This window comes from Oryctolagus cuniculus, chromosome 2 (assembly GCF_051225735.1).
Source record: "Oryctolagus cuniculus isolate XC-2025 breed Fujian yellow rabbit chromosome 2, ASM5122573v1, whole genome shotgun sequence".
Lineage (NCBI taxonomy): Eukaryota > Metazoa > Chordata > Mammalia > Lagomorpha > Leporidae > Oryctolagus > Oryctolagus cuniculus.
In genome coordinates, this window is record NC_142868.1 from 158,591,579 (window position 1) to 158,735,757 (window position 144,179).

The following is a 144,179-nucleotide window of genomic DNA, read 5'->3' on the forward strand; positions in this document are numbered from 1 at the left end:
TTTATACCCTGCTACTTTGCCAAACTCTTCTATGAGTTCCAATAGTCTCTTAGTAGAGTTCTTTGGATCCCCTAAGTAAAGAATCATATCATCTGCAAAGAGGGATAGTTTGAGTTCTACCTTCCCAATTTGTATCCCTTTCATTTCTTTTACTTGCATAACATCTCTGGCTAAAACTTCCAGAACTATACCTGAATAAAACTCTACCATACAACCCAGCCATCCCACTCCTTGGAATTACCCAAAGGAAATTAAATGGGAAGAAAAAAAAAAACTGTCTGCACCTTAATGTTTATTGCAGCTCAATTCGCAATAGCTAAGACCTGGAATCAACCCAAATGCCCATCAACAGTAGACTGGATAAAGAAATTATGGGATATGTGCTCTATAGAATACTACACAGCAGTAAAAAACAATGAAATCCAGTCATTTGCAACAAAATGGAGGAATCTGGTAAACATCATGCTTAGTGAATTAAGCGAGTCCCAAAGGGACAAATATCATATGTTCCCCCTGATTGGTGATAACTAACCGAGCACCAAAAAGGAAGCCTATTGAAGTGTAATGGGCACTATGAGAAACAGTGACTTGATCAGCCCTTGTAGTGACTGTCGAGGAACAGCTTAATACTTTATCCCTTTTAGTATTTTTTTTTTGTTCTACTTAATACTATTGGTTGAACTCTGTAATTAACACACAATTATTCTTAGGTGTTTAAATTTAACTGAAAAGTGATCGCTGTTAAATGTAAGAGTGGGAATAAGAGAGGGAGGAGATATACAATTTGAGACATGCTCAATCGGACTTGCCCCAAATGGTGGAGTTAGAAATGTGCCAGGGGATTCCAATACAATCGTATCAAGTTTGTATGTACCATTGCCATTTCACTAGTCCAAGTGATCAATTTCAGTTCACAATTGATCATATTGATAGGTCTAAGAGTCAAACGGATCACATAAACAGGACTAGTATCTGCTGATACTAACTTATGGAATAAAAAAGGGAGAGAACAATCCAACATGGGAAGCAGAATACACAGCAGACTCAGAAGGGCAGATTCCTAAACAGCATTCTGGCCTCAGAATCAGCCCTTAAGGCATTCAGAACTGGCTAAAAAGCCCATGAGAGTATTTCAGGCATGGAAAACCAAGACACTCTGAAAAAAAAAAAAAAACCTAAATGAAAGATCTCTGCAAGTGAGATCCAAGTAGAAAGAAAGGGCCATCAAAGAAGGAGGTACCTTTCTCTGAAGGGAGGAGAGAACTTCCACTTTGACTATGACCTTGTCTAAATAAGATCGAAGTCAGCAAACTCAAAAGGCTTCCATATCCTTGGCAACTCATGACTAGAGCCTAGGGAGATTTCTCATGCCATAAACAAGAGTGTCAAATTGTGAAGTCAACAACAGGAGTCACTGTGCACTTACTCCCCATGTAGGATCTCTGTCCTTAATGTGTTGTACCATGTGAAGTAATGCTATAACTAGTACTCAAACAGTATATTTCACTTTGTGTTTCTATGGGGGTGCAAACTGTTGAAATCTTTGCTTAATATATACTAAATTTATCTTCTGTATATAAAGATAATTGAAAATGAATCTTGTGAATGGAATGGGAGAGGGAGCGGGAGATGGGAGGGTTACAGGTGGGAAGGAAGTTATGGGGGGGAAAAGCCATTGTAATCCATAAACTGTACTTTGGAAATTTATATTTACTAAATAAAAGTTTAAAAAAAAACTAACTCATCACTTCTTCAAACCTGCTTCTCCTGCTATATTCCCTGTCTCTTGGCTTGCAAAAACCATTGGCCTAGCCATCCAAGTCAGACACTAGGGAGTCACCTTAGATTCTCACACGTACTCAGCCCTCATATCACTGCTCCCTGTTTCTCCTTTGCTTGTTTCCTCTACTTTCTATACTCACTGTCACTTTTATTGTGCCCTAATTTCTTCTTGCCTGTAGAACTAATTGTAATTGCCATATAATTTGTCTTTCTTTTCACCTTACTCTATCCCTCTCAATCTCCCTCCCTTCTAATACACGAATGTGATTAAAATTTCTCCATAGTCTGCTTATTGTTTTCAACTTTAAATCAAATACCTAAGCTAAGATGCAAGGCCTTCGAGGTTTATCTGTGACCTGAAATCCCTACACATTCTTTTTTTAAAAAAAGATTTATTTTATTTATTTGAAAGACAGAGTTACAGAAAGACATAGAGACAGAGAGAGAGGCCTTCCATCTGCTGGTTCACTCCCCAGATGGCCGCGATGGCCAGAGCTGAACTGATCCAAAGCCAGGAGCCAGGAGCTTCTTCCAGGTGCAGGGGCCCAAGGACTTGGGCCATCTTCTACTGCTATCCCAGGCCATAGCAGAGAGCTGGATCAGAAGAGGAGCAGCTGGGACTCGAACTGGCACCCACAAGGGATGCCGGCGCTTCAGGCCAGGGCTTACGCTGCTGAACCACAATGCCGGCCCCTGCTCATTCTTGTGTACATCCTCCATCCCAAACTTATTGAGCTGCCTCTGCCCACTACCACTTTCACTTGCTACCCCTTCGCAAATCATTCCGTCTCTATCCTCAACTTCTACTTATCCTTGAAATCTCAGCTGTAGTGTCATCTTCTCAGGGAAATCTCTTGTGATTTAAGAGTTTTGTTCTCTTCCCCAGAAACCCCAGGTTCTTGGCTTACTAGCTCTCACTGTGTAATATTAGCCTACAAGCCCCATGAAGTCATAGGGCTTTGTATACACAATTGTAGTATAGAGCATAGAATATTGATAAAGACCTCCTTTAAGCTAGAACAGTGGAATAATTCTAAAAAATGAATTTTATTGAAGATATCTGTTAGAGAATCAGAAACAAATGCCAAATATGATATCGATACCTACAGGAAAATAATGAGGGATGCATATTTGTGACCTATTGATTTTAGTGAGACTATGTATGAATGGGCTAGTGCTGAAATCTAACCCTGAAGATACACTGTGACTCTAGATAATTAGAGCATCCACTGAAGGGCAGAATATTTGCTTTAGTTAGAATGAGCAGGAATTTCTATTTAGTGCACTTCAATAACATGTTCATTCTTTTCTCTATACTGGGCCTTGTAAATATGATTTCCTGGGAATGCAAAGAAGGAGAAGGCAACAGCTGGCAGATTTGTGGAAAGAAAGACACTTGGACCCTGAAGAGTAGAAGACATTGTGATGCTTGGCAGAACTGTGGTGTATCCAAGGGTGACATGAAACAAGCAATGTTTGTTTACAGCAGAAGCAGGATGGCTGGAGGAGTGTTATTAGGGACAATTTCATGAAAGAGGACAAGTCAGGTGAAACGTAATTCAGGAAAACGTAATTTCTAGTTAAAGGAAGGGAGAAGCAAAAGGAATTGCAAGACCAACGGCACCCTAGGCAGATAGCTATGCATACGAAATATGTATTTTAGTCGTCTTAGAGCATAATTTGTTGATGGGCTTCTCATTTATAGTTTCTAGGATCAGTCTGAGTAACATCATGAAGATCTTGATGAGCCATTGTTAGAAGTGTGAACTTAACGCAGAAACAGTAGGTAGCCATGAGGTGGTGTGCTAAAGCCATGTTTGCACCTTTGAGCGAACACTTTGGGTAGAGTGAAATGAATGTGCTGGAGATAGAAGCAGCTGCACAGAGCCCCTGAGGGGGAGAAACCAGTAAGCAGGCTTGAGGTTGGATACAAAGGAATATGTCGAGAGGTTGCTTTTCAAAACCAGCAAGGAGGAAAAACAGCAAAAATCGTCAACTGAAATGGTTCATCTGAATGTATTTTAAGATGATTGAGCAAAAAAAAAATTTCCTTTGGAATTAGAGAAATTTTAACTTAGTGAAATAAAACAACAAATGGTACAAAAGGTTCGCTGGTATGCAGGGGTGTAATTCTGTTCTCAGAATTTAAGACACAAGAAAAATTCATTGTGTGCATCAGTTATGAAGCATTTACAACATATTGCAGCCATACTCTATGTTTGCTGGAAATTGACATTACACTGGAGTCCTTAATCAGATACACCTGGAATGGGCTTATTTTTGAAATAAATAAAATCTTCCTCCCTGCTAAACAGCCCTAAGTTGTGATCAGGAGCCACTTTCATGCACCAAGTACCGTGAACACTTTGCTAATCCAGTCATTTAAGGCCAGATTGATTTAATGGGTTGTGTATGTGATTTTTAAAAAGAGATTGAAGGTTAATATATTAATTATAATATTCAAAGTGTATAGAACATATGTAATTATTGGCCAATATAAAAGGGAATCATATTTTTGCATGTCAAAATATTTTAAATTATTTATCATGTTTTCATATTTTCTGATGCCTACCCTGCATTATTTCTTTTTTTTAACTTTTATTTAATGAATATAAATTTCCAAAGTACGGCTTATGGATTACAATGGCTTCCCCCCCATAACTTCCCTCCCACCCGCAACCCTCCCCTTTCCCCCTCCCTCTCCCATTTCATTCACATCAAGATGCATTTTCAATTCTCTTTATATACAGAAGATCAGTTTAGCATATATTAAGTAAAGATTTCAACAGTTTGCACCCACATAGAAACATAAAGTGAAAAATACTGTTTGAGTACTAGTTATAGCATTACTTCACATGGTACAACACATTAAGGACAGAGATCCTACATGGGGAGTAAGTGCACAGTGACTCCTGTTGTTGACTTCACAATTTGACACTCTTGTTTATGGCATGAGAAATCTCCCTAGGCTCTAGTCATGAGTTGCCAAGGATATGGAAGCCTTTTGAGTTCGCCAGCTTCAATCTTATTTAGACAAAGTCATAGTCAAAGTGAAAGTTCTCTCCTCCCTTCAGAGAAAGTTACCTCTTTCTTTGATGGCCCTTTCTTTCTACTTGGATCTCACTCACAGAGATCTTTCATTTAGGGTTTTGTTGTTGTTTTTTGTTGTTGTTGTTGTTGTTGTTGTTTTGCCAGAGTGTCTTGGTTTTCCATGCCTGAAATACTCTCATGGGCTTTTTAGCCAGTTCTGAATGCCTTAAGGGCTGATTCTGAGGCCAGAGTGCTATTTAGGACATCTGCCATTCTATGGGTCTGCTGTGTATCTCGCTTAATAAACTTTTCGCTTTTGATATTTCTAGATTTATAGAAAACTATAAAAACTACTTTTTTAGTACAGAGTCCCCATATAACTGTCATCAGTTTCCCTAGTTTTTTTAAAGATTTATTTATTTATTTGAAAGAAATAAAAAGCGAGAGAAGGAGGGAGAGATGGAGAGGGGAAGGGGGAGGAGAAAGAGTTTGCTTCACTCTCCAAATTGCCACAACAACCAGAGCTGGCTGATCTGAAGCCAGGAGCCAGGAGATTTTTCCAGATTTCTCACATGAGTACAGGAGCCCAAGCACTTGGGCCATCTTATGCTGCTTTCCCAGGTGCATTATCAGGGAAGTGGATTGAAAATGGAGCAGCTGGGTCTCAAGCCTGCGCACACGTGGGACGCCAGCACTGTAGGTAGAGGCTTCACCTTCTATGCTACAGCAGTGACCCCAATTTCTCTAACGTTAATATCTTAAATTAACCTCTATGAAATTATGAAACTTACATTGGTGCTTTATTATTAATTAAACTTCAGACTTCAGTCTGATTTCACCAGTTTCTCAACAAACGCCTTTTTGTGTGTTCATAAATGTAACTCAGGGTATTACACTGCATGGAATCATTATGTCTCCTCTCCTCTGTGACAATGTCTCGGGCTTTGTTATTTCCTTGACCTTGATCTTTACCATTTCAGGTATTTTTCTAGATGTTTCTTAGTTTGGGCTCAGCTGACATTTCTTTCATGGTTAGACTGCACTTTGGGGTTTGAGGAGGAATACAACAGAAATAGATTGCCCTTCCCATCTCGTTCTGTCAGGGAATATGTGAAAGCAACATGACTTCTCACTGGTGACATTCACCTGAATTACTTGGTGAAGGTGGTATCTGCCACAATTCCCCATGGTAAAATGATGATTTTTCCTTTTCATGTTCTGTTCTTGGAAGCCGTTTCCTAGGTGCAGTCTGCAGGCAAAGTGGTGGAAGGAGGAGGAAATATCCACGTAAGTTGTTTGAAATTCCTCTATAGGAGAGGTTTGTCCATTGTCCCCTCTCTCTTTAGGTCGTCAAACGTGCATACTGGCAAGGACTTGAGGATGTTGTCTTAGTCCACGTGCGCTGAAACTGGAACAGTTGTAAACAGTCCCAGTTCTAGAGGCTGTTAAGTCCAGGAGCATGGTGCTGGCTGGTTTGGCATCGGATCAGGGCCTGCTTTCTGGTTCGTGGGCAGTTCATGTTGACTGTGTCCTCACATGCTGCAAGGGATCCCTCTGAGCTCTTTTCTACAAGCACACTGACCTCAAACATGGAGGCTCCTCCCGTGGGACTTACCTCCCCAAATCCTCACTTCTATCACCGTGACACTGGGATTTAGCTTCAAATACAAATCTAGGGGGAGACACAAACATTTGATTGATAATTATATATATATATATATATATATATATTATACTTTGGTTATAGCTTAGTACTCTGCTGTTTATTTTGTTGCTCAAGTTGATCCACTTGTGACCACTGGGAACATTTTGACTGCCTCCTGTTCCCATTGACTCATACACATCATTCACGTTGACTTCTGGAGCACTTTCTGACCCTACAAGATACTCCACACTTACTCCAGGTAATGCCTTCCTCAGCCCTACAATTAGTTTTTCCCCCAAGAAGTCCTGGTTTCTTTTGATGGAGAATGATAGATAGTAAGCAATCTGGACTACACTGCTTTTTGAAAATATCTTGTTTTTCCATTGCTAATTTTGTATTCTTGGAATAGACAGGAAAAAATGTCCTGTTTTGACTTTATTCGAAAAGAGAGAACTTTTGTTATCTGGGAAGTTTTCTAAGAAGATGAATTCCTTGTGTCTGTTATTAGGGCTTAGATTGTAGGCCTGGAGGTAGACACTGGACGGGTGAGTCTGGTGTAGGTATTGCTAGGTTTTTCTGCAATTTGGTTATGAAAAGTGGCTCAGAAATGTGTGCATATATAAACTCCCTGCCTTGTTGCATAGTGGAATGGAACTAGACCCAGAGGATGAAGCACATTGCTGCTGCAATCGGCACATCTGGCACATCAGGACAACTCAGAAGAGGAACAGTGTCACACAAAATAGAGAAGTAGACTCAGTGTGAAACAGGGGGCGCTCTATGAGACCAGAGGTCCCAACATCTGGTTTTTCCAAATTTTTATTACCAATGGTGATGTAATTGATTAATCATAAAAAATATGCAGTTTCGTGAAAAGAGGATCTTGTGAAAAGTTTAACAGTGAAACGGGGAACAACAGTGAGTTTCAGTGTTTGCAAGAAAGATGTGATATCTTAGAAACTAGGGCCTAGGAGAACAGGCACACTAGGGAAACCTTGAGGGGGACAGTGACTGTTGACTAATCATTACCTGCGGCCAAACATCCTCACTTGCTGTTGACTGGAGCCGGCAGTGTCTCTTTGCCATCCTTAACATAACTTAACTGGTCGCCTTTGTAGTGCAGCCAGGCATGTCTTTAACAGAATGCAGGCCATGCGGTGGGCCCCAACACATTGCCAAAGACACATGCAGAGGAAGCTCTTTCTTCACCCCTAGATAGTTATTTTCCACTCCTACACTGTCCGTGTCTATTTACTCACACCTGTTAAGTCAGTGATTCTCAACCCTGGAGCATTCTGAAGAGCTTAGAAGACCTCTGTGCCCATTTGCAGGAATTGCTTTCAATGATCTGGAGTGGCACCTGGCAGCTAGGTTTTCCTTAAAGACTCAGATGATGCAGTGAACAGCTCGGGGTGGGGACACATTTATGTTCATCTGAGCTCATACATTGCATGTTGTTTTCTTTCTTCTGACATCTCTGGGGGAACATTTAATTTATATAACTTCACAGGTAAGGTTCATCAATTTAATCTGACAAACACATATAGCATTTATTTTGTGCACAGCACTATTCAGGACTCTCCAGGAGGGAGAGCTTGGGAACATGAATCAGTTAGAGTCTGTTCCATTCAAGAGTTTAAAATATACTAGAGGAGCATTGGTATGGATGCATATTAGTAGAAGAACAACTGGAGACAGAGTGAAGACGATTATGAAGTGCCTGGATGGAAAATGGGGATTCAAAGGAATTAGTTCGTGCTGATTTTCATTAGAGAGCTTTATTCTCCAGTTGAAGCAGGCAGTGCCTTCCTTCTGAGACTTTATTACCCTCTGTGGATATCTTTCGCCAAAGCTGCAGCTTTTTGGGAGAATCCAGAAGTCATATTATTTTGTCTGAAAAATCCATTAGAATCCCATGTTAGCTAACACGGTTACTGGCCAGGTCTTGATGAAGCTCCTTCAAGCAGAAGGCTAAGCACACCATGATAGCAATGAATCCAGCTGTAAGAAAACTCATGTTATTTTTAAGCATCTTGACTGAAAATTGCTTTGTCCCATCACTGGGCAATGCTTTTATTACTGTTTTTACTGCTGCTAAATTAGATTCCGTGTTGTAGAAATTATGCATAACTGCACTTTTTTAATATTTGCTACTGTAATCATTTCTGTAATTATGATACAGAAGCAACTGCTGCAAGCTGTTCTGTGGATGGCTATTTTACTGAGTTCTAATGATGGTATCTACTGAAAATTCTATCTGCAAAGGCCCTGCCAGCTAGTGCCTCCCTGGTGATATGAGGCAGATAAGCTCAATCAGATACTGTTAATGAGCTTGATTTATGATGTTGGTGGTTCAATCTGACACCTAGGGGTTTTAGAAATTTAGATTCCAAGCTTTAGTGTGTGTGTGTGTGTGTGTGTGTCCCCTCCCCCCTCCCTTGGGGAAACAAAGAGGCCCAATTAGGATTTGAAACCAACAGGCACTGTAAAGCAATATCGCTCACATAAGACATTTTCCCATCAAAACCATCTCCTCAGTGCAGTGTCAAGTCGTGTTGTACATACCAAGAACAAGACATATGAAGATGTTAATTGAATTAAGGCTAATTTTTAATCAGGGAATGTCTTTCACATTAGCCCTGGAAATTGACTAAAACACCACAATTAATGGACCCGTTACCAGTTTCCACAAGAGAAGAGGTGATGCCTGGTGGCTTCTCCTCTCCCAGTTGAGCTTGTGACTCATCATCGGTTCCTATTTTGCCTGATTTTTATGTAGCCAGGAAATGAATATGTACAAGCATGGATGCACATCTGCTCCCCCCCAAAAATTAAGCCCCAAATACTTTTAGTCATATGGAAATAGAACAGTGGCCTCAGTGGTGTGATTTGGGAGGCTTCCGGAGACTTTCCTCTTTCCAAAGCCTGGCCTCCCACCACCAGCCTAAGTCCCATAGTCCTGGAGTTTGGCCATCTCGGGAGAAACCTTATTGCTTCTGAGTTCCTGTGCTAACATACAATTACCATGGGAGACTAACATGCTGAGTTCACATAGGCTTATACAGCTAGGTTGTCCTGAATGGATCCCATCAGCTTGACCGACATAGATGGTGATGAATCCCTCCATGCTGAAGAGTCAGAGGATATTAGACCCCGAATTAGGATTAGACCACTACATGGCACTTACTTGTATTTCCACTCTGAGGTATTTTTTTCAGAGTTGTTCAAGTCTAATCGTGATAGAAATTGTACATCTACTTGAGGTATGCATGTAATAAAATACTGTGTGAAATGATCAGTACCATCAAGTTAAGCAAATCTTTGTACATGGTGAACTCTAATCTCTTAATGAATTCCAAGTATGCAATATAGCATTATTAAATATAATTGTTCCACAGGAGAAGGAACCTGTCTGAAACATTTCCTTACATATGAAATATGCTACTTGGATTCCTCTCTTCATGCAGCCCTTAGTGCATGAGAGAATAGAGTAGGCCAGTATGCAGCACAGGACAGCAGAGCATGAGGAAGCGAAAGAGGATCCCTGAAAAATCACCATCTTCATAAGGGAGGGGCTGACACAGCTCTTCTTTCGGGTAGTCATTCTCCTGGCTACATTGGCTATGGTTGACAATAGAGCCCTCTCAGCTCAAAAAGCCTTTTCCTGAAGTATCAGATCAGAAACACATTCTATCTCTTGAGAACAGTTTGTCCAATCTTACCCGTCTGGCAAGCATGGAGGATGATGGCATGCTGTATGTCTCTGACAACATCCAAAAGTCCTTTAGATGAGGCAGAAATAGTGCAGGCCACAGGGCAGTCACCTCTCAACAAGTCCTATTGAAGTCTGATGAATTTCTGAAACTCTCATCCATCCCTCTCGCTCCCTACTTTTTTCTCTGACTCCTCTTTCATCATATTCTGAACAGTGACCTGAAACCCAGCTTCAGAGATTTTCTGCTGTTTTCTGCACAGATTCTGTCTCCCTCTCTTCCTCAATGTCCCTCTTTATATCTCTTTGTGTATAGCTCTGTGTTCCAGAATTACATCATGCTACAAAAATAGAAGTGCATAGCATTTTATCTTGATAACTTCTAAGTATGATTCAACGGAAAAGATAGCTTAGGGAGAACATACTTTAAATGGGATGTTATTTCCAACATCCTTCCAGGAGAATACTTGGCTATCTTTTTTTTTTCTCTCTATGATACACTCTATCCCCTCTTCTTTTAACTTTGTGAAGTGCTGATGGGGTATTTACCCATCTAGAAGCAGGCATATTTGGAAAAATTGATTTTAGCATTTGTTTTCTAATTCTCACTTGTGAGCACCCTGTTTATTAAGGAAGCAGCATTTTTTGTTCTCTTAATTTTGTAACACCAGTCAGTTTTCTCTCTGCCTAACCATAACTAAAACTAAAAATGTTTCATGAGTTAGACTGCTTTAACAATGACATCATCGGAGCACTGTCACCTAGGTGATGGGATAATTACCATAGCAACAAAGCCTTTATCTTCCCGTAGCTAAAAATTTTGACAGATGGGAAACAGTGACTGAAGATGTAGGGCAAGGCATAAATGTAATAGATTTTAGTGGCCAAAGACATAGTGATATCTTATATACTTGTGTCTCTTCCTAAAAAATTAAATGGAGTATGAGTTGTATGTGGTGCTATTCATCTTTTAAGTTAATTTCACTTTGGACCAAAAGGATATTCTCATCTTGGCATAATTAGAAGTAAACTACTAAAGGCAGGGACATTAATAGTAGAATGCCTTAAAAATTACAAAATTTTAAGAAAGGAATGAAAAGAAGACTATTGTAGAATTATTTTTCTTATGAATTGATCAGCTAAACATCTGTAACTCTTTCAGCTATAAACTGTATCTGATGAAAATTCTGTTAAAATATATTTCCTCGATTTTTGATTTTTCAGTTCTAAATTTTCAGTTGATTTAAATCTTGTGTGCCTATGCATTTTGGAGGAAAGGGACATTTATATATTTTCCTTCATAGATAGAAAAGGGAAACTCACAATGCAGTTTTTTAAGTGACACATTTTTATGTAGACTGTTTCAATTCACTAATGAAAGGGGCAAAGGATCAAAGATCATTTATGTATTTTTTATGCCTCCTCCCAAAAATAAAACATAGATAATCAACTTACTCATTCTTAACTTACTAATTTCTGAGGAAATTGGTGTTTAATAAGAAAAGTAGAATATGTAATTTTTCTTTTATAGGCCCTAACTAAACATCTATAAATCCAATAATTTTCTTTTTTTAAAGATTTTATCAGGACTGGTGCTGTGGCGTAGTGGATAAAGCTGCCGCCTACAGTTCCAGCATCCCATATGGCTGCCGGTTCAAGTCTCAGCTACTCCACTTCTGATTCAGTTCTCTATATGGCCTGAGAAAGTAATGGTAGATGGCCCAAACCTCGGGCCCCTGCACCTGTGTGGGAGACCTGAAGAAGCTCCTGGCTCCTAGCTCTGGATTGGCGCATCTCTGGCCATTGCAGCCAATGGGGAGTGAACCAGCAGATGGAAGACCTCTCTCTCTCTGCCTTTCAAATAAATAAAGAAAGGCAGAGTTACAGAAAGAGAGAGAGAGAGAGATCTTCCATTCATTGGTCCACTCTGCATGTGGTTGCAATTGCTGGAGCTGGGCAGATCTGAAGCCAAGAGACAGGAGCTTTATCAGGCATGGATGCAGGGACCCCAGCACTTGTGTCATTATCCGCTGCCTTCCCAGGCACTTCAGCAGGGAGCTGGACCGGAGGTGGAACAGCTGGCTCCTGGATCGGATCTCCATATGGGATACTGGCATCTCAGCAGCTTACTCATTATTCCCCAATGCCAGCCACATTCCAAGAGCTTTCATGGCCAAAGAAATACAGGACATTAAGACAGAGGTTTAAATAAAATGTGAATATTTATTTATCATAATGTATGGGCCATTGGCCTTTTCAGGAATGAGGAATAAATTCAATAATAAAAAATAATACAGATTATAAGAATCATTTCTAATAAATAATATGAATATGTACATTTTCATATAATCATCTACCAATAAAGTTTCAAGAAGTTCATGGAAAATTAATGTTGTATGAAAACTCCAAATTTTTGGCTCCAAAATGTATCCTTTTATTCCATTTTCCATGAAATTTTTAAAGTATACATGCATATGTTAATTTGACAATATTTATCAACAGCACACATTTATTTTATGCTTTTCTTTTTTTCTGGTGTAGTTTACTGAAATTGATGTAGTGACATGAACTTGGATTATTAAAAATCTTATGTAAACTCAAGTGGAGAACTCAGTATAATATACATACCTAGTCTTAAATGGAAAATAATAATGATATCTACTTCTATGATTATAGCCCCAACCTACTATCTGCCTTTATGCTTGGCCATTATGACTGAGTGTTAGTCCATTCACATCCATTATGAAGCCATAGCTTTGTGCGATAATGTGATGTGTGTGTGTGTGGTTCTATATAGAGAATGTGTTTAGTTCCCTGGTAATCTTTACAACTTGACTTTTAACTTCTTTATCTGGTCAGGCAAGGAAATTTAGGTGCTTTTCATTCAGAGCTCTCCCCAAAAAAGTCAAAAGCAGGTTGCGTAAATTACTCGACCACAAGAAGTTGCCTGTGAAACTGGGGAATCCTTGACTTCCTATTGGCTTCAGTGCAGGCTAAAGGATGGAGTATGGAATTTAAAGGATGAGAAACATGTTTTAGAATTTGGATTTTAAAAATATTGTTAGCTGTAAGACCCCATCCTTCAAGCTCGCAGATCTTCATTAATAAAAATAGGACTATAGAAAAATTCAAGAATAATATCTACTTCTTAGGATTGTTTGAAATTTACCTCATTTATAATATATGTAAAGCCCCTGGTAGAGTTCCTGGCACACAGTAGGTACTCAGTTAATTCTGACACTTCATCTATATTTATTCTCATTTTTCAGTCTCTTTGTTCTAGTTATGATTAAAGTTAGACATGGGGGTGCGTTAAAGAAGGGAATGATCAATTTGAACTCAGTCTGAAATTCTCATCTCAAGGGTAAAGGGAAACCACGGAGAACTAATGAGCTTATGCATGTGGCAGTCCCTAGGTGAGATGCAAAAATGAAATTCCTCTTCCCAACAAGCTTATTTCATAAGTGACAATGAATAGAAGAATCATTTTCTTCTTTGTTTCAGGAAGACTTTCCAAAAGAAATTATGGAAAATGAAACATAAATTTCCTAGTTGAAATTGTTATAGATGAAGTTTTGCTGAACCATTGCAAGTGCTGTTATTTGAGTCATGTAAATCCACTGTGCCAGTAGATGCTTGAAATATATTATGTTCAAGATGCAGTCAAATAATTCCAGACAATGAGAATGTGCCAGGATAAGCACCTGTATATTAAGGCATTAGGTAATGAGATCATGATACATTTTATTCAGCAGCGGAAAGCTAATATACTAATTTTAGTGGAAAGTGTGGGTGGCTGCTCAATTCTACCATGGATAGAATTATTTTGATGAATTTAAAAGATGAAAAAAAACCCTAACATGAGGTTGCATACTCATTTATGTTATAAACGATTTAATTTGTTTCTGAGATTTCAGATTAGTGAAAGGTTTTAAGTGGAAACCCAATTTTATGATGCCAGAAAGCTCCAAAAGTGGACTGAGGTGCCAAAAGCTGTTTAAAGGTCAGGTTAAGGAGCAGTTAATGCTTTCCATTTCCTCCCGAACAGTCACAGCAGAATGGCAGGTCTCCTCTTTTTACAGAAGAGCTTGCTATATGGAAACCCTAATATGGGGTCAAGTGTCTGGTGCAGGGGCCAGTGGCTGCAAAGGATGCCTATTGGAGTACCTGGGTTTAAGTAAAAGCTCTGTTTTCAGTTCCAGCTTCTTGCTAATGCACACTCCGGGAGACAGTAAATGATGGCTTAAGTACATGGTTCCCTGACATCCATTTGGGAGATTGAGATTGAGTTCCTGATGCCTGATTTTGGCCCTCTTCCGTTCAAATTGCTCAGTTGTTACAGGCATTTGGGGAATGAAGCAGTGGATAGGAGATTCTGCCTTTCTGTCTGTCTCTTTCTCTATGTTTCTCCACCTTTGTAATAAATAAAAATAGAAGTTTAAAAAAGAAAACCTTAGTATGGAGAAATTCAGATCATGGAACATTAAAAAATATTAATCCAAATTAATATGCTGTCATTTTGAATTCATGATAATTATGGGAAAGTCTCCACATGACAGGGATCCTCTCGACCTTAAACTTGACCATAAAGAAGCAAAAGATGAATTCCATGACTACTGAGAGTCAAAACAAAATTGAAACGTAGCATAACAAAAATAAAGGAAAAAATACCTGCTATATGCTAAGAAAAGTCCCTGGCTTCTGGTCAGGGACTTTTTTTCCCTTTCTTATTTATTTTGGTTATGAATAATTTATTCGAGAGATAATGGAGTAACATTATGTCAAAATAAGATTCTACTTCGGTTTCATCTGGAACTTCAGATGCGTAAACCAAACCCTGTATCTAATAGCAGGCTACAAAACCACCTAAGCAAGACTTTGAAAAAAAGCTGAAAACTAGTCTGCTAATTTGTCCTCTTTAGCTCAAACATTACTTTAAGGGTGCATAAGAGATTTGAAATGCCAAGAAGTTGTATTTTCAGTAAAAACTTCTTTATAATGTTTCCTCTGGTGGAAAACAAAGCAGTTTGCTCAACAATCACCTAAGTTGAATGAAAAGAGCTCTGGGGAAAGTCCCTCAAGATTCTGGGGTAATTTGCTGGACTTTTCAGGAAGCCAAAACTGGTGCCAGAGGCATTGCCTGGCTTTGAATACAGAGAGAGAGAATTGCATTGGAAAGCAGATGCAAAACTTTAACTGGCGACTTGAAGGACTGTACTATTAGGACCAAGACCTGTCACCAGGTCTGCTCTCCAGGAGGGACAGGTCCTAGTTCCTCTAAACGTCCTACTCTGGGCAGCCTTAGGATGAGTTCCACATGGAGGATTTGGGTTCCCAGAAACTCGACATCCGGGAGAGAAAGTAAAAGAAGCCATCAGCAAACAATGCATTGCAGAATATAGTAAGTGCAGGTTTCAAATAAGGAACGTACCAAGAAATGTAAAATATGCCCTCCACATTGATTTTATGATTTTTATTCTGTTGGCTTCTGCTTTTTTTCCAAAATGAACGTGTCATTTACAATGAGTGAAATGAGTGATAAGAAAACGTCTTTCTCTCTTACATCTATAAGGCCTACAATCAGTTTCCTACCCAGGCAGGATATTACAGAATTCTTACTTAAAAAAAAAAAAAACACAACTATAATTACTTGAAAGAGAATGCTTATAGATTCTGACATTTTGGGTCCTTGAATGAAATACTACAGCCTCTGCCTGATCATGCTCCACTAAATTTCTCTGGTCAAAACCCGAGTCATGCACACAAAGCTTGCAGTTAGCATTTCAGTGCTTTTTTCTCATTCTTAGGTGTAAAGGACTGGCAAGAAAAGCAGGGTGAATAAGGAAGCCAGTGGCATAAAAATAAAGGAGCAAACCAAGAAAAGTTGTAAAAGGAAATAAAAACATGTAATAGAAAACATAGAAAATGAAATGTGATGAATTTCATAGAGAGAGCAGAAGGCATTTTGTGTGTGAAACTAAAAGAGGATGCCAAAAACACATGGACAAACAGAAAAAGAAAAAAACTCCTGAAACTGAAAATATATGGTTCAAGCCAATTAATAGGTTGCTTGTCAATAGAATTGAGTACATTTTTTGGAATTTGGAACAAATAAATAAGATGAACAATAGAAAAATGAGATATCAGGATTAAATTCTTTATTTCCAGAGATACAACAGCCAATGTAAATAATTTTTGAAAGAAAAAGAAGAGAAAATAGAGAATTATGAAAATAAATAAAAATAGTATTTCTTAGGATTGAACTTGAGTTTCTTAATCAAAGGGGTACTGTAAGTGTCTAGAATCTTGAATAAAACAAATTAACATCCTCACTAAAATCTACCATCTTGAAATTTCAGAATTCTGCGAATAGAAGATAGACCTTGAAGTACTTTAGAGGAAGGAATTAAGATTACTGTTGCCCTCTGAATACTCAGTAATCACAGCTAAAACTAGAAAATAAGAGGCCTGAGCAATGCCTTCAAAAATTTGAGTAAAAAATATTTCTAAATATGAATTCTATGCTTAACTAACCTACCGACCAGTTATAAGATACAATGAAAATGTTATTCTGACTTGTGAACTACCAATATTTCATCAACCCTGCATCCTATAAATAATGCTTTAAAAGCTCAAGGAATAAAAAAAGTAATAAATCAGAAAAAGAAAAGAGCAGGAACCAGGGTCTCTTAGGCAAAAGAAGGGGGAATGAAATTCCATGGTGAGGTAGAAGGAAACACCAGGATGCAGCTGTACATCTGACAGAGAGAGCAAGCCCACAGGATGGAAAAGGAAGATAGAAGACTCGAGAAGATATCTAATAGAAGGAAAGGAACTGAAAGATTCCTTGATTTTTGGCCTACCAAGTATTTTAGAAGTTTACTTCCCCAAATTTGATAAAACCGTTATGGGAGACTAAAAAACAAACATACATACACACAGAGAGATCTTTCTCTCTCTCTCTCTCTGTCTCTCTCTCTGTGTGTAGTACAGGAAATGGGGGGGTGCATGGTATAAGTGAAATAGAAATGCTGATAATTGGTAACTGAAGAAATATCAGAATATGCATATTATTTATTTTATTTCAATGAAATAACCTCTAAGCACTTTGGAAATATGTCCCTGTGTTGTAGATTTGTATCTCTAAGGAACAAAAGGAAAATTTACAATTGCGAATTTTCTAAATTAGCTGTTCTAAGAAAAGGGAGGCTTGGGGAACTACAATCAGGAATAAGCCTGTCTAACATGTAGCTAAATGGAAGGCAACATCAAGGTTGTATTGGTCTCTGAGAACAGAGAGAGAGAGAATATTTTGTTTATTTCAAAGCTAATTTGACATTGATACCCCAACAGACAAGAATAGCACTAGAAGGAAAACTATAGGCTAATATATCTCCTGAATATTACTACAGAGATCCTAAACAAAACATTAGCTACTTAATCTATTAATAAATTTGTCGGTTTTATATTGAGAATGCAGAGTTGGTTTTAGATATTAAAATCTATTAAAGCAATTTGCCACATAAACAGATAAAAGGGAAAAAATCTACATTATTATCTCAATAGTTGCTTTAAAAGTATTCCAAGGCAGACATTCGTGCTATGGAGTGGTTAGGATGTTGGGTAGATTGCCCACCCACATCAAAACGTCTCAATTCAATCCCTGGCTCCAGCTCCTGATTCAAGTTTCTTGATGATGCAGACCCAGGGAGGCAGCAGTGATGGTGCAAGTAGTTGAGCTCCTGCCACCCACTTTGGAAACCTTGACTGAGTTCCTGTCTCTTGTCTTCAGCCTGGTCCAGTCTTGGCCTTTGTAGGCATTTGGGAAGTGAACCAGCAAATTTAAGAAATTTCTTTCTATCTCTGTCTTTATCTCTCAAATAAATAAAAATTTTGAAGCATTCAAAAGAATTCAACGCAAATTCATGCTAAGTTTAAAAAAAAAGGAAAATTATTGACAAGAATTTTCTTTCATTAATGTATAAATTTACTGTATCTGTAAATTATACCAGCAAATCATAAATAATTTTAAAGATTTATTTTATTTACTTGAAAGACAAAGTAGTTGGGGGAGGAGGGAAGGAGAGACACACAAGGGTGACTTTCTTACATTTCTGGTTGACTCCCCAAATGGCTGTAACAACCAGAACTGGGCCAGGCTGAAGGCAGGACCTGGGAGCTTTTTGCAGGTCTCCCGATGGGTGTAGGGGCCCAAGTAACTGGGTCTTCTTCCACTGCTTTCCCAGGTGCGTTACCAGGGCGCTGAATTGGAAGTGCAGCACCTGGGACTCGAATCCTCCCCTATATGGGAATGGCTTTATCTGCTATGCCACAATGCCTGCCCCTCATAAAAATTTAAAACATTAAAAGCATTCCCTTCAATAGCAAACAAGGAGCAAAACACTTGCTATCATATACTATCTCTATTTCATTATGTACTAGGCATCTGTAACCAACACAGTAAAAAAAATTATACACATACACACACATAAACACACACACTATATGTTATTCTGAACAAAAGAAGAAGTAAGTATACCATTGTGTGCAGCTGTTACTATAATTGCCTGCTTAAAAAAAACTAACACAATCTACAAATAATTACAATTAATAAGAATTCAACAAGCTGCCATATACAAGCCATATGAAAAATAAGGTACATTTTTATCCAACAGCAACACAAGTAAATATAATTTAAAAAGCATTTAACATTGGTAGCAGCATCAAATATAAAAGAATCCTAAGATTAAACATAAAGATACTCAGAATTTTTTAGAGAATTTAAAAGTTGACTTGTTTATTTGAAAGGCAGAGTTACAGAGTGGGAGGGAGAGACAGAGAGGGAGAGAGATCTTCCATCTACTGGTTCACTCCCCAAATGGCCAGGGCTGTGCCAGGCCAAAGCCAGGAGCCCAGAGCTGCTTCTGGGTCTCCTACGTGGGTGCAGGGACCCAAGCACTCGGGCCATCTTTCACTGCATTCCCAAGAGCATTAGCCGGGAGCTGGATCAGAAATGGAGCAGCTGGTTTTGAACCTTTGTCTATATGGGATACTGGCATTGCAGGTAGCAGCTTAACCTGCTACACCACAATGCTGGCCCCAATATTCATAATTTTGTGGAAAAAATTATAAAAATTTATTGAAGGACATTCAAGATGACTTACATAAAAAAGAAATGTTTTCATTAATAATTTCAATATCATTGAGATAGTAATTCTCATTAAAATAATCTTTATGTTCAGGGAAAACTCAAAGAGACACTGACAGAGATTTTAATAAAATTTGACAAGCTGATTCCAAACATTAATATGGGAAAACAAAAAGTAAGAAATAACAAGATATTTCTGAATAATAGATTAGGAAGGTTTGCTTTATAATAAATCTTATAAACCTGTTTTAATGAAAAGAGTGAGTATTGGTATAGGAGCAGATTAATAAACGAGTAGAAAATCCAAAAATATGCACAAATGTAGAAATTGGGTATATGAAATGACTGGCGGCCGGCGCCGTGGCTCAATAGGCTAATCCTCCACCTTGCGGCGCCGGCACACCGGGTTCTAGTCCCGGTTGGGGCGCCGGATTCTGTCCCGGTTGCCCCTCTTCCAGGCCAGCTCTCTGCTATGGCCAGGGAGTGCAGTGGAGGATGGCCCAGGTGCTTGGGCCCTGCACCCCATGGGAGACCAGGAAAAGCACCTGGATCCTGGCTCCTGCCATCGGATCAGCGCGGTGCGCCGGCTGCAGCGGCGGCCATTGGAGGGTGATCCAACGGCAAAGGAAGACCTTTCTCTCTGTCTCTCTCTCTCACTGTCCACTCTGCCTGTCAAAAAAAAAAAAAAAAAAAAAAAAAAAAAGAAATGACTGGCTTCACATGTCAGTGGCAAAAGACTTCTGGACATTTTCTGGAACAATATAATACATAGAGGAGAAATAGAATCTGATCCACATTAAATATACTACCCAGAATCAATTCAAAGTAATAGTATAACCTAAATTTGAATATTAGAATATAAGGAAGTATGTTTGGGGTTTGAGAACTGGGAAGAATATCTTAAAAAGATCTATTGAGTACAAAATATAAATAAAATTCATAAATATACACATTTTAAATTATTCAATTTTATATATCCAAAAATAGTATCTAGTAAAAAATGCCAATAGAATGAAGATATTTGCAAACCCTATTTACCAACTGATGAGAAATAAGAGTCTATAAATTGCTCTAACAAATCAATGAGAAAAAGATGAAAAACAAAAGACATTTAAAAATGTGAAACAGAGAGGTGTCATCATCTCATAGAAAATAAAACCTTAATGAGAGGACAAAATTTACTTAGACTCTTGGAAATTAAAACCAAAATGAAACATTACTTTGCATCTATCAGTGGGAAAAATTTACTCTTTCATAATAGCAATTTGTGGTGAACGTATAATAATAATGACTTCTTACATTCTGCTAGTAATAGTGTAACTTGTTAGAACCATTTTGTACAGCTTCTAGTCAATACCTGCATAAAGTTAAAGATGCATGTACTCTTCAGCCTAGAACGTATATTCTGAGGACATAAGGCATCTGTTGCACATAAGTGGGGAGAGACAGCACAGCGGTATTTATTGAAACACTGTCATTGCAACAACAACAGAAAAGAGACTGAACACTAAGTAGTTGTTTATTGACAAAAGCTGTGGCTAAATTTCATGTTTGAAACACTACAATAGTAAAAATAAATAAATTGTAGCTCGTAAGTATTTCTTTGTGGTAAGAAACAGTGAATGCAGTATGATTCAATTGATGAAAAAAGGTAAAAAAAAAAAAAAAAATACTAGGCTAATCCTCTGCCTGCAGCACTGGCACCTCGGGTTCTAGTCCTGGTCGGGGCACCGGTTCTGTCCCTGTTGTTCCTCTTCCAGTCCAGCTCTCTGCTGTGGCCCGGGAAGGCAGTGGAGGATGGCCCAAGTTCTTGGATCCTGCACCGGCATGGGAAACCAGGAGGAAGCACCTGGCTCCTGGCTTCGGATCCGCGCAGCACACCGGCCACCGTGGCCATTTGGTGGGGTGAAACAATGGAAGGAAGACCTTTCTCTCTGTCTCACTCTCTCTCACAGTCTAACTCTGCCTGTCAAAAAAAAAAAAAAAAAAAAAAAAAAAAAAAAAAAAGGAGAAACATGTTAAGGATGCATATATATTTAAGAAAATCTAAACAGAAGCGCATGAGGAATGTTAAGGCTAGTAGATACCTATAATAATGTTATCACTATGAAATATGGGAAGGGTCCACAAGGACTTCATTCATAATATGAAAACATGTTATTTTCTTATACATTTAGCATTTATTTATTTACCTTATTTAAATAATTTTAGAGGCTAGAGACAAAAAGAGAAAGAGAAAAAAGAAGGAGAAAGAGAGGGAATCTCATCTGCTTTTTTTGTTGTTGTTTTTTTTTTTCCCAAAACATCTTAAATGGCTAGAGGTAGGCCAGGTCAAAACCAGGAGTTGAAAACTCAGTCCAGGTCTCTGAAATAGGTGTTAGGGACCCAACTAGTTGAGCCATCAATTCCTGTCTCCCACGGTCTACATTAGCAGGAAGCTGGAATTATGGACTAGAGTAGGGTTTTGAACTCAGGTAATCTGATATGGGACATAGGTGTCTTAACTGGCATTTTATCCACTAAGCCAAATGCCCATCCTTATTTGAAACGTTTGTTTTAATAATCAGATTTATTGGTATATATGTTAAATACTTGGTTCAAATACTGTAACAGAAAGAGATTGATAGATACATGATAGATATCAACAAAGTCATATAAAATAATGATAAAAATAAAAACAAATGAATCTAATTATGTTAATTTTACTACATTACAATGTGTAAAAAAATAACTCAAATTTTAACACTGTATTTCATTTAAATACCATATACAAATACTGAACTTGATAGATATTTCTTATGTGGTATCAATAAAAATTTTTGAAATATTTTCTGTGCACCCTAAGTAAATAAGTGTATGAAAAATATGGAAAATACATTTTTCACTACGAGGGGAATTACAATATGGAAATGGAAGGACTTAAATGACCTTTGTAATGCTAGAATGGAATTGGAAGAAGCAGCATAAATGCAAGTTTAGACAAATAAGTTAATTGATTCTAAATTAATATAGATATTGATCCTTGTGTGCATGTATATATTACATTGATCATGAGCACACCTACAGGTCATATATGTTTTTTTTTCTTTTTCATTTTATTTCTTTTAAAGGCAGGCAGAAAAATCTTGGTTCACTTCCTAAATGCTGATAATGAAGTTAGGAGCTAGAACTCAATTCAGTTCTGCCATGTGGGTAGAAGGAACCAAATCCATTGAGCCATTATAGAGTCCCCATTAACAGAAAGCTCAAGTCCAGAGCCAGAGGAGAGGATTTAACCCAGGCACTCTGAAATCGCATAGGAACATCTTAACTCCTAGACCAAAAGCCCATTCTGAAGAGAGGGGGAAAAATAAAGGGGTATAGGGAGGAAAGGTAGTGAGGAAAGTGTGATTGTCTTCTTGGAACTATACCTATGGAATGCATAAAATCTGTTCTGTTTATCATAACAATTTTTAATAAATAAATAAAAGCAAAAAAGTTTTGTTGAGATGCATAGAGAAAGACAAAAAGAAAAAGAGCTCCTTCCACTGATTCACTCCCCAGACCTGCAATTACTCCAAAACCCAGAAGCCAGAAGCACAATCCTGGTCCTCCATGTGAACAGCATTGAGCCAGTTACTTTAACCATCACCGCTGGCTTCCAGCAACTGCATTTATGGGAAACAGTGAAAATTGGATCCAGTACTCCAATGAAGGTAGGCATCCCTAACCGCTGCTCAGATCTTGGTTTGTGAATTCCATACCTCCCTAAAAGGAGCCAGGGCGATTTGGAGAATTAGTTGATTCTATAGAAGAGGATGTAGCAAAAATTAGAGAGCAACAAAATAATGATGGAATTATATCAAAAGGAGTGGTGGCATAAATTATAAAGCCACTCTGGTATCAGTAATATCTGATCAGTAATATCTGTTTAAATAAATCAGTAATTAAGATCAGTAATACCTGGTTAATTAAACTTACACGTGTCATAAGACCAGGCAATAACTATTATCATATGACTATTTGGTATTTATTCCAGAAAAAATTAAAAACATGCTTGTACCTACACTGAGTGATATGTTAAAGTGATCGTATCAGAACATGTATAAAAGCCAAAAATCAGAAACACAACACAAATATCTTCAAATAGGTGATATGGTTAAACAGATTCTGATATATTCATATAATGGCATACTACTCAGCAATGAAAAGAATGAACTTTGGTACATGCTACCTCTTGGTGGTTCTCTTGAGTATTGCGTTAATGTAACAAACATCAAAACTCAGAATTACATACTACCTGAGTCTACTTATATAATGTTCTCAAAATGGCAACATTATGGTGATGGAGAAAATAACAGTGGTTCCAGGGATTAGGGCTACAGAAAGATCACTACATCAAAAAAGTATCCAAGGGGAGCTTCTTTGAGGTGATGAGCAATTCTCTGTCTTTACCTTAATAGAGATTAAACAAATTTATATTTCATAGAAGCCCCACACACATATTTAAGAGGTGCATGGAAAAATTGGTGAAATCAGAAAAAAGAATGAGGTATATCTAATGCCAACATTTTGGTTTTGATAATTGCATTATGTTTGGTAATCTTTATGTTTGGCCATCACTGGGAGAAACTACATTAAGACCAAACAACTAGAGCTGTCTTACTTTGCATTTTCCATGGGAATCTAAAATCATTTCAAAACAAAATGATAAAAATGATATACTAGACAACTTTGGAAACTCAAGCTTCAAAATAAATGTCAATGGTTAGAGAATGTGTCAGTCTGTGCTCTTGAAAAAGCAGCAGCAAGACAGAATTCTAAGTGCATTCAATGTATTGGGGGAAATTCTGTGAAGGGTAAGGGAACAGGGGGAGGAGTAAGCAGGGAGATTATCCATACAGTGAAGGACTGGCTCCTATAAAGGCAGAGGAGGAAGGAGAAATGATTGGAAGGCAAGACCTGTGGTCCATGCTGCAGTTGGGAGAAAGTCTTGTACAGCTTATGAGATTTCCAGAGAAGATTGCCTATTTTAAATCTATATAAGGTGAACAAATTTCATGTGCTCCTATATACAGATTTGGGGGCACAGTGATACTTACCCTACTCTCCCTCCTGCTCATGCTCCCTCCTTCCACTTCCTTCCTTTTTATTTTTTATTTTAATTTTTACAATGACATACTTTTAAATTATTTTATAATCTTAAGATTAACTATCCACTAAATAAAGAACTCAAAAAATAAGAAGAAAAAAACACTATTCTTCAACAATAGAGGCAAGGGCTGTAACAATAATCAATTTTAAAAATGTCAGTTTAGCTGATATACATTACATTATTTAGTACTCTGCTACCACACATCAGGGAAACATATGGTATTTGCCTTTTTGGAACTGATTTATTTAACTAAGTATAATGGCTTCCATTTGCATCCATTTTGTTCTGAAAGACAGGATTTCATTCTTCGTTTCAACTGAGTAGTATTCCATGTGTATTTCTGCCTTGACCCAGGTACATCTCCAGGGGACCATGGATCTGGAGTGAGCATTGCAGTGAGTCAGAAGACAGAAAGCTGGAAACATCCTCAGAACAGAATATTCTGAGAGGAGATCTGAGCCATGTAGCTTCTCAGTTGCACAAAATACAATCCATCAAGTTAGAACAAGAGTCTATGACTCCATATCAATTGAAGTGTGTAAATAGACAAATGGAGACCAAAACCTTCTTTTTTATAATAAAAGAGGGTTCTCTGTTTTACAACAACCTTCCAGTTAATAAATGCAGAAAGAAATCACTACCTGACAGCCATCATTTTAAAAATTCAATCAGGCAAGAATCATAAATAGATGTTAAAACTGTAGCTAAAAATTTGTTGAGGAAACAGTATATTAACGTATAGATTCAGATTATCTTACCATAAAATATTAATTTCTAAGGCTATAACTAGGAATTTTTCAAAGGAGACTGCAAGGTGTCTGGTGCATAACAAATCTTCCCAGTCAAATAAATCAATTAATTCACAAGCTTTTATTGGGATTCCGCTCCTGGGCAAGGTTCACCGGTCCCAATGGAGCGGGGGCTGGGGAAGTCCCACGTCAGAGGTTGGGAGGACTCCTTTTATAGATACAGGGCATGGGGATTAAAGGTTGAGGCAGGTCCGATCCTCATTGTGTATATGTAGACCACATTTCCTTTATCCAGGCATCAGTTGATGGACTCCTGGGTTGATTCCATATCTTAGGTATTGTGAACTGAGCTACAACAAGCAGAGGGGTAAAAGTAACTCTTTCATATGCTGATTTCATTTCATTCAGGAAAATTCCCAGAAGTGGGATGGCTAGGTCACATGGTAGATCTGTTTTCAAAATTCCGAGGAATCTCCCTACTGTCCTCCATAACAGCTATACGAGTTTACATTCCCACTAACAGTGGATTAGTGTACCTTTTCCCCTACATACTCACCAACATTTATTGTTTTTTTTTTTTTTTTGATTTTTAAATGATAACTCATTTAACTGGGGTGATGTAATAGCTCACTGTGTTTTTGATGTACATTACCCTGATGACTAGTGACCCTGAACATTTTTCAGGTGTCTGTTGGTCATTTGAATTTCCTTTCTTAAAAAATGCCTATTCAAATCCTTGCCCACTTCTTAACTGGACTGTTTGTTTAGCTGTTCAGTTTCTTCAGATCTTTATAGATTTTGGATATTAATCCTTTATCCATTTAATAGTTTGCAAATATGTTTTCCCATTCTATTGATTTCCTCTTCACTTTGTTGAGTGTTTATTTTGCAATGCAGAAGCTTCTTAGCTTGATGTAATCTCTGTTGTCTGTTTTGGTTTTGATTGCCTATGCTACTGCAGTCTTTTCTAAGAAGTCTGCCTATGCCAATATCTTTCAGAGTTCTCTGATGTCCTCCTCTAGTAATTGGATAGTAACAGGTAATAAATTTAGATCATTCATCCATTTTGAATGGATTTTTGTGTAAGATGTAAGGTAGGGGTCTTGTTTCATATTTTTGCACACATAGATCCAATTTTCCCAGCATGACTTGTTGAAGAGACTGTCTTTTCTGCAGGGATTTATTGTGACATCTTTGTCAAAGATTAATTGATTATAGTTGTGTGGGTTGGTTTCTGGAGTTTCCATTTTGTTCCATTGGTCTACATGCCTATTTTTGTGCTAGCGCCAAGCTACTCGGATTATAACTGCCATGTAGTGTGTTGCAAATCCAGTATGGTGATGCCTCTAGCTTTGTTTTTTTGTGGTTTAAGATTGTCTTAGGTAATCTGCATCTCTTGTATTTCCATATGAATTTTAGCATCATTTGTACTAGGTTTGAGAAGAATATCCTTGGTATATTGATTGGGATTGCGTTGAATCTGTAAATTGCTTTCAGTAGTACAGACATTTTGATGAAACTAATTCTTCCAATCCATGAACATAGAAGATTCTTCCATACATTTGTGTCTACTTTTCTTTCTTTCTTTGATGTTTTGTAAATTTCAATGTAGAGATCTTTAATACCTTTGGTCAAATTTATTACAAAGTGTTTAAATTTTTATAGCTATTGTGAATGAGATTGTTCCTATATATTCCTTCTAAGCCATAGCATTTATTTTTGTGTGTTGATATTATAGACTACAACTTTACCAACCTGTCTTATTAGTTCCAATAGTCTCTTAGTGGAGTCTTTCTGATTCCCTATATATAGGGATCATGTCATATGCAAACAGGGATTATTTTACATTCTCCTTCCAATTTGTATCCTATTGATTTTATTTAATTTTTGCATAATTGTTCTGACTAAACCTTCCCAAACTATATTGAATAACATACATTAGAGTATTTATACGGAGTTATGTACCACACAGTGATGTTTTAATCAACACCACATATATGATGGTAACTATGCCACATAGGCTATATGTGTGTTAGGCTTTATACCGTCTAGGTTTTCATTAATATATTCATGTAGTCTTAATGTTTGTAGGACAGAATCACCTGAGGATGTACTTCTTAAACTGTATCTCTGGGGTCCTGTGCTGTGGCTTAGTGGCTTAAACCACTGCCTGTGATGCTAGCAAAGCATAAGGGCACCAGTTTGAGTCCTGGCTGCTCTACTTCTGATCCAGATCCCTTCTAATGTGTCCAGGAAAGAGCAGAAGATGGCCCTGTGCTTGGGTCCATGCATGCACATTGGTGACCCTGAAGAAGCTCCTGGGCTATGGCTTTGGCACCATCTATCCCTAGATGTTACAGTCTTGTGGGGAGTGAATAAGCGGATGGAAGATTTCTCTCTCTGTCTCACCCTCTTTTTTTGTAACTCTGCCTTTGAAGTAAATAAAATGAAATGAATCTTACACTGAAATTTCAGTTAAAAAAAAGAATATATCATTAAGTGACATGTGACTATGGACTGTGTAATTGTGTATAAATCATAGTTGACATCTTGTTAGTGTTGTTGCTGTTTTACCAGTCATAACTAAATGGAATGATTTAGTGGCAAGGGACAATACTGATAATAATAATAATAAATGATAAAGTACTATATAGGATAAAAATAAAATTGTAACTTCAGAACAAATTTTCAATAAGGAACAGGCAGAGTACTTGTCAAAACTAAATATTTAGAAGTAATAATCTAGGAGTACAGGATTACATTTACTTCAAACACACACACACACACACACACACACACACAATTTTAACTGGATTCAAGTTCCAGGGCAAAAATTCTGGAATAGTGTGCTCAAGCTAAAAGAAAACCTTTGTTGAGCATTTATCACTAAAAGAGAACCACACTTCAAAGTGAGGCCTATTCACTTACACATAACTACAAACTACCCTAAAATAATGTATGTATATCCTGAATTTAGCTTATACAAAAGTGTTACCCTCCCGGGTAGTCTTAGTAAGAAGCCAGCCAAGAACACAACAAGTGCATGTGTTTTGGGACATGAAGGGGTGTGACCTTTACCAAATAACCATCCATAATCATCGTAAAATACTGTGAGCTTTCCACCATTGCCTGGCCTTTGGACCAAAAAAATCTTTGGATAATTGACTAAATCCTTCACTTTATGGAATGTTTTAGCAATATGTAGTCACATCCTCTTAAGTATTTTAAGCTCTTCTTCTCTCCCAATGCCCATAAAGCAATGAGAATTTGCTGTGATTCTGCCTGCAACCACAGTGGCTTTTGATCTTGAGGCCTACTGTTCTGTGACTTGAAAACCACAATTTAGCAACTAACAAATGCAACAAATTTTAAGTTGTCTATATAAACATGCACAAATGGCTTTTTAGTGATGCAATTCATATAATATGTTTATTGTTGCTTAAAATATAAATTGAAGAAACAAAACCTTAGGATTGAAAATTACCTTAAATTTACAGCCTGATAAACAGTTCTTTGCCAAACAATGCATGTCACTTAAGATTGTTACAACCTTTGAATTTAATTTAAAATATAAGAAACACTTTTCTCCTTGTAATACAGAAGATTCTTATATATGACAGTATTTCATGTTAACATTTGAAAAATTAAGTTTCAATATGCCTTTTACTTACCCCTTGGTCATTTTTTCATAGAAAATAAGTTCTCAATGTAACATATACCAAGAAATTGATTAATTTTTCTGTGCTGAAATAACTTATTATTTCCCTTATTTCTACCTCACTATAAAAGCAATTTAATATAATAAAAAACATCCAAAATGTTACTTCCATCTTCACAACATGTGCAGAATGATTTAGAAATATTGACATAAAAATAGCACTCTTTGGCACAGCACCTGTGCTTAGACAATAACCAATTAAAATTAAATGTTTGTATTGGGTGATAGGTTTGATAATGTGTGGAATAATGGGAATAAGCTTTTGTTTGAATTGATCACGATGGGTGAACCACCTGAAATCTATCACCCAGCAATACACATACACTAAGAATTGTTGGTGTTATATTACAAATTGATATAGTTATCTTGTCCAAGCAGATTTTATTCAATTCAAAGTAAAAGTTGGACTGCATGTCATCAGTGTCTGAACATATGTTGGACTAATTAAAACAACTTAAAAAAAAAAGGAAGCTTGGATATCCAGTGTCACTACTCCTTAAGGTTAATTATGTTTCATGTACTAGAAAATTTAAAAAGGAAAGATGCAGGTTAGTTCTCCCAGTAGATATATAATTTAAAGCACTCAGAAGAAGCAAAAGAAAGGAGAAGGGCTCTGAGCTAAATGATCACATTCACCTCCCCATCAAATCTTTGTATCTCCGCGATGGAGATTCTTCTGGTTCCTAAGTGCTTCTGTTTTAGAATAGCGGATCTAGTAAGCTGTCATTTTCTTTGATGGTTATTTTCATAATTGCAGTGACATTTGGTGCTCACTAAAGTGCTGTTAGAGTCAAGGCAAACTTAAGACTTAAAATGAAATTAGAAAACTAGAATGTTATTTTGGAAAGGGTCTTTGGGTACCATTGCTTATTTCACTGCCTTTTAGCTTATTTCTCTGCAGTTATCCAAATAAATGGAAAGGTTGTAAGAAATGTAAGCAAAAGTAAAACCTTGAAATCCATTTAATCTAGAAAAATATTTCGTATTTTTGATTCTTATTTTCTTGAGATCTTTAGGATCAGGTACAATGAGGTGAAATAGAACAATTCCTGGGACGAATAAACTAGAGTTTGGTAGTAATAGATGATGACACTGACAAAAGTATGACTTAGTGTCTGGGTGTGCAGGTTTATTGATGCACAATTCTTGTCCAAACATTAGGGCAGAGGCCCAATATTGCATATTTTTAAGTTTTTGTTTTTATTTATCTGAAAGGCAGACTGAAAGGGAGAGAGAGAGAGAGAGGGAGAGATGTTCCATGCACTGATTCATTCCCCCTATGGCTGCAATGCTTGTGGCTGGGCCAGATCAAAGCCAGGTGGCTGGAACTCCATCAGGGTATCCCACATAGGTGGCAGGGGCACAAGCACTGGGGCCATGCCATCGTCCACTGTTTTCCCAGGTGGACTAGCAGGGAGCTGGATGAAGTGAGCAGCCAGGACTCAAACTGGCACTCCAGCATGGGCTGCCAGCATCAGAAGAGACTCAACTGTGGCCAGCGCTGTGGTGTAGCCAGTAAAGCCGCCGCCTGCAGTGCCAGCATCCCATATGGGCGCCAGTTCAAGTCCCTGCTGCTCTACTTCCGATCCAGCTCTCTGCTATGGCCTGGAAAAGAAGTGGAAGATGGGCCCAAGTCTTTGGTCCCCTGTACTCACAGTGGAGACTCAGAAGAGGCTCCAGGCATCAGACTGGCACAGCTCTGTCCACTGTGACCATTTGGAGATTGAACCAGCAGATCGAAGAACTTTTCTCCCTGCCTCTGCCTCTGCCTCTCTGTAACTTGGCCTTTCAAACAAATAAATAAATCTTAAAAATAAAAGATGCTCCAGCCCTTTAACACAGCACCCACTCCTCAGTATTACATCATTTAGAAAGCATGATTGCTCCCTCACCAGTGAGAAATAATCCTCCTCTTTGAAGTCATATAGCCCAAGTTCTACTTTTCTTACTGTATTCATTACTCTCCCTGATACTACATAATCTTCTCTTCTTTGTTAGACTGCAGGCTTTTGGGAATAAGAACAGTGTCCTGTTATCTTTGTAATCACACAGAACATAGCACAGGATCTTGTGGAGAAAGGCAGTGATCAACAGTTGTTGAGTGAAACTATTTCTCCACCGTGATAAACTGGACCTGAATTACCTCTGTGTTTCCATTCTGCCACACGGGCTGTTTGAATGGGGAAGGCCACAGACCGTTTAGTTCTCCAGTGTCTGTAAAGTCTATTCCCTGTGCAAACGTATCAGTCGTCAGCTGCTGGATTTATGAACACATCTTATGACCCTTCATTCTTGAGATGTGTGAGTACCAAGGATTGGAGACAAATGCAGATAACAAAATCAGAGATAATGAGAGGGAGCTGCTTGATGTGGGACTTCTCATAGACTATATAGAAAGAAAGGGGGGAAGAAGGCTAAAGATGATCTTAGTATGTGAACAAATGGCAGAGTTGAAAAACCCTCCCAGTTTATGGTAGTTTTGACTGTGTGCTCATCCATGTGTCTTTAGCAAAAAGGCCCGGATGTTCCACAGTTTACAACACAGACTTTACTTTTTTCATGGTCTTTTGGAGCAAGAAAAAAAGACACTGTGAACATAATTCTTTGGAATAGTGTATAATTTATTGAGAGATAAAGCAGTGAGATAATAAGACAGAAACGGCGTGGACAGCAGGCATATTTCCTTCTGAACAGTGCAGAATGGTACAATGTGTTATTTATAAAATGTCGTGTTGTCACATGAACAGACATCATCTCCTATGAAGAAAAATGGCATTTAGTCATGATAATTCATCCCCTAAAAATGTAAATTTTAGAATTGCCATTTTGAAATCTTGGTTCCAAACTAAGCAATTGTGTCATTTCTCATTCCTCTCTGATCTTCCACTAACGGTCAGACTTTCTTCATGTAAATTTCAGGCACCAGGAACCAGGGCCACTATTTCCTTGAATAAACCTTTCATTTGTACTAGAATGCTCTACTCATTCATCTCTCTAGGCTTTACTTTTCCCATTTCTCTGCCATTGTCTACACTACTCCCAACCCTGAAGTACTCTATTCTGTCTTGCCCTTAACTCAACCTATACTCATTTTACATAACTGCAAATCATTCCTTCTCCTTGGAGACTTTGAAAAAATATTTAAATTTTTGTTACCTGACCATACACTCATATGATGGTTTTGGTATTCGCAAGCGAAGTTTCTTGTGAGTCATTATTCCATGGTTACCTGACAACGGATCTCAAGCTCCTGGAGGATATATGCTATGTCTTTTAACTCAGGTACATGAAGATTACTGCCCACATATCAGCCCTGCTTAAGAGTTAATAACCTGATTATTTCTTTTCTAAATTTTATTTTATTTATTTGAAAGGGAGGTGACAGAGATACATGGAGCAATAGAAGGAGATCTTTCATCCATTGGTTCACTCACTACATGACCATGACGATTGGGGCTGGGCCAGGCTAAATCTGCAAGCCAGGAACTCCATCCAGGTCTCTCACATGGGTGGCAGGGACCCAAGTACTAACACCATCTTCCACTGTCTTCCTGGGCTCATTATTTGGGAACTAGATTAGAAACAGAGCAACCAGGACTCAATGGGCACTTTGATCTGGGATCTTGTGTCAAAGGCATTAGCTTAACCCAGAGTACCACAATGCTAGCCTAAAACTGATTGTTTCTAACATTTCATTGCTAAATTTTTTTTTTCACAATATTCAGTGGTCAAGAAGTCACATTTTAGCCAAGACTTCCCACATTAACATAGTGGTCAACCCAATTTGATGTTTGTTTAATAGGGAAATAATAGGCCTTTGGGTCTCAGTTTGGTAAGGGACCAAGCTGCAGCTAACCACAATCACTGTCAGATTCACTATTCACAGAGATAAGCAAGTAGCACAGAATCCTATGCCTGTCTGTCCGTAGCATGGATTAAGTATTCATGTAATTTACATAGTTAAACTAAACCCCAGAGGAAAAGTTAAAATGACCCTACCTTAAAATAACCTTATCTAAACAGGTAATCTGGTTATCTACATATCAGAAATGTCCATGCACACAAATGATAAGCATGCAGTTAAAGAGGATCTGAAGAAGTCTCAGTTCTAAGTTGTTTGATAAATAGGTTTTCAGAGTCAGGATAGGTTTTATTGAGTGCTGGTAATTTATCAACTGATATATCCTTTTTATTCTCTAAGTATTTAATAAACATGAATTCCTTATTTGTGCCAGGCATTGAGTTAAGCACAAACACAATTGAATTTTGGAAATAAACTTTTTACAATATCCAAACAATGTAAGCATGAACAAGTTGCTTTCTCTTTTTCAGCCTTAGTTTTCTATCTGCAAAGTGAGAATAATCCCAGTAATCAACTTGCGTGATTAATCCAGTTTGCAACAACGTAAACTAAGCAGTGGCTTTAATAAGACATGAGGTATTTATAAGTGCTCAACAAAATATTATTTTTAATATTACTATTATTGTTGTTGACTTGAACTTCCTGTGGATGTATCCAAATGTTTCACTACATATCAAGTATGTATACGGTCATATTACCAAAATTCAGTCCTGCAAAAAACTGTTGGCTTTTCTATAGTGGTAACTATTATGTATCATATTATTAAGATCATGTGGAAAGAAATGGAGACCAACCAAAATGAGATGAGGAAAAGCTATTTAGTCAGCAGGTACTGTTATTGGAGAACGGCAGGGTCCTTGTCTTCACACAAGAAAGAATTCAGGCGTGAGACAGAGAGTAGTGGAAAGCAAATAGCAGGTTTATTAGGGTAGGGACATCTGTAAGAATGGATGGGCACCTCTCCAGACAGAACCTGAGAGAGAGTACCCAGTCGCTCAGACTAGGGGAGAGTGGGGTTATATGGTTGAATGGAGAGAGTACACCTGACCAGGCCAGGTGGGCGGCTCAGCAGCAAGGCAGAGGGCTAAGCCCACAGTCCAGTCGAGGCTGGGGGTTTTCAAGGAGATGGGTCTTTGTCTTCCCACATCTTCCCCTCCTGAAACAAAAGACTTTTTGGATGTAAATACAAAAAATTCCTATCTGAATTTTCCCCCTAAAGTTATCAGACAGTAGGAAGCCTTGTTAGAGGAAGGATGAGCAGAACCCCCTGGAGGATCAGGAGCAGGATATTTGAAGTGCAGATATCAGGCAAAAGGGGCGGGGACCCCTACCTGGCAGGTTATTGGGTAGAAGGGGCAGGGCAGGATGCAAATACTAGGCTGCCCCTGAAATGTTATAGGGATGACTTTGAGATGCATATGCTGGACATAGATGTCTTCTTAGGCCTTTGTCACACACACATAGGCTCATATCTGACTTCCTACCTAACAGTACTAGCGCATCATCTAGTACCTTTCACTAATCTTTTTGCAGAGACTCAAAAGCAAGCAGAGGTGAAGGAAAGCTTTACAGCTAAAAAAGATAAGGATTCAGGTTTGTATGCATTGTTCTCCGATGGCTTGGAGATTCTATAGACAAGCAAAGTAGAAACACGGCATCCCGTGTGATTGCATACTTGACATTTTGTAGCTGGTCCTAAATCAGAAGCAGGGGAAAACTTAGGGGAGGTGTCAGTTATTCATCGACTCCTAGCTCTTTTGAGACATTTAGTGCTGGGATTATTGTTTCCTGTGTTGTTAGTTGGGATAGAAGTCTGAATTTCTGCAGATCAATTTATTGCACCTAGGATTCCTCTGCTGGTTATTGGAGAAAATGATTTGGTTTTCTGGGCACGCTGGTAGAGGTGGTGGGTTAGAGCCATTGCCCTTTTGCATGTTCAGCCTTTCCATTACTAGTGTAGGATTTGCAGCTGGAGTGTACTTCTAATGAGACGTGTAGCCTTGGATAAATTGGTTAGTCTTCCTCCCCATGCTTCATTTTACTAACTTGTCACAGTGAACCAGTGTAGTCATTGATGTATATTATTATTTTGATAATTGTATGAGCAAATGTTCATAAAACACTTAAAACAGTGGCCAACACATAGTATTAGATTTTATACTTATTATATGACTGATAAGATAGAACATTTGTGGGAATATTCATAGGATTTGATGTGAGAGACAATGGAGATTATATCAAATTACAGTGATATAGAACTCTGCAACAACATAGATTCTGTTTTCACATAAACTACAGTGTTTCCTCTAGTAAATTCTCATGAAAGAGAAAATAAACTTTTTTTTTGACAGGCAGAGTGGACAGTGAGAGAGAGAGAGACAGAGAGAAAGGTCTTCCTTTGCCGTTGGTTCACCCTCCCATGGCTGCCGCAGCCGGCGCGCTGCGGCCGGCGCACTGTGCTGATCCGAAGGCAGGAGCCAGGTGCTTTTCCTGGTCTCCCATGGGGTGCAGGGCCCAAGCACTTGGGCCATCCTCCACTGCACTCCCTGGCCACAGCAGAGAGCTGGCCTGGAAGAGGGGCAACTGGGACAGAATCCGGCGCCCCGACCGGGACTAGAACCCGGTGTGCCAGTGCCGCAAGGCGGAGGATTAGCCTAGTGAGCCCCGGCGCCGGCTGAAAATAAACTTTCTTAAAAGCTATACATGCTCTCAATTCTTTACTTCTTTTCTGCATTGAAAAGCATTATACTGGGTGAGGAATAGTTTCGTACCCAATACATAATGAGCTACATCATGGGATTTGCTTTCCTTGAAGAAATACTTGACTTGTGGACTCAATTTGAGTCAAGATCTTAAATATATATGCACAATTGGGCTTTGCTTCTTATGTTTCTGAAATTGCCATAGAAATGCATGTCCCACAGAGCCTTTGTTTCTTTAGTCTGATCCCAGAAGTTGTATAGAGTGGATTTGAACCTGACTAGACCCCAGAGCCAAGGTGTGCCTACCTTGAACCAGTAAACCTCAGCTGACACTCAGATCTGTGAGGGAAGTATAAATGGGTCTAGCTACAAGCCAAAAGTTCCACAGAGTAGTTTGTTATGCAACATTACTGCAAAAATAACAGTCTCATAGAGAAGAAGAATAGGTTAAATCTTTCACTCCAAATTTCATGATGACTAGATCAAATGAATTGTTTGGCATTTTAATGCAAGAGGAATCTTGAGAAGCTGAGACAAAGAACAGTAATGTTTGGGTAAGGCAGAAATGACTGCGCAAGGTGGGGTTCATGAGGCAATGCCAAGGGAATTGCTGCTGCTTGAGGCTACAGGAGAATTAAGCAACCGGAGACATGAAAGTGCAGAGACAGAGGAATGGCACTGAGAGAGACTGAGAGCAAGCATACAAATAGGGAGTGGGAGGGTTGACAGGAATAATCCGTTTCAGTGTTTTGAACAGGTAAGGTCAGAGTTCATTTGTCTCCCCTCAAAGAAAGGATTTCCTAACAGTTTTTAGAGACCTGTCCTTAGAAATAAAAATAAACTGATAATAACCAATCAGAAAAAAATATACACTTTGCAAAAAAAAATTCTCAAATAATTCCCTGGAAAAATTCAACCAACTGAATCATGCTGACTGGTGGCATTTCATATTGATGAGTACACACACATGATCTTTGGAAATATTGTACATATTTGAATTGCTTTTGCAGTTCTGGCAGCAGCTTGAAATTTAATTCCATGCAACTCCTGATGATTTTGTTTAGCATATCAGCCTTTGCAGTGAATTCTGTCAGCATGGTGCATCAAAATCAGCCTTATGTTTCTGCCAGCCACATGTAGGTAAAGCTTTTGAGTAAAACATCATGATATATGCAGACAGAAACACTGTTTCTTGGCAGTGTAGAACCACTGCCATATGTTCTGATTCACACAAGGTGTGCAGTACTCTTCATAATTACCTGTATTCATCAGCAATCTTGGGATTTCAGGTGGTGGTCACATTTACCCAGTGGAGTGCCTGGCTGTACTCCCACTAATCCTAATTCAGTTTGTTTCTCTTAACCCTCAATTTTGTTTGCCAAAGCAATGGACTTCGCAGATTCATTGTCAGCACAATATAGAGCTTAGAATAAAATTTCCTTGTTCTAAAGACTCTTCTACTGGCTTTAACGAAGAGACATTAATGAAGGAAAATCATAAAGTTAGCCAGCATAAGGATTAGTCAAAATTACAAAAAGCATATCCATTTTTGAGAAAGAAATCAAATGTGTTGTGTAATAAATGCAAAACATCGAAATACTATCACCAGAAAGTACCAAAAAACTTCCATATTTATATTATCCAATATGATCCTCCCTTTAGATTTATTATTTCTGTCTGTTAGTCTATGGTCTCAGTGACTGATAGCAACTTAATATGTTGTTCCACTCCAGATTGTTTGTGCTTTAGCATAAATTATAGTTTTAAATTGCAGGAAATGATGCTAATTTGGTCGTACTCCAGATAACTGTGAAGAATTGCTGGGTTGGATGTTCTTAGGTGAAGCAGTGGGGCAGAACACACTTACCTAGCATATTTTCAGTCCGTTCAAAAGGCTGCTCACCCAAGCGTACTCTCATACCTGAGGGCTATACATACTGCAGTCCCTTCTGGGGCTGATTCATAAGACTTAGTAAACATAAAATGTGAGCCCTAGACTTAGGTATTCTAAGCACAGTACTCTGAAGCGATTGAACATACTCTCTCCTGCCACCCTATCTCCCATTTTGTTATGGTGGTAAAGTCAGGTAAACCAGATGTACCAGATGAACATAACGTCCAGGGATGCAGTGCCCATGTGACTGAGCTTTGCTGGGTGGTCTTCATTGTCCTGTATGTTTCGTATTTTTCAAGGACACGGATCCCAGTTGCAGACTTCTATGCTTATTTTATTTCCTTTTTCAGTTTTTTCCCCACTGTTGCCTGGTTTATTTTATGAATAAGGATATATTTTCGAACAGACAAAACAATACCTCTCTTTATGTATGTATAGTACTTATTAGTTTTTTAAGGACAAAAAAGATATAATAATAGCCTTGAAATTCCACATAAACAAAACACCCTGTTGATTTTTTTAAATCAAAGCAATGCTTTAAAAATTTGAATAACAGAAATATACAAATACAAAATAAAATTCTTTTCTCATCTTCCATCTCCAAAGATAAGTTATGTTCTGTACTTTTTGTATATCCACAAAATAATTCTCTGAATATTGCCTAATATATATGTGTATGCATTTTCACTTTATGTGTCATATAAATCTTTATATGCACATAACTATGTTCTATGCCTGTTAAATAAATGCAAAGTCTGCCATTGCATAGTATGTCCCTACCGACAGTTATTTAGATTGTTTCTAGTTTTTACGGACATTTCAGTTGTCATGGCTTTTATTTGTAAAAGCTGTACTGAAGTGAATATCCGTATTCATTTCTTTTGGGATAATTTGTCAGTCACATTACACTGTGACTGTACCACCAATGGAATTCTGAGACAAAATGTTACATGTATTTCAATGTTTTATACATATTGCCAACATGGTTACAGCAATTTGAACTCTAATTAACAGTACGTAGTTCCCTAGATCCTTGCTAGCACTGGGCTTGCAAAAATTACTTATTTTTTCACAAATTCAAAGATAGAAATTTGCTCTAGATTTGTTTAATAGCAATTATAGTTAAACACTTTTATAGGTTTGTGCTTCCTCATACTTCATATTTATGTTAAATGAATTCAATGGTCATATTTCCTTTTCTAAATTATATGTTACTGATTTCTGGAAATGTTTCAATTCTAGGGGAAATTAAGAAGGAAAGGAGAGGGAGTAAGAAAGAGAGGGGAAAGGAAATGATACTAGGATATACTTTCAGTACAATACATTTTTAAAAGATTTGTTTTATTTATTTGAAAAGCAAAGTTAGAGGGAGAGACTGAGAGATACCTTCCATCTATTGTTTCATTTCCCCAAATGGCCACAAGGGCCATGGCTGTGCCATACCAAAGCCAGGAACCTGGAACTTAATTTATGTCTCCCACATGGGTTTGGGGCCCAAGCACTCGCGCCATCCTCTGCGTTTTTCCTAGTAAAGCCACTGCTATTAATGCTAAGCCTTGGATGAGTGCCTGATATGTAGAAAACAATATGCTAAGTGCCACAGGGTAGAGGTAGGAATAACATTCAGCTTGATAGTAATTCTCAACCTCCTGATAAGGAACTGAACCCTGAGAACCCTACACCTGATAATTGTGTATTTTCTTTGAAGAAGGATAAGTTTCTACTTGTGATAAACTGTATTATTGTTCAAATTATCCTCTACCTCTCCTACTGATGGCAGCTACACTCTGAAATGTTTCAGTCAATTAAGGAGACCAAAGCAACCCTTTCCTCTCTGTCTTCTTCAATGAGTGTTTGCTGGTTGTTACACTAAAATCAGGTGTTCTGGCCCCCTGAGCTCTGGACAGGGTGATTTGGTGTGTTAACAGCTGTTCATATTGGTGTCTCTCTGGAGAGGCAATCACCAGACCATTTAACTAAGCCACCATTTTGCTCCAACACCAAAACAATAGTATTGACTGTAGTGTGTAGGGGAGCAACATACCAGTGAACTTAAGGGTTGGCTTTTCATATATTCCCTTATATTGGTCAAACTCTGCAGTATCTACTTAATATGATTGTATTTTGTGTTTTGCTGTTGTGTATTTCTTGAAAGAAGTAGAGTAAAACACCTTTATTCTGGCACAGGAATATCAGGTTTTTTAACTTTAAAAATTACTTTTTAATTTATCCACCCTTTGATAGTCTGCAAACATGCCCAGTTTCTTAATGAAGGTGGCATCTTAATTTTTATAATAAATCTATAAAGTACAAAAAGAAAGCAAAATAAAATATCCAGTTTAGCTCTATTTTTCATTGTATTTAAAAAGTGTGGAAAACTTTAATTGACATTCACGGTAATTAAAGTATTGACCTAGCACCTTTATGTATCCTATTCTTGTAGATTCTTAGTGAATAGAAGAGGGACAAAATCATTATATATGCATTAAAGGCTCTAATGATCTAGTTATAGTTTTCTTGTCCAATGATGATAATTTTCTAAAATATAGCTGCTAACCCTTGGATAAAGGTAAAGTTTGAAATCCTTAATATTAAACACTGATTACAGTCCCCTTCCCCACATTGTATTCCTGATATTCATGGGAGTTGGGTACTTCCATTGCAGAATTCCTATTTATATGCATATGGACTCAGTGAATAAAAGCATACGCACCATGCCTGGAGTTGTAATACAGAGGGTTAAGCCTCCCACGCGAACACCTGTTGGAGTCCCAGCTGCTCCACTTCTGATCCAGCTCCTTGTTCATGTGCCTGGAAAAGCAGTGGAAAATGACTCAATTGCTTGGGCCCCTGATGCTCATGTGGGAGACTCAGATGGAGTTCCAGGTTCCTGGCCATGGCCTGGCTCAGCCTTAACACTTGCAACCACTTTGGGGAATGAAGCAGTGGTTCGGTGATCTATCTATGTATCTTTCCCTCTTTCTCTGTAACTCTACCCTTCAGTTAAATAAACAATTTTTTGTGGACAGTCAGAGTGGACAGTGAGAGAGAGAGAGACAGAGAGAAAGGTCTTCCTTTTGCCGTTGGTTCACCCTCCAATGGCCGCCGCGGCCGGCGCGCTGCGGCCAACGCACTGTGCTGATCCGAAGGCAGGAACCAGGTGCTTATCCTAGTCTCCCATGGGGTGCAGGGCCCAAGCACTTGGGCCATCCTCCACTGCCTTCCAGGGCCACAGCAGAGAGCTGGCCTGGAAGAAGGGCAACCGGGACAGAATCTGGCACCCCGACCAGGACTAGAACCCGATGTGCTGGTGCCGCAAAGCAGAGGATTAGCCTATTGAGCCGCAGCGCCAGCCCTAAACATTTTTTTAGGAAAAAAAGAATCAACACTAATGTTATTTGGGTGAATTCATTTTTTTTTTACATTTATTCAGTTAGATCCAAGTTGTATTCATTCCCACAATCAAGTTCTTCTGGTCAGGCAATGATGTACAAACAGGCAAAAAATTTATTTTAATTTAATTTAATTGGTTAAGGTATATAAGTTTCGGGGCCAGCGCCATGGCTCACTAGATTAATCCTCCACCTGTGGTGCCGGCATCCCATATGGGCACTGGGTTCCAGTCCTGGCTACCCCTCTTCCAGTCCAGCTCTCTGCTGTGGCCCAGGAGGGAGTGGAGGATGGCCCAAGTGCTTGGGCCCCTGCACCTGCATGGGAGACCAGGAAGAAGCACCTGGCTCCAGGCTTTGGATAGGTGCAGCGCCAGAGGTAGCGGCCATTTGGGGGGGTGAACCAACGGAAGGAAGACCTTTCTCTCTCTCTCTCTCTCTCTCTCTCTCTCTCTCACTGTCTGTATCTCTACCTGTCAAATAAATAAATAGAAAAAAATTAAAAATTTATAAAATGGTATATGTTTCATGAATTTTCTATATACATATTTAGGAGCATACTAATACCTACCAACCTACCCTCCCTCCTGTCCATGCTCCAAACCTTCTTCCTCCTCCCTCTCCTATTCCCACTCTTTTTTTTTTTTTACCAAGATCTATATTTGGTTTACTTTATACTCATAAAGTCAACTCTACACTATGTAAAGAATTCAAAATAATATGAAGAAAAACCACTGTTCTTCATCAGTAGATACACGGGCTTTAAACAATCATTGAATTTCAAAATGTCCATTTCACTCGAACACATTATATTTTAGGTACTTTATTAGTTAACCCACATCAGAGAAAACATATATCTGTCTTTTGGGGACTGGCTTATTTCCCTACCGTAATGGTTTCCAGGTACGTGCACTTTGTTGAAAAGACAGGATTTCTTTTTTTTTTTTTTTTTTAAACAGATGAGTAGTACTCAAAGTGTATATATACCATAATTTGTTTATCTAGTCATCAGTTGATGGACATCTGGGTTGATTCTATGTTTTAGACATTGTAAATTGAGCTGCTATAAACCTGGGGGTACAGATACTTTTTCATATGCTGGTTTCTTTTCATGTTGCTAAATTCCCAGGAGTGGGATGGCTGGATCATATTGAAGATCTATATTCAGATTTCTAAGGTATCTCCATACTGTCTTCCAGTGGTCATGCTGTGTTCCTTTTTTTTTTTTTTTTCTTGACTTCTGTGTTTATTTTTAGGCATTTGTGGAGATACTTCTTGGTTTTTTTTCCTCTAGTGGTTTTTATGTTTGAACTATGCCTCTGGCTTCGTAGAATGTCTGCACTTTAAGTGAATGACTAGAGGTGTGTGCTGGGTGTGTCCAGGGAGCTCCGGTCAGTGCCCTATGGTGGGGTGAGAATCCAGCGCAACACCGAAGTTGGGCATGGCAGATCTCTTGTTAACAGAAGGGGGTGGTATGGTCACCTCTATTGGTGAGACCACACCCTCACCTCCTCGCTTCCATGGTGATCAGTGCCCTGGTGTTAGCCCTCAGTGGGTGCTGTACTCATCTGCACCGTTGTATGAACTGCACAAAGGATCTGTGCCATCCTCCCTGTGAGCATGGATCCTGCTGCTATGATGCACCCATTCAGTCAGGCAGCTCTGAGCATGTGGAACCACACACAGTGATTGCCCAGAGACCCAGCTACACCCTGCGTCTTCACTTGCAGTCACAGAGTCCCCAGAGCCTCAGTGCACAAGGCTGTCACATTCAAGGAGTGCAGAGGATCCACTCTGCCTCTGTCCAGTCCACAGACAAGCAGACTTCCCAGAGCCAGCTACCTGTGGGTGCTCTGCCTAGGTAGTTTAAGCCCCAGAGTCTGTGGTATGTAGGGAGGCTAGGGGCACCTCCTAGTCCTACATAGTGCCCATCCCCCTGTCAATCCTCAGTCAGACTCAGAGTCAGTGGGGAATGCAGATTTTTCCCTCTGCTGGAATCTCTGGATCGCACACAAGAGCCACCGGCTGAATGTTGCCCTCTCCCTGCCAGCTGCACCATAGCTGCTGCTGCCAGGGCTGCTAAGAGGATGGCATCTCGTCTCAGCTAGTTGCTGGGCACGCACACAGGACCTCCGCAGTTACTGCCTGCACCCAAAATGGTGCCTGCCCTCTCAGCCAGGTGTGGGGTGCTGTTGGGGGGATTAGGTGAGAGGAACATGCCCCTTTTTTACTGGGTCAGCGGGTAACCCTTTCCCCCTTAAGGCTCCTGGCCAGACTCACACCACGCTCTCCTTCTGGCTGCCACCAGTGGCACAGGTTGCCGCGGTCTGCTCTCAACTCAGTCCCCAAGGCTGGTGTTTCTCCAGATCTCCCTGTGTCGTGTCCGTGTTCGTGCTGCACGTCCGCACCTTGCACACAGATCCACAGCAAACCTCTTCCCTCCATAGAACTTCCACTGTGGTTTTTTCTCTAACTCCTTCCTGAGAATGTACTTCCTGTACTTTTCTTTTTTAAATGTGTATCCCAAATCTAGCCCAGTATGCCATTCCCTATTCCTCCATCTTGGAATCTCCATTTAGAACAAATCTGAAAGGAACATTTTATTAAAGAGATGGATTTAAACTAAGTGGAAGAGGCAAGCAGTGAAGCTTTACATTCAACTAAGATCAAACAGAGCAACTTAGGACTTTGAGGCCAGAGTGTTGTATGTCCAACCCTTATGTGGAGACTTACTTCATGTCCTTACAAAGTACAATTTTGGTAGGGATACTATAGACTGAAGCAATGGATAAGGTTGTGTTTTCTTTTAGGAAATACTGAAAGATAACATTGATAGGCCTGTGTTGGAGTGAGGTTACTGAGAGCCTTTAAAGACACGTTAAGTAGATTATCCTGAGAATAATAGAAAGCCCGAGGCTTTCTAAACAAAGGATTCCCCTTGGAGCCAGAAGTATACAGTTGATTGTGAAGGAAAATTGTGAGTAGTTGGGTTAATACTTAGACTATTACAAATGGAGAAACTGCGAAAGCCGATATAGAGTGTCAATAATGGAAATATAAAAGAAGAAAAGAAAGAAAGATCAGGTAGGAAAGCAAACAAAAGAATACTACTCATTCTCATCTAGTTTTATGTATTGAATAGAAGTTTAGCTTAATAAGAATTCTGAATATTTCCCAAATTGGATCTTCAGTCACAGTGTCTACCATCTGGGGCATTTCTTTAGGAACATCTGGACAGTGATTACGTGGTTTCCATATAAATGTCTAATTTAAAGTGTGTATATGCTAGACATTCACAGACACACACACACAATCTTGGAGTAGAATTGCAATCAGTCTCAACAAAGAATAAAATTAACAATCCCCAGAGATGCTTATGTTATGAAATGAAATAACTATACTAATATATTTCATATTTTTTCACTTTCACCCAGTTATAACACCAATATATGTATATGTAATGATATCCAATAATCATGTGCTTTGAGAATTTTTTCTTGAATTGTGGCTAATCATTTATTTTCCTTACATTAAAACTAAATCATGCATTTTTCTCTCTTCTGAATTTTTTGTTTGTATTTTGGTATTTGATTAGAAGCTAGTTCAAGGCCATGAGTTGGGAAACTGAAGTTTAGCTTCAGAATTTGAACCTTGCTTGAATCCCGAAGTTGCTCCATCCTTCCACTATTATTACAAATACTTTCACTTCACTTCACCAAACAACTTGCAATAAATATTCTTTCTCATGAAGTTTACATGCGAATCAAATGAGATCATACACTAAATCCTCTAGAATACTGCCCAAGCTACTTAGCATGCATCGTGTGTCAGTTACTTTTTTTATTTTTAATTTTTTTTATTTATTTATTTTTTGACAGGCAGAGTGGACAGTGAGAGAGAGAGACAGAGAGAAAGGTCTTCCTTTGCCGTTGGTTCACCCTCCTATAGCCACCGCAGCTGGCGCCCTACGGCCGGCGCACCGCGCTGATCCGATGGCAGCAGCCAGGTGCTTCTCCTGATCTCCCATGCGGGTGCAGGGCCCAAGCACTTGGGCCATCCTCCACTGCACTCCCTGGCCACAGCAGAGAGCTGGCCTGGAAGAGGGGCAACCGGGACAGAATCCGGCGCCCCGACCGGGACTAGAACCCGGTGTGCCGGCGCCGCTAGGCGGAGGATTAGCCTAGTGAGCCGCGGCGCCGGCCGTCAGTTACTTTTAGTGCTACGAAACCAGGAGGATACAAATGAGGTTGAGTTCTTTCTTTAACCAAACATCCTTACACACTTACAGGGGTGAAGGAGCACATGAATTCTTGACTCAGTCACTTTCACTACCCGTAACAGAGAAGGGAGAAATTGGAACTGCAAAGAATTTACCTTTATGATGGCAGTTTCCAAAATTATGAGAATCATTTAAGTAAATGTGCTTAAATACATGGAAAATGGAGAAAAATGTTTCCAGAAAGAAAACAGTGAGAAACTATGAGAAGAATATCTTGGATAATATTTATATTTAATCAACAAAATCTTGTGGGCAAATTGGTTCAGATTGAATTAAAAGCCATGAAAAGGCCCTGAGACTGGAGAACACTTCCTGTATCAGCACCTATCAAGGAAGCCATAGAGCACTGTGGAGAGTGACTCAGATTGCAGGGGATGCAATCAGAGAACCTGGTGTTCAGATCACAAAACAACTTGTAGGGAAGATAAGCTCTTTGATTTTTTTCTAAGTCTAATGGAAAATTGATTGTCAAATGTTCTGAGCAGAAGAGTAACAACGGGGTTCATTTCCAATGCAAGGTGTGTGGCCCTGGGACCAGATGCTTGTGTGTGAATTCCTATCTCTGGGGCATTTGTCAATTTACTTAATTACTCTGGGTTTCAGTTTTGCCATGTGTAGGAAGGGTTAATTATGACAATTTTATAGGAATGTTGTGAAGATGACACAAAAGTTAATTCCAGAAAAATCCATAGCACAATAATTGAATCATAGTAATAGTCTATAAATGTTATTTGTTGTTTTGATATTAGCATTGTTACATAATCATCATCATTATTAAGCAAGCTTATTAAAAGCCTCGGAGTGGGGTGGGAGTTTGGGTGCAGCGTGTTAATCCACCACTTGTGGTGCGTGCATTCCATATCGGAGTATCTGGCATCAAGCCCTGCCTGGTCTGATCCAGCTACCTGCTAATACTCTTCGTGTGGAGCAGGGAGTGATGGATGTAGTACTTGGGTCCCTGCCACCCACATGGGAGACCTGAATGGAGTTCTGAGCTCCTGGCTTAAGGTTAGCACCACGCTGGTTGTTGCAGACATCTGGGGAGTGAGCTGGTAGACAGAAGATCTCGCTCTTGCTCTCGCTCTCCCTCTTGATCTCCACTCTTTCAGATGACTAGATAACCATTTTAAAACCTCACAAGGAAGAAAACAGCCATGTGTGAGGTTGCAGTAAGTAAGTAACTACCTACCTAAGGCTGGGGATTACATGATAGGAAGTAATTTCTTGCCGTTGAAATAATAATTTCAAACATGAGAGAGGGCAATGGCCAAATTAAAACTTTACTTTTTAAAAACTGTGTATCAAGAGATATTTTGTGTCTGACTAAACTTGTATTACTTTTTCTCTTCTTTTTTAAATAAACTATAACAGTGCCAAAACCAAATGGGGAATTTATGATCTTTGACATAGCTTCCATATCACATTTAGTAGTCTTATCTAATTTGCTGTGGAAGTGTTAAAAACAGAAATATGTGTGAAGCAATTAACCAAAAATATATGATTACTTGCCCTCACATGGTCCTGAAGTTGGAGTACAGAATGTAAGTTTAGTTATATCTGTTTCCCTCACTTTGTTAAACTTTCTATCAAAATAAATTTGATGATCTGTATTTTCTGTCAGATTACGAAAATGGAAATTTCTTTACAGTCACTATCAATAAAGGCAGTTATATTTATTGTGCTTTTCGTTCACAAGCTAACATTTACTTTCTGTTTAAAACTGTAGGTCTGCCAAGAGTAATAAATTTAGAGAATGCATAGTACCATTGAATAATTTAGTAGGCTGGAAGCCTCTCCTCATTTTCATATGAAGGCCAATTAGAAAAAATTGGAATTTCTTTTTCACTACATAGTACATTATTATGATACTGTCTGGAGCCAAATGGGGCTGTTAGGTTGTCTAGAAGTTTTATACAAAATTAAAATGTAAGTAGTTTCAAGTAGGATCCTAATGCTTTCTAGTATTGGTGTTTGATGTCCTGGGACCAGAGCCAGAGTAGGCAGTAGAGTGAAAGGGTGTGCACTGCTCAGAGCAGCAAAGTGCTATGAAAGTCCATTAGCAAGGATGAGTCTGTAATAGGCTGAACGAGAATTTCCTACACGAAGTCATCTGCCCAACCCATCATGCAGCCATTTTTAATGACCATTCGAGAAGTCAGAGGAACACGTTTTCAGCCAGAGAAGTCTTACTGAATTACACAAGCATTAGCTCCAAATGGAAATCACATCGGAAATGCACAGTGCCTAATATCTATAAAGCCACACCATGCCAGTGTTGCCAGTGTTGATCTGTAAAGATAGATTTATTACTGCATTATTATTTAATATTTGTATTACTAAGCATACCAAGGGAGCATCGTGCTTACTGTTTTCTTGCTTATTAAATTAGGGAAACAGTTCAACTCTGACAACAGATATACATGCCTAGATTCCATTTGTGTGTGCTTTTCTTAAATCCATTCGTTCAAATTGTACATAAGTGAAAGCACTCATACAATAGTAGGGCTCAAATCCTACTCCTTAATAAAGGATTTATTTAATTATTTCAAAGACAGCTACGGAGAGAGAGAGGGAGACAGAGAGAGAAAATATCTTCCATTCACTTATTTACTCACAAAATGGCTGCAATGGCAGGACGCAGGAACTTCACCTGGGTCTCCCACATGGATGGTAGGGGTCCAAGCACTTGGCCATCTTCTGCTGCTTTCCCAGGCACATTAACAGGGAGCTGGATTGGAACTAAAGTAGCCAACACTCAAACCTGCGCTCATATGTGGTGCCAACCTGCTATACCACAAGGCTGGCTTAAAATCCTATTACTTCTGATACCCGAACGATGTCTTCCAGAAAAAGTTAGCTTCACTATTGCTTAATAAAAAGTACCAAGGCAATGAATTGAAAACCAGCATTTGCTCAGTAAATATGTTTATATGTTTATGTGCACTTATAGCTATATATATATAAATGGATTTAATATCTATACATATATATAGAAAAAATGGAAATTTTAAATGAGAAACTTCTATTTGCATAACAATTTTATGCCCAACAGCATAAAATGACCTCTTGAAGGAAGCATTGTTCTGCAGAATAATTATAATGCCTTCAAGATGCTTAGAAAGTCGACGAAAGGTATAGGTATGGGGCATACAGTGGAGAAGTGGAAAGCGGATCATCTCATTTTCAGAGGAATCTGATTTCTTCCTTTCTAAGTACGCTCATAGATTGAATTCTTCAGGAATGAAGACAGAGATTATTTTCAGATACCACAGACACTTCATGATCCCCACTCACCATTGAGTTTCATTACCAAGGGAAGTCGAAGAATTACTCATCTGCCCCTAAGATGCAGTGATGCTACAGAAATATAGATTTAAAGGGAGTCAGGAATTGTTACAATCAAGAAACAATATTACAATACGTGGGACCAGGTTTTTTAAATGCTTTCATCGGGGCAGTTGTTGTGGCATATTGGGTGAAGCCACTGTCTGCGTTGCTGGGATTCCATATGGACACCAGTTTGAGTCCTGGCTGCTCCACTTTCAGTCCAGCTCCCTGCTAATGGCCTGGGAAAAGTGGCAGAGGAAGGACCAAGTGTTTGGTCCCCTTGCTACTCACATGAGAGACCTGGATGAAGTTCCTGGCTCCTGGCATCAGCTTGGCCCAGCTCTGACTGTTGCTGCCATCTGGGGAGTGAACCAGTGGATGGAAGGTCTCTCTTTCTGTCTCTCCCTCTCACTCCATAACTCTTTCAGATACATAAATAAATATTTAAAAGAAAATATTTATCAAGAAGCCTTTATTGAACCTTTTAGGTTCTGTACAGGACAAAGAAAGCATTGGAGGGTGAACCAACGGCAAAGGAAGACCTTTCTCTCTGTTTCTCTCTCTCTCACTGTCCACTCTGCCTGTCAAAAAAAAAAAAAAGCAAAGGAATATTAGCATAATAAGTATTTATTATCTTATTTGGACATTCTTGAGTATTTTTTGAGAACAATAAAATAAACCTGTACAGTACTACTCTTGGGAAAACTTTCCTGGTTTTCTACTTGAGACTGCCATTGAATTGCAGGTATCTTTGTAAGATAATTTATAATGATTGATTCAGCAAGATTGATGTCTAACATCAAATGTATTAAACTTGTAATTGCTTCTGCATGCAGCGAGAATATTATGCACAAGATGAGTTTCATTTGGAAATGAACCCACTGTTCTATCAATATTTTATCTTAGGTTACTGCTTTTCCATATTAAAACTAAAACCTTTACTGAACATCCCTTATATGAAACTTAGAAGCAAACCTGTAAACCCACAACAAAGGTAAAATAGAAACCACAAAATTTATTTCATCATCAACATCTTACCTTGCATTCCTTTGCTTCTCCGTCTTCTCCCTCCCTTGAGTTCCTGGAAGTCAGCAACCTCATCCTTGGCTCTCTGTTGGTGCTCTCAGTTGCTGATGGCATCCCAATGAGAGGATATTTCTTGTTTGTTTATGGTTATTTTTCTCTCTATAAAATGCTACTAAATGGACCAGCTGAAGTCTTTCATTCAGAGGAATAGATGCACAGCCACTGTCGTCTCTCCATGGATTGAATACTTCAGTTGAACAGAAAACATTAAGCCTAACTCTGAAATGATGAGGCAACCTCTGAAAGTTTGTAGAAAAGTGAAATTAAAAGATAAGCTTTTTTGTGGTGTCATTTTTTTTAAATTGCTGCAGATTTTTTTTAAATGTGCATTTTCCAGAACTAACTGAAGCATAAGCCAGGAAATGTATTGCTTGAATTCCTTTTGCAATTGGACCTACATTTTGAGTAGTTCATACTCAATATAATTTCTCATTTTTCAAATGCTATGATAAACAATGGAGAATAGATACAGAATTGGAAATATAAAAAAATTACAAACATCTCTTGAGATTTGTACCTAAAAATGTTTTTCATAACATAAAACAACTTAATGTCTTGCTTCATGATTTTTTACCTCTTTCCCAAATATATATTTTGTTAAATTCTAGAAGCACAAATATCTTCAAGGAATTGATGGTGTTCTGTGTCAGCTAGTGTTGTGGGATTTCAGCTCTAATTTTTTTAAACATTTATTTATTTATTTGAAAGTCAGAGATATACAGAGAGAAAAGGAGAGGCAAAAAGAGAGAGAGAGAGAGAGAGAGAGAGAGAGAGAGGTCTTCCATTCGCTGGTTCACTCCCCAGTTGAACACAACGGCCAGAGCTGCACTGATCTGAAGCCAGGAGCCAGGTGCTTCTTCCAGGTTTCCCATGCAGGTGCAGGAGCCCAAGGAATTGGACCATCTTCCACTGCTTTCCCAGGCCACAACAGAGAACTGGATAACTGGATTGGAAGTGGAGTGGCCAGGACTTGAACCAGCACCCATATGGGATGCCAGCACTGCAGACAGAGGCTTTACCCACTACGCCACAGCACTGGCCCCTCAGCTCTAATTTTTTAAAAAACTAACCTCTGGAACGTTGCCTTCTGAGACTCAACAATTATTTTTAGTGCAATGACAGCTGTTCCTTGATGCCCTAACCCTGTAATAAGAGTATAAAAGTGTAAGATCTGCCCTTGAGTTACTCACAGTTGCAAAATTGAGTAGATATGCAATTAATTATTATTAGTGATAGGACCAACTTTGCCACATGCAAAGATAAACTTACCTAAAATGTTCAAGAAATGTTGGACATTTACTTATTATTAGGATTTTTAACTATGAAAGTGGTTTACCATTTACTCATTCATACCCCAAAAGCCCGCTCTGCTGAGTCTGGGCCAGGCCAAAACTAGGAGCCATGTACTGAAGCCAGGTCTCCCTTGTGGGTTGCCGGGACCTAAGTACTTAAGTCATCATCTGTTGTGCCTACTAGAGTAAGCCATAGCAGGAAGCTAGAATCAGGAGCAGAGCTGGAACTCAAATGCAAGCTCTCCAATATAGGGTACAGGAGTTCCAAGCAGTATCTTAACAACTATGGCAAGTACTTGACCTAGTTTTGGCTTTCATTCCCTGTGCTTTTGGTATCTTATCCATAAAATCTTTGCCCACAGCAGTGCCTTGAAGTGTTTCCCCTATGTTTTCTTCTTGCAGTTTCACAGTTTCAGGTCTTTGATCCATCTTTAATTCCTTTTTTATAAGGTGAGAGATGGTATGTAATTTCATTTTTCTACATGTATGTGTATGTATCTAGAATCATTTATTGAAAAGAATGGGATTTTGTCAAAATCATTAAGCCATGTATATATGTATTGTTTCCTTGGTTCTATTCTATTGATCTGTGTGTCAGTTTTGAATGCCAGTACCATGCTTGGTTCTTTATAGATTTATTTATGAGTTTATTTATTTGAAAGACAAAGCAACAGTGAAACAGAAAAAGATCTTCCATCTGCTGGTTCACTCCACAAATAACCAGAAATGCCAGTGCTTGTCTAATTTGAAGGCAGGAGCCCAGAACTCCATCTCATATATGACTGACAGAGGCCCAAGCACTTGGGCAACTGTTCCTGCTTTAGCAGGGAATTGGATCTGTAGTGAAGCAGCTGAGACTTGAATCAGGATGGCAGCATTACTAGCGGCAGCTAAACCAACAGTGCCTCAATGCCATCCCCACCACGCCATTTTAGTTACTTTATCTTTGCAGTATGCACTGACATCAGATATCGTCAGGCCCCCAGCTTGTTTTTATTTACTCAAGTTTCCTCTGGATTGCTTTGACTATTCTTGGTCTTTTGTGGTTCTACTTGGATGTTAAAATTATCTTTTCTATTCCTGTAAAGATTATCATTGGCATTTTAATAAAGAATAGATCAATTGCCTTGGGTAGTACAGACATTTTAACAACATTAATTCTTCTGTCTCACGAACATGGAACATCTATCTAAATTTTGGTGGTTATGATGATTTCTCTCAACAGTGGCTTTTTTTTTTGTTTTTTTTGTTTTTTTGGTTTTTTTTTTTTTTTTTTTTTTTTGATAGGCAGAGTTAGACAGTGAGAGAGAGAGACAGAGAGAAAGGTCTTCCTTCTATTGGTTCACCCCCCAAATGGCCACTACAGCCGGCGCACTGTACCAATCCGAAGCCAGGAGCCAGGTTGCTTCTTCCTGGTCTCTCATATGGGTGAAGGGCCTAAGCACCTGGGCCATCCTCCACTGCCTTCCAGGGCCACAGCAGAGAGCTGGATTGGAAGAGGAGCAGCTGGGACTAGAACTTGCGCCCATATGGGATGCCGGCACTGCAGGTGGAGGATTAACCCACTGCGCCACGGTGCCGGCCCCAGCACTTGATTTCTTACTTTGCAGATCTGGCAACAATGATCAAATTGTATTACTCTGTAGACTTCCTGGTGGATTCTCTATTCCATACTTTTCTTTATTCAAAGAATATTCAAATCTGCTTTATCTGGCTGTTTTCCCTTCATTACTTCAGACTCTTGTGTAAGCATCTTAAATATTCAGATCTCTGTGATCCCCAATAAACTACCTTATTCTGTGGTACAAATGCCACTAGATATTTATCTGTATGTTTCTGGGGCCTATCACAGTGCCTGACACAAATACAAACTAGTGTTTTTATTAAGTTGTTTTGATTTTAAATGATTGATACTATTGTTGAAGGAGATGCGGAGTTAATATGCAGCTTTCCCATATTAGTAACAAAGATTAAATCGTTAGCAGGGGGAATCTATTATAGAAAAAGAAAGAGAGGCAGAGATCTGCTGTTCACTCCCCAGTGTTTGCAATGACCAGGGCTGTGCAAGGCCAAAGCAGAGAACTGGAGTCTCGGTCTGGATCTGCCATAAGTTGGCTGCATCCCATTACTTGAGAATTACCTGCTGCCTCCCAGCAGCGTGAAGTATTGGTATGAAGCTGAATAAGAAGAGTGGGGACTTAGAGCCGGGTCTCCAACATGGGATTTGGGCATCCCAAGTGGTGTCTTAAAAGCTGCACCAAATACCCATCTATCTTAGGATGTTTTACGCAAGAGCTAGTGCCCTCCTTTTATTACTTTCTCACGTATTGCCTTTTCATGGACACTGAATCTGTTCCCCTTTGACTGCCCTATTCATGTCTATGTGTTAACCTCCCTACACTGTTTTTTGATTTATTGCTGTTTTCCTTATTGTTCCTATAAATGAAAGTTAGTGAGAGTCTTGATCATATCCAAGATATGTATGTATGTATGTATGTATATATGTATTTTGGTTTGTTTTGGCCCAGAGTGTTTTTAAAATAGTCGTGGGTGCTTCACGCTATCTTACATGAAGAGAACAGTGTTATCTGGTGGTCTAGTTTGAGTAATGCTGAGATTGATCAGAGAATCCAGGTGGTAGTTGATTGATCCAACCATTATAAAGTTAAATATCTACTTTCATCAAATCCCTTAATCCATTTATGATAATTTCCAGACTCAATTGCTTCATGAAAGGTGGACGATGCCATGTTTAAAATGTTTCTTATTCTTTACACACAATGCTGAAAAAATCTTATTAGCTTGGGCAGTTTAATAACTGATAAACGTGTGGGGGTCTTTCTTTGCCTCCTTTGATTAAGGCTTTTTGACACTTAGTTGCTCCCACTTGCATCCTGGGTGGATTTGTGTTCTACCGTCTCTTCCCCCATTCCCTTAAGTTTTTGAGCTACATTATATATAGCACAGGAATCATTGCCCTTTTTCTTGTGCAGTGTCTCACATGGAGGCAGGAGACTCCCCCTGTGTTTGTTACTGTGTCCCTTTGACACATTTCATTTTTCTTTGATGGTTTTCTCGCTTTGCATTACAACTAGATATTCCAAATTCATCTTGTATATTTTCCACTTCGAATATGGAATCATTCATTACTCTAATGAACTCTGCTTTCATTTGCTAATTAAAGGCTAGAATTAGGGGGGCTGTTACTATGCCGTAGCAGGTGAGACCGCTGCCTGCAGTGCCAGCATCCAATATGGGCACCAGTTTGAGTCCCGGCTGCTCCACTTCCGATCCAGCTCTCTGCTGTGGCCTGGAAAAGCAGTAGAAGATGGCCCAAGTCCTTGGGCCCCTGCACCCATGTGGGAGATCCGGAAGAAGCTCCTGGCTCCTGGCTTCAGATCAACATGTCTCTGGCCTTTGCGGCCAACTAGGGAGTACACCAGCAGATGGAAGACCTCTCCCCCGCCCCTTTCGCCTCTCCTTCTCTCTCTCTGTAACTCTGACTTTCAAATAAATAAATAAATCTTTGGAAAAAAAGGCTATAATTAGTATACTAGATGTGCCCATTGCTGTTGAATTGTCATTGCTTTAAGGAATCACCTAGAAATAAGTTTTGCTGGAAAGAAGAAAATCCAGAATTCATACATATATTTGTGATTCAAATTTATATTGTAATTTAATTCAATATTTGGATTAAAAATTTTAACTGTTTTTCTCTAAAGCTGAATTTCATTTCTAACAAAATTACTTATATGCATGAATCTATAACATATGTAGTTTCAAAATAGCAGTATCAATATTACCACTCTCAGAGAGTCTACTGACTAAAGTCCAAGATTTTTTATAGTTCTACTTGTCTTTAGAATGTCATCCTGCTAAAGTGATACATCAAAATAAAGTACTCTAAATTTGTTTGAAAAATTCTTATCTCTGTGTGCTTTATATCAGTAATTTGATAAACATTCAAGCTCTTTTTTTATTTAATCTTTAGGTAATGTTATTTTTAATAAATTTTATTGTAAGTATTTTTATAGTTTACATTAAGAGAAATCTGGGTTCCTGTTGCCTCTGACTATGGGTAACAATTATGATAAACTTGTGGTTTATAGACTTAGTGATTTTTGTGTGTTTAAAATTAAGTATTTATGTCACTGTACACAATTGTGTATAACTTATTTCAGTAAAGACTTAAGGTAGCATATTTCATATACTGTTCTATGCCTTGCTTTTTTTCAACTAGTCATATATAATGGAGATTTCTCCATAAATGTGATAGAGATCTTCTTTCATATATAATGTTGCATAGTACTTCACTGTTTTTTGTGTTTAATAATTGTCTATTGAATCTTTCACTATTACAGATAATGCCAGAATGGAATACTAGAGCATGTGTCCTTTCTATATTTCCATTGTAACTTGTATAGACACTTAGCATTGATCACATTTCAACTAAATGTGAAGCCATTCTTCTAAATACTGCCAAATTTCTGATAGGTTGATTGTTTTATATTCCCAGAACATTGACTACATAATTCACATTGCATGATAAAGAATAAATTAAATGCCATGAAGGAATTTATTCAAACTTCCTTTTGAGGAACTTTTTTTTTTTGCACTTAAGAAGAATTGTGTATTGATTACAGTATTCAACCAAAAGTATTAAGTAGAACAAACAAAAAAAATACTAAGAGGGATAACATATCAAGTTGCTCATCAATAGTCAGGGTGAGGGCTGATCAAGTCACCGTTTCTCATAGTGTTCATTTCACTTTAACAGGTTTCCTTTTTGGTGCTCAGTTAGTTGTCACCTATCAAGGAGAACAAGTGGTATTTGTCCCTTTGGGATTGGCTTATTTCACTCAGCATAATGTTTTCCAAATTCCTAACAGGGATCACTTTTCAGTTAAAATTTAAACACCTAAGAATAATTGTGTGTTAATTACAGAGTTCAACCAATGGTACTTGAACAAAAAAAAATACTAAAATGGATCAAGTATTGCATTGTACATCAACCGTCAGGACAAGAGCTGACCAAGTCACTGTTTCTCATAGTGTCCATTTCATTTCAACAAGTTTCCCCTTTGGTGCTCAGTTAGTTGTCACCAATCAGGGAGAACATATGATATTTGTCCCTTTGGGACTGGCTTAATTCACTCAGCATGATGTTTTCCAAATTCCTCCATCTTGTTGCAAATGACCGGGTTTCCTTGTTTTTGACTGCTGTATAGTATTTGATAGAGTACATGTCCCATAATTTCTTTATCCAGTCTACTGTTGATGGGCATTTGGGTTGGTTCCAGGTCTTAGCTATTGTGAATTGAGCTGCAATAAACATTAAGGTGCAGACAGCTTATTTGTTTGCCAATTTCATTTCCTTTGGGTAAATTCCAAGGAGTGGGAGGGCTTGGTTGAATGGTAGGGTTATCTTCAGGTTTCTGAGGAATCTCCAGACTGACTTCCATAGTGGCTTACCCAATTTGCATTCCCACCAACAGTGGGTTAGTGTCCCTTTTTCCCCACATCCTCTCCAGCATCTATTGTTGGTAGATTTCTGAATGTGAGCCATTCTCACTGGGGTGAGGTGAAATCTCATTGTGGTTTTTATTTGCATTTCCCTGATTGCTAGTGATCTTGAACATTTTTTCATGTGTCTGTTGGCCATTTGGATTTCCTCTTTTGTAAAATGTCTACTGAGGTCCTTGGCCCATCTCTTAAGTAGGTTGTTTGTTTTGATGTTGTGGAGTTTCTTGATTTCTTTGTAGATTCTGGTTATTAACCCTTTATCAGTTGCATAGTTTGCAAATATATTTTCCCATTCTGTCGGTTGTCTCTTCACTCTCTTGACTGTTTCTTTTGCAGTACAGAAACTTCTCATTTGATGCAATCCTGAATGTTAATTTTGGCTTTGACTGCCTGTGCTTTTGGGGTGTTTTCCAAGAAGTCATTGCCGGTACCTATATCTTTCAGGGTTTTTCCAATGCTCTCTAATAATTTGATGGTGTCAGGTCGTAAATTTAAGTCTTTAATCCATGTTGAGTGGATTTTTGTGTAAGGTGAAAGGTAGGGGTCTTGCTTCATGATTCTGCATGTGGAAATCCAATTTTCCCAGCACCATTTATTGAAGAGAAAGGAAATGTAACAACAGACACCACAGAAATAAAAAGAATCATCAGAAATTACTACAAGGACTTGTATGCCAGCAAACAGGGAAACCTATCAGAAATGGATAGATTCCTGGACACATGCAACCTACCTAAATTGAACCAGGAAGACATAGAAAACCTAAACAGACCCATAACTGAGACAGAAATTGTAACAGTAATAAAGGCCCTCCCAACAAAGAAAAGCCCTGGACCAGATGGATCCACTGCTGAATTCTACCAGACATTTAAAGAAGAACTGACTCCAATTCTTCTCAAACTATTCAGAACAATCAAAAAAGAGGGAGTCCTCCAAATTCTTTCTATGAAGCCAGCATCACCTTAATTCCTAAGCCAGAAAAAGATGCAGCATTGAAAGAGAATTACAGACCAATATCCCTGATGAACATAGATGCAAAAATCCTCAATAAAATTCTCGCCAATAGAATGCAACAACACATCAGAAAGATCATCCACCCAGACAAAGTGGGATTTACCCCTGGTATGCAGGGATGGTTTAATGTGCGCAAAACAATCAATGTGATACACCACATTAACAGACTGCAGAAGAAAAACCATATGATTATCTCAATAGACGCCGAGTAAGCATTTCATAAAATACAACACCCTTTCATGATGAAAACTCTAAGCAAACTGGGTTTGGAAGGAACATTCCTCCACACAATCAAAGCAATCTATGAAAAACCCACGGCCAGCATCCTATTGAATGGGGAAAAGTTGGAAGCATTTCCACTGAGATCCGGTACCAGATAGGGATGCCCACTCTCACCACTGCTATACAAGGTAGTTCTGGAAGTTCTAGCCAGAGCTATTAGGCAAGAAAAAGAAATTAAAGGGATACAAATTAGGAAAGAAGAATTAAAACTATCCCTCTTTGCAGATGATATGATTCTTTATTTAGGGGACCCAAAGAACTCTACTAAGAGACTATTGGAACTCATAGAAGATTTTGGCAAAGTAGCAGGGTATAAAATCAATGCACAAAAATCAACAGCCTTTGTATACACAGACAATCCCATGGCTGAGGAAGAACTTCTAAGATCAATCCCATTCACAATAGCTACAAAAACAATCAAATACCTTGGAATAAACTTAACCAAGGATGTTAAAGATCTCTACGATGAAAATTACAAAACCTTAAAGAAAGAAATAGAAGAGGATACCAAGAAATGGAAAAATCTTCCATGCTCATGGATTGGAAGAATCAATATCATCAAAATGTCCATTCTCCCAAAAGCAATTTATAGATTCAATGCAATCCCAATCAAGATACCGAAGACCTTCTTCTCAGATATGGTTGGTTTCTAATCTCTGTTGAATAGAACTGGAGGGCCTTTTATTCTAGAGCTAATTCTTCCCCACAACTGAGTGTTTGACAGCCTGAATGTGAATAGGCTCTTTCTCCCTAGTAGGAATTAGTTCCAGCCCTTTAGTTCCACCATTCTTCTGTGTCTTTGTACAACTTCTTTTTTTTTAAGATTTATTTATTTATTTGAAAGTCAGAGCTACACAGAGAGGAGAGGCAGAGAGAGAGAGAGAGAGAGAGAGAGAGAGAGAGAAGTCTTCCATCCACTGGTTCATTTCCCAAATGGCCACAAAACTCCCAAATGGCCAGAGCTGTGCCATTCTGAAGCCAGGAGCCAGGAGCTTCTTCTGGGTCTCCCATGTGAACGCAGGGGCCCAGGACCTGGGCCATCCTCCACTGCCCTCCCTGGCCACAGCAGAAAGCTGGATTGGAAGGGAAGCAACCGGGACTAGTACCTGGCGTCCATATGGGATGCCGGCACTTCAGGCGGCGGCTTTACCTGCTACGTCACAGCGCTGGCCCCTGTGCAACTTCTGATCAGTACGCTGCTGAGAGGGGAACTCTCTCCAAATCTCCCAGAGCTCCAACAGTGTGCAAATCTCTCTTCAGACAGTGCCATGAAGTTTCTAACTGCTCTGCCTCCCAGAATAGTCAACGGATTCCCTCAACCCAGGAAGACCACTAGGCTCTGTCTAGCTTCCCCTCCAGTACTTTGCATCCTGGAAACTCTCTACGGAAATAAAAATTGGGCAATATGGGGCTCATCTCAGTTTTTCCCTTCTTTCCATAATTGCTCTGCTGTATAGTCTGCTTCCCAATTGTTTCGTAGCTCTATTAAGATGGTGGGTAAATTTTAGTCTCTGTTATCCCACCATGACCAAAAAAGTCACCAGTTTCCTTTTCATTGTTGTCATATCTATGAGTATTTTACTAGATAGTTTAATGAATCAACATTTATTTTAGGATTTTTGCCTTTGGTATTAAAGATAGCTAGGCTTCTGTCACTTAACACAGTATCTTATCAGTTCATCCATCTTGTGGAGATAACAGGGTGTCCTTCGTTTCTAAGACTCAGTAGTATTCCATTGTGTGCATATGCTATAGTTTCTTCATCCATGGGTCCCTAGATGAGCAAACACTTAGGCATATTCCATATCTTGAGTAGTGCTGCAAGGAATTTGGGTGTGCAGATGATCTTTGGCATATTAGTTCTTTGGGTAGAACAACATATTATAAGTTTGAAAATTGTTTAAAAAGTAGCCTTTAAGTGTTATCATCATAAAAAATGATAAATACGGGAGGTGATTTACCCATTCCACAATGAATACCATAATATTATATATGCCATAAATACATACCATTTTATCTGTCAAAAAATAGAACTTTAAAGGAAGTAGAATTTTCTGGTTTTCTAGTTTGAATTTTTCAGAATGTTTAGAATTTCTTCCAGGGTTACTGTTTTTTTTCTTTCTATGCCTTCTTAAATATTTAGTTACCTTTTTATTAGAAAAGCACAGAGGGAGGGAATGAGGGAGAGAGAGAGAGAGACAGAGAGAGAGGGAAACTCCCATCTACAGGTTCCCTCCCCAAATGCCCACAGCAGCAAAGGCTGTGCCAGCTGAAGCCAGGAGCTCAGAACTCCATTCCTGTTTTCCACGTAAGTGTGGGGATGCAATCATACCAGCCATCATCTGCTGCCTCCCCAGGTTAACAGGCAGCTGTATCAGAAGTGGAACAGCCACAGCAAAAATTTCTCAGTATATAGCTATATATACTAGATGAGTGCATTCACAAATTCTATTATTTCTTCTGAAAATAACTAGGATTTACTAGCACAGTTAACATCTATTTTCTTAATTATCAACATCTGACATCCAGTAACTTTAGTATATATATAGTATATATAGTCCAGTAACTTTAGTATATATATATATAGTATATATAATATATAGAGAGTATATATACCTCTCTTTTAAAATAGGTTTTTGAATTATTTCTGTTATGAGACTAGGTAATAGGTTATGAATTTTATTGAAATTTGCAATATATTTGACATTTGATGTTTAAATTAACTCTAATTTTTCTGTGTGACAGCATTTATTCCTTCATTATTTGAATTATAATACAGATTTTATCTTTTAATTCATCACTATGTTGGGGGGTTCTTTCTTCTCCCTTATTTGCAAACTTTAATTTCCTCTGCCTACGTCCTTTTTTCTTTCCGTTTTACTTACTTTTATGTATTCTTTTTCTGCAAAGAGTAAGCAGATGGTAAAGAAAAGTGGACAAAGTAGCAGACACTGGGAAATGGGAGCAAGTGCTGGGAGAAAGAGGAGCAGTGGAGTGAACCCCACGAAAGTCTCAGTTTCCTCCACAGGAGGGCGCTCTGGCCCACAGCACGGGGATCCCAGCACCATAGCCAGGAGAGAACCACCAAAGCTTGGGCAAGCCGACGCAGCTGAAATTGCTGAGGCAGTGGGAAGCCGGCTGCGTAGAAATGGCGCTCAGAAGTTACAGAACCCTCTGCGTCAGAACCTAGATGAGTGCATTCACAAACTCTATTATTTCTTCTGAAAATAACTAGGATTTACTAGCACAGTTAACATCTATTTTCTTAGTTAACTTTCCAGTAACTTTCCCTCCCTTCAAGTGTTAAATGTTTTGTCTCTGTATCTTGGAGGTATCCTTTATATTCTCTTCATTGACTCTGTGAGATAACAGGAACCATTGGCTTGTCAGGTCAGACTCCCCCTAACCAGAGATGTCAGTCAGGAGCACGCTGTACTGAGTTCCCAGGGCACGGGGACCCCAAAGTGCTCAGACCCAGGAGAAAACATCTGGGACACTCGAGAGATTTCCCAAGATACATTTTTCCATCACCAACCAAGCATTTAGTAGTCCAGCACAATAGATGAGTGCCCTAAGTAGATTTCAAAAGTTACTGCACCTAACAGGAGGAGCATTGAAGTCAGCTGGAATGTCTATTCCCAGAGAGTTATGTAACTTAATGTGCAATTTTCCAGTGACTCATGCCTCCGATTTCCATAGATATTTTCATTTACTTTAACCATTTAGCTAGTGGTAGTCCTGTAAAGGAATTCTGTAGCTAATGTCTCTTCATTCCACAAAGATATACTCAGCTGACTCAAAAGACTAGTTGATAAGAAATTAATTAGGTCACCATTTCTCACCCTCAGTTCCTCCATCTAAAGGGACTGAATGAATCGCTAGCTAGCCCCTTTCATTTTTTCCTTCACCTTCTCTATCTCATTCAGTGATGAAATATTTAGCAGTGTTAATTTTTCTCTGCAGAAGACTATAGCCATACATATTGTCAAATAGTTTAGATTTTTGCTTTCAGTCAAGATTTGTTAAAGTGTACTTTTTATTTTTCCCATGTCATTTGTCGTATTATTATAAAATATAAACTCTATCATTTTTATATTGCAGATTTCACTGAGGATTATTTGTGCCTTTGTGAAAGATTTTTATAGTTTGTAGATGTCCTTTAAAATAGATATTCTTTAGAGGAAAGAGAGTTTAAGATACAGTATGACAATAGATTTGTTGAAATCACTTGCAGTATCTCTAACTCCACCTCATTAGCTTTTAACTCTGGCTACACGTTGCAATCTCCTGGGATGCTTTTATAAACTAACAATGCCTGGGAACCACCCCACACCAACAAAGGCAATCTGTGAAGGTGGCCCCAGGCACCTGCCCATTTAGAGTTCCCCAGTGATACCCATCTATTCTGAAGGTCTACAAGCCATGTTCCGCATTCTTTTTGTGGGTTTGGACAGATATAGAGAGAGTTGTGACTGAGAAGACAGAAGAATATGCTACAATCTCCCACTAATTTTATGGTACAGTCAGTTATTTTCTGATCTGTCAAATAGTTTTCCTTGGATATTTTTGCACAGTGATGTGATTTAATAGTTCTCTCTTTATCTTAGTTTAGGCTGCTGTAACAAATTATGGAATTAAGTTGGGTAGCTTGAACAATAAACATAGATTTCTCCAGCTTCTGAAAGCTGGAAATCTGAGGTCAGGATGCCAGCGAGGTCAGATTCTTCCAGGTTGCAGACAGAAGACTTTAAGAGAGCAGCAGAACTCTCTAAGGTCTCTTTTATTGGGGCACTAAACCCATGCCTAAGGGATCCATTGCAGGGGCCAGTCACCTCCCAGAGGCTGCTTCTAATTTTATCCCATTGGGGATGAAGGTTTCAACACACAAATATCTGGTAGATGCAACAAAATAATCCATATCAATCTTCATTATAGAAAAATCATTTATGAAAATGTGCATTTTTCATTGATTTAATGTTTTAATTCTTAATGTTTGAGAAAAAATATTTGAAATATTCCTTCAAATTGCACTGTATGCCTCATACTTATTATTTTTTTCTTTCAAACTTTCTGAATGATTCATTTATGCATACTTTCTGGAAATAATAGTTAGATGAATTTAATTTTCAATTCTATCGGCTCATCTTTTCTTCCTTTGAGTTTTCAAATTCAGATTGATCAATCAGATATTCTGTTTTTATTCTACTTCTGATTGACCTTGTTTTGTTCTTCTGTAGCCTTTTTGCTTCCATAGTTTTGTATCTTTCGGTGTTTGTGGTCTATGTTTATTTCACCCTCAGTTGGAAAAGAGAAAATTTAAGAACAAGGAGGGTAATTGTTAAGGTTGACTTGTACAAAAGCCATTTCTGGTCATTGCAGACCGGATTAATTAGTCCAAATTGCCTACAGAAGCACCTAGGAAAAAATAGGCCACATTTGAAACAATGAAAGGAAGAGTCTTGACAGTTGATGAGGCACTGAAGATGTGTGGCATACGGAACTATTTTCCTCCTTGGGGTACTCTTGACATAGACGATGTGGCTGAGAAGCTTGGGGGAAAAGAGTGTAATTCCAACAGCACTGAGGCTGTGGGGTAGCAGCATCTGGAGTTCAGGTCTCATGAGGAAAGGGAGGTACGAGAGGCTGGACTCATACATCAGTGCCCTGCAGAGAAGAAACGAATGGCTCTCAGGAACAAAGGACCACTTTCTTTAATAAAAATAATGGCTTCTAGAATTTTGGTTCTCTATTTTGAAATTCACAAAATATCATCGTTGATATTTTATCTATTATTTTTAATTATCCAAATTTGTCCTTACTGTTTTTCATTATTCCTGCACCTTCAAGTTTCCAACAAGGATCATTTTTCATCTTTCTGAAGCACATTCTCTTTGTTGCAGGTTTGCTGATGATTAATTGTCACAATTTTAGAGTCTCTGAAAATATGTCTTTTTCATCCTCATTTTTACAGGGTATTTTTGCTGGGCACAGGCCTGTAGGTTGGCAGCTCTTTCCTACCAGCTACTTTGAGGATATTATTATAACCATTATAACCTGCCTTCTGCTGTTCCTTTGAGAAATCAGCTGATCAGCTTATTTCTTCTCTTTAGGTGTTATCTCTTTTTTTCTGACCTCTTTCATATTTTCCCTTGTACTCTGGCTTTGGGCAGTTATCCTATGCTCTGCCTAGGTGATATATTCTTGCTATGAAACTGTGGTCCTGGACTCCATGGCTTGATGTGTTGCAAGTTTAGGAGAATAAACAGCTGTTATTTCTTCAAATATTGGAGTTCCCACTCTTTCTCTCATCTTATCCTGGGATTCTAGTTACATATATGTTAGGCTTTTTCACCATGACCTCTGTGTTTCTTAAGTCTCTGTCTCTCAATTTGTATTTTGTGTGTATTGGAGGGGTGGGTTGGGATTCTGCTTCATTCTGCCTACATCCAATGTTTACAAGGAAGTTTCAGAGATTAGTTTTATCTCATAGGCTGTTACTGCTCTGCGTGGAGAGATTATTTTTGCTTCTGCAGTCAGCTAGAAGTTCTGGATGTCCAAGACCAGCCTCATGCAACCAGGAATTGAGTTGAGTCTATCTTTAAACCAGGAGATACAGTTTCAAATCTTTGCTTTTTGAAAAAGATTTATCGGAAAGGCAGAGTGGCAGAGAGAAAGAGCGAGCTTCCATCTACCGGTTTACTCCTCAAATGGCCTCAGTAACTGGGCCGAGGAACTCCACGTACTCCATGTAGGTAGCAATAACTTGAGCTGTCATCCTATGTCTCCTCGGCATATTAGCAAGGAGCTGGATTGTAAGCGCAGTAGCTGGGACTTGAACAAGTCCTCGTATGTGGGATGCAGGCATCCTAAGCTGAGGATTAACTTGTTGCACTACAACACTTGACCCTCAAATTCTTGCTTTAATGTCAACATCGTACTGCCTTCCCTTCAAGTGATGGTTTCAGAATGTGATGTTCATTGTTGGAGTGTTTCCAGAACCCTTGGATATTTGAACATTTCATTGTGACCTCTTCGTTTCAGGACAACTGTTGTTAAAATTTGTATTGATATAAAGAGAACAGATTTCAGGTATTTCATAGCTGCGCTTGCAAGCAGACGGCTATACGGCCCTCACCCTGTCCTTGTCACTTCGCCTCCCTCAATCCCCCTCTTGGGATTCCTCTTTTTGTTTGCCCAACTTCGTACAGGCACTATACATTACATATAATTAACATACATTCACTAAATATTAGGAAAGGGAGGTCCTAGAGATATGGATGTCTGTATAAGTCAACTTAAAAGGAAACTTCACATGTTGCTTGTTCTAAACTTGTTCCCTTTTTTTTTCTTTTTTTTTTAACTTTTATTTAATGAATATAAATTTCCAAAGTACAGCTTATGGATTACAATCTTGTTCCCTTTTTCATAGCTCCATCAAAATCTATAGATATGCTCAAATGCGGCTGTTTAAAAAATTTTTTTCTAATAAAAAGTGACTTTTGTATTTTGAAACAGTTCTATTTGATATAGAAATGTTCTTTGATTATAGCTTTTATTTAAATCATTTCCATCTTTTTATTGCAAAGTACTTTAAATAATACAGAAAATTATAAAGAAGGGTCAGTGAATACATCTAGATTTAACAATTTTAACATGTTTCCATATTTGCTTCTTAAAAACGCACACAAACACATATACATGCATGCATACACAGAATTTTTTGAAAGCAAGAGTGGGTATGTTAATAGCAGGAAAGGTGATATTCGTGGCAAAGGTCTAAAATGAAGAAAGTAGCATTTATTGCTAATAAGAGTTATAATTCAATGAAGACATTTACAAATGCCTATCAAATAATATGACATCCACACTTTTTTATATATACACACCCACATGTCCACGTACATAAACTTCCACATCTGACAGAAAACATGAGGAATTTGTCTGTGTCTAGCTTAATCATTTACTTTTCATTTGGGCATGCCAGTAACTCACAGATGGTGTTTCTATCTTCTAATCTCTTTCACTGTTCTCAGTAATTCAGCCTTTTAACTCACATCCTCAGACATTTTGCCCTGCTTCGTGTAGTGAGATATGTGTTTTACAAGTGGTAATTCGGGCCGGAGTCGCAGCTCACTAGACTAATCCTCCGCCTGTGGCACCGGCACCCCAGGTTCTAGTCCCAGTCGGGGCGCTGGATTCTGTCCGGGTTGCTCCTCTTCCAGTCCAGCTCTCTGCTGTGGCCCGGGAAGGCAGTGGAGGATGGCCCAGGTTCTTGGGCCCTGCACCCACATGGGAGACCAGGAGGAAGCACCTGGCTCCTGGCTTCAGATCAGTGCAGTGTGCCAGGCATAGCAGCCATCTGGGGGGTGAATCAATGGAAGGAAGACCTCTCTCTCTCTCTCTCTCTCTCTCTCTCTCTATCCACTCTGCCTGTCCAAAAATAAATAAATAAAGAAGTGGTAATTTGGAGCTAGTGCTGTGGCAGAGAAGGTTAAGCTTCTACTGGTTCGAGTCCCGACTATACTACTTCCTATCCAGCTCCCTGCTAGTGTGCCTGGGAAAGCTGTAGAAGATGGGACTCCCTGCACCCACATGGGAGACCCAGAAGAAGCTCCTGGCTGCTGGCTTTGGCCGGGTTCAGCCCCAGCTGTTGAAGCCTTTAGGGTAGTGAACCAGCGGATGGAAGTGCTCACTTGCTCTCCCTCTCTTACCCATTCTCTGTCTGTATCTCTGCCTCTCAAATAAATAAATAAATCTTCAAATAAAAAAAAAGAAGTGATAATTCACACTACTACTGTGAATAATAATAGTATACGTGTTAATCAAAGTATTCCATGTACATGATTAAATAAATCTATTACTACAAGCTGGTTTACCGAAAAATAAAAAAAAAGTACACAGTCTTAATCCTGCACCCACAAAGACCACACGTTTTTATTGTTTCTGCTTGAAATCTTTTATATGTTAGAAATTTCATTTGTGCATCAGAAAATACCCTATATTTTATTTATTTCATAGCAAGCATCTCTTGACTTCATTCATGGTAGGAGGAGGATGTTAATTCGCCTAATTTTCTTTTGCCTTTATTTCTTCTCTTTAACTCCTAAATTCTGCTATCTGTATTCAAAATGTGAATGGAACATGTACATTGTGAAAAAACTAGGAATAGATTTCAAAAATTTTTATACCAAAATAATGTTATCTTTTAATTCCATTTTTTGAGGAGCTTTCTGAGGCGCCCTCAAATTTTATAGTTAACGTTGCTAGTATTTATATTCTCCTTCATAACCCTATTTCTTTAACCATGCTTTGTCTGCATATTGATGCTCAGAGTTAGAAATCATTCAGCAGCATCAAATTATTATCAGTTTGGGAAAGCTCACTGCAGAACCAATTAGTGTTCTGTGATCACATTCCCTTTCTTACAGAGCTTTTAGTTTTTCTAATTATGCTTCTCTTTTTTCTATATTGTCCCCTTGTTATATCTTAAAATCCTTTCACTATCCAGCATGCCACTGAAAGTGTCCATGGGGTGTAGATTTCTGCTTCAGCTCTCTCCCTGACTAAGGGCTTTTCCCTAGGACTCATTGGTCTCTAGAACTGTCTGCCATATGAGGAAGTATCTTTTTCATATCCATACGGTTAGTACACTCTTGCCTGGCTTCTAAATCTTTCCTGGTTTATTTTATTTTTTCTTAGTGGTGTAATCCTCAAGAAATTTCTTACTATGAAGGTATGGAAGGTAAATTTCCTGAGTCTTTTATGTCAAAATGCCTTTATTATTCCTTCAGACTTGATTGAGAGTTTAGTTGTATATTAAATTTCATTATAAATACATGGAATGATTTCCAGTAACTTTAGACAGTACTGTAAAATCAGATGGGATAAGTGTTATTCTATTTTATATTATCAGTGGTATTATATACTAAATTATGCAGTGCAGAAGTAAAATTGATATTATCAAGAACCTATTTTTGTGTATTGTAGAAAAAAATTAGAAATCATATACTGTTTTTAGAAGCCAAATGTTTAACATAAAAGAAAATAGATGTATAAGGAAAAATCAAATTAAATAAATCCACTGAAATATTCCATATTAATTGGAAAGACCCCAATTATCATATCTTGTTTTCAAATATATATATATACTTCTATTTTTTGCAACTGAAATAAGCCTCAAACTAATAACTTAGCACCTGGGGCTTATGGAGAAACAGCTCGTTCCAGGTCTGGGACTGAAACACACAGGATTAGGTTGAGATCCCTTGTAGCAAAAAGTAAGGAATTTTTCAAGAATAATGGGCCATGTCAAGAAAAGAGTAGATATATTGAAAGGCCTGCTGTGATCAAAACAAGATAGGAAATCTGAGGAATACAACTGATGAAACAATTTTCAGATCAGATGTGAAAACAGATCTGTCTCACTGGATCTCATTGGCAGTACAGAGGTGACAAATCTGAACACGGACCAATGGCAAGAAAGATAACCAAGTGTCTCTGCTCGAAGGAAACCTGCTCCCCTGAAGAATGTCTAGAAATGAGGAAGGAAGGATAGAAGAGGAAACCTCTGTTTTCAACTTCTAATGAAATAAACAATGGATTCAGGCAATGATCATAAATTAGTGAAAGCACTAGATGAACGGTTATGAGACACTTCATCATGACAGGAGCTGTCTCCACTAATTAGTCCCAGCGTCACTACAGGTGAGAGAGCAGCCTCTGTGGTCCTGAAATGTGGGGCAGTGGGACACACAGCAAGACAAAACAAAAGCCTTAAACTAAATCTGATCAAGATCTGCAGCTAACTTCATTCATGGTAGAAAAGTGGGAGTTAGTTAAATGACCCTGAAATGAAACCAAAAAGAAAATCAAAGCGTGAATTACCACGAATTCAGATTTGCAAAATGCAGTAGCATGAGAGAAAAGTCAGGCAGAAGTGGATGGGCTACACGAAGAATAAACTGCACAACACCTAAAGAACAAAAGCAATGAGGAGAAATTGTTTGAAACTTAAACCAACTAGAATAAGGCATTTTTGAGATAAGCATAGAAATTTGGTTTTCTCAAAAATATCTTTTTTAAGATTTATTTATTTATTGGAAAGTCAGAGTTACAGAGAGAGAGAGAGAGAGAGAGAGAGAGAGAGATAAAGATCTTCCATCTGCTGGTTTACTCTCCAAATGGCTGCAGTGACCAGGGCTAGGCTGAGCTGAAGCCAAGAGCTAGGAGCTTCTTCTGGGTCTCCCAGGTGGGTACAGGGGACCATATACTTGGGCCATCCTCCACTGCTTTCCCAGGCACATAAGCAGGGAGCTGGATCAGAAGTGGAGCAGCTGGGACTCGAACTGGCACCCATATGGGAATGCAGGTAACTACTTTATGTCACAGCTCTGGCCCTGAAATTGGTTTTTGACTGGATATAAAATGCCACTAAGAATTGTTTTCCTTGCAGGATATGATACTGGCAGTATAGCTTTTTTAAGAAAATGAGCATTAAAAATAGATTCTGCTATAAGTAAAATGAAATAACCTGCCCTCTTTGACTTGCCTTAAGATTCTCAGGAATTAAAAAAGCATAAAAAGAGATAGGTGAAGCAAACATTACAAAATCTTAATTGGTGTGTAAGGCTGATTGGCATATGAAAGTTAAATATGTACCTCTTGGAAAATTTCAAAAAACATTCATAATAAATATTTGTAGTGTTTTTTCATAATTTCTTCTGTGCTTTCTAAATTTTGACATGTAGTATTCAATTTTATCTTGTGCTGTGTCTAAGCTTTAATGTTTATCATTTATCTCCAATAATATTTTTTTTGCTTTTTTCTTTGTTTTGGGGGAAGAGAGGTGAATAAATCTGGAGAAGGTTTAACTTGGTAAATTTGTTTTAATTCTGTCAGTATTTATTAAACACCTAATCTTTGTGAGGTATCTGAGATAGGAAGATTGATATGAAGATACAGCAGAAGTAATATCAGCTCACATGTAGTAAATGGAACTGAATGATAAACTTCTGTCAGAAAGGAATGAGCAACAGCTCCAAGCAGCATTTATAATTTGAGCTGGGCTGTAAAAATGAATGAACAGGGCTGGTGCTAAGGCTTGGTGGGTTAAGCATTCACATGCTGCACCAGCATCCCATATGGGCGTTGGTTCAAGTCCTGGCTGCTTGGCTTCTGATCCAGCTCTCTGCTTATGGCCTGGGAAAGCAGTGGAAGGTGGCCCAAGTGCTTGGGCACCTGCACCCATGTGAGAGACTCGAAGATGCTCCTGGCTCCTGGTTTTGGATTGGCCCAGCTCTGGCGGTTACGGCCATTTGGGAAGTGAAACAGCAGATGGAAGACTTCTGTCTCTGTCTCTCCCTCTCTCTGTCTGTAACTCTGCCTCTCAAGTAAATAAATAATTCTTAAAAAAAAAAAAAAATGAACAAGAGCTTGTCATAGGGTGAGTGGAAAATTCCTCACAGCAGAAACACATGGGGAAAGGCACAAATCTGTGAAAATGAACCTTACGTAACTGTGACTGATTATTCTTGGAGAGAAAAGCAACAAGGTGAAAAGCTAAGATAAAACAGTGCTACAAACCATGGAGCTGCTTCTCACATGCAGAACCTGCACTATTCCTTTTCAAAAGGGAAGTAATTGGGAGAACTGAAGGAGAGAACTGAGTGTTTTGGTAAAAGCATGGATGGCCAGGAGAAAAAGTAGTAGATGTCCTTAATAACCTAGGCAAGTACTGGCACAGACCTGAACTGAGTGTATCCTTGGGAATGGAGAAAGAAGATGAATTCAGTAGATACTTCATGTCGGATTAGAGGGAAGATGGGAGAAAATGACTTCATAAACATCCTTTGATGTTATCTTTAGATCAGGTCCTTAGGAGTTCCCTGGATTTGATCCTTGTCTGAAAGTCAACCTATTGTCAAAATGGCCATCTGGAGAGGTTGGTGGTTTTCTCGACCAGCAAGGATACACAGTTTAACAACTGGAACAGAGCAGAGGGATATAAAAAGAGACCTACACAAATGTGGTTACTTGATTTATGAATAACACTGGTGACATTTTGGTTTTGCTAATAACTGATGTTTGATTAACTGGATAATTGTTTGTTTTAAAGAGAACTTACTCATCCATCCACCCCAACACACATGCACATACCAACACATTCCCAAAAGCACCAAACACAGGGGTTGGGCATTGGGCCCCACAGTTAAGATGCCAGTTGAGATGGCTGTGTCCCATATTGAGATGCATGGATTCAACCCTCAGGCGCAGCTCACGACTCTAGCATCCTGCTAAATGCAGACCCTTCGAAGCAGTGGTGATGGCTAAAGTAATTGGGTTAGTGCCACCCAAGAAAGAGTCCTGGATTGAGTTCCTGTCTGCTGGTTTTAGGCCAGTCCAGTCCTGCCCTTCATGGGCATTTGATGAATAAAGTAGCAAATGGGAGTTCTCTCTCTAGGTTTCTGTTTCAAATTAAATAAACAAATAGATAATTTTAAATTTTAAACTAAGCATAAAGGAAAATCTTGAGAAATTAGACATGAATTAAAACCTTGTTTATATATGCATTTATAACTTATGCACTGTGTATACATTTTTGATCAAAAGTTTTGTAAAATAATTGAAATTATTTTAACTCAGGGCTTTGTTACAAAAATCAAAGGATTATTTGGAAAAATTGAATCCACGCATGAAATGAGCTATGTACTAAGTTACAAAGCAGTTAAGTCATTAGACTCATCTATCCTATATTGAAATGAAAATACATTCATAATTACTAGTGTAAACATACTTGCCCATATATACGCATTTCTATACACACACCAGTAACTTGACAACGTTATAAATATTATACATCTTTCAAAGTCTATTTCATTTCAGTACTTTTTTTTTTTTTTTGACAGGCAGAGTGGACAGTGAGAGAGAGAGACAGAGAGAAAGGTCTTCCTTTTGCTGTTGGTTCACCCTCCAATGGCCACTGCGGCCGGCGCACCACGCTGATCCGATGGCAGGAGCCAGGAGCCAGGTGCTTTTCCTGGTCTCCCATGGGGTGCAGGGCCCAAGCACCTGGGCCATCCTCCACTGCACTCCCTGGCCACAGCAGAGGGCTGGCCTGGAAGAGGGGCAACCAGGACAGAATCTGGTGCCCCGACCAGGACTAGAACCCGGTGTGCCAGCGCTGCTAGGCGGAGGATTAGCCTAGTGAGCCGCGGCGCCGGCCTTCAGTACTTTTTCTGACACCTTCTCCACTGTCCTAACCACTTAAATCTGCTTCTTTTCCAAATTTCTGCAGCAATTATCAATTGTATCAGTCACTGAAAAATTTAATATACACTGCCCTGAAGTATTGTTCCATATTCCACGTAGGCTAATCTTACCTTCCAGACAACACACTCCTGAAGGGGGAAAGAAATGTTTTGCATTCACCAGAACTGTATATTTGGTGTATACTCAATTAATACTTTCCAAATTAATTTATATTTTAGACAGAATGTCATTAGAAACATAATTTCATATACAGCAAATAACACCAAATGAGCACAAGTGTACAGTCATACATAAAACACTCATGTGCAAATCCAAAAACCCATGGTTCTTCCTGTTTTCTTTTTTAGATGTTTGTTTTTTTATTTATTTGAAAGGCAAAAAGACAGAGAGACAGAAGATTCATCCTCCATCCACTGGTTCACTCTCCAAATGCCCACAGAACAGGAACAGAATAGGGTGGGCCAGATCAATCCATGAACCCAGAATCGCTCTGGGTCTCTCCCAGGTAGCAGGAACCCAATCACTTGAGCCTTTGTCTGCTGCATCCTCGTTTGCCCACAGCAGTAATACTGAATCGGCAGCAGAGGTGCCAGGATTTGCACCAACTACTCCAAAAGTCGAATACGGGACACGAGCCTCCCAATCAACGTCTTGACCATTGTGCCAAATGCCTGCTCTGGTTCTTCCTGGTTTTGAGGTCTAATTTGTTGTATCATAGTTTTCATCACCACAGAAATTGAAACCAAGTAGTTCTTTTCCCTTACCTCCCCAGTGACCAAGGCACAGATCCAGAATACAAGTTTGCCGATGCAAAGGTTCAAGAACAAAAGAGAATTATTTCCAGCAATGGCATTGAGAGGATTTTCAGGGGCAGTGGTGTCCGTGACTAAAGCTTCTGTAGCAGTTTTGACAGGGTTCATATTTCTTAGACTGCCTTCATTTCTGACCTTCTATCCTAGTGTCCTTCTAGGAAATCTGTGAGCCATCCAATAGCTTCTCAAGCCTCTTCTGTGTATCATAAATGTCTTTTAGTTGTAACTAGAATCCTCCAGGTTTTCATATGTGCAGGTATGTGCACAGATGTGGGCACACGTGTATGCATGTGCTTAACCTAACACATACATCCCCAAACTAATTTCCTCTTAAGGAAAAAAAATGTGTGTGCAGATGCTTCATGGGAATAACACATAGCATAGACTTTGAGTATCTAAAAAGTTGAGGCTATCAATGGGTTCTAATTTCTCAACCATCTTTACAAGGAAGCTTTGTTTTGTTGCTTCTAAGTAGAACTTACTGCTTTCACTTGCTTTTTTTTTTTACATCAAAACTTTAGTAGATGTCCTAGAAATTATATCATTTTAAAAATGACTTTTTTCCAGTGCCAAGTATATATAAATATACTTTAACTACTTTATTATTTAGTTTTTTAAGTTTTATTTATTTCCCCACAGGGTGCATGGTACTAAAAAGTAGTGTAATACAAGAAATAATTTAAAATAATGAAATGATAATGAAAAATAATATATTTTTAAATTAAACTAGTTGCTTTACACTAGTTATTGAATAACCTTTTGATTTCTAGTTGATTTTAATTGCCACCTTTATAAAGCATTAAAATTATATGTACAGTTAGGTTTCCTTCTGGACATTGTTTTTCTAATTCTATTAGTCTGTAAGCTTATTCCTGAGTTTATATGTCCCCATTTAATTATTACAAAATTATAATTTGATTTATTTTCTTGTTGAACAGATGGTATCTTATTTTCATTTAAATAAATACTTCTAGTTTTCAGATTTTTATATACTTCTTAACTTCTAATATTTTCATATTTCTATTCTCAATTATCTTTGCAAAAGTTTTATCTACAGTATTGTTCTCAAGAAATAAGTTCTTGAATTTATTCATCAGTTTTACAGTTTCTCTATCTGAATTCAAGGTTTGTTTAATGTAGTTTATTTGAATAACATAATCACTTTCAACCAATCTTATTTACCCTCATCTCTTTGAAGATGGTTCTATTTGTTAAATGTTCTTTCCTAACTTTAGTCTTTGGTTTGCTGGTTCCATCTCCTAAATTTTCTTCTTCAAATTTCAACTGTGGAACTCGACCCTTCTTGATGGCCTTTTTACAACACCGTGAAGCCATCCTTCTCTCCTCAGGCTGAAGCCTTTTAATAAAATAACCTATTCTTACACACATGCGTTTATTTTTCAATCGGGACTTTTTTGTCTGCATCTATCTAGCTTCCTTTCTCTTGATAGAGTGAACTTGGTAAAAAACAGGAATCACATTTCAAAATAATATATTACAGTAGTCAACAAAGACTTCTACTAAACCATTGACAAAAATGTTGAATATTCTCTATTTTTTCTATTAAGTTATCTATCAACTGATACAAAAGAAACCCTATAATAAAGTTAGAAATTTGATAACAATAGGTTCAAGAAAAAAAAACAAGCCAAATCCAGGAGGAAAAAAAAATGAATGAACTTTAGAGGCCAGAGGACCTATATATTTATAAATATAAGACATCAGTTCAGCTTGGGATTTTCCATTAACCAGAGGAAAAAATTGAAGCTTGTTTGGCATGTGTGTGTGTGTGTGTGAACAATGAGTAATATATTTAGTGGGCATTGCTATGGGCATGGAAAGGAACAAGTATATAAATTGAAATTCCTCATCTTGAGAGTCTTATAGTACAAAGTATATACTTTAGAAAAAACAATGAAATCAGTGAGGTTTGTAATAAGAGCTAGTGAGTGGCCTAAGGCAAAAGAGACAGCAAGTCGTATTTTTTCCTCCTAATTGGAATATTCTTACTATGATGTTCAACTTTTCTGAGCCTTAACCTTCCTCTGAAATCCACTGAAACTGTTCACATGACCCATGTGTTAGGAAAAGAGTCGCAGAATAGAGAGGAGGCAGTGCACGAATTTACAGCCAGACCGAATTTATTCAGAGAAAATAAATCCGTAGAGGTGGGTGACCAACTGCCCACGTGCACACTGATGGGACACGTGGCAGAAGGCCCTGACCCTAGGGGCCACACCTTTTTATATTTTAGGAGGGCTGGGGATGGGGGTGGGGTAGAGGGCAGCAGGTAGAGGGGAATTCCTGGAACTGGTCTTTCAGGTATTCAGAGCAACTGGTCTTTCAGGTGGCTGTGGGGGGTGGGGTATGGGCAATAGGGTGTGAGACCCAACTGAGTTTCAAGGGCAGGAATACATTCCAGTGTGTATCTATTTGGGGCAGTAAGGGAGAATGGCTGCGGCTTATGTCACTGTTCCATCACCATGTGAGCGTTATGGCCACCGTGGTCACTATGACTTGGAGAGAGAATTCTGGGAGCTTTCCTTTAGGGAAGGGCTGGGACCACCTGGAAGGTTACCAGGGTCTGAGCAGGACTTTGAACTGCAAGATGCTGGGCTTCTGGGGCTTTTGCAGCAGATGCTGGTTTCTTCAGGCCCCTCTCACACAAACAGGCTAATTTTTAACTTCCTACGTAATATTCCCCCGCCCCACAGAAAATACCCATAATCTTATGGGGATAAACGGTCGAAGGTCCATTTTCTGTCGCTACTTCAGGAGCTGACAAATGGGCATTGAGATGGATATGGGTATTTTTCTCTTGCTATCTGTCCTATGGAGTTTGAGAGTGGCCTAGGAAGCATTGTTCTGCTTGGTCCAGAGGGCTGGTCCTCTGGTCTGATGAGGTAGACTGGGAGCCCTGTCTTAGAACACCTGGAGCTGGATGGCTTGTTTGTGAAGCTCCCAGGAGAATTCTCTCTCCTCAGGAACACTAGGTTACCTGACTTGATAACATGGGACAGTAAAACCTTCACAGATGCTGTAAGGGAAACCCCTCTGCTTGGCCAGGCTGCAGCAAACCTGGGGAGGAATTTGCTAATTTACTCTCCATAAAACCCTTTATCCTAGAGGAGAAGATGGAGGGGGTAAAGAGATCCCTTTAAAGCCAGGGATCTACACAAAGACTGCATGTTCAGCTCTTTGCTGAGCACCTGGCCTGCCCAGGTATATTCTCTCCATTCAGCCATGTAACCTCCCTTTCCCCTAATCCAAGTGACTGGGTACTCTCTCTGTGTTTCTTCCATTCTGACGGATGCCCTGACCCTACTAAAACCTTGTACTTCACACACATACAGAAAAGATATAACTTTAACATTCATGAAAGCAAGTATGGATACATCAGTAACAGATATAGATAAGATAAGCCAAGTTAAGGCCGGCGCCACGGCTCAATAGGCTAATCCTCCGCCTGCGGCGCCAGCACACCGGGTTCTAGTTCCAGTTGGGGCAACGGTTCTGTCCCAGTTGCCCCTCTTCCAGGCCAGCTCTCTGCTGTGGCCCGGGAAGGGAGTGGAGGATGGCCCAAGTGCTTGGGCCCTGCACCCACATAGGAGACCAGGAGAAGCACCTGGCTCCTGGCTTCGGATCAGCACAGTGCACTGGCCACAGTGACCATTGGAGGGTGAACCAACGGAAAAAGGAAGACCTTTCTCTCTCTCTCTCTCTCATTGTCCACTCTCCCTGTCAAAAAAAAAGATGCTATAAAAAGATAAGCCATGTTGTAACATTATCCCTTTCTTTCTCATTCCATAAATTATAGTATAATATGGATAAAAAGCAGGATTGTTGCAGGCTTATCCTACATGGGGTATCTCAGGATATTCCATTGACTGGGAAATCTATGTAGAATTCTTAGTTTTTTGTGATCCTACTTCATATCAACCTTACAACATGCAAAACTTGTAACATTAGTTTTCCAATGTTTTCTGATGAGAAATGAAAGTGTGCGGTGGAAACAGTTATGACCACATATGAGAAGAGCTTATTCTTAAAGTGTAGATCATTGATTTGGATTCAATAAAAAGTCGTAAAGCTTTACAACAAATTATGTTATGTATGTAAGTTTCAGTTAACTGCAACACTATGAAATCAGATTAAATTCAAAGGTGTTTAAGACCATGAAGTAAAATGATCTATAATATCTCCATGGAAATGCTTTTAGAACAGTCATAGAAGGCCTTTTAACAATGCAAATGTGATAACAAGATATTGAATCTAAACGACAAGGCTCTTGCTGTGTGTACTGGTTTTGTGTTCTCGAATGAACTGTCTTTATGATTTTCTTCTTCTTCATGGGATGTTAAACATTTCACAACAATTTATGAAGCCATAAACCTGCAAGATTTCTTTTCCTGCCTAAATTAAGTCAAGGCATCTTTATTTTTGTTTGCCTGATCCATACCACTAAAATCAGTTTATCTTTGACTGAAGTGACCATAGTTATTCCCTCGGGATAAGATTATAATGACCCATTTTGTTGTTATTTCCTACTTTACTATTTTGCAAGAATCAATATTGGAGGCTTCATTAAATTGACAACTAAATCTGGAATGCATTTGCTGTCGTTCAAAATGCAAATGAACCTGGTACCTTTAGTTCTAAAAACAAGTCAGTGAGGTTATGTCTATATACATTTCTTTTGAAATTTTTCACTCAGCAGGTTTCTTTATACTTCCATGGTTAAGTTTTGTTATGAACATAAATCTGAAGCAATAGTCTGTGATTTAGTTTTCTACCATTAACTTTGCAAAAAGTAAGTAATAAAATTAAGGTCAATACTGATAATATATAAATTCTGTTTTTCTTACCGAGTCAGGCACATCTCTTGAATTTGTTCGCAGCTTTCCTGCCATCTATGTGATTTTGAACAAGGAACCTTAAAAATACAAGGTGAGAATTTGGCTTATTTGTCACCACACAGCTTGGGTCTGTCATTTTCCACATTAATGGGATTTTTGTGACTGAGTGACCTTGTTAATATAGCAATATGTTTTCTGCCATATCATCAGTAACAATCTTCTAAATAGGAAAAGCTAACATTAAGAAAGAATCATGGTTGATTTCCCTCCATTTTTCTCTCTTTCTTCAGTGAAAGTAAACAACTTCTATTATATCATAATGCAACCACCACCATAAAAAAGAAAGCTACTTCAAGTATTGGAAATCCAACACATTGAAATAGAAGGCTAAAAAATCTGCTGTCCAACAGCAAAATAAGATGGAAAAATCTGTATTTTTGAACAAAAGCTGTTGACACAGTGGATAATGTTAGGAAAAATATTTTAGACATAAAAATTGGAATTAGGAGACCTATAAAATTACTATAAATGTGAATTATATTACAATGACTAAAAGTTATTTTATTTACTATTCAGATCTTTGAACCCATATTATATATGTCAGTACCTGTTAATGCCCCAGGGGCCTGTCAATTCTGGCACTATGAATCAATAATGACAGAGGTTGTCTGTCTCGTAGCCAAAACCTGTACCTAAGCAGGGTACAGCAGTTAGCTAAAGAGATGCCAAGAAGCCCTGTATGTTCACCTCAGCAATAGGTGGCACATTTTATCTTTGAAAGAGGTAAATACTTTTTATTGGGAATATTCAACTTGTAGTTACTAATCCCTCATTTTCCCACTTCTGACCAATCTGCATCCCTTTGATCTCTGGCAGCTTTCAACAAATACATGTATATTTTACTCCCGCTACTTTCCTTTATGTGACTGCTTTCTAGGCCCCTTACCCATTTCTCCATTCCATTAGGCCTTTGTGTTCTCTGGCATCATTATATCAACCTTGGCTCCAATTCCCCCTCCAATTCCCCCCTCATTCTCACCCTTCATACTATCCTTTCTTCCGCAAGTTGACTATGGAAGACACCATCTTGACTTTCAGTTAACTTATAGCCCTTTTTTTATGGCAGAAATTATTCTAAAATTACCAAAATAATGGATACAATTTCCTAGGAACAGTGACATTTACAAGTACTCTTGCCTACAACAGAATAGAACAGTTTCCCAATGCTTTGACTCTACTTGCTTTTCTTTGCTCCTCAAGTTAGACTTCATGTAGCTCAGGCCAAAGGCCATCGGGTTAGCATGAATCAGTTCTACTTTATGAGATCATAAGAAAATCATTGTATTCGTTTGTTAGGGCTGTCCTAGCAAATTGCCACCAACTGGGAAACTTAAACAACATAAATCCTAGAGGGCAGAAGTCTGGAACTAAGGTGTTGGAAGCCTTGAATCTGTAGCAGAGCTTCCCTTTTTGGCTTGAAGAAGGTCTTCTTGTGTCACTGCACATCTTTTTCTTCCTATATATGTCTATGTCTGTGTCTCTTATAGACTGATTAGTGTTCCCCCAAATTCATGCATTAGCACCTTCAACCCCAGTGTGACCAGATTTGGAAATAGGGCCTATTGAAACATAAGTAATGTTAATTTAGGTCATAAGTTTGGGGTCTTAATATGATAGGACTGCTATTATTACAAAAAGAAAAGACACTCTCTATGTGCACACAGCAGAAAGGCTATATGAGGGCAAGTGAGGAGGTGGCCATTTATAACCCAGAAAGGGTTTCTGGATCTTGGATTTCTAACCTCCAAAATTATAAGAAAATATATTTTTGTTTTTTAAACCGCACAGTCTGTGGTGCTTTGCAATGGAAACTCTAGCAAGATAATAGTGTCCAAGTTACCCCTTTTAACAAGGACACCAGTTCTATTACATTAGTGCCCACCATAAGACCTCATATAGTTGAATTCCTCCTTAAAGACCCAATCTCTAGGCTACATCACATTTTAAAGTACTGGAGGTTGGGATTCTGACCTGTCTTTTTAACAGGATGCAATCCAGCCGTTAATACACACCAAACCTAAAAGCATTCCTCTCATTCCTTAATCACCCTCTTTTAGGAACACTTCCTATCTCTGGAAAATGTCTGCATTTTAAAATTGATTTATAAGGCTACTGAAATGTATCCCTACATTAATTAACTTGAATCACATGAAGAGACAAGAAGAAAAACCTCATGACTAGAATTATTTGAAAAACTGCATTAGCAACACCAGTACGTGACATAGTTCTGATTTTAGAGTAAGTGTCAACATTTCCATAACCAGGAGATAAACACCATTTTAACTTCCAGCAGAAAAGCTGATGATGGATAAGTATTAGTGCAATGAGTGGGTCTCAGGTGGGTATGGAGAGGAAACCACCTTCACTGCGGACAGCAGATTAATTCAAACTCAACCTCATACTACCAGTATAGCACCTGGTAGGTAGCGCTTCCTTCCTTCTCCATATAACTGGAAAACAAAGGACGTGGGCCCTGATGTTGTTCATTCAAATAGCCCATCACTCTCGACTCCTGCCAATCCTTCGTGATCTATCGAATTCCTCTGATGCCACATCACTTTCACAATTTATCTGTTGAACAGAGTAAGATCACATAGAGCATAAATTGTGCTTTGGAATAATATTACCCTCAAGGTAGAAAACATGAGTGAATGACTTAACTATTGTTACAAATAGAGCATGAAAGTACATATATATATATGTATATATATATAATTTATAGTATTAAAATGTCTTGGGGCAGTAATTACAGAAATAAAATAGTAAGAAGGAAAAAATTGTTTGAGGAGATGATAATTCAAGAAAATTGAAAAACATTGACAGAAAGCATTGACGGTCGTCCTAGCATGGCCCCTGTCAGTAAGCTGTCCCATCCTTTTCCCTCTTTCTGCTGCAATGTGCTTTTCTTATTTGTTCTCTATAGCTCCTCTATTAAAGCTGGATATAACAAGGGGATTAAAAATGGGAAGAATTTAAATAGAAATTCCTGTGGTATATTAGAGTGTGTGTTTATGGACAATTGAGGAAAAGTGGCAGAATAAATTAGAGGGCAAGAAAAACATCTAATATTTTAGGACACCCCTTTAATGGAATATGAATGTAGAAAGAAAATGTAGTTCTATTTCAATATTAAGAAAATGAAAAAAGAATTTGTTTTTATAAAAATATTTTATAAATATATTTTCATGACTCTAGATGCTAATTTCCTAAGCTCATATTGTTTTGTAATTACTTCAGTAACATTTGTGAGATAGAGAAGGCAAGGCTATTGGAAGCCTTCGTTAAGAATATTGCCCTGGGGCCAGTGCTGTGGTACAGTGCATTAAGCTGTGGCCTGCAAGGCCAGTATCCCATATGGGTGATGGTTCGTGTCCCAGCTGCTCCATTTCCAGTCCAGATCTCTGCTAATGCACCTGGGATAGGAGCAGAGGATGACTCAAGTCCTAGGGCCCCTGCATCCATGTGAGAGACTCAGAAGAAATTCCTGGCTTCTTGCTTTGACCTGGCCCAGGCCTGGGTCATTGCAGCCATGTGGGGTGTGAACCAGTAGGTGGAAGATCTCTTTCTCTGTTTCTCCTTCTCACTCTCTGCAGCTCTCCCTTTCAAATGAATAAATAAATCTTTTTTTTTTAAAAGAATATTATGCAAACTCAATTCACAGTACCTAAGATACAGAAGCAACCCAGATGTCATCACCTGATGACTGGATAAAGAAAATCATATATATATATATATATATATACACACATATATATATATATATGATAGAATACTATTCAGCCATAAAAAACAATGAAATCTTATTTTTTACAACAAAATAGATGCAATTGGAGATCATTATGTTTAGTGAAATAAGCCATTCCCGAAAATACAAGTATCATATGATCAAATATGATATGATTTCCTTGATTTGTGATAACTAATGTATAGAATACAGAAAATGTAATGTATGCAAGTGAAATTGACAACTTGGGGTTTGAGTATTTTTTACAGCCCTTGTCTATACTCCCCAGGAACAGTGGTCCTTCCTCTCACTAATTCTGAATTCTTCATTTAATGGAGGATTTTAATTTTGTGATTATAAAGTAAATTAAAATTATGTCATTGTAAAATTTAAAAGAAAAATAAGAAAGGGAGGGGAGGAGATGGAGGGATGGTAGGAAGTATCATTATGTTCTTAAAGCTGTATATATGAAAACTGTTCCCTTTATATAAGTAAATATTTTTAAAAGAATATTACATAAACTGATCAAATATAATTTACCATGCCATTCATTCCAAGGAAGGAAAGGAGATAAATCCAATGCCAAACAAGTAGCAATTTTACAGATTTCAGTAACAATGTAGAATTCAGAGTAAGGTCATATCCCTCCTTTAATGGATTATTTTTTTCTGAAAAGAAACCAAGAAAGCATATATCAGTGGCTTTTGAAGAATTGTTTTGCTTAGATTTTTGGTTTTGCTAGTTTTCCGTGTCTTTAAAGGAAACAAGTTTCTGACGTCATAAACAAAAGACTCAACTGCTTATAGGCAAGTGTTTGGTATAAGTGTTTGGAAATGATGTCTGTTGTCACAGTTCCAGGTTTAAGTTCCTGCTCTGCTTCTGATTCCAGCTTCCTACTGATGTGTACTCTGGAAAGGCATCAAGTAGTTGGCTCAAGTACTTGGGTCCTGGACACTTATGTAAGAGACCTGCCTAGAGTTTCTAGCTCCTGACTCCTGCCGGGCCCAGTTATGGCTATTGCAAATCTTTGAGGGAAGGAACGAGCAGATAGATGACCTCTGCCTATCTATCTCAGTGTGTTTCTCTCTTTCTCTCTGCCTTTCAAATAATTACCGGTCTTTGAGGTAGATCTAGCCCTTCCTGGTCCGTTGGATCTACGTTCAAGAGTCTTTTGATTGGTAACAGAGAGAAAATAAATATATATTTGAAATATATATATATCAAAGATTATATATTTCAAAGACTATATATATGTGTGTGTATGTATGTATGTATTTTATACATTCCTCTTCAAGATTTGGTCATTTACTATTTTGCCAAAGATTTAGTATGGGGATTCAGGTATACAGTTTTGTTATTGTTTTTATTTTTCTGATGTGTAGCTAGGCGGTTCAAATTTTTATTTTCTTTGCCAAACTATCAGTACTCCATGTTGGGGTAGGAAATCATTGGGGAGGGAATAGGATCATCTCACAGACTTACCTTTCCACTTAGAGCTGTAAATTCAATTTATCGGGACAGTCACAGGATTGATATGAAGGCATAACATCTGATAGGGAATGGTTAATAATATAGGGGTTGGGCCTGGGAGGGGGAAACAAGGCTGGTTATTGATTTTCTTAGAACATGGATTTCATTAAGATGGCCAGCACATGGATAACCCAGAGGTGAGGAGGCAGGGTCTGAGTGGGCAATCAAATCCTACTAAACCAAACTACCACTCTTTCCATTTATTTTTAATGCTTCCCTTATGGGATTCTCCCCATCACCTGAAAGCTGGTTTTACCCATGATTCCCCATTATCCCTAAGGAGAGCCATATTGTATCAAGTTCAATGCTAATAACAACATTGATAATAATAGCCGTTATGTGTTGAGCATCCACTATGTGTCAGGGACTGTTCTAAGCACTTCACACTTTGCAATTATTAATTCTCATTCTCTAAAGAGTACTGCAAAGGAGCCGTAGTGGTGCTCACTTTATATTTTAGGAATCTAAGGCTCCAGAGAAGTTAGATACATTGCTTAAGATCACAAACTCTAAGTGACAGAACTAAAGGTCAAAACCAGACTATTTAACTCCAAAGTCTGTTTAGCTCCTCTGCCACACTCTGCTCTCAGTGATGACATGTTAAAGAAACACTCTTGTTCAAAGGAGTTAACAACAAAATGTTTTATAATGATATTAAATTTGATGTCATTTAAATGTGAAACTATAAGTATTAAACAAAGCTATAGCAGATGTTCTTGATGAAATAAATGCCTATCTAACTTGGAAGATGTTTATCATGTACTATTAAATATAAAAGTCCACATAAATCCACAATTAAGTCTATACTTGATTGCTTTCAAAAATTTCCAGAATAAGTCTGAAGTCAGTGAGGCTAAACCATCAATAGTATGATTAGAGGTAATTTTTGTTTTACTATCTATCTTAAATATATTCACATTTTTAAAAAAGACAGTATTACTCATAATTATCTAAGAAACATGTTTAGGTAGCTTGTGGGTCTCTGCTGTTAGTAATAAATAAGTTCTACTCTAAAAATCATTCTCCTGTAGGACTCCATATTGCTTTCTCTCCTCTCACAACCTTTTCTTTCTGCCTCCTCACCACTGGGCTTTAAGGCCTTCCATAAGTCTCCTTTTCTCTCAGTCCTTTTCCTGGTCCCTCTTCCCTTTGCGTTTTTCATTTTTTTTTTCCTGGACCACACACTTGGCCTTATATGGGCCTTTATTTCTTCCATGCATGTTTTATTTATTAAGGTATAATTCAGTGTCTCATGAGCCTCAGCAATATTCCAAGGGCTTAGTTAATGGTAGCTCTTAATGTTCTTATTTCTAATAAAGCAGCAGTCTCATCTCTTCTTAGTCAAAAACAAAGAATTTAGTCGTTGCACTCACATGAGGAAGAAGATTCAACATTGTCTCTAAGAAATTTCTACTGAGATTAAAAACTGTTAGACACTCTGGAGAAGTGACCAAGACCGTGATGAATCTGTCAGTGGAGAGCCTTACTCATAATTTGGCTTGATAGATATAATTACACTAAATAATACCTAGAGAGTGATTTTCCATTTCAAGAATCACTTGATGCTCTTCTCCTTTAAACAAAACCACACAAAACGTTTTTGTAGTTGTTGGTTCTGCCAAAAAAAAAAAAATTGATAATGATTTGTAGGATCTAATACCTTTCTAAGTTAGTGACGGGTCTACATGAAGTAAAGAGAGCCACCTCAGAAAAGATGGTTTTGCATTAATTTTAGGTACCTTTGCGGGTCAACAGGATATTATCTGAAAACTTAGGAAGATGAGGCAATTTCAAATTGTATAATTTTTAAATGTTATTTCTTTCATTTATTTCTCCTGTGGAAGATAAAACCTTAGCTTTTTAGCCCCTCCATATATCAAAAGATGCTTGAAAATGTGAATTCTGAAGTGAAAATGAAAATTTTCATGTGTCAGTGTCCCAAGAAACTATTGTAGTGTACTTTACATAACAAATGTTGAATAAATGCTCACTGGATGCTTCAGTGAATAAATGTTTGTCTCCCACTGGTTCATGCAGGCAAAACTTGAGCCTCAGACGGAACTGGACATTTGGAGAAAAGCTTTTCTATAGGAACAGGAGATGTTGGCAGAGTCATGCTGTTTATGACAAGCTCTATCAGACACGTTCATGTCCCCTCTGTGTGACAGTCCATGGAGGCTACCACGGAAGTGTCTAATTGTTGATTGGCTGATCTTACAAAGTGACAGTTCCATTGCTGTTTCCTTATCCTTTTAGCTAATAAGGAGATATAATTTATTTAAATATCTACAGGGAAGATTGGCAAGTGTCAGAAAGGTCTTTTTTTTTTTTTTTTTCAAATCACTTAATTTAATTCTGTAATTGTTCCTGGATATGAAGTACACGGATTCTCTGAACTGTGTGGTCAAGTACACATTATATGATGTTGAGAAAACACCTTATGATATGAGTTTGTTTTCCATATTTGCTCATTCCCAGAGAAACAAATTATCCTGAAAACTATTGTTATAAACTTCAGTGAATATTTTGTCCAAACAAAAACTAAAGCAACTAATTACTAAGTTTCAAATTTAGAGACAGAAGACCAGGGTTTGACAAAGGGTGATCTTATAACTTATTATCCATATTTAAGTATTTTTGTTCAGTACAAATTCTACATTGCACTGAACTGGGTAAATAAGCAAGAATGGGGACTTTCCTGAGGAAGCCACGTGTCATCCCCAGGGTCAGCCAAAATTACTGACTCCTTGAGTCTTCAGAGGCAATTGCCATTCTTTTTCTTTTAAATAATTGCCATTCTTTTTATTTATTTATTTGAGGGGTGACGTTTCCAGAGAGAGGGAGAATGAAAGAGAGGTGTTCTATCTACTGGTTTACTTCCCAAATGGCCAGAGCACTACCAATCTGAAGCCAGGAGCCAGGAGATTCTTCCAGATCTCCCAGGTGGGTGCAGGGGCCCAAGGACAAGATAGAGCACTGCTTTGCCAGGTCACAGCATTGAGCTGGATCGGAAGAGGAGAAGCTGAGACATGAACCCAGGCACATATGGGACACTGACGCTACAGGCGTAGGCTTAGTCCACTAGGCCACAGCACCAGTCCTGCAATTGTCATTCCTTATGTTTTACTTACACAGGTATAATTATTTTTTGTCAGCAAACACTTGAACACCTGCTCTGTTCAATATCATGCCTGCAGTCAAGGTGAAAACAAAAAGCATATTTCAAAAAGATGACAGTTGAATAATTGTGTAAATAAGAGTATTATGTAAATAAGAGAATGACAAGTAGAACTCTGTCATTCTTAGATAAAGTATCTGAGATTCAGTAGTTATTATATGTTAATGTTTATAGCATGGAGTAGTTTGTAATTTTTCAGGATTTGATTTATGAAATATGTTTTGGATCTATGTAGGGAGTGGAGTTGGGAGGGGAATATTTTAGAGTTCAACAGACAGACTGCTCATCAACTTAGAGTTTGTATTCAGTGGGGATTTGCTTTGCCCATGATTTCTTACATTACAAACAACTCATAGAGGTAAGAGTACAGCCCGTTAGAATTTATGAATTCAGGGACTTAAGGTCTCAAGAGAATTCCTTTCAGAAAACCAAGGTAGAGTACTTGATTCTCCTCCTGTCTCCTGCTCTCTGTAAAGCACATTATTGACTCGTTCAGTGAAGCTTGTTGATTCACTCATTTATTATAGCTACAAAGTATGTGCATGTGCAAACATCTCCTATTCAAGGTAAATGCTTTAGCTTGTATTAGTTTATCAGAACAACTTCTAATACTGACTGCAAGAGGTTAAATTCCTAGAAACAGAGGTACAGAGAAAATGATGAATAAGGAGACTTAGAAAACAACAAGGACACATTTTGTTTGTCACAGCAAGGGACAAGGTAAAAGAAAAATAAATAATACTAGGTATTGATGTCTAGAATTATTTCAGAGTGAGTAATAGGAAATGCCATATACTTACCTTCAACACCTGGGTTTATTGTTGCTAAGGTGAGATCAACATTTCCTTACCACATGAGAATCATGAAATACTTCTGCCAGGTTACACAAAGCCCTTCAGTATAGATGAGGCTAATATATCTTTGCTTTTTACATTCTCTTCTTTTTGAAAAAAAATCAGCATTAAAATAATTAAAATTATTTTAATTTATTTTTACATGATTAGTTCATTTAATTTGAAAGACAGAAAGAGATCTTCCATCTGCTGGTTCATTTCCCAAATGCCTGCAACAACAGCCAGGGCTGGGCCATACTAAAGCCAGGAGCCCAGAACTCAGTCTGGATCTCCCACATGGATGTCAATGACCTAAGGACTTGAGCCACCAACTGGCTCCCAGGGCATGCATGTATAGGAAGTGGATCAGAACCAAGAGTAGCTGGGACTTGAACCTGGCATTTTTGACATAGGATGATGTCCCAAGCAGCAACAGTATGCCCAATGTCCACCCCTATTTTTAATTTAATTTATTACCATGGATAAAGCTGTATGTAATTCATCTATAAGCTTGATAGTCTGCAAATAAGTATATACCCATGATGTATCACTTCCAAAAGTTTCCTCCTGCTTTGTTACTATCAAGATAAAAACACTTCAGATAGGATCTACTCTCTCAGAAGTTTTTTAGGTTACAACATCCTACCAGGTTTCTGCCTAGTTACATAAAGGGAACGAAATGGGAACAAAAATCAAACTTTTCTTGAGTTTCTGTTACATGTCCAGGACTGTGTTTGGGCTGGCTAATTGTTCTCCACACATCCTCCAGAGAAACTTGTTGATCAAGCTGAATTTCTTAAATTTACTGTGCCAAGGGAGAAAACCACATGACAAAGCCTTATTAGTCTCAAAATGTTAGGGAAGGGTGTCTTTAGGCTTTGGGGGACTGACCTCAAATGGTGTAAGGTGGGTCTTTCCAGGTGGAAACATTGTTGAGATTGAGTAAAATTCATGGCACTCATTTCAGATTGGTGGACATGTAGATATGATGCTTCCGATGGTGAAACAGTTGTCTGATTAACTAGGCACTTGCCCAAATGAAAAAGGTGTGTATTAAAAAAGCTTTTTCCCAAATGAGCAAACTGGCTGCCTGAATAATTTGCATTACAATAATTTTATGATAAAAATTCAACAGTATTTGTCGGTCTATAGCCTTATCTTTACAGTTAACACAAGCACATGCTGTCAGTTCTCAGTTCTATGGATATAAAGTTGAATAAGATATCCCTGATCTCAAGGAACTTACTGTCTAATGTGAGTGACAATAAAAGTATACGAATAATTTTTGTAGGAGAAGAAAGACAAAAATAAAATATTAAAAGGCCTTAATTGCTGATTGGATTTAGGCATAAGGGGGAAAGTGGAATCTTGAATATCTTATACTTCTCAGATGCTTGAGTAAATATTGACAACATTAAATAGGACAGAATAAATGGAGGAAATTAGGTGGAGGATAAATTATTAACAATGGTGTTTATCCTCTGCAGTCTGGCTTTGAGATGCCTTGGGACAGTCAAGTAGAGATGATAAGTAAGTAGTGAGCTCTAGGAGTCAGTGCTTAGAGAGATCTACAATAAGACATTACATATAAATATCATTCAGCCTCAACTGGTAGTAGAATCTGAAGTACACAGGCTTACAGGTTAAATTTGATTAGGTTTGTGAGCTGGCAGACCATGCCTTCGCCATGCTCCTGTGTGACCTCATGCCCCTACCTGGACACACCTGGGTGCCCACCAGCCAATCAGGTTAATTAACCACTCCCCTTTGAAAGTGGGTTAAAAGCCTAGGACACAGTGTGTCCGGCCCTTCTCTGCCCTGGCCTCTAGCCAGGAGGGGGCTTGCTGTAGCCCTGCGCCTCCAGGACGCGTGGCCTTAAGGCCACCCGACCTAGGCATCCTGGCCTAGATGCTCCTCCACGTGACTGGTTCCTGGCACTTGGTATGAACCTCTCCCTCTTAGATAAAGCTCTCACTCTCCTATGATTTCTCTCACTAAATAAAAGCTTAAAATGTACCATGCTGCCTTGTTTATTGATACTGGTATTTAGAATTCTTCTCTAAATATTAGGCAAGAACCCTCTTGGGCTTATTAATATCAAGGATTTATTAATAAGCATATGGTGATATCATATGGCACCCCAAATTTTGATAGCATATGTGGCACCCCAGATGGGACTTCTGGGGAACTTTAAGGGGCCACATTTTCGTATAGATTTTAGGGGGTCATTTCTGATATCAGAATCTATGGGTACTGAAAAGATTAACTAGATAATGTGCAGAGTAATAAGAAAACCACAGATGAAACTCTAGGATTTAAGAGACAGGTAGAGAGAATCCAAAGAAATCACCAAAGGTACAACAGAAATTGAAAGGATAAAGAGTTAAAGTGTCAAATACTGCAGACAGCCTAAGATATAGGCTAGAAGTAACTATTTGATATGTGGAATATTCAGATTAACTTTAATCATTTGCAAGGAACAAAAGAATACAGGTTTTTCTACCTGGCTTCTAGTTATACTCAAAATACAGAGCTTATTGTATTAGAACATAGGAAGATTATTGTTTTCCTTTCCCTCAATGTTTTCCATGACAATAAATCTCTACCACATTCCCAAATTTCCACTGCAATATTCTAATATAATTGGACTTTCGCAGTCTTTTTCTGTGACTGGAGTCCTTTCTGTGTTATGGGAGCTTGACAGGAAGCAAGTCCAACTTCCCATTATAGAAGCAGAAATAAGCTATACTGTCTTTTCCATTCTCTCTTGTGGCTCAGGCATGATCAGACATCCCCATTTCATCAGTCAGATCCACCAGCCCTCAACTCTGGCTCAGGAGCTAATGATTCGAAGAATCAGGAGCCTCGTAAAAGCCATCGGTCTCTGGAAGCCAAGTACAGACAGATCGAGTTCCTGGCTAAGCAACTGGGCCAAAAGCAAAGTCAGTGGCTCAGTGACAGCAGCAGCAGGTGCAATTTCTAGAAATAAAAGAAACAACTGACATTTACTAAGAACTAACTATGTAGAAAGTACTGATTGATGAATTTTCTTTGCACTCACAGAGTTTCTAAATCTCAGCACTGCTGGCCTTTTGAACTGAATAATTCTTTGGGGTGTGTGTGTAGGAAAAAAAATGGGGCTTGTCCAGTGCTTTGTAAGATGTGTAGCAACATTCCTGCACTCTACTCACTAAACGCCAGCACTTCTCAGCTCTGACAACCAAATATGTCTCCAGACATTGTGCCAAACAGGCCCTGGATTGCAAAATAGTCCTAACTGGATTAACTTATTTAACAGATTCACAACCATTCTAAGAGGAGGGCACTGGGTTAAGCCACCCAGGCCTCTGGAAGATTCAGTCCAATCTCCTGTTAATAAATCCAGCAGTGAGGTCTAAGCCAGCTCCTTTTTTACTAGATAACTGGTTTCTGCTCTTAGAAAACAAACCTACCTGCTGGAATTGCTCCTCCCTCTTAATCCCTTTCTTAGGAAATCACAAAAAAGTGGCTGTTGCCCTTGGATAGAGGACCTCTGATCTTACACAATCAGATTCCTGAAGTTAAGGACACATTCCTGCATGTGAGTGAGTGGTTTGGGAAACAGAAGTTGTTTTCTTGATTTTTCCAATGCAGTAAGGTGATTTGCAAACTTAATTAGCTCTCCTGGCTGACAGGGGCGCCAGTACCTCAGCAGTCCTCATTAAAACATGATCAGGAAAGTTCTGTAGAAATCTCCGTTGGTCTCTTTTAATGAGGCAACTCACACCCCATTTTCTGAACAGTAGGTCAGACGAAATCTCCCTGTCTCCCCCTATATGTGTGAATGACAGGAAATTGGATGGTTCGCTCATCTCCCAGCTGAGATCCCGGCTTCATTCACTCCTTCTTGCAGGGGCATCACCTTGAAAACTATCCACTTACCTCTCAGAAATAGCTTGGGAAGGGATGAAACAGGGCCTATTCCTGCTCAGAATTGGGAGGCTGAACATGAATGCCATCATTTTAAAACACGTTGCACCCTAACCTCCTCCAAGGGCTGTTATTATTTACTAGAGAGGCCGTCCCATGCAGTTAGTTAAATACATGGGCTTGCAGTCAGGCTGATCGGTTCCAGTCCTGCCGCAGGCTCCTCCAGCAGCCTGGCTTTCGATGATGGGCTTTGCTTAACCCCTGACAGTCTAATTTACCTCCTCCAAAAAACAGAAGTAACCAAGCGGGAGGTCACTGTGGGAATGAAATAAGAATACACAGTACCTAGTACATTTTTGGAGAACTATAATTCTTACTATTGCCATGCAATTGGTTCTTTCCCATAGTATTTTTTTATTTTAATTTTTTTAATTTTTCTCTGCATACATAAGCTTACCTACCTACAAGCTTCTTTGAACTATGTGATTCCAGTCCCTAGGATCAGCCAGTGGAGGATTGTAAATGTGTATGCATCATTGTCTGAGCCTCCAGGTTTTTTTGGTATTTTTTCTATGGTTTTCACACTTAGCAAAGAACTTTCTCAAGCACCTACTCCGGTGGTCGCTGAACTGTTTAACTCCACAGGAAAGGCTGGTGTTAGAGGGGAGCTCACCACAGGGAAGGAACTGAGCAGGAACCTCCTCAAGGCTGTGAACACCTGGTTTGTTGCTCTTGGGTTGCTCTTCCCTGACCATCACAAGGTTCCCCTTGGGTCATGACTATATTTTTCACAAGCATTTATTTTTCATTAGGTGTTTAAAAGGGGAAAGTTGAACTAGAGGATCGCTTAATGTTTCTGCCACCTCTACCCTCCTATGGACTCACACAGCAGGTTCAAGTGACAACGTAAGGAGCTTGCTTTAAGCCAGACCCGGTGAAAGAGAAGTTGCTGGCAGATGTGGGTGCTGCATGTAGAAAACCTTCAGGGATACACTGCAGGCTGCTAGCCTGACTCTGTAACCCTGTTCCTCACATCAGTGTCTCTGTCCCTGTGAGCCTAACTCAGGGTGACCATTGTGACTTACCTTTCTGGTGTTTCTCACTGACTCAAGTCAACAGTTCATTTCCAAGTCCAGCCTTCTGTGTGTAACTCCCCAGTGTGTCTACAATTTGGAATCTTTTCGTTTGGCTGTCTTAATCCTGGACTGACTCCAACCTCACCTGCATTCTACCTCTGAACTCGCAGAAGCAAAATAACCCCAGAAACCAGCTGTTCATTCCCACAAACTGAAAGAGTTTCTCTCTCTGTGTGTTCCTAGCCTCTAGAAATTCCTTTAATAGGACCCCACATCTAAATTCTGTTTATTTCCCAGGGACTTCCTAGTATGGATTGAACTGTGCAGCCCCCAAGTTTTTCTGTAGAAATATACAGACTATAACCATGGTTATCAACAAAGTTGTAATGGCTGCAGAGATAGACTTCCCACTTAGGGGAACACAGGGCATCCCTTTGTTGAATAGTCAGGGCTTGTCGCATTCTCCGATTAGAAAGCAGGGCAACTGCCAAAGAATGCACCCTTTGCCAGAGGTGGATAAGGAGCCCCACCTACAAACAATGAAAACAGAAAATGCCAGACTGTTTATTTTAAAATTTTTTTTCTTTACTATCATTTTTATGTATTTGAAAGGCAAAGAGAGTGAGAGAAACAGAGAGGGAGATTGAGAATACCAAATGCCTGCAATAGCCAGGGCTGGGCCAGGCTGAAGCCAGGAGCCCAGAACTGTCTCTGGCTCCCTCACATGGGTAGCAGGCACCCAAGTACTTGAATCATCATCTTTTGCCTTCCAGGGTGTTCCTTAGTAGGCAGCCAAATCCAAAGTGGAGGAGCCAGGACACAACCAGGCATGCCAATATAGTTACCGGTGTCCCAAGCAGCGACTTAACCACTGTGCCACAGGCCTGCTCCTGGTTATTCTTGTTTTAGGGGATCAAAGAGCCATGGATGAGAGAATACAATTGGAACCATTTTATAAAACTTCTGGAATGTTTGCGACTGTTCTGGTAATGTTATTTTTGCTATTACCATCTGTTTCCCCATAGTGATTAGCACTAAACTTCTTAAAATAAAAAGGGTCTGTGTGCTCTTCTTCAGGACACTAGGAAAGAGAAAACAGAAATTTGACTTCTCTGCAGGCAGGCTTGCTAGGCAAAGGAACCAAAAAGGCCTAGAGAGTATTAACAATTTCCAAAGGAGAAGAAAGTAGATTGAATCCTTGCATTTCACGGAAAAGGGGGAAGAAAAATAGACTCTATTAGGGACTTGGAAAGAACCTGGGACTAGATAGAGCCAAGACCCACATAGGATTTCCCCAAAACTGCCTCAGAAATTTACCTTCCCACAGTACTAGTACTAGTGGAAATGTTCTTGAAGGTGAGGCATAGGTGCTGCTCCCAGTGAGGTCCCTCAGGATGAAGGCATGTGTGTTTTTATTTGGGGAAGGTAGGGTGAGACTCTCACCCCTAGATAAGTAAGAACCTGCAGGTATTGGAGATGTAGATTCAAATCTGTACCTATCTTGCGCTGGTTTTATTCTACAAATAAACGCGTATAAATCTGACTTCACTAAACTTCAGCACTGTTCCTTGGATAGCACTGTTAAAAACTATGAGGTATTCACTAAATGTAGGAATAACAAAGTCAATGAGAATTAGGGTTACACACTTTGGTGAAACCCCTGAAGTCCAAGTTGTCTTGATATTGTGGATTGTACCCCTTCTAGTTGAGTTTCTTCTAGACTCTCCATACCTACTTGCACCCATTGAGATGACAAATGGGCCTCTACTGGGATAATTCTATTTTTCTTCTTGTGTTTCAATTGTAAACTAACATTTACTAGAGAACATTAGCTTCAAGTAGTGCAAATGTGTATGCATTTGTTTGATTCAATTTGGTGACTTTACCAGGTTTGAATTGGAATTGCACCATTTCGTGGAACAGGAAACTGAGTATATTGCTGCACTTTTAAGTTTTTAAACTAGTATTTAAAAAATTGTACATTTTTGTTTTTTTAAACTGAGTTTAGAGAAGACTAAAACATTCTTTCAAAAGAGGCATCTAAATGTGTTCCTAATTTTGTATATGGGCTTAGGTTTTGCAACCAATAAAAGAAACTGCTATCAAATATGATTTATGAAAATAAAATGATAAGACAAACTACAAACTGGAGGAAAAGATACAAAGGGTGTATCTGATGTAAAGAATAACTCAAATCTCAATAAGAAAAAAATCAAATTCTTAGTGAAGGGTTAAGCTTATGATTATAAACTGAAAGTATGTCATTGTAAAAATTAAAGAATAAGAAAGGAAGGAGGAGGGAGGGTGGGAGTGTGGGAAAGAAGGTAGGCTGGGAAGTATCACTAAGCTCCTAAATCTGTATATATGATATATGTAAAATTTGTTCAGCTTATATAAATTTAAAAAATTATTTAAAAAACTAAAAAATGTCAACTAACACCTACCAAAGAAGGTGTATAGATGATAAATAAGCACCTGAAAAAAAAATGCTCAACATCATTAGTCCTTAAGAAAAGACAAATTAAAACCTTAACAAAGATGCTATAACCTATCAAGATTTCTAAGATTGAGATTGATAATGCCAAGTGTTAAAAAGGGTGTGGAGAAACTGCAGTGCTCATACATTACTGACAAAAATGCACAATGGTATAACCACTTTGAAAAAAAGTCTGGTACTTAAAAAGTTGAATGTATATCCCACAGATCCTGCTGCTCCAATTCTAGGTGTTTTTCAAATGAAATGAAAACACGTGTTTAAAAAGCCTTCTATAGATAAGTTCCTAGCAGCTGTATTTGTAAAAGCTAAACCTGCCCAACAAGCCAAATATTCAACAGAGGAATAGATAAACATATGTGCTATACCCCATAATTGGTCACTACTCAACAATAGAAACAAAGAAACAGTTGATACTGGCAAAGATATGGATGACCCTCAAAATAATTATTCTGAGCAAAAAGACTGACCAAAAAGGTACACACTCCATGAGTCCTGATCCCATTTTTATGGAATTCTAGGAAATGCAAACTCTTCAGTACTGACAGGAAATAGGTAGGTGTAAGGTGATGGGCTTCAGAAGAGGCGGAATCAGCTTGAGCAGAATGGCGGGAGGTATAAAAATATATTGTATGGTGCTCCTAAAATATATTGCTTCTTTATAATTTACTTACATAAATATGTTATATTTCAATAATTTTTTTCTAAAATAAATCAGGTGACTTCCCTAGACTGAGAGAGAACATAAAAAGCCCTGAGGTTCTATCCAACACAGCCAGATGTTTTATTCATTTCATTCTGAGTTGTTCTGTTCTAAAGCTGCCCTCTAACCAGCTGTTAAGCTTTAAGGAAAACAACTCTGCCCAACCTAAAGCTTTAACCACAAGAGCAACTTTAAAAAAATCTGGTGAGACACTTTCTGTTGAAATTTACTTCAAAACAAGATGATGAGAAAAAAGAAATCACACCTTCAACAGATTCAGATATTTATAATCCCACATCATATTGAAGATTTAGCAAAATGGCAAATGATCCAACACTGGAGGCACAATAGCAGACCCTAAAAACAAAGACTTCAGTATCAAATTTTCTGAATTCGAAACTTAGCACTGCAAGGAAGTAGCTGAGGACTTTGAGCAAGTGGCATGGGCTTCGTTTGCTCATTTGTTAAAGGGGGTAGCAACATGGTCTCACAGATTACCGTGATATTGAAATGAGATGTACTTGCAGAGTATTTAAACACAAACTGGCAGATAGTTGGCTCTATAACAGCTTTTGCTAAATAAATATAATATTGTAGAAAGATGTATTCTGAACAAAATATTCACCAGTGGGGCTAGTAAAAAGCAAGGGTATTCCAGAAGGATGACATAAAATGAGAAGACTATAAAATAAGGGGCTTGTTTGAACCCACAAATGAAATCAAATGTTTGTTGACCCTTACCCATGCTGACATTAGCCAAGAGATGATAGGTTTGTTCTTTTTGTTTTGTTTTGTCTTTTAACTGAACTCTCAGAGTTCCTGGAAGCAAATATATTCGACTTAAAATGGTCAAGGATGAAGAGATTGAAAAGGGGGATAAAATGATACTTCCCACGAATAATGACTCTGTAGACCCTGCCCCCTCAGATCCAGAGAGCCTGCCAGTTGATCACACACACTAAGTATCAGTGAAGGGATCTCTTGTCCAGAGAAACTGAAGCAGCCGAAGATGAACTACTTGAGCCATGTCCAGTGATATCCCAGTGGCTACTGAACTTTCTTATACATCATGTCCACTGGGGAAGACCATCCATATAGAGCTTCTATGATAGAAATTCTAGTTCAAATCAGAGACTGTCGGAGCACTTTCAGGAGAGTGCTGAAATGCCAGAAATGGCAGGATAATAAACCTGCCAAGAATCTGGTCCAATGAGAGACTTCTTTTCAGGCTGGCACAGGGGGAGAACTCTAGAGTGCAGATTGCCCCACTGATCAATCTTTGTGGCAAGGTTCCCTTTTTAATCCCATGTCAACGATTCATTGTCTGAATTCTGATTCCTAAGCACTGGTGCATAGCCCCTTGGGAGAGGCAGCTTCTGGTTGACCAGAACAATTCTCTAGAGTAGGGGATGCTATAACATATATATCAACCCATACCCTTACCACCTAGGGTTTGGCAGCTCTGGCTGGCAAGGAGCTCACTGTGTATATGCAATCTCCTCATTTTCTCCATGCATATGATCCTATTTCATCTTTTCCTAGCAATTTTTTTAAATTTATTTGAAAGAGCGGGAGAGCGGGAGAGCGGGAGAGCGGGAGATGGAGAGAGAGAGAGAGAGAGAGAGAGAGAGAGAGAGATTGGTCCACTCCTCAATGGCCACAAAGGCCAGACTGGGCCAAGCTGAAACCAGGAGGCAGGAGGAGCTTGCTCTACATCTCCCATGTGGATGCAGAGGCCCAAGAACTTGCCATCCTCCTCCAATTTCTCAGGTGCTTTAGCAAGAAGGTGGATCAGAAGTGGAGCACCCAGGACTCGAACCGGTGCCCATATGGGATGAGGCACTGCAGGCAGTGGCTTACCCTTCTATGCTACAGTGCCAGCTCCTTCCTAGCAACTCTTAATACTCAAAATTTCCTCATGTTTGAACAAACTCACTATTAAATAATGAGCTTTTGAAACAATCTTAGTTGTTTTGTCTTTTAGCTTTTGAAAAATTTAAACAAATAATACTTAAATTTGCTTACAATATACTTCCATAGCCTTTCCAACAAATATATGCCAACCCTTCAGCTAACATCTGGCATCATTCTCCTTTCACTTCTATTTTTATGATTTGGATTATGTAACTAAGGAAGTTTCATTTAAACCTTCTCTTTTATTTTATTAATAGATGTTCTAGAAAAAACGATAAGAGGAGAATTATCAAAGAAATTAAACAAGAAAATTTCCCAGTACTGAGAAACACATAACTCCAGATTAAAAGTACCCACTGAGTGTCCAGCAAAATGATTGAAAAAAGACCCACAAAAAGGCACATCATGAAATCTTAGAACACCAATGATAAAAAAAAAAGGTTCTAAAGGTTTCAAGACAGAAATCTGGGACTATTTTTATAAGCCTTTTGACACTACTTGGCTTTTTCAAACTGCAAGTTCTAACAGCTATAACACAATACACACATTCCTGAGAAGCCTTGCATTCCACAAAATTGATCACTAAAAATAGTAGTGCTCATGGAGAAAAATCGGGTTGGGTAGACTACTCAAAACATAGTCGATTCTTAAGTTCTCCTTCCTCAGTGACATAATTTGTTAAATAAAACACCCCAAGTCCCCCCAAGCCCAGTAACAACTCTAAGAAAAATGAGCATATATTTTCAAAGTTAATATAGGAAGGTAAGACAGCAGGATGTGCAGTTAGAAAAATCCCAACTAAGAGCAAAATCCAGATTTTCTATCCAAGAATTAATAGGCAGGCCATGCAATGGCAGAAGTGATGTTTGTCTAATCTTTAATCTTTTTGTTATATAACACACAAGTCATGGAATTTTAGTGAAAAGAGACTCTTACAGATACATCTCAGAATGCCAGTCTGTGAGCACGTAGTATCAGGAAAGTGTATGAATGGGTCCAGTGACACCAGGTGACACCCCACATTTCCTTGGAACAGAGGATCCTCTCTTCAAAGATTTAAAGCCATCTCTCTTTTTAAAGATTTATTTATTTGAGAGGTAGAGTTACATGTGACAGAGAGAGGGAGAGACAGAGAGGAAGGCCTTCTATCTACTGGTTCACTCACCAAATAGCCACAATGTCTGGACCTGGGCCTGTCTAGAGACAGGAGCTTCTTTCGAGTCTCCCATGTGGGTGCAGGGACTCAAGCACTTGGACCATCATCTACTGCTTTCCCAGGCCATAATCAGACCAGATGCTTGTGCCACAGGTGGAAGCTTAGCTTACTATGCTACAGTGCCAGCCCTGGCCATCTCTGTTTTTAAAATGATTTATTTATTTGAAAAGCAGAGTTAGAGAGGGAGAGACAGAGAAAGAGAAATCTTCCATCTGCTGATTAACTCCCTACTGGGCCAGGCTGAAGAGAGGAGCTTCACCTGGGTATGTGGGTATAGGGGTACAAGTATTTGGGCCATCTTCCACTGCTTTTCAAGGTGCTTTAGCAGGGAGCTGGATAGGAAGTGGAGCAGCTGGGACATGAACTGATGCCATAGTGGATGCCGGCATTGCAGGTAACAGCCTAACACACTGAGCCATAAGGCCAGCCAGGAGCCATGTCTTTTAAATAGCTATACCAGTGGCTTCTAGAGAGTCTGTGTTGGAGACAGGAAATAATAAAATTACAGAAGCCCAGATCTGAGCCCAAACTTTGTCATCAACTATCCATGTTCTCATTCTCTTAACAGTAATTCTCAACCAGGGGCAATTTTGCCCCCTCCTACTTCCCACAGTAGAGATTTTTACTGTCGTAAATGGTGGGAGCACTGATGGAAGGGTTGGGGGTGATGCTACTGGCGTCTATTGGGTAAAAGCCTGCGGTGCAACGCACAGGGCAGCCTTTCCCCCTTGCTCACGTGAAAGAATCTTACCGTCCACAATGTCAGCATTGCAGAGATTGAGAAATCCTGCTGCACAATCACCAAATTCCAGCTTCATTTCCACAGTCAGATCCCTGATGCTGGATGAGAGCTGGAAATGGCAGGAAAACTTGCCTTAACATTGAAGCCTTTCATAAATGGGCTGTAATGTCTATGAAACAGCAAGTTCTCTTTCCTTGAAAATCTTCAAGCAGAAGCTACATGATTACAGTTCAGGGCTGTAAAACGCTTAGGATTCCTTCCAACACAGATCTTTCACGACTGAAACAGAAACACCTGAGAGATGAATCTGGTCACATGCAATAAAGCTTTGCTACAACTCACAGACCCACTAGCGCTTAAATACTTAAAAAACATTGCCCATAGTAAAACCATAGGTAGCACAGAATTGCACTGTAATTTAGATCTTTTCTTGAGACATTGTGATTTCTAGCCTTTCTTATGTTAATTGTGCATCTTCCACAGCATACAGTACAAAATAGTTTTCCACTGAGGGTCTTTAACTCAAGAGGTATGGGAAGTATAGAAATTGGAGCAGACAGCCTAGCATTTAAGATGTTTGCATCCCACATTGGAGTACCTGGATTCAATTCCTGGTTCCAGCACCCAACTCTAGCCTTCCACTAACACAGAGCCTAGAATTCAGCAGGTAATGGCTGGAGCCATTGTGTTCCTGCCACCCACATAGGAAACCTGGATTGAGTCCCTGGCTCCAGCTCAGCCTTGGCCATTGCAGTGAACCACCACGTGGGGGTGCTCTTTTGCTCAAATAAATGAATATAATTTAAAGAATATACAGAAATTGGATAAGAATAAAACAAAAAAGAGAGGTAAATATAACTTTCAAATTTCCTTTGATTAAGTGCCATGAAACAGAAGGAGGCAAAGATAACGTTTATGGCTCAGACCAAAGGTTCAAACTTGCCACAGTCCTTGATTTTTGATGTAACATTTCCTTAGCTGTGAAAGACCTCCTGGGAAGTGAACAGAACCAAGAAGGTGGAATATGCAGCCAATAGCTCTAAAATTTTAAACTGTGAAGCAGGTAAGATGCTGGTTGGGAAGCCACATCCCGTATTAGAGGGTCTGGGTTCAAGTTCCTGCTCCACTCCAGCTTCCTGCTAATGCACACCTGGGGATGGGGGGAAGGTGGAGAGCAGGCAGCAGGTAACTGGGTTCCTGCCACACACATGGGAGACCCACATTGGATTACAGCTCCTGGCTTTAGCTTCACTCAGCCCTGACTATTGCAGGCACTCAGGGAGTCAGCCAGTGGATTGGAAATATCTGTCTCTGTCTCTCTGCCTTTCAAATAAGTAAATAATTTAAAATAAATTAAGCTTTGTAATCCTGTGTGTTAGAGAACATGTTTTTTTTTTTAAGATTACCAATTTTATTGTCTTATAAGTGTTAACTCATGTTTATTTCATTATGGTTTTTCTTATATTTTGATACTTCTCAATTTTCTGGCATGAACATACGCTTGAGCTTTTGGCATAGAATATTGCAGGGTATGTATGTTGCCTAACACTGATGATCAAGAAATGGTTCCATTGTAACATTTTCCATGAGTGATCGTATCTTTGCTAATAGATACCACCTGCTAGGTTCAGTGACAGCTTTTCCTGATACTTAATGACATTTCTTCTAATTTAACATTTTTAATGAAACATAATGTAGAAGTTAAAATTTTGAGAAGAATACACTGGTGCCATAATTGGCAAAACCTACCAATTAAACGTATGAATTAAAATTTTATGTGTTTTTAATTGCACGTTCAATAAGTGAATGGTACATCTTGTCTGTTAAATATACAATGAATTATTTAACTATTGGATTTAGTCCTGAATTTCATGGATTTTAATTGGCTACAGAAAAAGCAGAGGATATGGAGAAAGAATGGTCAAGAAGAGTCCTCATTCGTGCTTCTCCTCAATATGAGAAAAGATCCAGCCACAGAATGGTACTTGTGTCATAATAAAGTGATTCCAAGTTTGTGATTAGTACTGATTACAGCACATGGGCTTTAGCAAGCTTTCCCCAAAAATCCAAAGTTCAGGTTCATGGCCGGTAGATTGCTGTACAGAAACATGATCCTGTTGTCTATCATTACAAAATATTTCCATAGCAAGGGTTCCAACTTGACTGAAAACAGAAAAAAAAAATGTAGGTTGCCTAGTTTTCATGTTGCTAAATAAAAATTCCTCTCTGGAACATAACCCAATCCATATGGTAGTTGCAAAGCAGAGAGGAAATGACAAGAGGAGGACATTAACCGGCTCCCTCCCAAGTCCTGTGAAGCATAAGGGAAATGTATAATTATTCATCCATCCAACCTGCCTCCCTTTTACTGAGCAACTCTTAGATGTGCGGCACGGAGCCATGTGCTACCTGCCTATGTGTGAGATGTCAGGGCTCATTGTAAACGGAGACCACCAGTAGAGTTGGTTCAACCCTAACAAATCCCCACCTTATCTTCTACTTCACACAGAGGGTGTTGTCACAGACATCAGGAATTACCCTGGAAGAAAAACTAAAAGAGAATTTGGCTCTTGTAAGATGTAACCAGGCACCCTTCTTTTAAATCCTAGGTGTTATTTTTGATGTGATATTCATTTCACTGTGCTTGGAAAAGGGACCTTGAAATGCTTTAGACAAGCCTGGCAGCTGCAGCTTTGTTATAAAGCCACAGTGAATCCCATATCCACTGTCATTAAAGCCTACTGTGAAATGATTCAGTGGCAGGTCTTGAAAGAGGAGAGGAAAACATTGGCAGGAAGGGAGTTATGATGATATGTGATTTGGTGATCCCAAATTGTTAAACTAGATAATAAGACTACAACAATCCCTTCGATAAACTCAATTCTCTGGCTCTCCTGCTGGCTGCATTCGTTATCTCAGCTGGGAACTTTGCCTTAATGACATCTGCAAGGCTTAATACTTTGTGGACTTCACACTGTGCCCGTGGGATCATTCGTACCTTACCAGAATAGAGAACACTTTCAGAAATCGGGAGCCATGTCGACTGGGACTGGTGCTGAGGAGGCACATAGCCGCGTCAGTAGAGGCCCATCTACTTTCCTAGTTTCTCACTTTGCTGTCTGCCTCTCAGGGTTGGAGCAGTTGATCAGACATGGAGGAAGAAATTCAGGGCAGCCGTTCAAAGGAAAATCAAACCTGGTTTAGTGAGGCTGATGAGCTGCTGGATCAAAACAGTAGAAGAATCAAAACAGGAGAAGAAGAGCCTGCATCCACCTTTGCTAGTCCCTTCAGGGCAATGGGCGCATGTAGTCACCTACTGTTATTCCGATGGACCCATGCACCTTCATGTTTGATTTGTCACGATGATGTGACCGCCTTGCTCTGACTTGTCTCCTTACACACAGCACACTAGTTTATTTTTCCCACTAATGCTACACATTTCTTTGTGCATTTAAAAAGAAATCATCAGCCGGTGCCACAGCTCACTAGGCTAATCCTCCACCTTCGGCGCCGGCACACCGGGTTCTAGTCCCGGTTGGGGCGCTGGATTCTCTCCTGGTTGCCCCTCTTCCAGTCCAGCTCTCTGCTGTGGCCTGGGAGTACAGTAGAGGATGGCCCAAGTCCTTGGGCCCTGCACCCGCATGGGAGACCAGGAGAAGCACCTGGCTTCGGATCAGTGCGGTTTGCCAGCCACAGCGTGCTGGCCGCAGCGGCCATTGAGGGGTGAACCAATGGAAAAGGAAGACCTTTCTCTCACTGTCTCTCTCTCTTTCACTGTCCACTCTGCCTGTCACAAAAAAAAAAAAAAAAAAAAAAAGAAAAGAAAGAAAAAAAAAAAAGAAATCATCTATTAATCATCCCCTTGCTGTACCATTTCCTTTCCTTCTTGTACTTCAGTAGAGTTTCATGAAAATGTACTGACTCTTTGGGGCCTTCCAATATTCTTCTTGGCACTGTTTAGAGTAAGTAAATAATTCTTTCTTGTCCTACCCCTAGCCTACATAGGTGTGTCTTTTCCAGGTTGGAAAACTATGGCCTGTGGGCCCAATCTTGTCTACTATTTCCTTACATAAATAAACTTTCCTGGGACAGAACTTCATTGATTACTTTGTCTGTAGCTGATTTCATGTTACTACTGACTTGAGTATTTGCAGAGATTGTATGGCCCCTAACAGAAAGTCTGTGGACTTCTGCTTTATACCAAGGGTCCGAAAACAGTTCAAGGAAAGTGTATATTATGAAAAAAAATGCATAAATTTCAAAGTATTTTTGTACCCAAGTATACTTCTATTTTAATTCTATTTTCCAGGAACTTTTTGAAGTCTCCTCTTAAAAAAAAGACTTTTTAAAACATTTACTTATTTTATATCTACTTGGAAGAGAGAGAGAGAGAAGAGCTAGAGATCTTCTGACTGCTGGTTTACTCCCCCATATACCCTCAGTAGCCAGGGATGGGAAGGATTGGAACCAGGAAGTCCATGGGTGACAGGGGCACACGCACTTGAGCCATCATCTGCTGCCTTCCGCAGGATGCACAGTAGCAAGCAGCTGGATTGGAATAGGAGGAGCCAGGACTCAAATTGGCACTTCAGTTCAGATGCAGGCATCCCAATTGGTGGCTTAATCTGCCGTGCCATGATTCCCGCCCCCTGAAGGCTTTTGTGGTATTCCTATCTTTTCTTGAGTAATATTCTTAATTAAGCAAAAAACACAAGGTTAAAAAACAGAAATAGAAAATATATCAAAATGGAAAAACTGGTAGGTGTCATTTAATCTTATGGGATCGCCCACATTCTAAGATGATTTAAAGTGAGTCTTCACTGGTTCCCAAAAGTAACCTGTCACCTCCAACTTTATCAGACTCTGAATGTAAAAGTCACTTCTCGGGGAGTAGTCATTTAGCCTAGTGGATAAGACATCTCATTCCACAACAGAGTGACTGGCTTTGATCTTGGCTCCAGCTTCTGACTCCAACTTACTGCTAATACACACTGCAGAAGGCAGTGGTAGAGTTTCAAGTAATTGGATTCTTGCCATACACATGAGAAACATGGATTGAGCTTGGCCCAACTGTTGGAGGCATTTGTGGGGAAGAACCAGCAGATGGGAGTTCTCCAATGGCCTTTCTGTCTCTTAGCGCAAGATAAATGAGTAAGTAAAAGTCACTCTTGTACTCATGTATTTAAACCCAGCTCAGGCACTGCACTTCAGTGATGCCTTTTGGATCAGTTCTGATTTCTTAGAGTACTTCCTTTTACTTTCTTTTTCCTTGTGATTTGTAGTTTAAAATAATTTTTAATTGCCTGAGAACATGCATGTAGTTTTCATATTAAGTAAGATTTTTTTTTAATGAAATACACAGGGTGCTTTACCTAAAACAGATTCTGGAAAATAAAGATGTCTCCATCTCCCCTGTGAATAAATATGCTAATCTAGCCCTTCCTAGTCTCCATGCATTCTATATTGACTCTGAAACAGCATCTCTAGCAGATCAAAGAGTCAACATTGATGAAAGAGTGTATCCTTGGGGTTTATATTTTATTTACACCGAAATAGTTCACAAAATTTAAAAATTATAAGTATTCAATTAAAATCTATATTCCTACCTTCTCTTGAAAGCTTAGATTTTTATACTGCAAGGATTTTCACATGACCCGACTCTTCTCGAGCAAGCCAGCACTCTCCCTCTTAGCAAGGCCACATGCTCACTAATTTCCAATTCCCCAGATGTCCCACATAACTGTTAGCCTATTCTGGGCTAGTTTCATCATGTAAGTGTTGTTGACTCATTCCCACAAGCAATTACCTTGCGACTCCTGATCCCAACCAATATCAAGTGGACATGAACATTTGACTAGGGAGCCATAGTACAGAGGTAGCTACCAATAATAGCTTAATAAAACCAAAAGTGGAGATGGCAGAGTAGGTAGAAATGCAATTACATAGAATGGTATCCTAGAGCCAGTATTGCTAAAATGCTTAAAAAGAAACAAACAAAAAGTATAGGTGTGTGTGTTTGTATAAATAATGCAAAAGGGTTCGTAATGGCACTTGGATTATAAGGTAAAATGGACATTATGGGATGAATTACATCCCTCCAAAATTTAAATACTGAAGATGTAACCCCCTAGTACTTCATATTGTGACAGTATTTAGAGATGAAGTCTTTAAGCAGGTGATTAAATTAAATTGATAGGCTCCAAAACCTATCTGATTTGCTCTAGTAAGAAGAGGGGATTAGTACATGAGCACACTTGGACATAAAGCAGCAGCAAGAAGTGATCATTTGTAAGCTAAGGAGAAAGGCCATGGAAGAAGTCACCTCTGACGACACCTTAATCTTGAAGTCCTAGTCTCCAGAACTATGAGAAAATTAATTTCTGTTGTTAACCCCAACACTGGTATTTTGTTATGATAGTCCTAGCACACTAATACAGAGGAGCTCCAACAAAAGTCTACTTTCAGCTTTATACAAGTCATTTCCATTCAATTTCCCATAACTCTGAAGTGCACCATGTTCATGTATCATCACCCACTTTGACACAAGTCTCTCTTATGGACCCTTTCTTCAACCTTCACCAACTTATGTCCACCTCCATCATTCTGGGAGGTGACAATTGCCAAGATGCCATGGTTTATCTAATATGTTCAATATGATCCACCTGCAGGAGAAAAAGTTTGGAAGTGTGAGAGTATTACCAGCATACATTTATTGTTCCATATTCAGCCTGAAAACACACAAAACAGGATCAGAGTTACTTCATTGCCCTACTTCAGAATTAATTTTCCTGTTGTAGTTCCTAAAATGGCACTTACTTCTCTCTTTGTAATACTCTGTTGTCCAGAAGACCCCGAGAGTAGATGATCCCTTCCTTGGCCATCACAACCTCCTTCTCTATTCCTGGAAACTGACCTGAAACTTTCCTCTTCAGTTCCACCCTTTCTTTTTTCCACATGAAGAGGTGACTCTACATTGTTGAACAAGGGTCTTTCATAGCAGGCACGTGGGGAGTTCTGGATGAATTGTCATGGTGTGTACACAGAAAAAATGTAGGCAAATAATTTAGTTTTCAGCTAATAAAAGTCACACACTTCTTTGCATTGTTGCCAACACATCACATATGAGGGGACTTCAGAAAGTTGACAGAAAATGGAATTTTATTTCCTTGTGAAATTAGGAAATTTATGCGTAGTCTTTTCATAATGTGTATTTCCATGAACTATATAGAGAACTCATGTACCTCTTTACCCTGTTGGGAGGTAACAACCAGAGTGCCAGATCTTTGGAGAATGAAGTTTTTTCTTTGTGTCATCACTGACTATGTTACTGGAATCTGTCACACCCATAGACGACCACTTATATTGATCATGACTTTGCCCTGGCTAAGGAAATTCCTTTTGAAATCTCTCAGCAAATCTTTTACCCTGCATGAAAATTAACTACAGACCATTCCTTAAAATGAGATTTCTTTTGGAGTCTGAGGATTAAAAGGAGAAGTTCCTTTTATGAAGAAGTCATACCCAAATGAGTGCCAGATATTACCAATTACCCAGGGAATAACAGAAGGGAGGGAATTGGGCCCATGATGGTGAATGCCACTGATAACAAAGATGGGAAGGAAACCAGAAATACTGTCATTTTTTCTGAGTGAGGATCCTGCATGGAATAATCATCCAGAGCTCACACATAGGCAAAGACCTAAGACATGGTTTTGCTAGCCCACTTGAGAGCATCCTCTGATGCAACTGTCCTTTGGCCTGGCCAGAGTCATTGATACGTCCACAGTTTTCTTAATTAAAAGTGAACAAGCTATAACAATTTTTTAAAAGGTGGGTTATTTGCTTTTTGAAAGAAATATTTGTTTTTGAAAGAATTTACAATAGGGTCACCTTTAAAGAATATGTATATTCATTACAATTTCAGATGTGCATGAAGTGAAACGACATTCGCAAATGTGTGCATATTATAAATAGGTCAGTACACGTATACACAAACTGCAACATAAGTGCACACATTCACACATATATGCTTACACACATGCACAGACTCATACCAACCACTTCCCTTCAGTTTTTAATTAAAGTGTCAGTTCGAAAGATTGATGATTTCCATGAGTATGTACTGCAACAAGTAAATAAAAGAGCCACTGGCATTTTTGACAGCTGACAGAGTGACAGGGATGCATTGCCTAGGTCTTACTAGAATAAATCATCTTTATGCTAGTTTGCACCTTTGACTCCATTGCTTCCCATGCCCCGAAATAGATCTAAGCAGGCTGCCTGCTTAGGCAGAGATTAGATACAGTGAATAGAGACCTAACATCCCCAAAATCTTCTCTGAGATCCTCTATAAAGCTGTAAGAACCAAAAAGTCACGCATCACCAACAATTAAACATTTAATGAAATGGCTCAAAGATTTAGTTTTCCTTTCCATATCTTATCTGTACTGTGGGCATCCAAGGCCAAGGGAGCAAGCCAGACCATTGAAACCTCGCATCTGGGAAAGAACAAAGAGAAGGCGTCCGTCAGCGTCAGCGTGCACATTTCCTTTTTGGATCCATGCTCCTGCTGGCAGCAGGATGACACAGTCTGCAGAGCTGCAGGCCGAGGCCCTTCCTCACACCCCTGCGCTCTCTCAGGGAGGATTCGTCCTCTGATAAAACCAGTTACAATTTAGAAACTTTCATTTCCTGAACAGAACCTGCCAGCCACACTAAATGTATCTGGGAGGAAGAAAGTTAAGTGATTTGAAGCATTTTGTAGATTATATCCCTTTAAATGTACTCATATAACCCCGACTACAAAGATTTATTTAGATGAAATGAAAAATGATTTTAAACTCTGTCTAGCAAACCCAAAACACATTGCAAGTTTACAAATGTGTATCTACTATTTCCCCCCCATCTTTCTTCTCATTTGGTGACTGTACTTTTCATCTACTTTCTCATTTGTGAAACAGCAAATATATCAACAATTCCTGTACCACTTTGCCGATTAGGTAGCACAGATTGCGTACATGAATTCCAGATAAGTATCCAAAATTTATGTTTAAGAAATACCAGTGTTTGAATTTAGCGCACACTAATTATAATGAATTCCACACTCTGTGCGTTCAGTATTGTACAACAAGATAACACACACACTAAATGGAAATGTCTTCTCTCATTTTCCCAGTAGTTGTTTCTCCTAGGAATATCCCTCCCTAGCAATTGACGACAATTAAGTTTTCTTGCCTGCTTGCATGTACAGCGCAAATAATAACATTTTGAAATCTTGCAAGAAAAATAAATTTTCTGAAGCTTACCATAAAAATTTAAAAAGATTATATCTAGACCTGCTCTCAATAAATAACCATATAGTCCTCCAATGATTGTGTGCCAACCTTAGGGAAACATCTGGCATAATCCTCTTTTCATTTTTATAATTATGAATTTTTCATTTTATAATTCTGAATTAAGTAGCAAAATAATTTTTGTGTAAATGCCCTTAAATTCAGTGAAAATATATGTATTTGGATTGTCCCACTAATACTTACATTTAGAATTTGCAATCATTACATATGCAGTGTTATTATCAGAATCACCATTATCTAATGATATAAATGACCCAGTATATTCCTGTATTGAATCCAGATCTTTGGATAAAAAGTAAAACATTTTATAATTACAATATCGATGTTTTTAAAATAGTCTTGGTATTGCTCCTCCCAAACACTTGCACATTAAATTAACTTGAAGGCAATAAGAACAGATAATGGATATTGACAATCTTATGGCATACACATTATTCAATATATGACCAGTGAACATGGCATGCTATAAAAATTGTGCTCAAAGTCACAAATGTCAAATAGAAGAACAGGAAGTGGATCCTCAACTTAACAGTACATGTTTTCTGAGCTTTTTCCAGTATTAGTTCATGTTTCAAGGATACCTGCTATGTGGTTTCATTTTTCTTTTTTATAAGTTCAAGAGTCACAGTGACATGCCAAAATGTCAGCAGAATAGCAGCTCATCATTAGGAAAAAAATTCCATAATATATATGATTTTGATATGAAGAACTTGCTCAAAAAGCCATGTCTATTCACTTTGGTGTGATCTTGTTTATGCTGTTCAACATGCGCTGAGGGTTACAGTTGGCTTCCAGCTGTCTGTCCAAAGGATAATATTGTATTCACTCAGGTTTCCTCTCCCCAGGACACTTACTCTTCCAAAGGACAAAGTAGGACCTGCCGAATACACAATTACTTTTTAGTACACGCCTCCAGTTTGCTGCAAAGTCCCTCAGTGCCCTGCAAGACATAGGCAGTGTTAAAAATTCTCCTTGTTAGGGTTGTACCTAGAAAAAATGTGGAAAGTGTTTCTGTGTAATGCTTTCATTTTTTCCTTTCTTGCATCAGTCTGCATTGAGCTCACCTCCAACTATTTCTTCATAAGGAATGAGAAGCAGTGTTTCAGTCACATGAGAGGGGATGCTTGTAAAAATGCACTTTGCCACATTCAAAGATTCTGATGCAACAGGATATAAGTTTGGAAATTTTTATTCCTTCCTTCTTATTATGAGATCTTGTTAACAGAAAAGCTTTCAAGATCCAAAGAAAGGAATCCCTACTTGTAGACATTTAGGCTTTACAGATCTTAAACTGCAAATTATTTTGAGGATACTTTTGACCCTATATTCAATTTCAATTATAAGCCATGACTTGTCCAATGATATATGGATATTTCAAAGCCTTTTCTGGATATCTTCCCTGTTTTTTCTCTCTATGGATCTTTGTGATTGAGTTTCTTACATAGTTTGTATGTATAGACGTTAACAGCATAGACTCATTTAGGACAATTTGGGTTCAAACACTGATATAGTCTCTTGCTCCCTCTTGATATCTCAATTAAAATGGATATTAGCAGTTATTGACCAAATAAAGGTTGAGAGAACCCATTGATATCATGGGTGTGTTACAGTACCTATCACATGGGCAGTACTCGATAAGTATTTAACAATTGTTACTTTAATAATTTATTGGGAATCTTCAAATTCTGATTTGCCCTTTGGGAAACATTCATCATCTCTAATTATTGAGATAAATAAAGGTGTTTCCAAGCCAGAAAAACTTTCTGCCCTTAGGTTTTTGTTTGTTTGTTTTGTTTTGTTTTGTTTTGTTTTGTGACAGGCAGAGTGGACAGTGAGAGAGACAGAGAGAAAGGTCTTCCTTTGCCGTTGGTTCACCCTCCAATGGCCACCGCAGCCTGCGCACTGCGCTGATCCGATGGCAGGAGCCAGGTACTTATCCTGGTCTCCCATGGGGTGCAGGGCCCAAGTACTTGGGCCATCCTCCACTGCACTCCCTGGCCACAGCAGAGAGCTGGCCTGGAAGAGGGGCAACCAGGACAGAATCCAGCACCCCGACAGGGACTAGAACCCGGTGTTCCGGCGCCGCAAGGCGGAGGATTAGCCTAGTGAGCCGCGGCGCCGGCCCCCTTAGTTTCTTTATCTGTTTGGTGTACCTTATTCCGGTCTCTTGTGGAAAGACAAAATAACACCCTGGCTAGATGTCATTATAACGTTCCCATGTTTCCTGGCTCCTAGGCACTTTGGTGTTCTAGGTGATAATTCCATCCTTATGGATTTCAGATATCAAGTGCAGCCTCCTGCTTCAGTGAATTGCCTTTCCACTCAGTCTCTCCTCTCTCCCAGCTTTAGTAGCTATTTGTGGAACAACACAGACTTTTCTGATGCCACCACCTTACTTCTCACAAACTATGTCCAAGAGATTATTTTGTACTGACAAATTATCATTTATGTTACCTTAAAAGTAATTGGAAAAAATCTATCACAACTGTCAAATATTTTATTAAATCATTTTTCTTGTGGCTTCTGCTAGAACAAAACCTTCCAGCCTCTCTGATAAACTAGATCAATGCTACCCAAAGTATGGCCTGTGAACAATAATAACCCATAACCAGAACATAAATCAACTATATCATTACACACATTGTTTAGTTTGGTTAATTGTGTTTGAATAGAAAACCATTCTTGATTTAGAATGCACTGGGTTGGTTTACATTTTGAAAAACTGATTAAAAAAAAAAAAAAAACGGTTTCTAAATCAAGTACTTTTTGTAGCACCAAGCTAGAACCTGTGCTGGGTACAAGAGCTATAGCAGTGGGCAAGATAGAAGGGTCTGTTCTCCCCTATGGACCACATTGTATCTGAGTTTGGAGTGGGAGAAGAAATGCTGAACAATTTAATAATAAATAGAAATTTTTAGAAGCAATGACTTGCTAAGAATAACGAAGGATTTACAGGGAAGAGAGAAACTGGAAGAACTGGCCAAAGAAGGCTTCTGTGAGAGAGCCTTTGTGCTGAGATGTCAGTGATATTAAGGAATCAGGCATGCAAAGATGGGGAAAATGAAAGGCATTCCTGTAGGAGGACAAGGCTAATCCAGAGCTCTAAAGTGTAACCAACTTGGTGTTGCTCAAGAAATAAGAGGTCAATGATTTTATTGGAATGAACACAACAGATAGTGATAGGAGACGACAACTGAGTGATAAGCAACAACTTCGCCACCCTGTGTAAGACCTTGAAGATCTCATAAGTTATTTGCATTTTATTCTAATTACTATGAAAAACCATGGGAGAGCTCTTAACTAAGAAGAGCTATGATCTGATTGACATATTTAAAAGTTCAGCCTAGTCTTCCTTCTATGAACATTTCATACTCCCATCATTATACCTCTGGATTTGTCTCTTGTGACTTGATTCCCCCATTCCCTCCACACACCTTCACCCCTGCCCCATACTACTCTAACCCCACTGCCCTCCTCACTGTCCTATCCCTCTTCCTCTCGTATGTGTCTGTATCTTCTACCTTCTAAACAAACCTTAAGCTCATCATCTTCAACTGATCTTTTCTAACTACTCTACTCTAGACCCCCTATCTTTTTCTTGAATTTCCATAATTCTCATCAACTTAATTTTTATATTATTACATTTTTTAAAACATAAATGTTAGTCATCTGATCCAACCGGTAGCATCTTGTAAGCCAACACCTACAGAGGCATCATCAATTTTCATGCCCTGTTTTTTGACACCATTGAATAGTATACAGAGAAGGGGTCATGAATAGAGAGTGATAAAATATAGATAAGTTTTGTAGAGACAGAAGGTGTTCTCGGTAGAAGAATAAGTGAGCAAAGGTGAGGCTATTTAAAATGTCAGGAAAAAATGAAGAACACAATCCTTAGCACATCCCCATTCACCACACTCATGAACAGGTTCACAGGTTCATTGAGTTTTGACACTGGTGAATTTCTCATAGTACCAGCCATCTAGTTTCCAAGGTTTCCACTGTTTTTACACTTCTCACCGAATCACTGTAATTTTCTCATTGTTCTTTTTTATATAAATGGAGCAAGAGTGTAATTATGAAAGACTTTAACCTTGCCTCTGATCCACATATCTTAATTTCTTATTCTAGACTATAATGTTCTAATTATATCCTCATCTGATCTCTTGAATTATGGTATAAAATACATTTGGGGCCACTGTATTTAGAATGCCCTCTCACATCTATTATCTAAGATTCTCTTTGCATTTCTGATGCCTTCTTTTCTCTCTTCTCCCATCCTGTTGTAATCTACTGACTGTTAAATTGTTAATTTCAAAAAGTTGCTCTTAGGAGGTTGAATGGCTGCTTTTGAAGCTCAATCAGTACGAATCTTTTCAGATTCCAGTACTTATCCTGAAGAGTGCTTACTGAGTAGACAATTCAAGCATTAAAGAGGTTAAAGAGCTGCTTTAGTTTCAGAGGAAAATGTTTGGGAGAGGGAAAGAGAGCGAAGATGCTGATGTTGATATGGTCTTGTGAGCTTTTCTCCTTCATTTATTTTCATTAAAAAAGATAATTGCATGAAAACAAGATTTTTTTTTTCCTTGAAGGCACACCTGCTCTTTCTGTGACACATGACTTAACGAGTTTCTTCTTGTCTGTGACATCTGCTATTTCCAGACAGGCAGGAATAATGATTCTTATAGTTAAAAAGAAAAAAAAAAAGAAAAAAAGGGCAGGTAGATGACGATTCTTCTAAGCTAAAAGGAGATGTAGTCCTCCAAATCTAACTTGTAGTTATTTTATGGTAAAGTGTATTTCATTCATTCCTGAAGAAAACACTTTTCTAAGAAAACGGCAACTTGGTGGAATGAGCTGTTTGCTCCACGCCAAGTATGAAAGTAGTACGATGAGGATGCAGGGAGTTCACATGGCAGAGTCCTTAAGATGACCTCAATATTTTTTTGTCTTTCTAAACGCACAGGATACACACATTTTAATGTTTTTCTCCTATCTAATGAAATGAGATATTTGAATACTCCAGTCTAGATTTGTTACATGTGAGGACTAAAAACCTCTTTCTCCAGTTTTCTACTTAATTTTTAAATAATGCTAACTATGTTGCTTAAGTAAAGGGAAATGTGTCCTAGTTGGTAAGAGAGCACATCTACATTATTATTAAGCACTTTTTCCAGTTGTATGGGTGCCAACATTTCATTTTGCAGGACAGCATTATAGCATAGCAGGTTAAACTGCTGCGTGTGATGCCAGCATTCCCTATCAAGAGCCATGATGTGAATCCTGGTTGCTTTCCTTCCCACCCAGCTTCCTATTAATGCACATGGAAGATAATGGATGATGACACAAGTACACTGACCCCTATGACCCATGTGTGGAGATGGATGAAATTCCTGGGCTCCTGGCTTTGGTCTGGATTTGTAGCCATTTGGGGAGCACATGGAAGATTCCCTGCCTTTCCCTACCTCCATTTCTCCATCCCTCTCCCCCTCCCTCTCCCCTGCTTCTTCTCCCCATCCTTCCCTCCCTCTCTCTGTCACTCTGATTTTCTAATAAAAAAATAGCAAATATTTTAATTTTCTTATTTTAGGTTCTCTGGCTAGATATGGACATCTTATTTCTTTCATTCCCTTGCTATTTTCTATCCCAACATTTTCTGTTACTTTATTCTGCAAGCAAACTAGGAAAAACAAAAGACCATATTTCCTATAAGTTCAGTGAGCTCTAGAGTTTGAGAATTTTTTAAAATATTTATTTATTTGAAATGTAGAGTTACACACAGTGAGAGGGAAAGACAGAGGGAAAGGTCTTCCATTTGCTGGTTCACTCCCCAAATGGCCGCAATGGCCAGAGCTGGACTGATCCAATACTGAGAGCCAGGAGCTTCCTCTGGGTGTCCCACACAGGTGCAGGGGCCCAGGCACTTTGGCCATCTTATCCTGCTTTCCTACGCCACAGCAGAGAGCTGGATCGGAAGAGGAGGAGCCGAGATTTGAACTGGTACACCAATGGGACGTTGGTGCTGCAGGCAGAGGATTAATCCACTGTGCCACAGCGCCAGCCATGGGTTTGAGAAATTTATTCAGCATTTCTACTTACTTATTAGGTTCAGCAATAGAAAATACAAGAAAACACAGAATAGAGAGAAATTAAGACTTGTTACTCTTGCATGTGGTTTAGTAAAAAAGAAAGTAAAAATTATTGAATAACCCAGAGTTGATAATAATTTAGACGTATCATTTATCTGATCTACAATGTCTCAAATGGGGAAGCATATTTTTAATTGTGTTTTCAAACCATGCCCTTTGTCTCCTTTGTGGAAATTTGGAATTTTTACTATTTGCCAAACTCAAAGAAATCGAGCAACCTTGGGGCTGGCACTGTGGCACAGCAGGTAAAGCCACCGACTGCAGTGTCAACATCCCATATGGGCCTGGGAAGCAGTATAAGATGGCCCAAGTCCTTGGGCCACTGTACCCATGTTGGAGACCTGGAAGAAGTTCCTGACTTCGGATCACAGCTCCGGCCTTGCGGCAAATTGGGGACTGACCCAGAGAATGGAAGATCTCTCTCTCTTTCTCTCTCTGTGTAACTCTGCATTTCAAATAAATAAATAGATCTTTAAAAAAAAAAGAAATTGAGCAACATCAACACTATTAGTTAATCCAAAATGCTTGGCGCCATACCGGCACCACATCTGAACCCACGGATATGGTGCCATTCAATATGGCACACCTAATACAAATCATCTGAGTAAACTCTTCATTTGGTGGAGGAGGTTAGAAGGAACATAATTATTTGGGCTACATAATAGTTCAAAGTAGCATTCCATCTAATAATTCACTATATCAAATATTTTTAAGACCATGGTGTATGCTTTTAAAAATATGTTAATATGACATGCTTTTGATAGTCCACATATTTGTAGTTGTTGAAAATAAATTTTACTTCCTACGGGAAATACAGGGTTATATGATTTTCTACTTTTCCCTAGTAACTTATCTTATGATAGTCATGATGTAATTTGAAGGTAGAGAGATGTCTGTCATTTACAAATCCCCGCTCTTCTTTAGTGCTCTGCCATAATATCTCAGATTTCACTCTTGGAGATTAATTTCTTTTGGTCTTGAAGGCTTTTGTGCTCCAAGAGTTCTCTATTAAAATGCACATTCCCCTAGGAGTAGAAACATCTTAACCCAGTAATGAACAACCTGAGGCTCCATGTAGCTTTAAGACATGGCTAAAATCTAATTCTACATAAAAAGATTAAAAAGTTACTTTTTCATTGCTATTTCTCAGGAATACCAAGATATTCAAATTTCAGTGGATAAAAACAAGTGCCATTTTCTCATTTACAGTTCTGGGTCAATAAAGCAAAATCAGTGGTAAGAGCGTACATTAAAGATTAGATCAAGATGAAGATGGGGTCCATAAGACATGGGAAACAAGAAAATCTAAGATGTTCTGAGAGTCTTATGACATAAAAACAGACTGATTTGGTCTGATGAAATTAAATAAAGTTCAGTGTGAAGACAATCACAGATGCAAAGAAAACCAAACTCAAAGTGAATGTACATAACCAAACAACAGAACAAAATGGGGTCCTGGAGCAGCCCATCAGCACTGTTTAAAAAGAACTATAATTACAGTAACTGTGCTGCTGGTTGACATCTACACACACACACACACACACACACACACACACAAACACACACACACAGGCAGACATGGAAGGATTTTACCCCAGGCTAAAACCCAAAGAGTTAAAGAAAACTTCTTTGGGCTAAATTTCAATTCCTTTGAGAGAGTGAGAGTGAGAGCAAGAGAGAGATGGAGAGAGGAGAGAGAGAGAGAGCAAAAGGCAGTTCTTTTGAGGAAAGAAATACATGAAATTCTCTGCTACCAGAATGAACCTCCTTGTATTTGGCAATGAGGCAATTTAAAACACAAAATTCCAGGCCTGTGCACCTGAAGTATAGCATGTTAGTTGAAACAGCCCGAGTGCCCATCCAGGACCTGTTTGAACCCTTCCATTCAGGGTAGAAATCTGAGGAAGAAATGAATATAAGAAATCAGGGAAACACCATGCCACTCAACTGCATCAACATGTTTCGCAGTACACATGAAAAAACCACAGAGAACCACCCATTTATTTGAGAAAACCAACAATAAGAAATAAAGAGAACAAGATGAACAAACACAAGACTGGTTCTAGAAAATGAACTGATAACTGAGATGTCAGAGGAGGATTTTTTTCCCCATAGAGCATTAATGAGATTAGATAGTATACTCAACAGTGTTTGAGAGCTTGTGTGTGTATCTCTGTGTGTGTGTGTGCTTTCAAATATGCATGTATATTCTTATTTATTTAGCTTGGGGTTAAGTGCACATTTTAAAACTAACATTTCATCCTGTGTTTAGTTTTAACATTTTGTTCTTTTCCTTTATTATATCTTTACTATCTTGCTATGTTCTCTGATTCTAGAGCTCCTATTAGACTATACCACGTTATACAAGGTAACAGTATGCTAGAACAAAATACCAGAAAACCAGGAAAAATGTTTGTAAATGTAATATCTAGATATGGATAGATAATTGAACTCACTTACTTGAATAACCACTATTAAATACATAATTAGTGACCTGATTGCAAATATGGAACCCCCTGGAGGAAAGCCGAATCACAGAATAATTCAGAGACCAGGAACATGTATTTAAGATGGGTATCAGGCTGGCACCGTGGCTCACTTGGCTAATCCTCTGCCTGTGGTGCCGGTACTCTAGGTTCTAGTCCCAGTTGGGGTGCCGGTTCTGTCCCGGTTGCTCCTCTTCTAGTCCAGCTCTCTGCTGTAGCCCGGGAAGGCAGTGGAGGATGGCCCAAGTGCTTGGGCCCTGAACCGGCATGGGAGACCAGGAGGAAGCACCTGGCTCCTGGCTTCGGATCGGCACAGCGCACCAGCCGCAACACACTGGCCATAGCGGCCATTTGGGGAGTGAACCAACAGAAGGAAGACCTTTCTCTCTGTCTCTCTCTCTCACACAGTCTAACTCTGCCTGTCAAAAAAAAAAAAAAAAAAAAAAAGATAATAGAGAAAGGAACCATAGAGCAAAAAAGTGTTGAAACTGAAGACAGGGAATCAAATGTGAGTTTTAAAATCTGCCCTCAACATCAAGCAAGATAAATGAGAATACGCATGTGTATTTGAACACACATACACACATGTATGCACGTACAAATATAACAGTCTCCTAGAAAATCCTAAAGGAAAGTCACATACACAGACTTCATGGAAGAAGTTACAGTCTCAGGTTGGACTTGAAGAATGGATTTGATGCAGGATAGAGAATAGAAAGAGGGGGAAAGGGACTGATTGGGGATAGGGATCACAGAATGAGAACTCAGGGGCTGCTAATATTCTTCCATAACCAAATTCAAAATGAGCTTGTACACTAAATGCCCCAAATGTTTTAAAGACTAGCCCGTACTCACTTGAACTTGGAAAGAAATTAGTGCATTTTTTCCTGACCTTCTATCATACTCAGCAAACTTCTATTTTTGGATGGACAAAGACATTACTTAAAAATACATTAAATGCTTCTTTGGGGACTACAGTCCTAACATTGGCCCAGTATATTCATCTTGTTTGAATCATAGTACAATGAATAATTCTGGTGGTAATGACTGAACCTCTATATTTATAGAATACTGACATTTCTTGAACATGAAATGTTCCTGCTTCTATGTAAAAGCAACTCTGCATTTAGGTGCAGTGGCTTCTGTTCATTTTAATTGCTGTCTTATTTAAATCCAAAGATTATGTCACCAATTTTCACCCTACATTACCCTCACCCTCGAAACTGCCATACGTTCTCTGTAGGTCTTTGCTGTTACTCAAAGAATATTTTCTTTTCCTTATGTCTCTCACCCAACATGCTTATTTTGTACTTGCTGGATTATAAGATTATAAATATCTTGTAATCAAATAAGCTGGGTATATCAACTAAAATGAAGTGGGCTATATGTGTGTATTTTAATTTCCTTCTCTCCTACTCATCATATACAAAACATGCATTTGGAACATTTCCCTTCTTGACATGGCTCTTGCCAGTGTTTTCTGTTTGAGGCCGAATATAAACTCTGACAGGGAAGAGGCCATCTCTCCTTTCCAGATCATTTCAGTCTTAGTCAGCTCAGACTGCCATAACAAAATCCAATAGGCTGCGTGGCCGGAACAAGAGAAATTGACTTTCTCACAGTTAGGAAGGCTGCAAAGTCTGAGATGAAGGTGCCGGGGTTGGTCTGGTTTCTGGTGAGGGCTCTCCTCCTGGCTGGCAGTCAGCTCCTACTTGCCATGTGCTGGTTATTGTTCTTCAGGCCTGCAAGCAAACACAGAGCTAGCTAGCTCACTGGCGCTCTCCCTTCTCCAAAGTTACCAATCCTAATTTTTTTAAAGATTTATTTATTTGAAAATCGGAGTTACACAGAGAAGGAGAGAGAGAGGTCTTCTATCCGTTGGTTCAGTCCCCAATTAGCTGCAATGGCTGGAGCTGCGCGGATCCAAAGCCAGGAGCCAGGAGCTTCTTCTAGGTCTCCCACAAAGGTGCAGGGGCCCAAGGACTTGGGCCATCTTCTACTGCTTTCCCAGGCCATAATAGAGAACTTGATAGGAAGTGGAGCAGTGGGGACTCGAACGGGCACCCATATGAGACATCGGCACTGCAGATGGCAGCCTTACCTGCTACGCCACAGCGCTGGTCCCACCAATCCTATTGTATTAGGACTCTGACCTAATGACTTCATTTAATCTTAATTATCTTCTAGAAGTCTTGTCTCCAAATATAGTCACATGGGAGGTTAGTGATTCAAGATATACATTTGGGGGACTGGAGCACAATTCAGTCCACAGAAAGTTTCTATCTGTTTAACATTACTCTATGCCTCAAAAATGGGTGTTCTTCAAGTAATTTTTGAGCATTTTGAGCATTTACAGGAAGTTTTATTGGAAATGGAGAGGCCAATTCAGTGCATGTCTCTCCCTTTTTCTGAAGATTCTAATACCTCCAGTCTGAGATTCTTATTTTTAATATTTTATTAGTATTTCAAGTATGCCTTAGCCCTTTTTGACTCCAGCTCCTAGAGCATGTATTTCTGTACCCCCTCATCTAGAAGTTAATCCTTTGCTGTCTCCTGACACTTGTACTCTGATTCTGAATTTTTTTTAATGTTTCTTGCTTCTCGATAGGGTTCCAAAGCACTTACAGTCAACATGGCATCCCATACAGCCACAAATAGCCAGAAAATCCCTTGCAGTTTCCAAATATGATAATGCCTTTCATGAAAGCATTTAATATTTTCTTTCTTCTCTCCCTTTGCCTTCCTTAATCCACATGGATTCAATTAATGATTATATACCCAATTAAAAGAAATTTCAATAAGGTTTTGAACAGAAATAAGGCAGTGGTAGTTTTTTTAAGATACATTTGTCTTTAAATGGCTATAAGTGAAAAAGATACAAAGTATTTTTTTTTACAGGCAGAGTGGAGAGAAAGAGAGAGAGAGAGAGAGAGAGAGAGAGAGAGAAAGGTCTTCCTTTGCCGTTGGTTCACCCTCCAATGGCCGCTGCGGCCGGCGCACCATGCTGATCCGAAGGCAGGAGCCAGGTGCTTCTCCTGGTCTCCCATGGGGTGCAGGACCCAAACACTTGGGCCATCCTCCACTGCACTCCCAGGCCACAGCAGAGAGCTGGCTGGAAGAGGGGCAACTGGTACAGAATCCCGCGCCCCGACCAGGACTAGAACCCGGTGTTCCGGCGCCGCTAGGCGGAGGATTAGCCTATTGAGCCATGGCGCCGGCCTGCAAAGTATTTTTATTGTCATCTACTACAACTGTTCCCCAATCTGTGTTTTACAGAACACTTTTTGTCAAGGACAGGTTTCCTAAAGCAGAAGATGAGGGCGCATTTGGAGTCCCCGGGTAGCCCTTAGGCTCAGTGTCTGTGAAAGGAAGTGGGAGCAGCAGAACGAGCAGAGGAAGAAGCTGGATGGTGATCCGGTTCTGCCCCAGCTCTGGTTGGCTGGAAGTCAGTGGTTATCAGAGCCCATCTTAACCACCCTGAACTTATTAGCTGGGCCTTTGCACCTCCACCACCATCATTCCTTGTCTGTGGGCTGTCCTGGGGAGGAGGCGGCTTTGGGAGAAGAGCATTCTGTGACTGCGCACACTCTGAAGGGGTTGACAGCTGATGTAAGAGGTCCTTCCTTTGAGAGAGGGTCCTGGCAACACGGATCTGTGTCTCACAATTTCTCCCTTGTGCTGCTCCGATCCATTCTCACTCAGGAATTGGATTCTTCAGTGTTATGGTAGGCCTCTCTTTCTGGATAAAATTTAAAGATGAAAGATAGTTGGGCAAACTATAGTCCCTGCCACTGTATGTATGCTGAAGGCTTTAGCTCTTATTAATATCTCCATCATCTTCTCTATTCTAAAACTCCCTCACCCTCAGAATCATCTCTGCTTACTTTGAAAGGCCATTCTAACTCTATATCAACAAAACAGTTTCTGGAAGGGATAGTATGTGAACCACCAATGGATCCCAAGTCCACAAGCCCACTCCAACATTCTCTTTGCTATGAGATAAGCTTTGTGTTTTGAAACAATGTTGTGTAGAGAATCTCATATGAGTAGACTGACCACTTTGTAAGCCATGGAAAAAGTGGTACTGACTTATTTCGTGGTCAGAAAAGCATACCTATACCCGGAATATGTATTACCTATTACTATTAGAGGCCCTTCCAACATGGAAATGTTCCAATACAGCCAGCTTACTTTCAAGTGACTGGTGAGTCTAGCACATCAGTGGCTCAGTGTTAGACTCTTTGCTGGCAGGTGGACAGTAAGCTAAAGGAATAATCAAATCCATCTTTGTGACCAGAAGCTTATGCAGTTGAGTCCATGAATAGCCTCATGTCCTCTCCAACCATCGCTGCTCCATTCAACTGTTCACTGTGCCAACTCAGGTGGCTGGAGACAGAGGCTGATGGAAATGGTACAATCATTTTCTTCTTGGTTGTTCAGTGCTTCTTCCTTGCCCGTTACTCTCTTGCGAATATTAGCACAGGACACAAAGTTTCCACTCCACATTTATTCCCCTGTGGTCTTCCGCATATCTCTAGCTCAGGTATTGTCCCTCAAATTCTAAATTTATTTTCTTTCAAATTCTTGGCAAGGTAATGCAACTTTTCAAACTTTTATGGGTCTGTACATATTCTAACCTCAAGTCATCTCTCTTCCCACACAAGATAAGAACCTAGTGCCCCACTCCAACTTTCAAGACAATTTTCCCTTGACATAGTATCTTCATGGCAAACCCTAACGCAGATGTACAGCTGCCATCATCTGGCTTTCACTCACATACTTGAGTTCTTTGCTCCTCTATCACCTGATTTTAAGGACTCCTTCTTATGGCTATAGATGTGAGCTGAAGAAGTGATGAGATGAGGAAGCAGCTTTGGACACCACTGTGGCTGACATGGGAGTCTGAGTTACCAGTATGTTTGTCCTCCATGAATGACAAAAGTGCAACATCCCATTTATACCAAGTTTCCCTTTCATCTTATGATGGAATGCTGGGCATAGCTCACCTTATGATTTGAGGGATCTGGCAGAACCCAACTTGTGATGGGAAATTCTAGATACAAGGTCACTTAGTATCTCATGAGTTGGTATTAAATCTCTAGTAGGACTCCGTGGCATAACTGAGTTATCAACCTGGAATTGACAAAAGTCATGTAAGTAGTTTCAGTTCCAGATGGCTTGGCCTCACTTCAGAACCTAAGAAGCCTTCATTGGGAAAAATCCTACTTGGGCTTGCTAAAAGTTCCTTATGACATAACCACGGATGCCTCTGATACGTATCTGCTAGATCATATGACCCAGGTGGTACATCATACCAGAGTCCTTTCCTATTCCGAGTTTCACTCAAAGCTGACAATGTTTCATGTCATCTGGTATTTGGTCTCCAGCTGTATTCCTGTGTATAGAAGATGTTCCTGAACAACCTTAAGGGGTTGACTGATGTTACTCTTCCTTCTTTATATTGGGGAAACAAAAGACAATAACTTGTCTTTTATTTGTATGGGGCATCGCAAATCATCCTTGAATACTCGCTAACTGAAAAGGTCAACTATGTGGCTGTCCCCTGAATCTTCATAGGTGTATTAGTGTCTTCTGGAGTTCAGGCATCTTATCAAGGCCTCCAATGTGCTAGCTACTTCTTGCTCCTCTGCTGAATTAGCGGAAAAGAGTGACATCCATCTCCCATATATTTCCCAGTGTCCTGCATGACCTTGGAGTACATTTAGCCTCTTTTGAAGCTTGAGCACTGTGACTATTAAGTCCTAGATATGGTCCTCAATTTTCTCTCCTTCCCATTCAGAACATGCAAACATCTTTGAGGTCAACAGGGAATCCCTCTGAGTTTTAAACTTGGCTTTCAATTGCTTGGTAGCAAATTATGGTTTTTCATTATCTTTTTGGTGGTTCCAGTGGTACTGAGAAATAGATATCCAATCATCCATATAGTTACTGTTTCCTCTAGATTTCTCATACATCTGATAAATTACACCAGTCATTGCATTCTTTCCCACCAGTGCACCATCTTGGTTTACTACCAATGGGAATTTGAACAATTCAACTGCCATCTGCTGCTAGAAGCCCTATGTGCTTCCCCTGTCACCAATAACAGGGTCTCCATTGTCTGCTGGAAAGTGAGTTATCTAGCTCCAAAACATCATCTTATTCCCTGATTTCTCAGACCACTTCTAGTAGCAAGGTCACATATAGGATTCTCCAGAAACTGTTCTGAGATAGACCTTGGTGTCTCAAGTATTTATTGAGACTGACTCTGTGGAAGGAAGGAAGAGGGCACAGGACAAAAGAGAAGAAATCTGGAATTGCTATGCAAGCCCAATAAAACCTCATTCAACCTCATAGGGAACTATGGACCACACGGTTAGTTAAAGCTGTCATGCATTCTGCCAGTATCACTAAGCCTTTGCACTGCTGCCTCAGTAAGCCATTGGATGTGAGCCTACTCTCCTCTTTACCGCTAGAATAGACACTTTGGTAAGGCCCTCCATGGCTGAGGCAATCCCTAAAGGTGCTGAAAGCCGGGGCAGTTGAGATCTGGGTGGCACATCTTTATGTCCACCATGATTGTTCTGCAGGATATTGAAAAGCTAAAAAACAGTACTGAACTCTCAAATTGTGTTGTTCAGATAAGTAAATTTAAACATGTTCATTTTTTTTTTTTTTTAATCACAGGACTTCTCAAGGCCTTTGTAATGCTGATATATTGTGATTCCCTAGAGTGGAACAAAATCTTCTAAGCTACTTTAATTCAGTTTATACCAGTTGCAAAACACTCATCTATTCTGATAGTGCTTTTTTATAATGAGTCCCAGGTAAAATCCTGTACATAAGGCAAGTGTATTTACAGTGCAATATGTCAGGAATGTATCACTTCCCAACAACATAAAGAATGGTTTTACAGTTACAGCCAGAAGCAACCTCTGGATGAAGCTATCACTCTTACGATTGCTTTGGCAATATAATTTTCTGTTAATTAGCAATTTCAATTGAGTATTTAAAGCAGAATACTTTTAAAGATCTTGGCATACCAATAAAAAATGTTGTCTTATTTTTAAGTGCTCAGAAGGTCTTTTTATTATGCCTTGGTCTTTGAGAAAACAGAAAAGAGTCTTTTTGTTTTTCTTATAAAAAATATTTAAGAGGGCATCTATTTTTGTTTGCTTTCACTCAGGTGATTGGTATTTGCAAAGAAAGTTGGAGACAACTGAATAGTATGAATACATATAATAGCTCATGGGATCATCTCTACACAGCAGCGTACAGTTTCAATTCCTTTGAATCTTCTTAAAATGAAATGCAAAGGCAGATTATGGAGAAATTTCACATAATACTTACATGAAACTTAGTAAAGGCAGTGTGCTCTTCTTAAATAATATGGATAATTTCTTAAATTTGGGAAGTATGAAGACAGAGAAAGTTGAAAGAGACAGACATAGAGACCAAAATGGCTCCCATCACTGTTTATACTTCAAATGTCCATAATTGCTGGGTCTGGGCCCCTGGCCAAATCCAGTCAGGTCCTCTACATAGGTGGCAGGGATCCAACCACTTGAGTCATCACCACTCTGGGTTTACATTGGCAGGAAGCTGAAGTCAGAAAAGGGAACTGGGAATCAAACTCAGGTTCTCTATTATGAGATGTGGTCATCTTAACTGGTATCTTCACCACTAGAGGAAACACACACTTCATTGTGGACTTTTTCATACAACTTTATATCCTGATGCTTCTAATTTGACCCTGTACAATTCACATAAAGAACCAGTGGAGCTTCAGTGTCCTCATGAGGAAAATGGAGTTTACTTGTAAGATTTAAAGTTATTTACAAGAATTGGAAGGATTGTATATGTAAAATCTTGTTCTCTACCCAACAACTAGTGGGCATATAATAAATGATGATAGTTATTATTATTGTCTAAACTGATATTGAGGTCACTATTCCCCTTCCCTTTTCCTCATATGCCCGTTTGATTTGAAAAATCAGACAAATTTAAGTAGATAGAGATTACCTAATTCTATTGGCTTCATTATGATGTGAAGTGCTACAATGACAAACAGTATTTCCTTTGGCAAAGATAGATCAATTGCATTTTGCTGAAATGACAAATAGCTATTGCACACATGACGTCAGTAAAGCTTTCAAACAAATCACTCTCTTGCAATCACAAAGAGAACACCATCCCTAATGCTACAAGTGCTTTTTTTGTTTGTAATTATTTGTAATGGAAGCAGTATAATAGAGGTCCTAATGGTGCCTTCCATAAGTGCTAATTAAATTATATGGTGAATACATGTGCAATTGATTTAAATGCCTTAAATTCTTTGCAGCATTGTTATGAATAAATGCACATATGCTTACAGATTCTAATGTGGTACTTTATTCCATTATCCTGAGTGGTTTGCTTTCTATGTTTAAGAGGAAAGACATACAAGGCAAAACATGTGGCTGTCAAATGACCAATGAAATGAGAAATCAATTATTCCAGGAAATGCCACAACAAAGGTTACTAGCTTCTGGGAATATGAGTTTTATAGCTTCATCTGTCCCAATTGCTTCTAGAAACAGTGTAGCTACTTAGACGTAGAAGACAAGGAGAAATTAGGGTTCGAAGATCTCTCAGGAAATTGATATACTCAGGACCAGCCATGTAAATTGCTTCCAACAGCAAATGTACAGATGCTACCACTTTTGACAATGTTTAAGTTTGGTAGGGCATGAGAAATATTTTAAGTATTTTGGAGTTGTATTTAAAAACTCTGTGATTGTATACTTCCAACTCTGAAGGAGTATTCTAAAATGCTCTTTTCCTTATGAAAAGTAGACAGTTTTCTTTTTGGTTTTGTATTCATGTCTTTACTCAGTCAAATAAAACATTGATAACTCTATCTTTTGCCTAGATTGGTAGAGAAGTGAAAGGTCTCTTGAACTAAAAAAAAAAAAAAAAAAAAAAAAAAAAAAAAAGTGAGAACCATCTCTCTGTTTAATCACAGGAAACACTTCTTCTACATTTCTTGGAAGTAAGCATAAGACAAAACAACATCTGATTCATCAGTACTGTTACCTAGTGAATTAAGAAATATTTATTTTCTTTTATTCACTATGTAGGTATTGTAGCAACAACATTGAAGTAAGATTTAAACAGGAGTTAGTTGCACTTGTTTGCCTTATCCACCCAGTCATCCACAGGAATCAGCAGTCATGTTAATTTAAGGTCTCTGAACTTGAGCTCCCTGTAAGGATAAAGAAACTGTCCTATCAGGTTATTTTCTAATAAAAAGCTAATGGTTGTGCTAATGGAGATAATTAGCATTTAAGTATGACTCCAAAATTTATAAAATATTCCTATCTTGTTGAATCACAGAATTTTATACATTTGGCTATCGATAGTCAAAAGATACAATTAAATCTTTTCTAAAAATTAGAACTAAAATCATAAGATAGGAAAAATTTTTAGAAAACAGAACACAAGCCATTAAGTTAGTATCTTGTATCCAGATTTTTTTCTTCACAAATTTATTTTACTTATTTGAAAGAGAGTTACAGAAAGAGAGGGAGTGCAAGTGATTTTGTCCATTTACTGGTTTACTACTCAAATGGCCACAATAACCAGGGCTGGGCCCATCTCTGTCTCCTACATGGGTGACAGGGGGCCAAACAATTGGGCCATCTTCCGATGCTTGATCCAGCAGGGACCTGGATCAGAAGTGGAGCAGCTGGAATTTGAACCAGCACCCATATAGGGTACCAGCATTGCAGGTGGCAGCTTAATCTGTACCACAATGATGACCCCTTAAGCCCAGATTTTCAACCCAAGTTCAAAGCCTCTTCCATATATCACAGCTTTGTGAGTCCTCCTGTGTAACAATTTCTGTGTCCCCAGGATGTGGGTTAAAAGATAACTGTTCTCTTCCTTTTTCCCCTCTAAGGTGATACGCTTTAGAAAACTTGGAGAAATAATACACATCTACCTATCACCATCGTGAGTTGTCCTTGCTTTTTGAACCTCACGCAAGTTTCACTGCCCACTTCCTAGAGCCTTAACATCTTGAGTTCACCAGCCCCTTGGCAAAATTGCTGATGTTTCAGACTTGTTCTTTGTTCTTGATGTTTGATCTGTCCCCCTAGAGTTGCCACAGCCATGGTCTCTTGTCATAAGTGATTTCATCTTTGTTACTAGAGGGCAGCACAGCGGATACCTCCCAAATACTTTATTTAAGACAACTGTATCACAGTGTTCCTCATGGAGTGCATTTGTCAATGTTTTGGAGTTACATGAAGGAAACCATGCTATGGAACACTACACAGTGTGACAGGGCCAGCTGTCTGTTACATTCTTCCTTTGGATCCAGTGAGCTTGGTTTCAAGGCTAAGTGTGGTAAAGTGCGGGACATTGCAATACACTGAATGACAGCATCCGTGGTCCCCCAACCCCCCTCTCCTGCTTCCCATTTATGTGAAGCATTACCAAAATCAATTCAAGAAACAGCCCTGAGCATTCCAGAGCTTCCAAAATAAACATGCAAAACAAAATACTGACCTTGGATTCTATTCTTAAAAGACGATTAACACCAGGCCAGTGCTAATGTGCAGGACTTCAAAAGACTCTGGGAAGCTGAATGATTTAAAGCATCATTTCACTGTTTTTTTTTTTCTTTAAGTGCCAGGGTTTGGATATTTCTGCAAGCAGGTTTTTGCATTTTGCACAGTCCTAAGCAGCTTGAAATTGAATTAGAACAGTCTTTAGCAAGCCATCATGAAGAATATGTATTTACCAGTTTTAAAAGCTTCCTGGAAGATTTAAGAGGCCAGGAGTATTTCAGTCACAATCCATTAACCCTATTTATCATCCATTGAAAATGTCTAAGTGTGAAACCATTTTCAATCTCCACTAATGTGCCTAGAACTGATATAGCGTATCATACTTAATTTCCACACTGCATTATGTAGTTGTGTTTTGTGTTTGTGTACCCAGAAATGGCAGATCTCACAGACTCAGAATCTCACTCCTGCACAGCCAAGCCAGCATGAGTGAGAGTTGAGTTTTTCAGCATTCAACAGCACAGGAGTCAGAGCTAGAGGAGCTGGCTCCACTTAGTCTCCTACTCTATCCACTAGAGAGCCTCTCCATCCTGGGGGGAATAAGACACAACTTCAGCTCTGAAAGCTGTGTGGGTATTCTTATTGTATCTATTTTCCTGTTTATTTTGCACAACATTTATTGAACATCTATGATAGTGGTAGTTGGTGCAATCCATAACACTCATTGAAAAATTTACTATGTCTTAGGCCCTGTGCTAAACAGCTATGGGCATATTTTCATTAACTACTCAAAGCAACTCTATGACAACGTTGTATGTGAGGGAACTAAGATTAAGAGAGTTCAAGTAACTCGCCCAAGGACAAACATCATTAAATGTGATTCAAACCCAGTATGTCTGACTGTGAAGCCCACTTCTATAAAACACACAAAGAGTGGGAGCACAAAGGTTAGAGCCTCCATCACAGAGGGACATCTGCAAGCCATGCACCAATCGTTTGCTAAATTCAGGATATTGGGCAACTCTGTTATGAAGGCACATGCCAGTCATTAAGTGAAAGGTGGAAGCAAGTAAAGGCATCTCACAGGACTGAAAGTCAAACTGTGCTGAAAACTACAGGAATTAAGAACCACTGCCTCTGAGACGGCTCCAATTCAGGCAGGAGACTGTAGAGAGGATTGCCGGGAACGCATTACACAACTGGATGTGGCATGTAGCTGGAGAATGGTGCTCTTGACATGATGCGGAACTCAAGGTGTATTGCTCTCATCTCCACTTACATCTGTGAGCCATTGAAGTGGGCTGTCAGCCTAGCGGTTAAGATGCCACATCTCATATCAGAGTGCCTGAGTTCGATTCGCAGCTGTAGCTGCTGACTCTGGCTTCTTGCCAATGCAGACCCTGGGAGACGGTGGTGATAGCTTAAGCAGTTTGGTTCCTGCCACCCATATAGGAGACCTGGACTGCATTCCCAGCTTATATTTCTGCGCACAGCTTATCCCTGGCCTTTTTTTGGGAATAAACCAATGGATGGGAGTATATTCTCCCTCTCCCATGTAATATCAATTTTTAAAAAATGTATGAGCCATGCCTTACCCCAATCTCCAACTGGCTTCAGGCAAAATTAATCATATGCTGTGGTCCCAAAGTACTGGATATATGTCTCTGTGTGGCATTTACAATAGTGTGTTTCTTTTTTTTTCAATTAATACAAAGTGAACAAATTTCATGTATCTCATATATACAAATTTAGGAGCATAGTGACACTTCCCATGCTGTCCTCCCTCCCACAAGTGCTCCCACCCTCCCTCCTCCTCCCTTTCTTATTCTTTATTTTAATATTTACAATGACATAATTTTCACTCTATTTTATAATCAAAAGTGTAGCCCTCTATCTGCTAAATAAAGGATTCAACAGATAGTAAGAAGAAAATTCACTGTTCCTCAACAGTAGAGACAAGGACTGTAAACAATAATCAAAATCTCAAAATGTCAATTTCACTCATATACATTAAATTTTTGGTACTCTAGTAGTTACCATGGATTAAGGAAAATGTGATATTTGTCTTTTTGGGACTGGCTTATTTCACTAAGCATAATGGTTTCCAGTTGCATCCATTTTGTTGTGAAGATAGGATTTCATTCTTTCTGATGGCTGAGTAGTGTATATTTACCATATTTTCTTTATCTAGTCATCAATTGATAGACATCTGAGTTGATTCTATAACTCAGCTATTGTGAATTGAACTGCAATAAGCATGGGGATACAAGAGTGGGATGGCTGGGTCACATGGTAGATCTATTTTCAAATTTCTGAGGAATCTCCATACAGTCTTCTACAATGGCTATACTAGCTTACATTCCCACCAACAGTATTTTTTATTTATTTTTATTTCTATATGAGAGCCATTCTAAGTGGGGTGAGGTGAAACCTCATTTTGGTTTTGATTTGCATTTTCCTGATGGCTAGTGATCTGGAGCATTTTTTCATGTATTTGTTGGCCACTTGAATTTCCTCTTTAGAAAAATGCCTGTTAAAGTCATTTGCCCATTTCTTTTTTTTCTTTAACTTTTATTTAATAAATATAAATTTCCAAATTACAACTTTTGGGTTATAGAGGCTTTCCCCCCCCATTACTTCCCCCACACCTGCAACCCTCCCATCTCCCACCCCCTCTCCCATCCCATTCACATCAAGATTCATTTTCAATTCTCTTTATATACAGAAGATCAATTTAGTATATACTAAGTAAAGATTTCAACAGTTTGCATCCACACAGAAACACAAAGTATAAAGTACTGTTTGAGTACTAGTTATACCATTAATTCACATAGTACAACACATTAAGGACAGAGATCCTACATGGGGAGTAAGTACACAGTGACTCCTGTTGTTGACTTAACAATTTGACACTCTTGTTTATGGTGTCAGGAATCACCCTAGGCTTTTGTCACGAGTTGCCAAGGTTATGGAAGCCTCTTGAGTTTGCCAACTCACATCTTACTTAGACAAGGTCATTGTCAAAGTGGAAGTTCTCTCCTCCCTTCAGAGAAAGGTACCTCCTTCTTTGATGGCCCGTTCTTTCCACTGGGATCTCACTCACAGAGATCTTTGACTTAGGTTAAAACCAGAGTGTCTTGGCTTTCCATGCCTGAAATACTCTCATGTTGCCCATTTCTTAACTGGATTGTTTTGTCATTGTTGAGTTTCTTGAGCTCTTTATAAATTCTGGATATTAATCCCTTATCAGTTACATAATTTGCACATACTCTTTCCCATTCTGTGGGTTGCCTCTTCACTTTGTTGAGTGTTTCCTTTGTGTCACAAAAGTTGATTAGCTTGATTTAATCCCCTTTGTCTACTTTGGCTTTGGTTGCCTATGCTTCTAGAATCTTTTACAAGTCTTGCCCATGCCAATGTCTTGCAGAGTTTCTCTGATATTCTCTGCTAATAATTTGATGGTATCCGGTCATATATTTAAATCTTTGATCCACTTTGAGTTGATTTTTGTATAAGAGGTAGGGTAGGGGTCTTGTTTCATGCTTCTGCATGTGGTGATCCAATTGTCCCAGTACCATTTGTTAAAACGAATGTCCTTTCTCCAGAGATTGATGTTAGCTCCTTTGTCAAAGTTTAGTTGGTTATAGATGCATGGATAGTATTTTTAACCTACTAGTGATGAGTGTTCTTTGGATAAGGCCTTAAATATTTCCTTTAAAAACATACTCAACAATATCTATATTACCCTTAGTGGACTGTTTCAAAGGTTTCATGATTTTCTGTGCTTTGCTTTTATTTCCATTATTTCTCATATTAGAGTTGCTGGGAGGATGAAAGGGAAGATAGAGCAAGAGACAGGATAGAAGCATTAAGGAAGGAAAAACACATACAGTACATCTTGGCAAGACAAGAATCCACCCCAAAAAGAGGTGTCTTAGCACTCACAGTGGTTGCAATGAATGTGCTTAGAGCACTCTGGGAGTTTGATTGTCCCGTTGGCTCTCTGAGGGCAAGAATCCATTCTCATTTTGAAAAATATTCCATGTACTTGGGCATTTTCCACTGAACCACATACTCTGAGTTAGTCAAATTTTCAGGAATTGATGGATGTGGACACTCTGAGAGACACACAGGTTGGGAAGCATTCTTCTATGTGTCCCTGTTCTTAACTATGCATTCTGAGTCTGCCTTCTCATTTTTATTTCAATCACATATGAGAGTGAATAATGCAGTTCACTGTGTTAGACTCACAAATGCTCAAGCAGTTTATTAGTTCCATGTCTCGAAAATACTATGTTCAGAGGTTAGCCAAATATATGAGCTTTGCTTGCACAGGGAGTGATAGATCCTAAACAGTGACATTCCCAGAGGATGTTCTCAGTGGGAAGAGTACATGAACTGATTATTCAGTCCAGACATGACAAGGAAACTTTGCTGTTTTTATAGGTGGAAACTGTGAGGGGACAACACTTTGTGCTGGGTTCTACCTTTCACCTCTTTATTGTCCCCCCCCCCTCACTTCGACATCTCTCCCCTCACATCTCTGTCCTAGGGAGAAATAGAATTTTTGGCTAGAATTTGAGCAGTGGAATCAGACAGATCTGAGTTGAAAGCTGACTCATCCATTTACATGCTTTGACTTTTTGCAGACTCAGTTTTGTTATCAGAAATACAATTGCTTCCTGCATTTAGTGTGTAATATATAGAAAATATTTAACAAATATTAAAAATTGGGGTATTCAATTTGGTCTTCAAATCCAAAATCAGCACTAGCCCTCAATGATTGTTTTCTTTATAGACCTGTCATGTCAGAGTCTACATCAAAGCACATAATTTTGGAATATGAACCTCAGACAATCACATATTTTTCATGTTCTTGTAGTTTGAAAAAACTAATTAATCTGAAAATTAATGATTAAATGCTTTCACATTAACATATCAATTTTGAACTTTTTTTGAAAATTTAGAAGCCCTGGCAATACTGGTCACCAGTTTTCTTATAGCAACAATTTACACAAGCTCCGCAGGCACGACCCTCCTGAGACAAGTGTGTTCTTCAGTTTGACACAAACCCAATCATTCTTTGTGGTCGCAAGGTCCATTGACATTGTCATTTTTCACTGTATCCTTGCCATGTTTTCTTTTTTCCTATTGGAAGACTTATTTATGCAGAGAAACCCATTTTTAAAAATGCTTACTGCAATTTTGACTGGGATTGTTTTGAATAGACAGATTAATTTGCGAATAACTGATATGTTAATGACATTGAGTCTTCAAATCCAGAGTGTACTTCTTTACCCTTTATGTCATCTTTAAATTAAGAAAAACTTTTAACTTGATTTTCAAATTATTGGTTCATATATGATGACTTCTCTATTCTATGACTTTATCAAATTCACTAATTTTCATACATTAGTATTTTCTCATAGAAAAAAATTCTCATGTTTTTTTTTTTTTTTTTTTTTTTTGACAGGCAGAGTGGACAGTGAGAGAGAGAGACAGAGGACAGAGAGAAAGGTCTTCCTTTGCCGTTGGTTCACCCTCCAATGGCCGCCGTGGCCGGCGCGCTGCGGCCGGCGCACTGCACTGATCCGATGGCAGGAGCCAGGTACTTATCCTGGTCTCCCATGTGGGTGCAGGGCCCAAGCACTTGGGCCATCCTCCACTGCACTCCCTGGCCACAGCAGAGAGCTGGCCTGGAAGAGGGGCAACCGGGACAGAATCTGGCGCCCCAACCGGGACTAGAACCCGGTGTGCCGGCGCCGCAAGGCGGAGGATTAGCCTAGTGAGCCGCGTCTCATGCTCTTTATTTCTAATCTTTACAACTTTCCTTGTCTTATCTGCTAGAAACTTCAAAATAATACTAAATAAAATGGTTGTCTTTTCTCAGTCTTAGGGGAAATAATTCAATATATCCATAGATCTATTTTACTAAAATGAGGAAGAATTTTTTACAATTGTTTTCCATTAGGTTAATTTTGACTAATGATTAATATTGATTGAGTTTAAAGTATTTAAATTTATTTATTATTAGAAAGAATCCACTTGATCATTCATGACATTTTCTCTATTTACAAATTGTTAGGTTCAATTTTCTAATTTAATTTTTTTTAAATTAGCGGCATGGAATTCTTTTCATGTAATGTCAGACAATTCTTATATGATAAATACTTGGGAAAGTATTTTTTTTTTACATTACAGACTTTAAGATGTCTCTTATCCATTATATTGGCTGAAATTCACTAATGAAATGTTATATTGACAAAATTTTTATTATAGATTCAATCTCATTCCTAGGTGTAATTTCATATTTTCTGTAAATTTTTGTGAGACATGTTTCAAGTAGTTGTTTTACTACATCTGTGTTATTGAGTTTATTGATATTAACTTATTTATGATGCTCTAAATCTGCAGTGGCAGACTTCCGTTCATGGCATTTGAGAAAGTCATATTTGTCCTCCTGGCTTCCTGCTTAGTCTGGCTTTGATTTACCAATTTTATTGATCTTTGCAAGGCATCAAATTTTATATGCTGATTTTGACTATTTAGTTTTCCATTGTATTGGGTTTTGTTTTCTATCTTTATTTTCTTCATTTTGGTTGATTTAAAATTCTTTGTTTTTATTAGCTAACATGCAAACTTAGACATTAATTTTAGATTTATTTTCTTTTTAAAATAAAATATACATTTATGGCTATGAATATAGTTCTGAGAATTTCTTAACCTGTATCCCATAGGTTGTGAAAGGTTGGGTTAATGTTATTCAGTTTGAAAATGTTGTTTTTTAACTTCTCAAATGATTTCTTCTTTGACTCATGAGTTAATTAGAAGTGTTGTATAATTTCTATTTTTCTGAGGATTTTAAAATTATCTTATTTCTATGAATTTTTAAATTGATTACATCTTGGTTAAAGAATACAGTCTGAAAGATTTAAATACCTTCAAGTATATTGAGTTTTTCTGTTTGTTTTACCAATGTGTGCTTTAAAATTATTGAGTTTAGCATTCTGTCTGTGTACACTGAGGCCACTGAGCTGATTGGTTGCCTTGATCTGCTATATCCATTGCATTCTTTTGTCCACTAATTCATCTACTAATTACCAAAAATAGGATATTGAAAGCTCCCTATGGGTATATAGGTGAAACCCACAATAATATATACCCCAATGACTAACTCAAAGAATTACTCAAAAGAAATGTACTGTGAATATTGAAACAGTTCTAAGAATACTTCAATGACTATGTTTTGCTCATATGACTATTTTCCTTCTACATACATAGAGAGAAATACAATAAAAATTAATGCCTAAAGCTTCTCAAATAGCTCTGCTCTAAGCATAAAATTAAAATTGTATGCAACAACAAAAAAACCTCCGATGATGATTATGGGTTTACTTATTTCTTATATTAGTCTGATCACTTTTGCTTTTTAAATGTTGAAGCCCTATTTTTAGTTATATACCCATTCAAACTATTGTGTTTCCATTGAATGGATCTCTTTATCTTATAAAATTGTTAGCTTCATGTGTAATATTACTTTTCTTTCTTATGATATTTGCATGAGATACCATTTTCCAAACTCTTTCAAAGCATCTCTCTGTATAAATTATTTCTGTTTTGTATGTTGGGGCTTTTTTGTTTTAATCTTTTTGACAATATCTACCTTTAATTGGCATACTTACTTTATTACATATAATACAAAATTAATGTGTTTGGATAGAAGTCTAATAATTTGGTATAGTTTTTCTATTAATATCATATTTTCATTCTATTTTCTCTTTCACTGCTGTTTATGGGTTAATTAAATCTCCTTTTTATTCCAGCATATTCACTGTACTTACTGGCTTTTTAGCTGCATCTCATTTTCTTACTTTTTAGTGATTTTGCTTTAGCTTATCACAATGTACATAGAATCACTACTACACCAGTTAATATTTCCCCCTTTTCAACTCATCTTCATAGTTGACAAATGTAAGAACCTTACATTAAAGTAATTCCATTTGCACTCTCTCCCAGTCTTTGTGTTATTGTTGTCATATATTTCACTTTTACTTGAAATATAAATTCCAACTTATGCTGATGTTATTACTGCTTTAAACAGTCATTGTCTTTTAAGATGCATTTTTATGCTTCTTCACATCTCAATTTTTTTATTATATACTGGACATTGTGGACCATATTTTTTAAAGATTGATTTATTTACTTGAAAAGCAGTTATAGAGAGGGGAGGGAGGAGGTAGGAAGGAGAAAGGAAGGGAAGAAAACTTCAATCACTACCCAATGGCTGCAACATCTGGGGCTCAGACAAGCCGAAAATAGGGTCTGCAACATGGGCTCAGGGGCCCATGTTCCTGAGCTGGCCATCTTTTGCCACTTTCCCAGGCACATTAGCAGGGAGCTAGATCAGAAGTGGAGCAGTGCTCATATGGGATTCTAGCATTGCAGGTGGCAGCTTACCCTATCATGTCATAGTACCAGCCTGTGGACCATATTTTAAGGAAGTTGGATCATATTGTCTTGCTTTAAAGAGTATTGAGCTGATTTCTATTTTGTTACTTTGTTTTCATTGGACAAGGACTTAATATTTTGTCAATACTCCATGATCCCATTGAGAATTGGTTTGGCTTCCTTTAACTTGCCCTTGTTCTATGGTGGTGTTCTCACTACAAAGGAGTAACCTTCCTTATATCTTAAGTAAATGACTGGATGTTCTCAGGGTCTTGCTATTCTGGCTGGGCCAGAGAACCCACTTTGGTTAACACTTTCCCCTCCACGACAGGTGGTTTCTGCAAAAACTCAAAGAGCCTTACACTATTTGTGTGCTGCCCAGGTCTCAGCTGAAGTCTCACAGGAAACCCCACACATATTTCTGCTCTTTTGCTCAAATGTAGGATTTTCTCCTTCCCATACCTGCCCAGCTCCAATCTCTGCTATCTTACCTCTTCAATACTCTGCTTTTGTTTGGGCTCCACCTTTGTGCCAGAGTCGGGAAAATGGTTCCTTCTGGAGAGCCCAGGGCAAGATGAGGCACATCCTGTATTTCCTTGTTCTCAGAGATTGCAGTCCCTTCCTATCAACAATGCCTAAAAACCACTGCCTTATGTATTTTGTCCAGTGTTCAGTTAATGGCAGGAAATCAACTCCAGAACCACGTATATTGTTGGAAATTCCATACACTTCTTTTTCATCCTTGATAGAAATCATACACTGTGAATTTCTTTAGGATTTCTATATTCGTAGAGCTCCAACTTACAGTGATATTACAGTGCAATTGTGCATGAAGGTATATGTTTTTATGTATTACAACTAACTATAACAACAATCAAAAATACCTGGAGGAAAGGCTGAGTTGTCTTTTTACTCCAATAGAAAAATAATGTCATAAACTCATCAAATGAAAAGGTAAGCAAAAAGTAAGAAGCCAAAATATACAGGGGAGGAATGGTTTAAAAGAGGTGTTATGAGAAGTTAATCAAAACATTTTGCTCATATTCTGGACTTTGTAAGTTTGATGCTATTTGCTAGCTTTTCAATGCTGTATTCCTTTTCTTAATGAGGGTCTATAAGATTATGTTTCATGCTCCACAAAACCTAGATTTCAGAAGTCTGAAATATCCTGTAATGAAACTTAAATAAATTGCTAGAGATCAAGAAAATAATAGAATTTCAAATAGTTTAACTTGCTCAGAGCAGCATGCAAGGACTTTTGGAGGGGGGAATGGGAGGAATGGGTAGTGAGAAAAAGAGACAGTCTGTTCTCTATTTTCCTTCTGCACGTTGGAGAAGGCAGAGTTCAGCCTAAATCATAGAATCTCACATGAAAACAATGTGATTTTAAGTCTGTCAAAAGACTACCGGGAAAAAGCAAGTATCCAAAGTTCAAGTTCCAAGAAACCTAGTGTACACACATATATGCCCACACATACATACGTCCATATTTCCCAACTCTATTTTTAAATAAAACAGAAAAATACATCTGGGGAAATAAAACTTCCAATCAGATTTCCAGTAGCAAAGATTATTCTCTCCCATCTTCCTGAAGTTCCACACATTGCTTGTTTGGAGAAGGCCAGGGTGAAGCAACAATGCTTCCATTATCTGTTAGGCTCAATTAAGACAACAGCTGTGTTCCAAAATCAACAAGGGAAGAGGCTATTTTGCATTGGACTGTGTTAGGGGAACAGTGCTACAAAGCACAGATGGCTCTAATCAGAGACATTGGAAAATTACCATTCTCTCCACTTTCGCACTGTCTCAGTGACTTTCAGGTCTCAAGAACCACATCCCTACTCTTCCTATGCCCCATAGCCAACTAGGAATAGGAGTTTCTATCCCTGCGTGATTGTAGCTTTTTAGAGCCAGTGTTGTAGGGATGGGTGCCTGTTTCTTTTTTGGCAATTTCTAGCATACGTGCTTGTTATGATTTGGAAAAGGGGGAAAATGGAGCCAGATTATAAAAAGATAGTTGGCAACATAGGTGTCTACGAATAAAGTACTTCTGGGCATTGGAAATGGAAATGCAAATGACATGATATGATATGTTAAGGCCCAAAGCTAACTGGCAAAGTGAAATCCTGAAATCCCTGGTTCCATTCCTGGTTCAACTGGTAACTCATTCTATAAATTTTGTCTTCATTTCCAATGTTATTAAAATGCTTCTAATGAAAATTGCCCACTCCTCAGTATCTCTCATTTCTTTAACAATTTTCTGAATAGAAGATAAGATTCTCTAAGCTCTAAGCTGAGCACATTCCAAGGATGAGAAATGAATACAAGTAGATATAGAGTTCACAATGATAAAGAGTGTGCTTGTCTGGGTGCTGACACTCAGCTTTAAGTCCTCCTGTCTGGTTGAGTAGGTGAGAGCTCTTGAGATTCTGACTGTTGTGTGGAAGTTGTTGGGCACTTACCCATGTAGAAGACCCATTGCCTTCAAATGAAGCACAACCTTGCATTTTTTTCATCACAAAACATGTACATTGACATTACATGAATTTAAAATGTTCAAATAGAGTACATCCTTGCTTTTAATGTATTTATTTATAGTCATCTGCATCTGCTTGAAAGGCAGAGAGAGAGATCTTCTATCAACTTGGTTGACTCTCCAAATGCCTGAAGAGGTAGGCCTGGGCCAGGTCAAAGCTAGGAACTAGTACCTCCATCTATATCTCCCACATGGGTGGCAGGGGCTCAAGCACCATTGCCCTCTCAGGTGCATTAGCAGGAAGCTGGATTAGAAATAAAAGAGACAGGACTCAAACTGGCACTCTGACATGGGATACTGCCATAGCAAGCAGCAACTTAACCTGCTGTTAAGACAACGCCTGCCCCAAAACATCCTTGCTTTATTACTGTAGCTCCTTGCTGAAGATTCCCACCAGTGCAATTGAACATTCAAAGTACAATGTTCACAGGAAATTGAATTATCATAATTTTGTTCTCCTCCTTTAATTTTTTTGGGGAGAGGATGAGAATGAATATATGAACATTTCCATCTATTCATTTCACCCCACAAATGCCCACAAGAGCCAGGAATGGGTCAGGCCAAATTCAAGAGCTGGGAACTCAATCCAGATCTTCCATGTGGATGGCAGGGGCTCAAGCACTTTGGCCATCACCTACTACTGCCCAAGGTATGCATTAACTAGAAGATGGAATCGGAAACAAAGTCAGGACTTGAACCCAGGCAATTCTGTCTGGGATCCACGTGTCCCACAAGATGTCTCAACCATTACATCAAACTCCCACTCCAAATTATTTTTTATTTACAAAAATGAGATCAACAAAATCTTAGTCAGAAATAACTTAATTCTTAAGTATAGTCTAAAAAGACACATGACTTATTCATTTAAAAACTTCACTGGAATTGACCCAAAACAGATTTAGGCAACTTATCAGATTTTTTAAATGTACTATATGTTGTTCTTTTTAGTGTGATATTTTAAGTATCAAGTGAAGAAATTTTATAAGAAAATTCAGTGTTATTTTTGACAGTGCTTAACCTTCCACCATCTTCAGTGGATTTTCTCTTCCACATTGATGTCATCCCCCTGAGCTCTTCTCTGGGTGTGTGGTTCTCTGGAGGATCTTCTCATACAGCCCTTTCAAATTGAGACCATCGGGCTGGTGAGTGGGGTTGTCATCTTCCTTACTCTCTGCCCCTGCTTCCCATCCTGTAGTGAAAATTCCTGCTGCTTCAATTTCTAGGCCGTAGAGCAAGGCCACCCTCTCCTTCCTCATGTCTGATCTGTCGTGCACTTGACGATGCCCTCCTACTAGGTACAGACTTCGGTACTTGTCTCACGGCTCTTGTATGCACCCCAAGCACTGCTATGCAGCTGAGCACTTCATCATCAACGTAGGATTCCCTAGCCAGCTCCCTGCCCATTCATCTCCTTGACCCCCTCACCCTCCAGGGGCCTGATACTAACTTCATCTTTAGGACACGCTCCCTGCTGTACCGTAGCCCTCACTGGATCCTTTAACTACACCACTTTAAGAATAATTTATCTCTCCCACCACTTCATCATCATTCTATTTTTGTTTAAACATGGTCCAATGTGTCTTGTATGATCAGCAAGTAAAGAAAAAACTCCTCCATTTCCCTCCTGATTCCTCTAACACTCTCGCAAGACTCATTCAGAAACTTCCCAAGGAGTTCCAATACTCTGTATCTACAACCACCCAAGGGCACTTTCTTCTTTCATAGCTTCACATAGTTCTTCCATCTCACTGAATCCAGTGGCTGTTTCTCAAGTCTCATCTCACCTGATGCTACTAAGCACTGCCCCCTTTATAACGCTCCATCCCTTTGCTTCTGAACACCTACTTGTCCCGCTTCTCCTCCTGCTCACTGCCCGCCACCCCCACCCCACCCACTCTGACACTCTGACAGCTCGCCTTCCTTCCTCCAGGCATTACACCATGCAGTTCTCATCATGCCCAAGACCCTCTCCCCTACCCACTCAGTATCCTCCTCCTCCAAATATGTATCCATGCCTTCAGCTTTAGCTTCCACCAATGTCATTTACTCTCCAACCCTTAGCTCCAGGCAAGACTACCCTCTGCAATCTAAACAATATTTTTACTTGTTTACTTGACATATCCACTTGGATGTCTCAACAATAATTGATTTTTGAAATATTTATTTATTTATTTGAAAAGCAGATTTACAGAGAGCAGAGGCAGAGAGAGAGAGAGAGAGAGAGAGAGAGAGAGAGAAGAGTCTTCCATCTGCTGGTTCACTCCCAGATGGCTGCAATGGCTGGAGCTGTGCCAATCTGAAACCAGGAGCCAGGATCCTCTTCCTAGCCTCCCACAGGGGTTCAGGGGCCAAAGGACTTGGGCCATCCTCCACTGCTTTCCCAGGCCTTAACAGAGAGCTAGATCCAAAATGGAAAAGGTGGGACTCAAATGGGAACCCATATGGGATCCTGGCACTGCAGGCAGCAGCTTTATCCACTATGCCACAGCACTGGACCCTAATTTGATTTTGATCATATTTTTTAAAGAATTTTATTCAAAAGGAGAAAGAAAGAGAGAGAGAGAAAGACAGACCTGGAGGAAGCTCCTGGCTTCGGATTGGTCCAACTCTGGCCTTTGCCACCATTTGGGGAGTAAAGCAGTGGATGAATACTTAATTTCTCTCTCTCTCTCTCTCTCTCTCTGTCTCTCCTCTTTCTCTCTCCTCTCTTTGTCCCTCTGTCTCTGTATCTCTGTAATTCTGCCTTTCAAATAAATGAATCTTTTTAAAAAATCAAATTAATGATCTTCCTTTACCAATTCCCTGCACTTTGTACCTCAACTAACTAAATAGTAGAAACTGGTCCTCCCACAGGGTTTGATTAGATTTCTAAGTGGATTCTTACAACTTCCTTCTTCTTTATTCTGTGTTTCTACGTCCTGCCTAGATAACTACTAATTATCTCTGAAATACATCTTCTTGAGGATAGCCACCACCTTCACACTCACACAACCAGTGTCCCTCACCTGGATGATGCCCTGTGATAGCTTCCTAACTAACTCACTTTCCAAACCCTTGCATCTTTTCAATCAATTACCCATGTGGTCTTTTCCAAAGATAAATCTTAAATGGTCCCCAAATGTTGAAATGCTTAATGATTTCCCAGTATATTGAATATAGAGACTCAGTTCCTTCCTCCTTAGTAGCCAGTTAAATTCAGCTTCTTCAGATCTCCTCAAGATGTAGCTCCTCCACCCCCAAAGCCTTCCCGGGCTGCCATGACACCTCCCCCTCTTCCCACCCCCTGCAGCCCATGCTCAGGAGAGATTCACACAGTTCTAAAATGAAGCTGGGCTCGGTTGATCAATCAGCAATGAGAAAAATCAGAAGCCTGAATCTTCTCATGAAATCTGAAAATGCTGCTTATAGAATTTTCCAGCAGAAAAATATCAAAACCTTGACTCTTTCAAATGTCATCACCCTTCTTCACCAAGAACCATCATTTGTAATTTCCAGCTTCAACAGATTGTTTTTCTATGCCTGGCAAACATAGTATTTTTATCCACTGACAATACAGCTGAGAGCAGTCAGCAAAAACAAAATGAAGAGATCTTTTTGCCTTTGGAAAGTGACAGCAAATATTAAATAGCATTTAGTGCTTCCCATTTCAATAAGCTCATTAGAGATCCCTAGTTTAACTTCTATAGAATTATGAGGCTATAATGGCAACATTCACCAAAAGTGCTAAGCCATTTTTCAGAATGATTTGGTGTCCCCAATACTGGAGAGAATCGTTTTGGAACACATTTTCACAGATCACCTTAATGCAGCTTGAACTAAATTCATTTATGAGAGCTGCCTGGCTGTACATCTCAACTTATCTCTGCCTTGAATTTGCCTACGATGGATATTGTTCAAACTGCATGGATCGTTGAGCAGAGAAGAACTCTTCTGCCCTTCCTTGTCCTTCCCAATAATCACAGGAATTTGCAACTTGTTATGGGTTTCTATAACGAGGAGTTCAGAAATGGCCAGTGCATTCAGCCTGGGAAGGCACAGTAGAACATGGCTTCTCAGTCCTCCGTGGTTATTTTTGTTTCTCTTGGGAGCCATGGAATATGTGTCTGGTAGATTGGAAGTCATCTCAGAGAAGTGTGAGTTGGGGGGTGCATTCTCTGAGCCTAAGTCACAGCTGCCAAACTTAGTCCCAACACTAGGTGTACAGAACAAGCCACTCTCAAACTACATCCTACTGCTTTTAGCCTAACAGGGAAGACTACTTTTTTGAAGGTACTTTAGCTCAAAAGAGCTATGTGTCCTTTATGAAAGAAAAGTCTCTCAGGTCTCTGTACTTGGATCTTTTCTCATTCCACATGTTCTTCGGTTGCTTCCATTATTTGCTATGTGGTAATGACTGTCAAAGCATACTTCTTGGTCAGTTCTTACTGCAAGACTCCAGATCAAGTATCTATCAACATACCATAAAAAAGGACTTGGATGCCACATATGCACTTTAAGCTTTATATATTCAAATCTGAACTCATTATCTTTCCCCCAATACCTGCACCTCTTTAGATTCCCTATGTCAATAGAAGGTATCAACTCTCTACCAAGTAGCCCAAGCCAGAGCCAAGGTATATTAGTTAGCTTTTGCCATGGTGAGCTGTAGAACAACTACATCAGAATTAATTGGCTTGCAAGCATTTCTTCATGCTCCAGTAGATGTAAAAGTTGACTTTTGTTTGGCTGATCTTGTTGAACTTGGTTGGCTAGCTCTGCTTCAAGCTGAAGATCAGATAACATGGTTTGAGTTATGAGTCAGGTCCAGATCTTCTCCATAGGTATATGTTCCAGTGTCAGGCTTAAAAGGCAAATGACATCCCTAGCAATTTTTTTTTCAGATACCAAATTATTGGAGTATAGCAGCCAAGTAAAACCACACAAGGATATATGAGGCTACTGTTCATATTGCTCTGCTTATATTCCTTTGGCCAAAATGAATCACAAGACCAAATCCAACATCAATGGAGATAGGAATACCTATTTGTCTACAAAAAAATTGAATCTGACATACTTGGACATCATTACTAACCATTCTCCCCCTTATCAAAATACTATGACACCATTGTTTCCTATCAATTACTAAGCCCCACTAATTGCACTTTGTAAGAAACCTCTATTATCCATATACAGTTCACTGTCATCTCCTGTCTGGATTTCTGCAATAGCTTCCAGCTGGCCTTTCTGACTCTAGGTCTGCTACCCATTCTATCTCCATGTTAGAGCCAGAGTGCATGTACTAAAAACATTTTTTTTTTCATTTAGCAAGTACATATACACATTTATCTAATACTGTGTGCCAGGTAATGTTTTAGATTCTGGGGATATAAAATTAAACAGAAATCTCTGTCCTCATGGAGAGTATATTTCATTGGAAGCTTTTCGTGGGGTAGGTAGATAAACCAGTTATGTCTCATCACAAAATAACAAATAGTATTGAGAGGAGGGAGTCATTGTGAGAGGGATACAGGTAGAGAATGTTATATAAGAGGATTGGTCTATAAATTGGGTCAACCAGGAGGTCTCACAGAGTCAACACCTCAGTGAAGCCTGAGGAAAGTGGAGGGATGAGTATTTAGGGTCAAGACTGATGGATTGTGAGTACATAGGTGAGAAAATACGAGTATGCCTGGTGGATGGAGGGGAAATGATAAAAGATATCAGAGACGGTTGGTTGCAGGCTCATCCCGCGAGGCCCATGCACTGTTGGCATGGGTGGGGCAATGGTGCTCCTT